The 144179-nt window shown below is 33.1% G+C and overlaps 1 protein-coding gene across 4 annotated transcripts; it reads right to left on the bottom strand.

The window, feature by feature from the left end:
* Nucleotides 1-59829: 59829 nt before the first annotated feature.
* Fibp (acidic fibroblast growth factor intracellular-binding protein) lies at nucleotides 59830-143791 on the bottom strand. 4 transcript variants are annotated; one of them, XM_085808442.1, is made up of 9 exons: nucleotides 143583-143791; nucleotides 134651-134846; nucleotides 123172-123298; nucleotides 107413-107513; nucleotides 102411-102544; nucleotides 88934-89109; nucleotides 84195-84281; nucleotides 81770-81870; nucleotides 59830-74349 (listed from the first exon to the last, which is right to left on the bottom strand). In XM_085808442.1, exons 1-9 carry the CDS (start codon nucleotides 143779-143781, stop codon nucleotides 74271-74273), a joined length of 1200 nt encoding a protein of 399 aa, XP_085664568.1. In that variant the 5' UTR covers nucleotides 143782-143791; the 3' UTR covers nucleotides 59830-74270. The 4 variants fall into 4 exon arrangements, with proteins under 4 accessions (XP_085664568.1, XP_035214057.1, XP_035214059.1 ...); XM_035358166.2 differs by having other exon boundaries at nucleotides 143574-143790; XM_035358168.2 differs by having other exon boundaries at nucleotides 59830-72632; nucleotides 143574-143790.
* Nucleotides 143792-144179: the final 388 nt, after the last annotated feature.

Here is a 144179-nt window from a genome sequence, read left to right as displayed (position 1 = left end):
GATAATGTGTGAAGTTATTATAGCATAGGGAAAGACATGGCACACATTTTACAACAAATCTGAAATTTTTTTTGTGTGTCTTTGGTTACTCTAAATGCTATAATTTATTTAGGAAATTTAAATAATTCTTTGGCATAATGTAATTTATATCATCTATGTTGCTACAATTCTGTTTCAATGCAAGAGCATCATGTCAGTGTAAGATTTCCTAAGTGGAGACTTGGTTTCTAATCTTTGTGTAATATAATATGGAGAAGCTCGTATTGTGAATTTTGATATGTATAATTTATTCTTGTATTAGATTGGAATGGACTCGGTGTTTTCATTTAGGATGTTTCATATTCAAAGAGTTAGTTCAGTGTTTCATATTCAAAGATGATGAAGTTCATACAATGTAATTAATAGACTTATCACACTGATATTTTTAATAGACTTATTCTTAAATTTTTGGTTCAGACATAAAGTTAATAATTAGAAACAGCATTAGAAAAGCAAAACTGGTTAAAAGAAAACTTCAGTTATTTTTAAAATTGATATTTTATATTTAAATGCTTTTGTTAATGTAAAAACAACAATAAACACATTTCTAAATAATAAGGTTATTAAGAATCCTTAAGAAAATTTGAAACATTTATAAAGGTTTGCAAGGTGAAAACATAATCGATTTTGTTATAAATCACATGATTTTGACATGTTTTGAGTATGCTCCTGCTGGAATGGTAGGAGCTTGGTGGTCCTGTTATGAACAAATCTTAACAGATAAAGATATAACATGTGAATATAGAATCTAAAGAAAAGGTTAGATTAGGGTCTTTGAATATGACTAAGCACATTGGTTATCAGCCTGAAGAAGAATGTCTTTATGAAGAACTTTATAGGGGAAACTAGTTCGTATTCAAAACAAAAAAAAAAAAAAAAACTGCACTGCTTGTTTCCCGGATTTGAGCTGAGATTGAACTACCACTTTTAACCACTCGTAGGTCAAATCTAAGGAAAATGCTTGTTAATATTATGTAATCAAAAGTTAACTACATGTTATATGGCAGGATTGCTTTCTCAAGTACTGAGGTAGGGAAAACTTAATCTGCTCTTTTTTTTTTTAATTGTTTGGTAATGGTATTATTCATTGCATATATTTTCTATAATACATATAGAACACTAATATTTCTATTACAAGTGTCTTTTTTCATTTTTAAGTGCTTTGCTTGTTGATATTCTCAAAATTGAATCTGATAATTAGTGCTATTATGTATATAATAGATACATATATATTATGTATAAATTAAAATATAATGCTAATACATATAATGCTATGTATTATGTGTGCTATTATTTATAAATACAATAAACGCATATATAGATCAATATATTTTTAGTATATAATGATTCAAAATAATTTTTATGGAAAAAAAAAAAAAAAAGACATTTTTGATAGCAAAGTTTTTTTGGAAATCCCAAGTTAAACACATATGGAATCATTTGTTTACAATCAGTGAACGTTAAAATCAAAACAGCGACACAATACTTACAACAGCCAGCAGTTCCTCCTTTTCATGAACAAGAAATGTTTTTTAAAAAATTTTATTTCTCCTTTTTCAACAATGAAATGTCCTTCGATTTCATGCGATTATTACGCTATAGAACTTATCCTTCAATAGGAAGCCAAAATTTGTGCATTAGGTTTTTCATGTAAAATTCTGTGCTTTACCAAATGATGTGCTTTTTAAAATTCTCTCTGCTTCAGTAATACAGCGAGAATTTATGCCTCCTTGAACAAATCAAACATTTTGGGAAAGCTAAGCAACTCCATTTTTGGATGGGCGAAATCAGATCACAAACCAAAATACCGGTTTTTATCCGCCATACTAATGTGTGAAAGTGCCACCTATATGTGAATTAAATCGCGGATAGAAAGAAAAGGAAAAGTAGTAGAAAATATCATAAAAATATTATTGTGTCCATGGGTGTAGTCAAAAGGAGAGGAAGCTGTGATCATTTACAATAAATAGTGTCTCACAGTTGCATGTAGTGAGTATGTTTGGTAAGGCTGAATAGATGTGATGATGAGGTGGGGGGAAATGGATAGTGTTGAGATGCTTCATATTCAAGGTATTTAGCATGGAATACAAGGCAATATGTATGCTTTCATCCTAAGACACACAGCAAAAGACCTATAACATCAGACAAAAATATGTACAGTCAAAAGTCTTTAATCCGAACTCGTCAGGACTTTGCCCCCCCCCCCGTCAGAGCAGCGTGAAATTGATAAACATATTTCGGAATGGTTAGAGAATGAAAGGATATGCCTTTATCCATTTTTTGCAGCAATTCCACTTTTTGTTTGATAGCGAAACATGCTTTCGCTTTGTAGATCCTTTAGTAGCTCCAGAATCAGAAATTCTTTTTGACATAATCGAAAGTTCAAGCTTACTTTTATAAAGTTGCGCTAACAGCCTGCAAAAAATAGCCGGATTCAAATAGAAGATTAAGGAACAACGCAATCTGCAACATTAACTGAAATAGATAATTAGATAATTTTAGCTTAGCTTATACCGTCCGTTATACATTTAACGTGCATGTGTAAATGTATTATGCACATGCGTAAAGGTATTATGTGCATGCGTTAACGCATTATGTCTTGACGCATTCGCAGAAGGTTTGTAGCTTTGAGGTCTGGATTATAGATCATTCCGGATTAAAGACTTTTGACTGTATTACTTTAACTAAAATAACTACAGACAATAAACATAGATCCATGTTATTTAGTAATATATTTATCATAATTTATTACAAGTTTATGGATAAGGTTCGGAGAACAGCCTTAACGCCAAAACGGGGAGAAACAGCTTATTATGGTAGACCACGTTATGGTTGTCATCCGATGACGTACTTCTTCTAGGAGGACAGCGTGATACTTTTTCCCTGCTAAGGGATTATTCGTAGCAGCAGATCGGGATACGTATTCGGAAAATATTATTATGTTTGCTGTTTGCTTATCAAGCAAAGAGTATTAAATTAGAAATAGCACATAATTGAATAAAATATAAAATATTGATAATATATGTAAAAATAAGTGTGTTGCACCTGTAAATATTTATTTAATGCTTTATTTTCTGTTTTTATTTGCTTTGTTATGCTTCCCTGTACTCATCGATGTTCAAACATGGTTTATTCTATAGCTTTTTAGTATTTATTTTATGTGCATTGATTGCAAGTAATCTATAAACATTTTATTGTACTTTCTTTCTTGCAATGTGTGCTTTCATATCGTAGTGCAATAAAATAAGTCAATGTGTGGTTTCATATCATATTCATAGTTATGTACAGTAATTTGAATTCAGAGGAACTTTAAATTTGCCTATAGAGTGGCAGGTTTACTTCACAGTTACTAGAAATATCTGGCTTAAACAGACCTAAGTTCGCAGACTAAACATATTTGCAGTATATTTGTTCTGGGACATTTGTAGCCTCAGTCTGATATTTAGTTTGTAGCACATTTAATGTTTTTAGTATTTATTGTACGAATTAGAAATAATAATGACTTTTTAGAAATATGTATACGATAAATTTGTGTGCTGTTAGACATGGTAATGCTCTCAAGTCTTAATTGTTCGAAATTCGACAAAATGCAATGGTATTGTATTTCATTTTTTAACTGCAGTATAAATATAAAAATTTCATTAAACCTGCTAGAAGGATACATATTTTGTAGTATTTAAACACATATTTAGTTACATATGCATTATGTAATGGAAAGAGTAATTTGCATTAAACATTTCCTCATCTTTATAGTATTTTATATATATACAGTCAAAAGTCGTTAATCCGGACTCATCGGGACTTCCGCGATTCCGGATTATCGATTTTTTCGGATTATAGATCATCAGTTTAAATCTCGTAAGATGGCATGCAGAAATTCTAAAATTAAAAATATGAAACCTTAATTTATGAAATAAAGAACAATTATAATCTAAAGGGTATCAAAATTTACAAAAAAAAAGCTTAATATTTATTTGTTTACTTTATTAAACATTTCTTTCAATGTAAGTTGTTTAAGTTGCTTCGTTTTATGTGATAATACTTTCTCTTTAATTCTATAAACAGACACAATTTCTTGTTCAGTTCCAAAGTTCCGCTGTTCAAGTTCCGTTAATTGTTGTGCCGAGAATACCGACTAACTTGTCAATCGAAATTTTTTCGTTTTCACTAACCTCTCTGTCACATTCTTCATGTATTTATCCATTTTTTGCAGGAATTCCACTTTTTGTTTGATGGACATCGAAACATACTTTCGTTTTGTACGATCCTTTGGGAGCTCCAGAATCGGAAATTCTGTTTGACATAATCGAAAGTTCAAGTTTACTTTTATAAAATTGCTCTTACAGTCTGCAAAAAATAATAAGCCGGATCCAACTCGAAGATTAAGGAACAACGCAATCATCAACATTAACTGAAATAGATAATTAGATAACTTTAGCTTATACCGTCCGTTATACATAAAACGCGCACGCGAAAACGTATTCTGCTATTGCGCACACGCATATGCGCAGTGGTAAAAGGTACATGCGCACGTGTAAACGCCTATGCGCATGTGTCAATGCGGCGCATGCGCAGAAAGTTTTTAGCTTTGAGGTCCGGATTATAGTTCATTCCGGATTATGGGTGTCCGAATTAACGACTTTTGACTGTATAATGCATTATAAACTGAGAAGTCTCAATAAATTTTAGCCCTCAGGGGGCTCACTTTTGTGAGTACGGGTGTGGCAATCCCGAGGTACCCTAGACCTTCAGGGGATCATCTTCTTGGTGAGACGGGTGTCACGATCCTGGAGCCCCAGTGATCTATCCTCTTTTCCGTCTCCTCTCCTCTTGGCTGGTACTTTTTCCCTTCCCTTCTCCCTTGTGGTTTCTCTCTACGGAGTTTGGGGCTCGTCACGAGAGGCTGGAACAGACCTTGTTTCTAGTTTTCGAGTGGCGAGAAAACTGCCCACGTGTTTGCCGTGCGTGGAGACCCGTGTCGCTGGAAAGGACGGTCCTGGTAGTTGAGGAGCGAGGTACTGTCCCCAACACACTGCTTTGGCCTCTGCTTCAGCTAAACGGGAGGCACCTTAGTCGTCCTCACGGGTGTCAATCGGCTGGTCACTAGTCCTTGTGTCAGTGGCTTGGGGTCAAGCTCTCGGGAGTACCTGCTTTCGGGAAAGCCGACTGTGGGGCTTCAGTTTGCGTATAGGTCCGGCTAGCCCTAACACAGGAATCTGTGTTCCCTTGTTGGGCTCCGTGGTGGGCGGGGCCGTCGGACCCGAATCTTTTCTCTTACAAACATGGCAAATTCACATATTTTTTTATTAAAAGATTTTGAAGTCACTCCAGTCTCTCAACCTAGTTCTGAAACGTCTACTACTAAACCAGTCACTCAACCTAGCTCTCAACCATCTACTAATAAACCAATCATTCAACCTAGTTCTGAAACGTCTACTACTAAACCAGTCACTCAACCTGTCACTCAACCTAGTTCTGAAAATTCTGCAAAAAAATTACGGACAGATGCAAATAAAAAAAATCATAACAATAGTCCCCGTTTCCTAGTCATCTCTAGTCCTTCTGGCGAAATGCATAAGATGTCTCCTTTCGTAATAAACAAATACATCCAGTCTTGTATTGGTGAGCCGAGAAATATAAAGCGTCTCCGATCCGGAGACTTGCTTATTCATACAACCTCAGCCACCCAGTCTGCTTCTTTACTTCAGATAACTAAACTTGGGCAAGCGAATGTCAATGTAACACCACATAAGTCACTGAACTATTGTCGTGGTGTAATCTCAGAATTCGACCTTCTGTATGTTTCTGAAGAAGAAATCGCTTCTGAGTTATCCGAACAAAATGTTTGCGGTGTAAGGCGGATCAAGATGCGTAAAAAAGGTAAGTTGATAGACACGAAACACGTGATCCTTACCTTCAACACGCCTGATCTGCCTAAGAATATTAAGGCCGGATATCTAAATATTCCTGTAAGACCTTATATTCCAAACCCTATGCGATGTTTCCAATGCCAGCGTTTCGGCCATTCTAAGACGTCTTGTCGTGGCAGCCTCACATGCGCCCGATGCTCACAGATTGGCCACGATTCTGATAATTGTATCGCTGTGCCTTTGTGTATAAATTGCAAGGGTGACCACCCAGCATTTTCTCGCTTGTGCCCAAAATGGAAATCGGAAAAAGAAATCCAGACTACAAAAGTTACGAGGAACATCTCTTACGCCGAAGCCAGAAGACTAGTCCAGAGCACACAGCTTCGACCAAATACATCATACGCCAGTGCTGTTAAATCATCTCGTACAGTTGCCACCCAAACATCAATAGGCACACAGACCCTACCAAATAAAACCCAACCGTCTACATCCAACAAGAAAAAAGAAAATGCAACCCATATAGTACAAAAAAAAAGAAACAGTTATTCAAAGTAAGCCGAAAAATGCCACACAAAAAATATCAAATAAAAATAGAAGTCGCAGCAATAGCTCTCTTGATGAGATGATTTCTGAATCTGCGGATTCAGACTTTATGGAGGTGGAAGAGTCTACTTCCACGAAAAACAAAAGAACAGCACAGGAAAAACAAAAACCATTCATAATGGCCACCCTCATGTCATGGAACTGTCGCGGTTTCCACCGAAATTTGCTCGACATCAAAGCCATAATTAATGCTTATCATCCTGTATGCTTCGCAATACAGGAAACAAATCTAAAACCAGAACACCAGGCAAAACTTCGGAGGTTTTCTTTCGTCAGGAAAGATAACATTGCAGGTGAGCGTGCCAGTGGAGGTGTAGGTCTCCTCACCTCACTGTATTATCCCTCAAATGTGCTTTCTTTGACGACATCCCTCCAAGTTGTCACTACTCAAACAAATTTTGATATTGTTGTTACAGTCGTTTCTCTGTATTTGCCTCCAAATAAGCATATTGATCAGCAAGATTTAAATGGTCTTTTAGAGCAGCTGCCTGAGCCTTTCATCATAATAGGTGATTTTAACGGCCATAGTCCGCTCTGGGGTAGTAAAGATACAAATTGCCGAGGAAGACAAATTGAGCAGATGATCGAAGATCATAGCCTTTGTCTCCTCAATAATGGGCAAGATACTTACTTCCATGAGCCTTCAAAGACATTCCATGCTCTCGACCTTGCCATCTGTTCACCATCTCTGTTGCCTTTTTGCACTTTTAATGTGGGAAAAGATCTTTACAACAGTGATCATTATCCCATTTTTGTGTCTCTTGCACGAAGAGGAGCAAATCCCATGAGACTCCCTCGGTTTATACTGGACAAGGCAGACTGGGAACTCTTCTCTTCCATTGCAGAGCTCAGAGATCAAATGGTAGAAGATGGGCATATCGATGACGCTGTTGAAGCTGTTACTAATACTATTATTCAGGCAGCTATGCTCTCCATTCCTAGAACATCAGGAACACTACTAAAATATTCAAAACCATGGTGGAATCGCGACTGTCATGAAGCACTGAAAAAACAGAAAAAAGCATGGGGTATTTTTCGTAGATATCCTACTCTGCGAAACCTCATAGCCTTTAAAAGAGCCAAAGCAAATGCACGAAAAGTAGGAAGGCAGAGCCAGAGGGATTCCTGGATTTCATATGTGTCGTCAATAACATCCTCCACGCCTAGTAAGCGGGTTTGGGAAAGAGTTCGAAAAGCATGCGGCATATATAAAGACCACTCACTTTCCTTTTTGGAAAAAGATGGCCGAGTGATTAGCTCCATAGAAAAAATTGCGAATACTATTGGTGAGACATTTGCTGCCGTTTCTTCCAGCAGAAACTATACACCTGCATTTCTCTCTATGAAGCAGCACTCTGAAATAAATCCCATCGCATTCAACTCTTCCAAATCTGAGCCTTACAATAGAGACTTTACTATGCTTGAATTAAGGAGTGCTTTATTGCAGACACATAAGTCTTCTCCGGGTCTTGATGGCGTGAATTACGAAATGCTAAAGCATCTGTCCTATAAGTCACTGAATGCCCTTCTCACTCTTTACAATAGGGTGTGGAAGGAGCGTACCTTTCCCAGTGCATGGAGGAGAGCTGTTAGCATTCCTATTGCTAAGCCAGGGAAAGATCCAAGGAATCCCTCCAACTATCGGCCAATTGCTCTTACGAGTTGCCTCTGCAAACTGTTTGAAAAGATGGTAAACAGCCGCCTAGTCTACTTCTTGGAAAAAAATAATATTATATCACCTTATCAAAGCGGTTTTCGAAAGGGGAGGACTACCGTAGATAATATGCTCCTCTTAGAGACATCTATTCGAAAAGCTTTTGTAAGAAGAAGTCACCTTGTCTCAATATTTTTTGACATTGAGAAAGCTTATGATAAGGCATGGAGATACGGTATACTTCGCGATCTTCACGAGAGTGGCTTGCGCGGCAACCTACCAATTTTCATTCAGAATTTCTTGAACCCTAGAACTTTTCAAGTCAGGATTGGCTCTGTTTTGTCAGATGTTTTTGAACAGGAAGAGGGTGTGCCTCAAGGCTGTGTGCTAAGTGTAACGCTGTTCATTTTAAAAATAAACTCTGTATTAAAAGAACTTCCTCCCACCATCTTGGGATCTCTGTATGTTGATGATCTGCAGATTAGCTGTCGAGGGGCAGACATGAGATATGTAGAGAGGCAAATGCAGATGGCTCTGAATAAGATCCAAGAATGGTCCGACAAACAGGGATTTACATTTTCGAAACAGAAAACTGTGTGCGTACACTTTTGTAGGAAGCGTGGTCTCCATCCTGAACCTGAGTTATATTTGAATGGTACAATTATTCCAGTTGCGCCTGAAGTAAAATTTTTAGGAGTGACGTTCGACCGAAAATTGACTTTCCTTTCTCACGTTTTAAACCTGAGAAAGAAGTGTCTAAAAACACTAAATATTTTAAAAGTGTTGGCGAACACCTCCTGGGGTGCAGAGCGTTGCTCCATGCTTCGCATTTACAAAGCGCTTATCCGCTCTAGACTGGACTATGGCTCAGTTGTTTATGGATCCGCTCGGTCATCTGTTTTGTTAAAATTGGATCCTGTTCATCATCAAGGTTTGAGGATTTGTTCAAGAGCTTTCAGGACTTCTCCTGTACAGAGCCTATATGTTGACTCTAACGAACCATCACTTTATCTAAGGCGTGAGCAATTGTCCCTTTTGCAATATTTTAATATTTTATCCCAACCTGAACATCCCAGTAAGCTGTGCTTACTTGATAATGAGTGTAACACATTAGTTGAAACACGTCCATCCTGTGTTCCTACTTTTCCTTTAAGAGTTCGCCCGGTCATTGAGGAACTTTCCCTCTCTGATATGCACCCCAAAGCAGTACAGAATTTTGAAATTCCACCTTGGGAAAATTCACGGATTCAGCTTCTTGATGTTTTCAAACAACACGGGAAGGCAAGCACTAACGAGATTGTTTACAGACAACTCTTCGCTGAGCACAGGCACAAATATAGCAGTTATCATCCGATATACACAGATGGATCTAAGTCAAATGATCATGTTGGGATGGCATTTGTATTTGAAGATTACATAGAGGGCAGATGCCTACACCATGCTTTCTCAGTTCTAACATCTGAACTAACTGCAATATATTATGGTCTTCTGTACATCTCAAAGCTCTGCCACAAAAAATTCATAGTTTATACAGACTCGTATAGTGCCCTTAAAACTTTGGAAGCTTTTCCCAACACTCAAAATCCTGTTGTGGTGGATGTTCTGAAAATTCATATAAACTTAAAGATACGAGGATATGAAATCCTGTACTGCTGGGTTCCCGGGCATACGGGAATAAAGGGAAACGAGCTTGCAGACATCGCGGCAAAATCTGCTGTTGAACTGTCCAGTCGCCTTATCCCTTTTAGAGACATCTGCTGTGTCATAAAGGGGAAGATCCAAAAAAAAAATGGCAGCAAATTTGGGGCGTTCAGCTGAGCAACAAGTTGCGAAATGTAAAGCCCAGAATCGAGCACTGGGATTTTGCTGGAAATCGTAAGGAGGAAGTTCTTTTGACTCGCCTCAGAATTGGTCACACTAGAGTGACACATAACTACCTTTTAAAAGTTGAGAATGAGCCTGTTTGTTTAAATTGTAATGTTTGTTTATCTGTCCGTCATATTTTAATTGAGTGTCCCCGTTTTAACAATCTTCGTCAGAAATATTTTAATACCTGTGACTTACCTCTCGACCGTTTAATCGGAAGAGAGGCCAATTGTAATTTATTTTATTATTTGAAAGAGACTGGTTTTTATTACTTAATGTAATCTGTTTTGAGGATTGTGTCTTGGATTTTAATGTCTGCTTTTACCTTGTTTTTGTATGACTGCATCCTCTGGATTTGTTACATTTGTCCGCTTGTTTTTGTTTATTGTATTTTAATTTCATAAATTTTAATCATCTCACCTTGTGTTTGTGGCGCGTCATAATCATCTTTCGTTTTGCGCCAAAAACCCCCACTCATCCTCACCCAATAAATTTTAATAAATTAATATTTCCTGATGTCATAAAATAAAGCTGGATGCAGTTAATAAAAGTGGATTTAAATGCTATAAGAATAAACTAAAAATAGTTTGTTTCATTTTTTATTTTAATTGTCATAAATATAAATCATCTCCAACTTGCAGAATATGATAGTGAAAATTTTGCAGCATTCTCTTCATGATTTATTTAATTTAATTAAGTAAACTGAAGTCCTTGGTAATTGTTTATGATTATAGCAAGATATTTGAGAATTATTATAAATGAATTGTACAAATAGATAATGCAAACTTCCTGCATTACAAAGACAGTGGATCTTGTTTACAAAACAGAGATTGATTCTACTGCAGACCTTGTTAGCCAATTAGCATCACTGCAGCCGAGACTTGCTGAATAGCTTTCAAAGTATATGCCAATCACTTCTTTGTCATTGTGATGCATGTATTGCAGTTAGTAAAAGTTCATCTGAACAATTCTGATAAATATCAAGCATTATTTCTTGTAAATATCTATGATTAAAATGGCATTTTATTCTCTATGTTCTTTTCACTTAATATGTTTCTATATTCATGTTTCACATTCCACAATACATTGTATTGCAAAAATTATTACTTAAGCCATGCTATATTATACCTTAGAGAGTTGACTATAGAGGCAAATAAAAATTAAATTTTATGTATATTAGAAATAGTATTTATATGATAGTTGAATATAGAGTTCATAAGTCATATACATAACTACCTATCAAAATGTTTTGCAATGAAATTTATTATCCCCCTTTTTACTAAATAAAAACAAAATGAGGCATTTAACACCTGTAAGCTATGTAAATGAGGCACAAAAAATCTGTAAGGCATGTAAATAATGAAACATGTAAAATCTGTTACTCATGTAAGAGCAATACAGTTATTCAACTAATATGTTTAACAATAATATTGATTCTAGATTAGCTAATTGCCCCCTTTCTTGAAAAAAAAAAAAAAAAACATATAATGCATAGGGCATTTTACAGAATTACAGCTAAACTCAAATTACATACTTTTTAATTTACTTATTTAGTAATAGTTTGACTTATTTTATTGTGATTTTCATTTTTATTTTAATTTGATTTGGCTTGGTCTGCATGATTTGTTTATGGCAAAGTATGTGAGAGCTATTTGCATAAGCAGAAGCATGCTTTCATAGAGGACTTTCTAAAAGACATTCACTCGTATCCTCATTACACATGCAGCCAATCTGTTTACCTAGAATAGCAGTTAGGTCAAACTACCAGCTTTGAGCTGTGATATTGAGACTATTGTGGTGTCATTTTGCAAATGACTTGTATTCATACATGTGCCCCCAATAATGTGTGTAATTAAAAACTTGCTCAATGCTTATTATGCAAAGTATTCAGTTTAAAAGTGTACCCTTCATAAATATCATAATTGTACACATTCATAAGACATACCTTGTATATACATTCAGGTTTCAGCCTTAGAAGGCCAGCGAGTGATGTTGTTCCATTTGGAAAGATTGATTGGAATGAGCCTGTGCGTGAATACTTCATAACAAGATAGATACTTCATTTACTGAAGAATACTACTGAATTATATAGATATTGAAACTATCAAAGTGGTAGTACAACAATTGGATCAGAGTATGGAATCATTAATCAAGGGATACTATGTATGGCTCGACAAATCTACTCCATAGATTGATCTTTGCATAAATTCACCTTTGAAAACTGCCAAAAATATTTAACAAAAGAAAGGGGGAGAACTCTTAATGTTATGCAATGAAAGGAATGGGTTTTTATTTCTATAGCAGGCTTCTATAGCACACTTCCTGACAATAGATAAATTAAGTACACAAAGTAATGAAATCTGGCATCTTAAAAGGAAACCAGATACTTTTTCTGGTAGTAATGAAGATAATCTGAAGGTATTCCTAAAGGTTTTCTAAAATTGCCAGAAGAAAACTTCCAAAAAATGCTACTAAATATGTAAATAGTAAAAAAAGGTTGTCATCTTGATTCATCTAAACCCCAAGATAGCAGTCAGCCTTCTACAAGTAACCCAGATAATCCTAATAGTCAAACAGAATTTGTCACCTCAACCTAGTTCAGTTTCATGCATCAAATGTCACAGTAGGCGTGAATGTCATTCTTTCTGGCATGTAGGCATTTGAATTCTGCTGAAGCAAAAGTTTCCTAGAGCAGCCGATGATAGAAAAAGATAAATACAAGAACATTGGCTAATGAGTTGCACTTTATTTTACATACACAGTCTTATGCTTTCAAATATATTTTCATTTCAGAGCACGTTTGCCAAAATGGGACCTTCATTTATTACTTACTTATCATTTATTATTTTTAAAAATTGTATTTATTACAGAATTTCAAAATTTTAGTGATCAGTTTATTAATTAAACTTATTTAATTTTTACAAAAGTTATTATTGATATATCTCAGGCTATTATAAATCTCAGTATATCAAAAATTTTAAAGTATGTATATATCTGGAACTGTTAATAAGAAATTAGCACATTCCCATTATGTAACTAAATTCATTTCATAAACTTGGTATATTTTTAATATATTAGAGGTATTTTGAACTGTGAGTCATAATTGGTTGGGTTTAGTTGATTATAGCAAAGCAAACTAGGGTTCTCTTTCTAAGGGGAGGATGCCATCGTGGAGGACTTTCTCGGGGAAACTAGCTCATATACATGGTACAGGTAGGGAAAACCATGAAAACACCCATGGAGCCAACCCAATTCTTCTGAAATGGAATAAAAACTGCCCGTATTCAGTGATTTTTTACCACTCAGCCACTGGTTACCTGTGAGTTATAAGACATGTGCTCTCATTTACACTGAGTAAAATAAATTCGGCTTTATCGTAATTGATGACACTTTTGTATGTCTTGCATTAAACTCGTATTTAAAATTCTTCTACCGTAAATGCAAAATTCAAGGAGGGGAAAAAACTATCTCTTTCAAAAACATTGAGATTAATAGTTTTAGAAATTTTTATAATACCAAGAGTAATTTCTTGTAAATAGTTATTCAAAATACCAAGAATAGTAAATTACAAATTACAATGTTATATAGAGAAGGGAATGGAATTCTAAAATAAAATGCGTTATAGATAGAATCATTGTACAATATAGATTATCTTGTATAAATAAAGCAACAAGAAGAAGAAAGTTCACAAAGCTTTCAACTTTACATATCAGTATTGAAAAATGTTCTACAAAAGGATGAGAAGTTTTACACTGAATTTTGACCATGTGGTAATTTTTTATTTAGGAAATACAGCTACAAAAGCAAAATAAACAACGCAATGGCCCACCTTTAGCCCTAATGCAAGCTCTAATTCGGTTAGGCAATGACTCGTAGAGTTGGCGGATGTGCTCCTGGAGGATTCCTTGGCATATGCTTTCAAACCGGCAAGTTAGATCGGCGCCATCCAGGGAGGGTCGGAAATGGCTCCTCAGAGCCCAAACGTGCTCAGTTGGGGAGAGATTTGACGATCGCGCCGGCCAGGCAAGTGTTGGAGAGGCACGAAAACAATTAGTAGAAAGGCATGCCGTGTGCGTCCGAGCATTACCCTGCTGAAATGTAAGCCCAGAGATCCATGAAAGGAAGGGCAAAAATAAAGGTCTAGAATCTCATCGAAGTGCTGCCGTGCTATAAGGGTGCCGCACCAAACGAGGCCGGCTGTCAAATGAAATGGCACCCCATACCATAGCTCCTGGTTGTCTCGTTGACAGTATCCAGATGAGTATGCATTGCTGTTCTGAACGTCTCCAGACATGTCTTCGCTAGTCGTCAGAACACACTTCGAAGCAGGACTCATCGCTGAAAGCAATTAATTATATTCCAGTCTGTTAGATCACAGGTCGAATACCTCTCGACCTGTGATCCGGTATTCGATCCGGTATCCGGTATTCGACCCTACAAACATGCTTAATGGTGTGCAATGATGATGGGTAGCTGGCGCAATGCCTTCTGTGACTTCAGCCCCCGTTCCCAGAGTCTAATTATCACTTGTAATTGCACTGATGTTCCGGCTACACGTCAGATTAAAGCATCAGAGGCTGAGGTTGTGAAGCGTGTTCGGACGATCACTTTGTCCTTGCGTTCTGCCGTCGCTTTTGCTCGACCGTTACATTCTTGACGCTCTCTACAACCATGGTTCCCCCATTCCTGCCAACATCATAGAATGGTCGCATCGCTCGGATCCAAATATCTAGCTATCCTGCGGCCACCCTCATTCCTTTATTCTTAAATTGTGACAACTGCTCATACTTTTGACGAACCCGTCTACGAGACGTTGGTACAGTCCACCTAGATCGACAGACCCATACTCGCATGGAAGTTATGCATTATCAGTGGAATATCTTCCGTTTTATGTACCATCCGTCCATAGCTTAGTTGGCAGAGCAGTGGAGTGTAGAGGTGGTGACACAGTTATCCATTTCATCTGGATGCTCCGCTGGAGCTCCATAGCTTGTCAATCATTCAACACTAAATGTTAATCATTTCCATATTTCATCGTAAGGTATAGCCATACGCAATTTCTACCTATTTGGATAACTTCTCAATGAGTCAATTTCTATGTTATAGGCTGTATGTATATCTGTATGTACGTACGATAGATTTCAATTTATTTGCAACAGTACTTATTTGTCAGCTGATAACATTACGCTACCTCCTATTAAAATTGCAACATCATGAAGGCGACATGCTATAAAATGTCAAATTTGCATGAACCCCAAGTACTGTATCCTGGTTATAAGAACAATTAGCATTCCAGCGCATGCGCGCAAAGCATGTATGAGTAATACCATCTGCATTGCATGTAAATGGGGGAAAAAATTGAACAACGGGTTTTTCATCCAGAAATCGTATTTAAGGGTTAGTTGCTCTGATTAGATTATATTACGCCCCCTATAAAAAGAAGAAACTCTTACTACTATGCTTTGGAATTCGACCACGGCAAGATTGTGGACTCTTTGGACTACGATTCATTCTTCCGCAACATTGCTGTCCGTGTTGGTCGGGATCCCATGACTGTAAGTCGAATATGAGATTCAATAGGTCCGTATTGAACGCCGTGCAAAATCTCAGCGTCCTTGGGGCATTAAAACCCGAGAGAACGTTGCTGGTAGTGAGATGACATCTGCAGCACCACGGACAGTCAGCACGGTGAGCACTGTTGCTGCTTCCCATGATGCTACAACAGAAACAAGTGCACCTACAGTGGACATCATCGCGCGACACTGGGCACAGGAGTGCACCATGTCGTGATTCACACGAAACCCATTCTGCGTACAGCATGATACGAACGCATTCGTGTGCCAGGCACAGAGGAGAATGACGTTGCCAACTTGCATTCGTGAAAATCACATGAGCCCAGCACTTGTCGTGCTGGTATGAGGTGCCATTCTGCCTTCATCCTAGTTACGTCTTGTTCCCATAACCGACAATGTGGGCAAACGGCTTTACATTTGATGTGTTAATGCCCGTAGCTGTGCCGTCTTCAAGGCCTGCGTGACACCATCTTTCAACAAGATGATACACGACCTTATGTTGCCTGTGCTGTCCTGAAGTTCCTTGAGACAGAATGTGTTCGAGTGTTGTCCTGATCAACATATTCTATCCCATGATAAGATGATCTCTCACTCATCTTATCATGGGTTGCTGGGAGATTGCCATGCCATCACTGGCCAGAAAATAGAATTGAAGCTGCATGAAATGAAGCTGCATGAAATGAAGTACCTGTGTTTGCCATTCCATTAGTTCCATTACATGCTCGGCCGGATTACAAATGTTGCCGCTGCCAGAGAAGTTGGGAGATCCTCGGAACACCCGCAGGGCTATCTTCCATTAAAATCTGAGATGCAGCTTACTAGTTAACAAGACTCAGCAATACACAATGTACTTTCGGGAATGGACGGGTGCTTACCAATTAACTTAACCTACAACTGCCTTTTCCAGTTGGGATGTTATGAATGAAACTTCTATATGATAGAATATGTGAAAAGATTTATTTCCATAAAATTAAAGAGTGCTTTTAAACTTAATAGTCCCCAAATAATATTAAAAATGATTATTAACGGAAACCTAAATTTATTTACAACCTCTCCTGTATTCCCGAAAATTCTTATAAATGCTGTTAGTACAGGAAGTTTTAAAAGCTAAAAATTAAGAGCAACATAAATAAATGTACAGTTGGGGGGGGGGTAAGAATCCTAAATGATTTATATAGTTTTTTTGTGGTCAGTACAAAATCTTAATTCACAGTGAATTAGTTTCGACGTTATTTGACTGATTGATAAATAGCGCTCTAAAATTATATTCGGATTACAAAACATCACCAGCATTATGTAGACAGACATTACTAGAAATGTGTATGTAGGAAGTCACTTGACATGGATTATAGAGGAATGACGCAGTCCAGAGAGGTTTATTATAAGCAGTTACTATTTTTAGTACAGAAACTGAAAATACCTAAATTAAAAGGATGAGTTAAGGGCAAAACAAATTTAAATTAGAATTTTGATTTACATAGTTTTTATCTATCAATCTCTAGATATACGATTAACAATATACAAGAAAAATTTAAAAAATTAATATTCTGTTTTCTGAAGTATTTTTTAAATATACATGCGGAAAAAGACTTATATCTATAGTTCATAACATAATATCTATAGTTCAGATTTCAGACACAAACTGTCTGCCTAAAGAGATAGTTCAGATTTCAGACATAAATTGTCTGCCTAAAGAGATTTGGATTTATTAAGTTATGGAAAAGTATGCTAGTGTATATTCCTTGATGGAATAATGCTGTTAAGGAGGGCTTTTTGACGGAAACTGTCTTGCACTCATGTTATGCAAGGGAGAATCTATGAAAACGTGCATGCAGCCAATCTGTTTCCTGAGAATTGAACTTGGACTGTACTATCAGTGCTCAGCTGTCTTACCTGCTGGGCTGTAAAGGAAAAAAGATGCCTTCATGATAACTTTCTACGAAGAACTGCCTCTGTTCATGTTATATATAGGGAAAACTACGGAATCGTCCATGGAGCGAATTTGTTCACCATAATTTGGGGTTTGTCTAACTATCAATGTTCAGCAGTCTTACCCACCAGATTCCATGGTAGGCTGTATATACAGTCAAAAGTCGTTAATTCGGACACCCATAATCCGGACCTCAAAGCTACAAACTTTCTGCGCATGCGTCGTTGACGCATGCGCGTAAGACCTTTACGGCTTCCAATATGCGTGTGCGCATACCTTTTTCATGTATCAAGGTTTACTTTGTTAATGTAAAATTTACTATGAGAGTTTGATACTTTTAAATGAAACTTCTCTTTCTTTAAAAATTTTTCTCAACTGGCAAAATCACCTAATTTTTACCTATTTCAAAGCATCTTATTCAAAAGGCTCTCATGAATTTTCCAATGGACCCCCCGCCCCTAAAATGTTCCAATCTCATAACCACTTTTATACTTTTACCCTAACGGAAATGTTTTAACCCATGACATACTGTTATCTATATTTTATCCATAAGTGAAAAAAAAATAGACCCATCTTTACCTTAGGTAGTAAAGAACTTTTCCTAATTACAAGCATCTCATGAGTAGTTTTGTGTTTAGTGCCTTGTTCTAAGTTACATTAACACTAAAAAAATGAATCTAAACAAAATTTTGTAATATGCCAAAACAGAAAAAGAAAACGCTTACCATAAAAGATATTTCCGCAATTAAATAAAGTAAAAATAATTCAATTTCTTTCTCATCGACACTTGATAATATCATTCAGATTTCTTAATAATTACTTAACAATAATCCAGGAGATCCAAAATTCGATTTATTTATGTTACAAACATATAATGGAAAAATTCTTTAGGAAATTTCATGGATAAAGTCTTCCAGCAGATCTTATGTCCAAATTTCAACTTTTTTTTTTCAAATTAGAGAAATCTCATGAGTAGTAAAGTTTTCCAAGTTACATTAACACTAAATAAATTATTGTAAACAAAAAACTACTAATTAAACATATTTCTCCCGCCAAGATCAGTTTCTTTCTGACCAATACTTGAAAATATCATTTAGATTTCTTAATAATTTACGAGATCCAAAATTCGTTTCCTATTGATATTTAAAACATACACAAACTATATCCATTTTATTCATTATAAAATCGGTGTTGCATAGAGCTTTATTGGAATAATTGATCCATATAGTATGAAACAGCTTAAATTCTTTATGAAATTTCATTAGTATATTTTCTGCAGATGATACAGCAGGATGTGAAATTGTATTATGTTACTATATAATGATTTAATGCAGTTGAATTGCTGAATAGAGCTTTATTGGAATAATTGATTCATATACAGTGTCTCACAAAAGTGATGGGACACTTGTGCTTTACAAAAGGAAACTGTAGTAAAATAAATTAAAAAAAACATGTAAAAATTTTTTGTGGGTATGTTTCATACTTAAATTTAGTAACAATTATTACATAACATACATTTTCTAAAAATATTAAAATATTAATTTAATAAAAACACAATTGTTTAGAACAGAGCAAAAAATGGCTCACATAAGTGATGGGACACTTACTTCCAAAAATTTATTTATCCAAAATTTATTTATCCAAAAATTTTACTTTTTAGAAGGTTTTAATATTTTTTTGGATTTCCTTTTACTTTTAAAACATGATTTAATCTTTTTGGTATGGATTCGACTAATTTTTTTTATGATTTCTGAAGCGATTTTACCCCATTCTTCTTGAAGCACCGATTTTAATTGTTGCTTTGAAGAAATGGTGTGTTTGCGAATTCTTGATTCCAATACTTGCCAAATATTCTCTATGGGATTTAAGTCTGGAGATTGTGGTGGTGTTTTTATTATTTCATGATAGTTATACAGCCGCCAGAGTCTAACGTTCAAAGCAGTGTGCTTGGGGCCATTGTCTTGGTAGAATTTAAAATCATTATGAAGGTTCAATTTTCGTGGTGAAGATTTCAAATTTTGATTTAAAATGTCAATATACTTGTATTGATCCATTATACTGTCAATAAAAATGAGATTACCAACTCCAGCGGACGACATACACCCCCATTCCATAACTCCTTCACTATGTTTTACTGTTGGCACCAAGTTCTGTTTGCGAAATTCTTTCCTGGGTTTTCTCCACACCAAGACTCTACCGTTAGAACCAAATATATTAAATTTACTCTCAACAGCAAATATAACTTCATTCCAGAAATCAGAATTTTTATTTATGTTGGATTTTGTGAAAGCCAGTCTGAGTTTTCTATTCTTTTCACTTACGAAGAATTTTTTCCTGGCTGCTCTACCGTGATATCCAGCAAATCGAATTACTCTTCTAATAGTCTCAGGATTAACAATTACTCCATATAATGCTTGTAAATCAGCAGCAACTTTAGGAGCACTCATTCTTGGATTTTTTTTAATATTTCGAACGATAATTCGCTTTATTCCATTGGATAGCTTTGATGGTCGGCCAGGTCTTCTTTTATCCTGAATCATATGATTTTTTTTTATATCGTTTAATGATATTGAAAACTGTTGAATGACTCAAGTTAACTGTTTCAGCAGTTTCTCTAATAGATTTTCCACGTTCAATATGCAAATTAATAACTAATTTTCGAATTTCAGGCAAAGTTTCTTTTCGTTTAGCATTCATGGCTGCACAGAGCTAAAAAACACAAACTGGAGAGAAATACTGCAGACGATTTTATAAATTATTGCCAATTGCTTTCGAGTAAAAATAAAAACACACAAAAAAATATTTTTATTGTACTACGTAGTAGTATCTAATGGTGTCCCATCACTTATGTGAGCCATTTTTTGCTCCGTTCTGAGCTATTGTATTTTTATTAAATTAATATTTTGAGAAAATGTATCTTATGTAATAATTGTTACTAAATTTAAGTATGAAACACACACAAAAAAAATTTTACCTGTTTTTCAAATTTATTTTATTACAGTTTCCTTTTGTAAAGCACAAGTGTCCCATCACTTTTGTGAGACACTGTAGTATGAAACAGCTTAAATTCTTTATGAAATTTCATTAGTATATTTTCCACTCATGATACAGCAGGATGTGAAATTGTATTATGTTACTATATAATGATTCAATGCAGTTGAATTGTCATAACTAAATTGCGTAATTAAAAAAATGAATTTTCTTTCGGGGATCATATAAATTCATTTATAATTAAGATTCCCCCCTCACAAAAAAATATACTTCTTTAATGTGTACTAAAAGTTATCGCATTAGTGTAAAGTCAGAATACACGTCAGATTGCCATTCGACAGATTGGTAAAAATGAAACTCTCCAGAATTTAACGTCAACACTTTTGGGGATCACAATAAAAAAGTTTATAAAGAGAAAAAGCTAGTTTTTTCGAACGCATAACAATTTTTAAGCTATAAGTGAATAGCAAATTACCCTCTGAACGCGCATACATGCGACTCAGAAGTAAAAAGAATCGAAGGAATTAAAAAATAGGGAAAGCCTGATTCATTTTTCAATTTTTCAAACCTTACAAAATTTTACAATTTTTCAAATCTTACAAAAAGTTAGACATATCTTTAACTCTTCTAATTAAAGAAATTCTCATGAGTAGTTTTGCGTCAAGTTTAATAATGGCTTCTTCTAATTAAAGAAATTCCACAAATAAATTTTTTGTGTATGTGTTTGTGTTTAGGGTATGTTAAAAAATGTAAGAATTTGGTAAAAAAAAAGAAAGAAATTGTTCTGTTTGTAGATTTTTTCCCCTCACATTACAAGAATTTGAAAAGTAATAGATTCATCTGGTAAATAATACTTTCAGTATTTATTCATAATAAAAAATGAAATAGTACATTAAAAATGAAGAAAATATTGGTTAAGATATTTGGAGTCGGGTTGAGGAGACGGTATGGTGTGTCTCGCAGTATCATTCCAATAGAAGTTTGAGTCAAGTTGAGGAGTAGGTATGATGTGTCTCGCAGTATCATTCCAGTAGAATTTTTCTTGAGGTACATGAGGAGTGTCTGAGGTACATGAGGATGTGTCTCGCAGTATCATTCCAGTAGAATTTTTCTTGAGGTAGACGAGGAGGAGGAATTATGTTTCTTGCAGTACCGTGCTCCCAGTTAGTAGATTTTGAAAGATTGGGATACGAGTTGTTCCCTGTAGTATCGTCCTCCCAGTAATTATTTTTGTCCCTTTCCGAAGTAGGGGCATATATTTTATGGACAACGAAATTTCCTGCGGAAATACTCGTCCAATACTTTGCAGCTTTTTTTCCCGCACAGAAATAATACCTTTTACTACAACTATGAAAAGGGCATTTGCTCATAGGTGGTGATAGATCACTATTTGTATAGTTTATAATTGTTATTTCCTGAATTTCCCTTTCCAATATATCTAAGAAAACCTTTGCATTTTCTCTACCTTTTACGTATATATAGTGAAAATTTTTGTTAAATTTTGCAAGATGTTTTTTAAGTCATCGTATGGAATATCTCCATCATTCCAATGTATTCCATGTCGCAAGCGTGTTAGCCATTCGTTTGTTTTTTTATCTTTCGGGAATAATTCATCCCAACTAAAAGGAGGACCAACTACAAGGGACCCTGTGTGCTTTAGGTCAGATGAAACGTAGCCTAGTTCTTTCAAAATGTACTTGTAAACACTGTTAGGAGCCTTATGCTGAAAACCATCTAACGTTAGTACTATGAACGAATGACAATGACTGGACATTTTTTTAGCGTGGGTAAGGAACGCTTTCTCTAGAGGGGGGGGGGGGGGAGAAAGAATATTTTAAGAAATTATTAAATTTAAGAATTATTATTAACTTTAAGAACTTTTACAAATAATTTAAAATTAAGAAATTATTATTAAATTTAAGAATTATTATTAACTTTAAGAAATTATTATTAAATTTAAGAACTTTTACAAATAATTCAAAATTAAGAAATTATTATTAAATGAAATTATTATTGGTTGATCTTTGTATTATGGTAACTTGGCGATTTTTTGGCGAAAATTTGGCGACCAACTCTGCTACAGCAACCCTCTATTTTTTTTTCGCCGCCATTTTGTCTTCACGAAGTAAAGACGTGTTTCTTTTCTTTTTATTTACTCAACACTTTTTCCAACAATCTACTAGCCGAATTACACTGATGCTAGAAATTTTATGTAACAAAATTGCTTAATCATGACAAATATTAACTGCAAAATTGGGAAAAGTGCACAATCGCAAACTCCTTGCGCGTTTTTCAGTATAGCACATACACATAAACCATTTACATGTCAACTTTTTTTACTTAAAAAAAAATCCCAGAATTGCACAAAAATGGCATTGCACACACTCTTAACTTTATTCATCTACACTGCTATTTTCTCATAAATTAGAAAAATTTGCACAAAAATTTTCTTAATCTTTAAACTCAATAAAAAGCACATATATGAAATTACCTGATCGCGAAAAAGTATATACCCTTTCCAAGGATGAACATTTCCACGTATAAAATAAATAAAATATCCAAAAGCTTTTACCTCTAAATTATCTATTATATTATAAACGTCACTAACGAATTTATACGCAAACATTAAAAATAGTTACAAATACTTAGTGTCAAATATTTAAATTATTTCCATACACGTTTACTTCAACTGAAACGTATACCAAATTCCTACAAACATAAAATTCACAAAATAACTATCATTTAATTAAAATATCACTAAACCATGTACACGTCGACTTATTTTTACTTAAAAAAACACCCCAGAATTGCATAAAAATGGCATTGCGCACACTCTTCACCATATCCATGTACACTGCTTTTTTCTCATAAATTAGAAAAATTTCACGAAAATGCATGACAATTTTCTGAATCTTTAAACCCGATAAAAAGAACATATATGAAATTACCTGATCGCGAAAAAGTATATACCCTTTCCAAATATGAGCATTTCCACATATAAAATAAATAAAATATCCAAAAACGTTTACCTCTAAATCATCTATTATATTATAAACGTCACCAACGAATTCATACCGCAAGCATTACAAATACTTAGTGTCAAATATTTAAATTATTTCCATACACGTTTACTTCAACTGAAACGTATACCAAATTCCTACAAACATAAAATTCACAAAATAACTATCATTTAATTAAAATATCACTAAACCATGTACACGTCGACTTATTTTTACTTACAATAACATTCCAGAATTGCACAAAAATGGCATACTCTTCACTATATCCATGTAAACTGCTTTTTTCTCATAAATTAGAAAAATTTCACGAAAATGCATGAAAATACACAACGTATACTACTCAAACGTATTCCAAAATACTACAAATATATAACTCACAAAATCACGATCATTAAATTAAAATATAATTAAATTAAAAAACACTACTTAAAATATAAATAAGCACATACATTAAATTAATAAAAATTAGATTACAATCCTAATTACTTTAAACTAAATCATTGCTAATAACAATTTTCCAATAATACCACATTAATTTATTTACTCCTTACATTTAGAACAAATGCATAAAAATAATATCCTCAAATGATTAAAAATACTAACTTACCTAATCTTCTTCAGAATCTTCATTACGTGGCTGCAGTACTACTGCTAATTTCTAATCCTAAATCCAGTAGTCAACTGGAAGTCTATTCACCAAGTAATAAGAAATTAATAAAATTTCACCTGTACTCAAACTACTTTCAGCAAACCACGTACCCTTCCTTACACTCCTTTTCACAAAATGTCCATTTTCACCATATTTCTTGCACCGCCATTTAAACTTAACTGTAATAGCCTTCCTTTCACACAATCTCAACTTATTATTATTATCAGATAAACGCATTAAAAATTTAGAATTCACTTTACATAGCGCCATGCAATCCGATAATTAATCAACACTATTTCACACAACACACAATGAAGCTTAATACAAAATAATTTTTTCAAATTAACCCCCTTTTCCTATTAAAGAATTGTAATTCGTCCATTAATGTCGCGTTTCACACAACTCAGAATAAAGCTAAATACGAAATTTCCAGAGTTCCCCCCTTTTCCGATTAAACAACTGTAATTCGTCCATTAATGTCACATGACATATCTCATGATCTCTCATTTCCCTCACACAAAATAATGCGTAATCTGAACTGAGTGCTTTTCACATTATTACCAAAGTCCTAGGTAGTAACCTTTATCGCCTCTAAAATGTCGCCAAACTACCAGTTACCATATTCCAAAGATCAGCCTTATTATTAAATTTAGGAATTATTATTATTTAAAAATTATTAACTTTAGGAATTTTTTACAAATAATTCAAAATAAAAATAAAAAGAAGGGTTTAATCCTAGTATCCGGTGCACACGGGATTTGGCTACTTTTGGCGACTTCTATAATGAGCAGTAAACACAGGACATATACGATGAGTAGTAAACGGGTCATTCAATGAATATATATAGTAATACACAGTATATACTATGTATATAGTGATAGTATATAGTGTATAGTATATACATAGACATTCTTTGGGTCATTTTTGGTGTTGGCGATAATTTTCAAAAAAGCGCCAAGGCTGCACCGTATACTAGGATTTTACCAAAAGAAGCACTTACCAACAGCCAGTTAAGAAAAAATCCCAAGAGTTCACTCCTTAACTACTCGAGCAAGTAGTGATGAGCTCAGATCAGATCAGATAGTATCGTGAAATTCGCAGCATTAGTCGTATTACGACTTTGACTGCGTCTGTTGAGGATTTTTGCCCTAAGGCGATGAGTTAAAAGGAGAAGGCGAAAAATTCGCCGCGCCGATAACGGCGAAGCTCCGAAACGTAAGAACGCTTATCTGGGAAAGGATTTGAAAGCTGTCCGGTGATGCGTGAATGGTGAGGTCGGTCAATGACCCCGTTCGTAGGGTCTTAAAAGCGCTCTTCTGGTAGAAACAGGTTTCAATAGCAGACCGCCTCCTTTTATATGCGCTGAAATGATCTTATCAGAGGAAGTGATACCCTAGAATAGTATTCATAACAAGCCAAAAATAAAAACTGAGGTTACTTTACCACGCCCAGTTCTTTTTATCAGTTTCTAGAAATCAAATTCGCAACGGGATATCTTTTCATAGAACCACAAATAATTTTTTTTTTTTTTTTTCAAGGAGAATGTCTTACCTTGTGCTTGATTTCGAAGGTTTTTAAAATTCCAAGATTCAATTCGTAGTGAAAGAATTAGCATATAGTAATTAGCTAAAAAGTAAAGAAAGATGGATTCTTCATCAAGGAGAATGTCCTACCTTGTGCTTGATTTCGAAGGTTTTTACAATTCCAAGATGCAATTCGTAGTGAAAGAATTAGCATATAGTAGTTTAAATGGAACTTGTCGAGGAATATTTGTTTTTAAACCTCCTTTTCCATGGTATTATATGGATGACCAAGAAAAGAAAACAGCCGTTTGGGCAAGTAATTATTATCGGAGATCATCATTCGTTAAGTGGTGTTCGACCCGAGGGCCTTTACCACTACATGTTTATCAATCCCCTAAGGACCTGTAAAAGTTCGTTAAATTCCATAAACTGGAAAAGTCCTGTGCACTTGTAATAAAAGTGCAAAGTCTTCAGTAGTGAAGAAGTTGATCAGGGGTGGCGACTTACATCGGCCACAGATGAAGTCTTCGTTGGATAAGCTATAATAGCGACTAAATTTTGGCATATCTTTTACACATTATCGTATATTTGACACAGTATCGTACATTAGTAAGATGAAAAGGATGATAAAGATGAAACAAAATCTAGATTAAATAGTTGAAAATAATAAAATATATACAAGAACTACCATCTAACATTATGATGTATAGTTCTGGGCCGTTTATGCGGCTGTTCGATTAGATAGTCGTACTCCCCTATGTTTTTAATAACTTCGTGAGTGGAGGAATCACATTTTTCGTAGAATTTGAATGTAATCTTTAGTAATTCAGCATCTAATGGTAAAATATTTAAAGAATTATGGATGACAGTGTTCCTAACGAACCACGGAGAGTTCGAGAGGAATCTGAGAGTTTTACTCTGAAAACTTTGAAGCCTTGCTCGGTTTGAACGTGCAGTAGCTGCCCACGCCGGAGCGGCATATAGAATTATGGGTCGGATTGCCTGTAGATAAAGTGTTCTTTTAGCGTTGATATTTAACTTCGAATATTTGCACATCAGAGGGTATATGCTCATTAAGGCACGTTGTGCTTTGTCTCTGATATAATTAACATGAAATTTGAAAGTTAACTTCTGGTCGAGATAAACACCTAGATATTTTACTTGGTGGACACGTGACACGATTTGTCCGTCCATTGTAATTTCTTCTAAGTCTTGAGGGATATTTCCTTTTTTAAAGTAAATCACTTTTGATTTTTCGGGGTTAATTTTAATTTTCCATCCTTTAAACCAGGGTGAAATGTAATTAATGGCATTCTGTAGTTTATTTTTTGCATGATATGGATTAAGTGAGTGACATAAAAGTGCCGTGTCATCGGCATAGCATGCAGTGAGAATATTTTCAATATTAGGAAGATCATTAATATATAAATTATAGAGAAGCGGGGAAATTACCGACCCCTGTGGTAAACCCGCGTGAATTTTTCTTGTGGTAGAATAATTATCTTGAATCTTAACTTGAAAAGTTCTGTTCTTTAAAAAATCAGCGATTAGATGGATGATGGCAGGTGGGAAATTATAGTTCATCAGCTTGATGATAAGACCGTGATGCCAAACTTTATCGAAGGCTTTCTCTACATCCATAAAAATAGCAGCAACTACTTCCTTTTTATTAAAATTTTCGCCTATGAATTCTACGATTCGGGCGATCTGCTGAGTCGTTGAGAATCCCTGGCGAAATCCAAATTGATGGTCTTTGATGATGTTATTTTCATTAATAAAAGTGGTGAGTCGAGACTCGATAAGCCTTTCGAAAAGTTTGGCAATCGCAGGCAGAAGACTGATCGGTCTAAAGTTACTTGTGAGATTTCCAGCTTTGCCAGGCTTTTTAATGACAGTTAGAATGGCGTGTTTCCAATTTTTTGGGAATGTATTAAGTCTTAAACATGCGTTAAAAATATTTGTAATAAGAACGATGCCTTTCCTTGGGAGGTATTGCAGGGCCTTATTAGTGATATTGTCATATCCAGATGCTTTCTTTGGATTAAGTTTCTTTATAATTTTCTGTATTTCTTTGGGAGAAGTCGGGTTGTTTTGATTTTCCGGATCTTTGCAGAGGAAATCGGTCACGTGATTGATAATATTGATATCATTCGGGTGTGGGAAATTATTTATATTAAACTGTTGTTCATAGTTATCAGCGAAGAGGTTGACAATTTTCTTATGATCGTAAATTTTGGTATTATTATCATAAAGAATGGGTCCAATATTGGAGGGAGTGCTTCGGATAGCTTTAGTAACTTTCCACACAGAGTGGTCGGTGTGCGAAAGACTTTCAATGAAGTTATCCCAGCAATTGTTTCTGTACTCTTGGATAAGTTTTCTGAGGTTTCGATTGGCAGCATTAAATCTTCTTTTGTCTTGGGTGGAGTGTGAACGTTGATAAATTTTTCTTAGTCTATTTTTCTCTGTAATTTTCTTTCTAATATTGTGTGGGAGTGTATAATTAGTCTGTTTTGGAATAAATTTGGCGTGGTTGATGGCTTCGTTGATTTTACTGCTAAGATAGACTGTGGCATCATTAATTTCGCTGTTATTAGTTATTTTAGTGGTGGCAGATATGTTTTCTTCAAGGTGATAAGCATAGTTTTCCCAATTAATGCGACACTTTATAGGCGGAAGACCATGCTTTAAGCCATATAAAGTGAAGCGTACTGGTAGGTGATCTGAAGAAAGTTCATTATCCACTTGGAGAAAAGGTATTTGAGGAACATTGAAGGTAATTAAGATGTCTAATACATCAGAAGTATTTGAGATTTGATGAAGATGCGTAGGTTCATCTGGACCATAAATGTTGATATCAGGTTTGTTGATGATGTAATTATTAAGAATAATTCCGCCTGGATTATTTCGCCTGGAGTTCCAGTTAGCGTGTTTACAATTTAGGTCCCCAGCAATAATAGTTGGATAACCTAAGTTGAGAATATAGTCAAGATCTTGAGTGTTGAGGCTATTGTTGGGTGGCTTATAAACAGCAATGATGAGATATTCTTTATTGTCACTGTTCAAAATACATGCACTTGCTTCAAAGCTCATAAGGGGAAGAGGAAAGATGGTACTGTTTAGGCATTTTTTCGTGAGAATAGCTGTACCACCACCACGGTTATGAAGACGCTCAGATCTATAGATGTTGTAGTTGGGAATTTTAAATTTGTCATTCGGTTTGAGGTGGGTTTCACTTAATAAAATAACATCCAGACTGTGCTGGTTGATGTAGTTTTGAATTTCAATTTTTTGATTTTTAATACCATTACTATTATAAAACATAAACTTGGCATAATTAATATGTTGCATGGTATTTGGATTAGCCGTATGGGCGTAATTATTCATGCTCGTTCTGGATGAATATCTTTATTGCTGTCATTGCAGTCTTGAGCCTGGAGTCGGGGTTAGAAGCCTGCTTGTATTGCTGGTAAATTTGGTAAATTTCAGTAATGAACCCGGTGAATTCTTCAAAGGATTGTTCTTCTGTGTCTATGATTACTGATTTTCGTTTATTTTTGGAGGACTGATCTTCTTTATCGTTATTTACAGATTTCTTATTATTCTTGAGGGATTTCCTGTCGTTAACCGTCTTCGGGTTGCTCTTGGTAATCGCCGCATAGGATTGGCTGTACGGGGCAGTGCCCAAATTACGTGATTGGCTGAGAGTAGCCGGAGTCTGTTGATCTTGCTTATTTTGGGAACTTTTTGGTGTTTCTTCTTCATTAATTTTTTCAATAGCTGTATTTCCTGGTCTTTTGGGGCATTCCTTACTACAGGATGCATGTCCTCCTCCACAGAGGACACATTTCGCAGGAAATTCTTTACCTTTTTGAGGGCACTGGAAGGATTTGTGATTCTCGGCGCATCTGAGAAACCGGGGCATATTTTTACATGCACGTTGAGTATGCCCGTACCGTTGGCAGTTGAAACACTGCGTCGGTCCGGGCCTGCTTTTGTACGAAACCACTTTTACTCTAATATCAGTAATGTGACGTACATGATTAATTAATTTTCCAGCTTCAGTGCGTGGAGTTTCAACATAAAAAACGGGTAGGTTCACAGCTATGCCATCGCGCATACGCTGTATTTGTTTGCATTTTAGTACTGGAATGTTTTGAGATTTAAGATCATCTTCAATTTCTTTTATGTCTGTGTCATTTGATAACCCTTTTATTATGCTTCTAACCATTTTGTCAGAGTTCAGTAAAAATGTGTGATAGGGAATCTTTCGAGAATCAAGCCTATCCTGAACTTTGCGGTAGTCGTCGGCAGAAAACAGCTTAATCCTGAAGTTTTCGCCTTCTATTTTTCCTTCAACTTTTTCGATGCCTAAATCTTCTTTTATTTCTTTACGTAATTCTTTCCAATTTATTTTAGGGTCTGTGATAATAAGTGGTGGAATTTTGCCAGCATATTTACGTGGTTGTTTAAATCCTGTGATACAGTAGTCGTGGTCGTTAATTGCAGTAGTCGTGGTGTAACTCGCAGAAGTATCAATTTCAGTGTCTTGTTCCATATTATCTAAGTTTTCTTCGCTAGGAAGAGAGTCAAATTTTGATTGAGTTTTTAAGGGGGGTAAATCCTCTTCAACCGAGGAGTTACTGTTATTTCGTGTGCGTTTTCTGGGAACTTGTTTCCATTCATCTTTGGTTTTAGTGTTTTGTGAAATGGCTATTTTTTCGACTTGTTTTACAAGGCTTTCGGGAGTATTATAAGTATCATTAAGGGTTTTATGATACTGTTGCCTCAGATTGTTTAGCACAGCTAGTTGCTCACTATTCGGTTTGCCGTCGACGAAATTCGCCGAATAATTTGCAATTTCTTTTTCCAGGGTAAGAAGTAAGTCCAGATCCTTAAGGTGCGTATCCTTTACCGTTTCCATATCGTCTTCGTAAAAAAAAAACAATTATAGCGCGTGAGACGGACTCTCAACTAAGAATCAGGATGACCAAAAAGAACAAATTACAGCTCGGAAATGATGTTGCACTTACTAAGCCTAATTAGGCTTAGCATCGCGCAGCACAAAAAAAGTTAATTATTTTATCAGTTTCGCTCAAAATCAAAAATACTAAGTCACACTAGATGAAGTAACACTTTAATTATATGAAACACATAAAGTCACAATTCAAATGGACTTAGAAATACAAAATGAAAGCATAAATTGAAGAGCTCACCAACTTCCAAGTAACATCCAAGTCGCTGTTCCCGCGTTCGAATTATTATCACGGTTTATCTTGGTACGAAGGGGAAATACCTTATTGCCATTTACAATTTATTTAAAACATGTTGAGTAGGACATTTAAACAATTTCCAATTTATTGTTGAGGAGAAGGAAAACGCTTATTCTTGGAAAAATGGCTTGGGAGACCCGTTTATAATATTTCAGGATCGAAAGAAGAAATAAAAAAATATGATGAAATTGAATCGGTATCTTGCCCTAATCGTACAAAAGGATTTCATCATTGTGCTTTGCAGAAGGTGGTTAGATATACCCATTATTTAAAAAGCAAAGGACCTTGAATACAAAATTCTAAATTTAAAAAAAAAAAAAAAAAAAAAAAAAAAAACACTTCCTTTGGTTGATTATAATTTGATGTCAAAACATTTTTTACTTTATAAGAAACTACCCATCTCCCCGCATACTGAAAATCTATTTTTAGGTCCCATATCACATGGTCTTCTGATATATAAAGGCGTGTGGAAAACATTCTTTCATACTTTTTTGAGATTACTGCTGCTGCTGCTACACACTACATAATGTTCCGTGTTTTGTACAATGAATTTGTATCCGTTCGCTGTTACGTAGATGAAGAGAGGCTGTTTTGGAATGCGGCGGATATTTTGCCATTGATACCTACATCGAGCAAACGGAAATTGGATGTTTTATCCGTATTTTTCCCCAAACCCCACACGTATAAAAGGATAAAGGATCTGAAAAATATCGGAAGAAAGGAGGATGGACATATCCTAACGAGCGAAGAAATGTTGTACCTAGCGGACAAAAATCCAAGTAATGACCAACTTCTCGCATGGGTATATACCATTTTGACACAACCACTTGTTCGTGTGACAACCAAAAAAGCGGCTCATGTATCCCGGGAAACGACTCAAATTTATAACCGTTTATAACTTGGGAGTTCGTCACGTACCGCCCCATCCTGGTATGAGAAGTACAACGGACCACACCAAAAGATATGTCACAGGGGCATATCAAACAGATGTACCCGAAACAATGGTTGTGGAGACACAAACAGATCCACCTAAAACAATGGTTGTGGAGACACAAATTGACCCCATTGTTCTGGCTTTAAATTTCCACGGAGAAGTGCACTTCTGAAATGGAAAATGGAAAAATTTGATCCTCCTCCAAATTTTTTCAGGAACTTCAACTACTAGCCTCTTTCTTACCCCTTCTTCTTAAGAGGGGGGGTGGTGGAGAAAGAGAGGTCTGAGGAGGCAAAAGAAATGGATTTTTTTGTCACTTCTTTAAGCCAATCTTGGAGAGTGATATGAGAAATATTTTTTGCACAAAATCCGTTAAATTCTAAGTTCCCTTTTATCATCTATTCTGAATTTTGAATCACTTCTTCAAGCCAATCATGGGGAGTAATATAAGAAATATTTTTTTGTGCAAAATCCGTTAAATTCTAAGTTCCCTTTTATCATCTATTCTGAATTTTGAATCACTTCTTCAAGCCAATCATGGGGAGTAATATAAGAAATATTTTTTTGTGCAAAATCCGTTAAATTCTAAGTTCCCTTTTATCATCTATTTTGAAATTAGATCGTTTAAAAAAATTATTTTAAGAGTTGTGAAGCCAATCTTGGAAAGTGATATGAGAAATATTTTGAATTTAACTCTTTTACATCTATACAGGATCTTTTTATTTTATAAATTACGTCTTGGATAGAGTCATAATAACATTTTGAGTTCAACCCTCCCTTTTCTATGTATACAACTAAACCTATGAATGAATAATGAAATGTGGAAATTTTATATAGATAATTTGATTATTGAGAAACTTGTAACCTGTCACCGACTGTAAAAAATTTGTGAGAGCTGAGAGAGAATCTATAGTCTTTCTTTTTGCACTATAATTTGATGTCTACACTGTTTTGATTTTGGAATGGAAATCTATTTTTAGAAACCCAAGGTCAAAAAAGTGTCGACATCAAATTATAAAGAAGAAAGGGAAGGTTCTTTTTTTTTAACATATTATTGTTCGAATTTTCTGAGCTAACAGATATTGCTTGTAGCCATGTTTTGATCCAATGTATAGGCAGACTCGTTTTTTCTCCTTTCACAAATATTGCCCTTGCTAGGGCTGTTTGGTTCTACATTTACTCAGGAGTTTAGTCCTGCCATGGAGGATATCTGTACTAGAAAATCGATAATTTTACCCTTCAGGTTCGAGAATATACCCGTGACAATCTTCATTAATGAAAGATATTTATGGTTTAAAGCTTTGGACATTTCAAACTGCCTCAAACGACTATTTTTGAGTAACAGAGGAGAATGAGCCTCCTAGAGAAGTTGGGCCAAGACGCAATTTTGTTCTCAAACTGGCTAAACGACGTGTTAAACAGACCGCTTCAAATAAATGAAGATAGAGTCACTGAAGAACCCTATTTTACTATTATGGAAACTGAATCAGATTGTAAATTCCAAAATTTTCAGGAACTGTTGGATACTGCCTACCTATATGAACAAATAAACGTTCCTTGAATAGTATTATATGTGCATTTAGTTTTTTCCCGAAATATATCATTATGAGATCAAAACATAGATGTAAGCAATCTCTTTCAGCTCTGACCATCCTAAGGAACAAAATAGGTAAATTCTCATCTCCTTCCTAATTGATTTGGAGGTCTACTACGTCCCCAAAATGGTGAAAACGCAAAAAGGCTTCCTATTCTCCTGTGGATTGGTGAAAGGGTACAAATGTACTCCTCATTTCCCTATTCAAAATTCTGGAGAGTTTGATAAGGAGATCAAAAAATGGGTTTTGGAAGGAAATGAGTGCATTTTCTTATCAAAAAGAATGCATTCTACTTCCTTCCAAGACCCATTTTTGGGGGTTCCTTTCTCACCCAACCTTGGAATAAAGAAATATTTGTCAGTATCTTATCTCTTTAAATAAATGAATGTATTTTTGTAAAGGTTTTGGCATGAAAAGGAAAAGACCCAATGGTAATTATCTTGGGAAAAATGAATCCCAAAGACGAATCGAGATAATCTCGGTTGGGTAAGGAGGTTCCCTTTGGAAGAGTAGAAAAGAAAGCTTTTTTAAGGGAAAATATCTGAACGGTAAACAAGTAAACAAACTGATAAACAATGTAAAAAAATGGTAAAGTAAAAAATCGGCTGGAGAAAAGTTTCTCAGGTAGGGGGAAAAAAAAATCTCTTCCTTTTTCCCATTATAATTTGATGTCTAAACTTTTTACTTTGGAATGGAAATCTATTTTTAGAAACCCAAGGTCAAAAAGTGTAGACATCAAATTAATATGCAGAAAGTAAGGAGTTTTTTTTTTTTTTTTTTTTTTTTTTTTTTTTTTTTTTTTGAGTGAGTTGAGCTTAAATTGGGGGGTTCCTTTCTCACCCAACCTTGGAATAAAGAAATATTTGTCAGTATCTTATCTCTTTAAATAAATGAATGTATTTTTGTAAAGGTTTTGGCATGAAAAGGAAAAGACCCAATGGTAGTTATCTTGGAAAAAATGAATCCCAAAGACGAATCGAGATAATCTCGGTTGGGTAAGGAGGTTCCCTTTGGAAGAGTAGAAAAGAAAGCTTTTTTAAGGGAAAATATCTGAACGGTAAACAAGTAAACAAACTGGTAAACAATGTAAACAAAATGGTAAACAATGTAAAAAAATGGTAAAGTAAAAAATCGGCTGGAGAAAATTTTCTCAGGTAGGGGAAAAAAAATCTCTTCCTTTTTCCCATTATAATTTGATGTCTAAACTTTTTACTTTGGAATGGAAATCTATTTTTAGAAACCCAAGGTCAAAAGTGTAGACATCAAATTATTATGCAGAAAGTAAGGAGTTTTTTTTTTTTTTTTTTTTTTTTTTTTGAGTGAGCTGAGCTTAAAGTAATGACATTTGCAAAGAAAAAAAAATTAATATATGGTACACAAATTATCCCTTTATAAAGGATCTTTTATTGGGATTCAGTCTGCTCAACTTATTGTTATGAATTCCTTCATTGTTCTTAACATAGAAAGTTTTGATTTGGTCCAACATAATGATGAAAATTACCATGATATGTTAGAAGTGTATATAATTAAGGAACTCGCATATATCTCGAGTGATAATGCCAGAGGAGTTGTATACGTTAAATCGCCAAAAGCATGGAGTGATTTAACACCTTCCATGAGACGACGTTTTGTTTCTACCTACCTCCACCTAGCCTATTCTACACACGGATTTTCGTGGAATGAGGGCCATCTTCCTTACAAAGCGTTACATTCCTTTTTCGTTTCTTTAACGGCAGGTTATAGTAAAATTTATTGTCCAGAATTTTGGAAAGCTAATCTTTTACAAAAAATAATTGATCGGGATGTTGAGAATACATTATCATTAATGTCCATTAATGTATGTCAGAATAATTTAGCTTCAGATTCATATTCTTGCCTGAAACATTTAGGATTGAACAATTATTGTACTTTACAAGGTGCCGTCGTCTATTTTCGTTATCTTAAGGAATATCTATTGGACCGGCCTAATCAACTAAATGATCGACAATTAGGAGTAAAACAATGGATTAATGACATGAGATTACAATAAGAATTCTTTTATTTCCTCTCAGCACTTTGGAAAAAAAATAAAGGAATTTAATTAATAAAAAAAGAAGGGAATATTATTATACTCTCCTCTAATTTTCTGTTGTCACGGTGCCAATATTTAAAATTTTTTAGGCTCAGAAATTTTTCCTCAAGATGAAAATTTCTTTTCAACTTATTCCGATCCTCCCCCCCCAAAAAAAATAAAACAATACAACATGTTTAATTGTTAAACGGTCAAGTTTAAGCCATTTTTCTTCCTGTTTGATAAGTAACTTTTAACACAGGAAATGGGAGAAGGAGCTTGAAAACAGGAAACTAAAATACAGTTCGATTTCTGAGAAAGAGCTTGAAAACAGGAAATTGGAAATACATTTAGTTTTCTGAGAAGGAGTTTCAAAACTGGAAATTGGAAATACGGTATAAAACGGGAGGACAGAAAGCGTTACGAGTCATTGCCTGCTGAGCTTCTTTGACTAGCTACGTATTGAAAGCCATTATGGAGAAGTTGTGCGATGTGTTTCCTTCCAAATGTATCGAGTCCGTTGACGAGTTTCAACGACTGTCCAGCTTTAATGATGAATATTTTAAAGATCACTGCTGCGCATTTATACCTCATATACCCATGGATAAGAGAAAACTGTACTACAAACAAATTGATACCACTCAATTAATTTTGCAAAATATTGAACGGACTATGCTCGATTCAAGATTAGCTCGTGAGTATGATCCTTATAAATGGAACAAAATTGACCAGAAACTTCGTCTACATGTGAAATCCTAGAGTGCGGAGAAGAAATATACGGACACCAGGACAAGCTTCAGGTGGAACAATATGTTTCTAACCAAAAGTTACTTTACGTTTGGACTTAGAAGAACGGAAAAGGGAGAAGTACATATTTATCAAACAACTGCAGCACCTATGGTATATAATGAACTTTGCCCTTCTCCCAACAATTCCTCTATGTTAGATAGAACGTTTAGGCCTGTAGACGAACTTAAATTTAAAAGGTACATTTTTCAACCGAATAGGCTATACCTTATCCCATCAGATAGGGCATATACAATTTTGACTACTCAGAAAACATTGTTCGCGGTGGACAGGTGTGCTGCTGCTTTAGCAGTACAGATAAAAAAGAAGCTGAACATAAAATTCAAAAACTCGCGCAGTTACACGAAATTTGAGCTCTCAAAGGATCAGCCTATCGACCCCTATGAGAAACCACCTGCGACTCCCTATTTAGACGAAGTGGCAAAGTGGACGTCAACCTCGGTACCCAAAAAGAGGAAGAGTGAAAAAGCGGAATCAAAAGCGAAAATTGCAAAGTTGTTTGAAAAAGCAAAATCCGAATTCTATCAGTACTTATCAGATGAAGAAACGGGGAGCAACAAGAGGGCGGAAGAAGGAGAAAAGAAAGCGGAAGAAGAAGTATTTAAACAGCCCCTCCTGCTGTTGTCAAGAAACCAGCATGTACTGAAGCATCTTCAACTACTATTTTGCTACCGGAGAATTTCATAACACCCATGAACGGCACCATAATACTTAATCTAGAGGAACAAACATGGGCAAAAGATACCATGTCTAATTATACGGACTCTGAAATTCCCCAAACAGAACTTTTGTGTTTAGAAAAAAAACCAAGATACCTCACTGCAAGCAGAGGTAAGTGGTAATCCTACCACGAGTTTTAGTAATGCTCAGCCTAAAAACATTACATCAAGTGACTGTGCATTAGTTCCAACCGAAACGACTATTGACTGGGACTTTTTTGTGAGTGCTCTAAATGATTATAATATTACGGACGTTGAATCGTACAACTACTCATCACCACAACTAGTACAGACTGTTGTACAAGAATCGTCTTTTCAGCAGACTTTATGTTTTAAACAAACCCAATGTACCTCATTACAAGCAGGGGTAAGCGACAATTCTACAGCAAGTTATAATGACGTTCAGTCTCAAACTGTTACATCGGGGGACTCTGCATTAATTTCAATGAAACCTGTTGAAGATTGGAACTTTTTGACGGGTTCTCTAAGCGATTATAATATGGACGTTAAATCGTACAACTCGTCATCTCAATTAGAGCAGACCGTTGTACAAGGAGCTTCTTTTTCGCAACCTTCATGTATTACAGAAACCCAGGAAGCCTTACTGCATGGAGAAGTAAACGACAATCCTACAACAAGTAATGTTCAAACAATTTCATTCACTGATGACTGGGACTTTTTGATGATGGACATTAATTCCTACAACTCGTCACCACAATTAACACAGACCGTTGTACAAGAATCTTCTTTTACGGAAACAAAAACTGAAGAAGAAAAATGTGGGAAGAATTTATGTCATTTTCCTCATCTTTAGTTTAGAATTGTGTATATATTTAATATAATTCATTGATTTCGTCATTGAGAATCATATTTAATGAAAAAAATATATGTATATCTTCCCATTTATTGGAACTCAATAATACTGTTTTTTTACGGAAATTTTGTGTTGTTATTTTGTCTTTTTGTTTAACTTTTAAAAAGTTTTTAAATATTCAAACATTAACGAATAAGAAACAAATTACACTCACTTGGTATTTACCAATAAATTATTATTTGTAGTAACTTAAAATAATTAATATATACATACATAAAATATTTAGAAAAAATAATTTAACACTAGTGGAACTGGCCAACTTTAGTCTAATTTCTCTTGTAATCTGTGGGGGGGGGGAGAAAAAATTAAGCAATTCCCTCACTGGACTTTTTTAAATTTGCCACAAGTGTGTTATCTAGTTACAGCATTGTTAAGTTAGGGATATGAAAACAAAACAGATATTACATTAACTTTTGTTTTATACAGTTAGGGCTTTTTAAAAAAAAAGTTAAACAGCTTTTAGTGATTTTTGCGTTTTCAAGATGGGTACCGGTGTTCACATACTTTTTTGACAGACTGTACATACAATACATTTTCTAATTTTATTTTTTCTAATTTTATTTGTGTAACCTGACCCTTTAAGTTTCGAACTTTAAAATAGCCTTCACCAATACCATAAGAATTTAATTTAGCACCATTGGCTACAGTTACTATTTGTTTATTAGAGTCATTTAACTGAGAGAAAAAAATTCTTATCACTCGTCATATGAGTTGTGGCTCCCGAGTCGATAACCCATTCTTGCGTTTGCGTGTTTTCATGCTTATTTTCCACTTTTAGAACTTGATTAAACTGAATCTGTGTATTTTCAGTTTCAATACTTTTAAAATACTTATTTTCTTTAAGTTTTGTTATGTTTTGTACACTTTGCGTATTTGCTATTTGGCATGCATTACTTTTATAATTTTGAGAATAATTTCTTACTTTACTATTATTTACATCCGTTTTCGGGGAAGTATTAGCGTTGCGTTTTAAATGAAAACAGTCATTTATCGTATGGTTATTTCTCTTACAATAATTACAATATTGTGTACTATACTTTGATTTATTTGCGCTTTTACTTTTTAAAGCAACTGAATCGTAGTTTTGTACTTTCTTAGTTTCCACACGTCTACAACACTCATCTATTAATTTGTTTTTAACATATTCTAGCGACAATTCAGCTTCCGATTTACTTTCTATTGCAGTTATTAAGGAGTTGTATGAATTTGGTAAAGAACATAGTAGTATTGCTATTAAGTTATTTTCTTTAATTTCTTCACCTATACTATGCAGCTTTTCAGCCAATTCTAGTACTCCTTTGATAGGTTCCTGCATTTTAGAACTTTCATTATATCTAATGGAATATAGTTTTCTAAGAAGAAATAACTTATTTGTTAAATTTACACGTTCATGGACACATTTTAACTTTTGCCAAACTTCTTTTGCAGATTTATTATGTAAAACATGGATAATTTGCGAATCCGAAATGTTTAGACATATTAAAGCTTTAGCTTTACGATCATTCTTTAACCAAATATCAGTATCATTTTCCGGTTTTTCTTCGAATACAACATCATCTAAACCTTCTTTTATTAGAAGTTGTTTTATTTTAAATTTCCACACTGAATAATTTTCATCTGTTAACTTTTCTATACAAATTGATTCTTTTAGAATACACATTATTTGTTACAATTATTCTTTTAAACTTTGTAACTAGTATTTTCAACAAAGCGTTTTAATACTTTATGCCCCTGGAATCTTACAACATTACAAAATTTCAATTTATCAGTCTCATAATCTTTTGTTAGTTGTGCATTAGCACTGAAGGCGTAATGAGTACGTTTCCTCAAGCACAGAATTAAAGAATCATAAGTCAAAAATTTTAACTACGAAATCTTTATTTAATAAAATAGGATAATTCTGCTTAACTTAAGCATAACAATACAGTAATAATCTTCACAGACATTAAAATTGAAGTATTCAAAAGAATAACTTACATAGAATCATCATCAGTACTAAATATCATCAGGCTTACCTATATTAGGCAATAAAAAAAAAGGAGAAACACGAACATACTTTGCCATCGTACCTGAAAGAGAAGAAAGTACTACTGGATTAGACCTTTGGCCAGGTACAAGTAGCTAGGGTGAAAAATCAAATATACTGCATTGCACAGGAACTTTACTTTCTCTCGCCAATATATATCTTGGTGCACCTTTCGTTTCGTATGCCTTTCGAGTTTCATTATGCAAAATACCTAAATTTATGCTAACAAAAGGTAATACAAGACATTCTGATGGTTCTGATGAAGTCATACATGTGTGCTGATTCATTGCAGTTAGCAATATTTCTTGAAATGTGTTGGTCCTGAAATCAGTTTCTCATGTATTTCAAAGTTTTGAAAAGAAGTAAAAAAAGTATCAAATTGGTTAAAATTTATTCAAAGGGGTTAAAACAAAAAGAGCGGCATTTATCTCATGTACATATTTTAATTCTTTTAGAACTTGTATTTTAGAACCATCAAAAATTGTTTTCAGATTTGTTCATTAAATAGCTTCACAAAACTCACTTCATTCTCTGACGACTGAAAGTATTAAATTATATTGCTTGTATTATTTGTTACTGTATTAAAAATGGTCTGCCTTAATAGATATTGTGTATTATTTATTTTTAGATTATTATATTAGATTAAGTTTATTCTTATAGGAAAAAAAAGTAATAATGTATATATGTGCAAGATAAGTTGATAAAAAGGTTAATTTTTTTTATTGTTTACTTAAAACATCCAACAGAAGTCATACACTTAAAATTTATATGTATAAATTGATTCACATATTTGCATTAAACTGAATATTTTTAAATACATTATCTTAGAATAATAATGTACTTATGTAGAATTTACTATTATTTTACTTTATATACATACAAATATATTGCACTATTTCAGATTTCCATATTTAGATATTTGGATAAAAAAGGCCAAGCATTTTTAGATGTCACATCTGTAAATAGTATAAAGCAAAACTCTTACAGAAAAAAAAAAAAAAAAAAAAAAAAAAAGGAAAAGAAAAGGACATTCGAAGTACAGTTCTTATACTAGAAATTAGGTGCTTTGAACCTGTAAGTTCTTTTGATAAAGTTAATGACAAGACATAGTGCTGCCATTTATTTCTTAAACAGAATATATAAATATGTCATCTATTACTTGAATATAATATATATATATATTAATATATAAATATGTTTGAATATAATGTATAATTATTTTCAGGAAAATATTTTTTTAGAAAATATTCATAACATTATAATTTTTCTAACAAAAATAATCATCTGTTATCATACTTCAATACCATAAAATATATTTGGAGGTAAAATGACTTTCCTGTATAAAGTTTTATTTTTGAGCTTATGGGGGCAGGATATGATAATAAAACAAATACTGCATAAGTCATTTGTAAGCGATTATTTTCTATATTCAGAGTGTGTAATCAGTCACATATATTTATAAAAAATACCTTAAAATTATCTTTATTATAATTTTGCACATATCCCCCTCCTTCTTTTCAATATTAAATATAAGAGAGTCAATTGTGTTTTTAATAAATCATCAGGTACACTATCAAAAGGTCAAAAATTTTCACGTCTTTATATTAAAATTTGAGTTCTTCTAAGAGTTTAAAACAAACCCACACACAAAAGTTTGCTGTAGAAACCAAAATTATGATAAAAAATTTCTAAACTTTTTTTATTTTAAGGAGCTGGGTGGTTTGTTTACATTCTTTTTCAGCAAAACATTTTTCGAGACCAGACTCAAAAATGTATGTATGCATGTATATCTGTGCACACACACACAAACGTATGTACACACATATACATATGCTACATGAACACCTACATCCGTACATACAAGCATATGCACATACATTTCTGAATTAATCTCCTGAACACTCTTTATGTATATAAATGCTTCTGTATGCAATTTTATAGAAATATTTAGCTACGCATGACAGAAAAGTTACACAAGGTTTTAGGACGATTTTTCAATTTCGTTTCATAAGAATGTGATTTTACTGCTTGCATGCATGATTTATTTAAATCTGTTGATAAGAATTTCAAGAAATTTTGATTATTTGTGTAAACTCCGCATCAGTATAAAATGATCAAACATTAGCAATTTAAAACAAGAAATAATATTCAGATATATTTAAAGTTCTTTATTTTATATAATGTTTTAGATATTTATCAAAGAAGGATAGTAATTAGTCATCAAACGAAATAAAAAATAACTTTTTCTTGACATTCTAGCACTACACGGAAAAGGAATTCACCCTTCCGATAATCAACACAAATGTAAACAAACATCTCTTTACGACTGGTCGGGATGCGCAAAAATCACGAAAGTGTCTCCGCGCAACTAGTCGTACGTTTAGCATTTTTACCATGTTTCAGCTAAACGTCCTACGTCGTACGGGTAGACACAGCCAGAAATTTACGCGTCCCTAAACAAACTCCCTCAAATTTATTGCCCTTCTTAAAGGGAAAGGTTTCCGCATGTGAGTGAGGGGACTTAAACGTCTCATGTTCTCATGAGTTCGTATTTTATAGCGAAATAGAGGTCTGCTTATTATTAAACTAAAACGTTAGGAATTATATTTTTTCCCCTTTAAATTTAAAGTTTTATAATAGGAAGCACCGGAGCTCATCTTATTTAGGGCTCCGGTGCGCTCCAGCTAGAATTGTAATTTATCTTAAAAATTGAGAAGTACCGAAGCCAGGCTACGGTGGGCTCCGGCGCAATTTAAGCACTGTTCGGCCTGATAAGCTTAAAATTGAAAATCTCACTGAGGATTTAGAATTAAGAAAATAATTTGAACCTGCAACCCAAAATAAATCTGCAGTGAGGAATTATCAGTTTATTTTATATTTGAATAACTACAGTAACTTAAGTATTGAAAATTACGGTACTAATTAAAAGATTCTTTGGTAAACTTAGAAAACAAGAAGTAAAAATGGAACTTTACACTGCCTTTGAACTCTTAAAGGCAGAACAGTATTGTATAATGTATGAAAATGGACTTGTGTAGGCTTTTGAATTAGAATACCTTAGAGTGGTGAACAAATTCCTAAAGAATCGTCTCTTTATACGCTAGCCGCATTTTTAGACGAAAACGCTACTTTACGGAAAAGAGGTAGTTTTGTACAAAGCAAATTTGCCATTGCTGAAATCAATCTCATATTTTACTCACACAGCCGACGTTGACTAAATTATTAATTTTAATTAAATTATAGATTTTGAATTCCAAAGCGGAGACAAACTGTAATGCTGTTATCACATCTATAGACGCGCGCGCTTACCCGGGACAATTCCGAGAAACGAGATTCTAGTAGCACGGCTTTAAGCGGCAGGCTTCCGAGAAATGTTTCGTCTAGCTAGCAGGAACGTGTCCCGGCTACGAGCAACATTTTAAAACTTTTCCCAAAATGTTCCGGCTGGAGACGTGTTCCTCGAACGTTCAACCAATCAGACGAAAGGTCAGCTTCTGAAGGATCACGGGTAACTTTCAATATGGCGATGGCTCTCACTGTGAAGTGATGGACGGTGGAAATAGAGGCCGATTTAATTATTGCTGTTTTGTTGTAATACAACTGCCTGAGTCATTTTTTAAATGTGTATATATTCATTAAATATATAATCGTGGAAATTTCAGAGTTGACATTATTTTACGACGTTCTTTCATTTCGGATTTGTTTACAAATTGTTCGTAGCCAAAAGTTCGCCAAATTTGTCGTATTTCGTGCTGATCGTGTATTATAACACTGTTATATAATAGAATTTTATTTCTTAAATTTAAGTTGAATAATTTTTTAAAATCCGTTTGTATATGCGCGGCTTTTCTTCTAATTACTTATCTTTTAAATTGTTAACTGCATAATCAGTGACACATTTTAAACAGCATAAAAGATGCATAAAAAAGAAAAGCATAGCTTATATAATAATGAGAATACTCATTAAATTTGTCTATTATTTTCATGTTATTAATGAAATACTTTTTGAATTATAAATACATTGGAAACTATACTTTTATTGGAAATGCTACATATTGAAACATTAAAAAATTTATGGATTTATTATTATGCATGATGAAAAACATTTGTATATACATTCATTAATATAAATCTTATTCATTACATTAATACTAATAAATATATATTAACAACTTCTAAAACATCGCATCTCTCTATCTGTATGTAAATATATGACTTATTAGATGTGTATATATATATGTATGTATGAATACAAAAATGAACATTGCCAAGAAGTTTATTTGAAGTTACTTTTAATTCAGATAACGATTATGTAATTGGCAGCAACTATAGTTATCAGTTCTTTGCAAATTATTATGGGTATGTAATAATCAGTTGAAAAATAATTGATGAGTATTTGAGTACTAAAGAGTGTACACATTTTGTTATTGGGTTAATTCATAATTATATCATACGTATGATCTACGTAATAAAAACATGACTAATAAATAATAAGAAATGTAACAGCTGTGCATTTATAACATTTGATTACTTAAAACAACGCTCAACTGATTATCACCTTCATGTCTGTTTACATAATGAATTGCACTTTCCAATTAAGTGCACGGTCCTACTAGTGGCCGAAGCGTCGTTGAACACTGGTAGTTCTGTCTCAGGTTAGAATGGCGCGAAAGGGCTGGCTACATGACGTTTCCTTGGTTTGCCCCATTTGTAACTGGTATACGAGCCAGTTTTAAAAAATCTTCTACAAAGGGATCCCTCCTGTTGTTATCCCTCGAGGCTTTGCGGTAATCACATAAAACCAACTGAGCCCACCAGCGGCCGAGCGGTAAAGTCGCTGAACACTGGTAGTTCGGTCCGAGGTTCGAATCCCGCGAACGGGCTGGCTGCATGGACGCTTTCGTGGTTTTCCCCATGTGTAACGTGTAGACGAGCCAGTTTCCCTTAGAAAGTCCTCCCCGAAGGCATCTCTTCCCTTAGGCAGATAGCCCTAGTGAGCTTTGCTGTAATCTCAATAAATCAAACCATAAAACAAACTCATGATGTGAACACCTAATTTCTAGAGTTGGTATAATTAATGTGTTTTAGGTATATTACCGAGTGTTCTATGGGACAGTAAACAACTCGCACATGTTTGATTGCTCATGTATTCATATGCTTTATTTGATCTTCATTTTGCTAAATAGTATCTGCTGGCTGTGAGGAGGTAAATATCAGCCATATAGATTTTTGTCATTTGAATGGACAGAACAGTAATTATGAGCCATAAAGTTAGTCAGAAAATGCTTTCACCAGGTCACAAATTTTCCAGTGAGCCATCAAATTTTCATTGAAATGCAGACAACAGAAAATACACATAAGCGATGTGTGATAAATAGACTTATCCAGCACATGTTTTTAAACTATTCTTAGAGTGTATACAGAATTTGGCTATTACTGATGTAATTGATTGCTATAACCAGAAGTGTGTTTATCTGTTACATGAAGTGCCAGAGTGGAGATCAAAGTGATTAACTTGATAGCAATCACCTTTCTATTATCTTCCATTACTAACAATAAAGTTTAAAACGAAAAGCGTGTGAGCGATTCAAAACAACACGAAAAAGCGAATGTCACTTGAAAGGAAACGTCACTTTCGCCAATCTGAGCAATAACTGATTCTTGTTTGGCTTTCAGCCTGTTTGCCAAGTAAAGATGGTAACCCTATTTCGCCAAAGGCCGTTTCTCAGAACTGTTGCTACAAACGTTTTGTCCCGGCAACAAACAGCTAATGTGATAACGGCTTTAGGCAGATAGCCCTAGTGAGCTTTGCTGTAATCTCAATAAATCAAACCATAAAACAAACTCATGATGTGAACATCTAATTTCTAGAGTTGGTATAATTAATGTGTTTTAGGTATATTACCGAGTGTTCTATGGGACAGTAAACAACTCGCACATGTTTGATTGCTCATGTATTCATATGCTTTATTTGATCTTCATTTTGCTAAATAGTATCTGCTGGCTGTGAGGAGGTAAATATCAGCCATATAGATTTTTGTCATTTGAATGGACAGAACAGTAATTATGAGCCATAAAGTTAGTCAGAAAATGCTTTCACCAGGTCACAAATTTTCCAGTGAGCCATCAAATTTTCATTGAAATGCAGACAACAGAAAATACACATAAGCGATGTGTGATAAATAGACTTATCCAGCACATGTTTTTAAACTATTCTTAGAGTGTATACAGAATTTGGCTATTACTGATGTAATTGATTGCTATAACCAGAAGTGTGTTTATCTGTTACATGAAGTGCCAGAGTGGAGATCAAAGTGATTAACTTGATAGCAATCACCTTTCTATTATCTTCCATTACTAACAATAAAGTTTAAAACGAAAAGCGTGTGAGCGATTCAAAACAACACGAAAAAGCGAATGTCACTTGAAAGGAAACGTCACTTTCGCCAATCTGAGCGATAACTGATTCTTGTTTGGCTTTCAGCCTGTTTGCCAAGTGAAGATGGTAACCCTATTTCGCCAAAGGCCGTTTCTCAGAACTGTTGCTACAAACGTTTTGTCCCGGCAACAAACAGCTAATGTGATAACGGTTTTAAGGTTTTAAAAAATTGCATTATTTGTAGCTGATACTCTGTAACACCTGCTAAACAAATTACCGAAGGATCGAATGTTAGAAAAATCCCCATTTACTGGAGATAATTTCACTGGTCCAGTCTTTCTTCGATTGGGAAAGGGCACTTAACAAAAACCTTGTTCATATGGTGGACATACTGGAGCGCTTCATATCGAATTAATTACTGATAGTTTTATTTTGTCCTTAAGACTTTTTTTTTGGCAAGAAGGGGTAATTATACGGTCATCATTTCTGATAATATTCAAGTTTTAAGACCACAGACAACATTTTGAAAGGTTTTTCCCAAGTTTTTTTAATTCAGACTTCAAAATTTTTGTTACTGTAGATGAAATAACATGGCACCATGGGGCAGTCCCTCATGCACCATGGTGGGGTGGGTTATATGAAAGATTCATGAGGAGTATAAAAGACACTTTAAGAAAAATTCTTGGAAAGGCTTGTCTAAGCTTCGAGGAAATGACGACCATTCTTACCGAAATCGAAATGGTATTAAATCATAAATGCCTTACTTACATTAGCAATGAATTAGATGAATGCAAACCTCTTACTCAAGCTCATTTTCTGTTTCATGGTCCAGAGAATATTAACTATCCTATACATTTTGTTGAAATTTTTGCAACCAGCCTTCTGCAAAGCAAAATTTGAATCGTCGAAAATTATATCAGACTAAACTTTTACGCCATCTCTAGATAAAATAGAAAGATAATTACTTGATGCAACTGAGAAATGCACATAAACTTGTAAATCCATCACCAGGAAAGGATCTCAAAAGAGGAGATGTAGTTTTGCTTGAAGGGAACGCTAAATCAAAGTTCTATAGCCACTTGATATTATCAAAGTGATTTTCACTGGTCGTGACGGATACGTACGTTCTTGCCTTATTCGAAATGACAACGGACAATATACACGACCAACGTAGTTAATTTATCCACTCGGAAATAACTTGATATTTCTTCTTTATATTGTCTCATGTATGACAAATGCCATTAAGTACAGTATATGCTCATGTAATACTATTTGAATTATATTTTGTATTTGTGTTATATTTATTAATTTGTACTGCATTTGATCTCTTGTTTATATTTACTTCACTTTTACAAAGTACAAGAGAGTAGTGTTTTAAAGTCACATATTTATGCTGCTATGCGAGTTAGCACGTTCTGTGATAGTATCTGCGCAGTCGGAAGGCTGCACGTAATTTTTTTTTGTTTTGTTATTATAACAGTTGTTACAATAAAAATGAACATTCTTGTTCACTTCCCCGCCTATCGAATTAATTTCTACCTTTTCGTTGCCCTGCGTTGGCAACACGCTTTTGAGATTTGTCGTTCGTAGAATTCGGTCGCTAAAAGCGTAGCTGACCTGTAACATTTGTAATACTTATTTTAAAGCTTATCTGTACTCCTGAATTATTACTAAATGTTTACGTGTGAATGTTATATTATTAAATGTATTCAGTTTGATTTAAACAGACTAAGAGTCGTTGAATTTATTAAGGATATTAAAAACCGAAACTGCGTCATCCATGTCGGCGCCATTCTAATACGAGGAACGTAAACAAATTTCGGGAGGCACCGGCGAGATTCGAACTCCCGATCTCCTGTTTACCATTTTAAAGAAGTTTAATTTTGAAATCTATGCGTGGACGGATTCCAAGGTAGTTCTGTCTTGGCTATCCGCTCATCCACGTAAGTGGAAAACTTTTGTGGCAAACAGAACATTTCAAATCATAGAAGTGATACCTATTAAACATTAAAATCATGTTCCCTCTAAACAGAATCCTGCAGACATTGCTTCTCGTGGTATTGAACCTCAACTCCTACCAAATTGTACTTTGTGGTGGAATGGTCCACCATGGTTGCGTCAGAAAGAGGAAAAATGGCCTAATATGAATTAAAATCTGAAGATGATACTGAAGTAAAGGCTGAACAAAGATCTGATCGTATTTTTATTTCTCATATACGTGAATCGAATGATTTATTAGCTAATTTGTACGAGCATTATTCTTCTCGTTGTAAAATTGTCAGTATTCTGGCTTAGTGCCAAAGATTTATTACTAATTGTAAGAAGCATCATATTACTCAGAACATTTCACGTAGTGGTATTAACTCCAGCTGCCTTATGCCGCTAACATTTCTAGAGATTCGAGTAGCAGAAAAGTTCATTATTCGTTGGATTCAGGATCATTATTTCGAAGATGATTTGCAATGTATTAAGGGAGATAAACCTTTACCCAAGAAGAGCCAACTACGTTCTCTATATCCATTCGTAGATAAAGATGGTCTCTTACGGGTGGGAGGACGTCTTCGAAATTCATCTTTGGCATTTAACATCAAACATCCTGTCATACTTCCTTCTCGACATAAATTTAGCGAATTACCAGTGAAAGACCTTCATATTTCTTACCTTCATGCTGGTCCTTCTTTATTATCACACCTCATCAGGCAATCTTACTGGATAATTGGAGGGAAGAAACTGATACGTGGTTGTGTCAACCATTGCTTAATATGTCATCGATTTAAAGCTGCTTCAAATCCGCAATTGATGGGTGACTTACCTGAACATCGTGTGACTTTGGAACGACCTTTTTTTGGCATCTGGTGTGGATTACGCTGGTCCTATTACCATGAAATTCAATAAGGGTCGTGGTTCTAAAACAACGAAAGGCTATATAGCTCTGTTTGTTTGCTTGTCGACTAAAGCTGTGCATATAGAAGCAGTCAGTGACCTGAGAGCAGACTCGTTTATCGCGGCACTTAGAAGTTTCATTTCACGTCGCGGTGCACCACGGCACATTTACAGTGACAACGGCACCAGTTTTGTGGGAGCATGCCGAAAACTACAAGAACTAAATCAGATTTGGTCTTCCTTGTATGCAACAGAATCGGTTTCCCGAGAACTAACTAAGTCATCTATTGAATGGCATTTTATACCGCCTGCTTCGCCCCACTTCAGAGGAATATGGGAAGCCGGCATTCGCTCAGCGAAATTTCATCTGAGAAGAGTATTGAAAGAGACTCTTTTAACCTACGAAGAGTTGTCAACGCTACTTACCCAGATCGAGGCTATTTTGAATTCACGTCCACTTACTTACGTGAACGATTCTGATATTGACTCTATTAATGTTTTAACCTCTTCTCATTTTATTACAGGTGATACTTTGACTTCCTTTCCAGAGACACATCAGTCTGTTCGCACAAGGAGTTCTAGGTGGGAACTTGTACAGAATCTACGTCTCGGATTCTCGAATCGATGGAAAAGGGAATATTTGACTTCTCTTCAGCAGAGATCCAAGTGGCAGCACACCAAACCCAACCTAAAGGTCGACACGGTGGTTCTTGTCATCGAAGATGGGTCTCCACCTTTAGCTTGTCCCATAGGACGGATCATCGATGTCCATCCGGGAAAGGACGGCTTAGTTCGCGTTGCTACAGTCAAAAATAAAACTGGTATCTTCAAAAGACCAATTAATAAACTTTCACCTTTGCCTGTGTATCAGGACTAAACCTGATAGGGTGGGAGTGTGTTCACTTCCACGCCTTTCGAATTAATTTCTACCTTTTCGTTGCCCTGCGTTGGCAACACGCTTTTGAGATTTGTCGTTTGTAGAATTCGGTCGCTAAAAGCGTAGCTGACCTGTAACATTTGTAATACTTATTTTAAAGCTTATCTGTACTCCTGAATTATTACTAAATGTTTACGTGTGAATGTTATATTATTAAATGTATTCAGTTTGATTTAAATAGACTAAGAGTAGTTGAATCTATTAAGGATATTAAAAACCGAAACTGCGTCATCCATGTCGGCGCCATTCTAATACCAGGAACGTAAACAATTCGGAAGACGTGAATTTGCGTCTCATTAAAACATTTGTGCTTTGGTTTGAAAGGTTTTCGTTAAATTCTCAGCCATTAAAGTGAAAAATTAATTTTCTGTTGGCTATATTTAAATTTCACGCATTCTCAAACTAGTTTGATCTTAACTTTAATTTTAACTTCAATTCTACTATTAGTTTGCCTTTCCCACTTTCATACATACACATTAATTTGTTTTACGTGCCATGCACAGAAATACTTTTAATTTTAACACATCTGTCACAAAAACGTTTACCTTTACAATTACATTACTTGAATTACTGAAAACAATTTCAAATCATTTATATTCAACAAAATTCTCTAGATTAATGAGTAACGAAGTTGCTTAATAAAAAACATACGAAAGTTTCTTAATTCAGTCTCTCAGACTAAAAATGAACATCTCATTCTTAAAATATTTTGATAAAAGGTAATTAATGTCTTGCTCAATACAAATAAAATAATTGTCCTCGATCGAGGCAGGAGCTAAAATAAAAATGTTTATCAAATTTCGTGTTTAGAATTAAAATAAAACTTAATACTTAAATAGAGTAATTTTCACTTATCTTTCTTTTCAGCGCTGGCTATAGTATCTACTTGGGTGGGTGACATGCTATGTGACCAGGAATCTTGTATATTGCAAGTTTGTAGCTTACTACTGGACTATGTACTGTAAACGCTATATTAGTCAAGAAAATTTTATTATTTCCTTCACTAATATGCCATATTAATTGCTTTGAAATTAGCAGGACTGCATATGCTTCTCATTCTTATTGCTAAGAAGAGACTGACATCCCGTGACTTCTCAGTCTCAACATTTGTGACTTGTTACCCTGTTTTCACTGGACTTTAAATACTGAATTATCATTTTTACTCATAATGACGTATTTATGTACTATCTTTATTTTATCTTTTATTTGTACCAATCTGTAACTTTCAGCACAACTATCTAAAATGCTACTCAACCAGTCGCGATGTCGACAGCTGCACTCGTGGCATATTGCTCACACCCATCTGCCATCCTACATTCTATCTCTCTGGACCTACTGTTCGGTAATCATTTTACTTGAAGCGCTAGACGCTAAGACAGCCGGAACACAACCCGAAATCTTCGCGCTAATCACGGTATACAGCGAGATTTGGAGTTGGAGAATCTTTCGTTTGTTGAAGTCAGACATCTGCTTTTGGGCGAACTCCTGTCGGGGGAGGAATTCCCTAATCTGCTGGACCCTCAGTCGTCGACGCAGTCCACCGCTGCCCTCCATGTCCTTCGGCGCTTTCCACATATACGTCGCTCCTAAGACCTACAATGTGAAATTTCCACAAGTTACCAGAAAAGACGAACCACCTCCTAAGCAAACGGAAATGGATGACATCATACGTATTTTGGCAACCAAAAAAGATTCAGTCCCGATGGTATTAATAATATCATTATTAGAGATTTCACCGGGAATTCCCAGAGTTACTCTTCGCGGTCATTTCAGCTTGCTGCAAACATCAGTACTTTCCTAAAAAGATGAAGTTCGCAGACGTAGCGTTATTTCTAAAATGTGGCACAACTCCAACAGTTCCATCATCTTACACGCCAGTCTGTCTACTGCCAGTGCTGGATAAGGTACAACTCTTTCCAGACTCAACTTTTTTCTGCAAAGGACCAGGCAACGCACCTCAACCAATATGGATTAAAAGACTTAATGGCCACTATCCGACAGAACAAGGATAATGGCTTGCACTCACTGGAAATAGCCTTTCACTTCCTTTGGTGCCCAGATGCAGTAAATTGCTGAAGAATATGGCTTGTCCCAGGGTCCGTGACACTTAACGGACAGGACATTTAGCCGACACGAACACTTAGCCGACAGGACAGTTAGCCGACAGGATATTTAGCCGACACGGACAGTTAGCCGACAGGACATTTAGCCGACACACAGAATTCGCCGTCAGGGTATTTAGCTACGGGACAGTTAACTGTCAAGAGATTTTGTCAACCGGACACTAAGCCGACACTGACGTTTAGCTAACCCAATCATTATTTTAATTTACAATCAATTACAAAATTTTTCGACTTCTCCATAAGTTCATCGATTCTTGAAGATCTCATACGCGCTTTTAATTATTGTGTTAATTTAGCATTGTTTGATATGTATCGTGCTGTTTGGGGTATATTGGCCAAATTGAAAAAACGCTGAAATTTCTCGTCAGGGAATATGAATTAAATTTCGAAAGAAAAAAGAATTTTTTTAGCTAAGTACAGCTGTCACTTAATTACATTTTAATAGGGAATCTTCAAATATTATCCGTAAAGCTTGTTCATTTAATCAACTTTTACATCATCAATAATTTTTCTTGTTTACTTAATGATATTAATTTTCCAATCTCGCTCTTCCAAATGCTTTGAAATTTCTAATATCTTTACGTTACATTACTATTTTGTTCATTACATCGTGTTACATTCCTTTCCTTAAAAAATCGTTTGGCTCCTCCCACTAATGAAATTTCCTTTCCCTGTCATGAAAAATCGGAATAATGCAATAAAAATTACTGTTATTCTTGAATTATATTTTTTATAGAAACATATGGCAGTGAGGGTTAGTTTAGCAAATATATTTCATTTTGTTATTGAAAACAATTAAAAAAAGTGAATTTTTAAGACCAGCAAAGGGATAAATTATTTGCGACCTCTATAATTAGCAGTTCATGCCACCATCCTCAAAACTCATAAATTTTGTGCATTCTGAGTTATAATATGTCGAATGGTTGTTGCAGTTGATGAGTAGAGAAATTGTTCTTTCTGTCTACGGCGTTGCTTTATTCCTGCGATTTTGTGAAGAAAAGGAAAAAGACATTGCTCTCACTGCTGAAGCTGATCCTGAGTTGCTGTCGTCTCTTCTTGATGTTCACGATAAGTATGTTTTCATTAGTCTTATCGCCATTAGGTTAAAAGTTAGGATTCATGCATATCATGGACAAGGAGGCGATCGAAAACCGTATCAAATCTGTGTGTAATCACAGAAATCTGGAAGTTACGAGCGATAACTTGGAAAAACTTAAGCAACTTATGCTCTCTGAGTTTCATGCTTATCAAAATTCATTTAATCCAAATAATGCGACCGAAGCTCACTTAGCTCACGTCAATGCTATGGAAAAGGATATACAAATCTTAGAATTATACATTAATGAAATGAAACAAAAAGAAACCCTAAGTAATCCAACACAGGAAACAAATCAATCTGATATTACCGCTAGTCAAAAATCTAGAATATAAAAGAAAACCACAATAGATAAAGAAGGATACATAACCCCTAGAATAACTCATAAGAGAACTCTATCAAATTCCGAAATAGAAGAACCAGATCAAAAAAATAAATTCGAGGAACTAAACCCTGAAGAAAATATGGAAGCTGAGGAAGGTGAATTTATTATACCCAACAAAAAAGCAGGACACATTCCCCCTATAGTCTTAGCAGACTTCACGGGGGATTGGGAAAATATCGTGGAAACCTAAGTGGAGGTACACTGACCATAAGAGTTTATGACTCAGACCACTACCGCACAGTTACTGAATACCTAACTAAACTACATATTCCTTTTCATAACAAATAACTTTTATTGCATTATTCAGATTTTTCAGAGCGGTCTACTCCTACTACGCTGAAGACAGCAGCCAGTTCAGTCTAGCCTACCATGTCTCTCTAGTAACTCCGCTTCGTAACACGAAATGAATGATCCCACCTCACTGCGGATGCTCGCACGATATTTCTACAACCAAAGTTATTCCTATACAGTATCTGCCAAAACACTATAACTGCTCCCTATGAATATAATTGCCCATCACCTCCTGCTTCGATAAAATGGTATCTGAATGATGAGCATTCAAATCTTCTGAACTTAATGCTAGCACAGAAAAAGGTTATGCTCAGTAATTTCACTTGCTATATACAAGGTAAGGCAATGGCTGGATACCTACATGTGCGACTGCGTTGCTTCATAGGAGAGGGAAAGGAAATTTCATTAGTGGGAGGAGACAAACGATTTTGTAAGGGAAAGAATGTAACATGATGTGATGAGTAAAATGTAAAGATGTAAAGTAAAATGTAGAGATATTAGAAATTTGAAAGCATTTGGAAGAGCAAGATTGGAAAATTATTATCATTAAGTAAACAAGGGAAATTATTAATCATGTGAAAGTGTTCAAAAGATGTTGATTAAATGAAGAAGCATTACGGATAATTTTTGAAGATCCTATGTTAAAATGTAATTAAGTGACCTTCGTACTTAGCTAAAAAAATTCTTTTTTCCTTTCGAAATTTAATTCATATTCTCTGACTAGAAATTTCAGCGCTTTTTCAATTTGGCCAACATATACCAAACAGCACGATACATATCAAACAATACTAAATTAACACAATAAATTAAAAGCACCTATGAGATCTTCAAGAATCGAAAACTGAATTTTGCTGATAGGTGGAAAAAATAACTTAAATATTGAACTTATGGAGAAGTCGAGAAATTTTGGAATTGATTGTAAATTTAAATAATTATTGGGTACGTGTCAGTTAAAATTCACTTGACAGTTAACTGTTCCGTAGCTAAATGTCCTGACGGCTAACTCTCCCTATCGGTTAAATGTCCTGTCGTTAACTGTCCGTGTCAGCTAAATGTAGTGTCCATGTCGGCTAAGTGTCCTTGTCGGCTAAATGTCTTGTCGGCTAACTGGTGTCGGTTAAGTGCCCCATCGGCTAAGTGTCCGCGACCGCTTGTCCCACAGCCATTATTACCATTCTTCACTCGTACATTCAAGTTCGTAGCGTACATGTAACATCAGACAATGACATTTATGTCAAAAATCTCTTTACAGAATACAGTGGCAAATTCGGCATTTCATCACTTCGAGAGCATAAGATATGCTCGAATTATAGCCTACGCGGACGATTTTCTTCTAGTTGTGGCAGGAACATGCAATCTCGAACTGATAGCTCAGTACTGTCTCGATCTATTCTCCCAGTAGGGCAGAGCACATAAGCTTCAGATTTCAGCACAGAAAACTAAAGCTTTACTTACTGGACGCAGCAGCTAGCTTAGACGTAACCCAAGTGTTAAACTCCAATGGGATACCGGCAAAATGTCTCCCAAACTGAAATATCTTGGGGCTAATTACTCGACAACATATTTTCCTAGATGCCACATGTCAAGAGTCTTAAGACGCGAATTAGCACCCTAAGCAACGAGATACATAACTTCACTTAAATGGGGTAATCTCCTCTAAGCTGTTAAAAATTTGGCATAGAACTGTTCAGTGGCGGCTCGTAATAAGCACTGTCGAACTGCAGCACGCCTATTTGCAGTTATTATTATTTTTAATACTATTTAATATAATATGCCCTTTATTGTTTCTTTATACTTCTACAATATATAATCCTTAAGCTTAATGTCAGTAGCCATCCCCCAGTTTATGAAAAAGGTACGAAAGTCTGTATGGAACTACGCGCTTCACAGTTCTAGCGACGTGGTGTTTAGCTGGTCTGCGCATGCGCACACAGAAAACAGCACGCAGGCTAGGGAGATAGAAGAGCACTGTCGCTCTTGCAGTGCCGAAAATTCTGGCGTATTGTTGGAAACGTGATTTCTTTTTACTCCGTGCGTGTGGTATTTGACTGTTTTGTTCATGCGCACTTAGGAAGTAGCGCACGAAATGGCGGAGAGGAAGAACAGCACCGTCGCTCTTTGCAATGCCGAATCTGGCGTGCCGTTGGAAGGTGGTTCTTTTTTTTTTTTTTTTTATTCCGCGTGTTGCTGTGTTTAAAGACACACACCATATTCTTGATTAGATTATTTTTCAGTTGTTTTATTTGACTCATTTTTTTTCGGTTCTTTTATTTTACAGAAAACTTTAACCATGTCCTTGCGTCCTCAAGTAATAAATTCTGTGACTGTAAGTGAACTTCAAGAGCTTTCGTTTCCACAGCTGTCTCTCCATGAGAAACTTACAATGAAGAAAAGAGGTCATTCAACACCTGATATACTAATATGTCAGCCAGGCATAAGCAAGAACAAGAAATATATTCATAGTTTCAATTCTGAATGGTACCAACGGAAAAGTTGGCTTTGCGGTTGTGAAGTAAAAAATGCTCCGTTTTGCTTCCCGTGCTTGCTCTAACGTGAACATAAGATGGTTTCAGAAATATAAACAAAATGAAAGAAAAAAACTGAAAAGCATGAGAAGTAAAAGAAGCACGTTGATAATGTAGTTTCACTGTCAATTTTAGGAACCGTTAATATTAAGGAGCAACTCAACGAGGGATACAGACTTCATTCAATGATCATAATATAAAGGTTAAAAAAAACCCGTGAAATTTTTTGCAAAATAAGAGACTGCATTTTCTTTTGAGGAAACTTGAACTCCCTTACGTGGACATGATGAAAAAGACGATTCAGTAAATCCAGGGGTATTTAGAGGATTAGTACATTTTGCATCTAAATTAGATTCAGATTTGAAGAATCATTTAGAAACTAGTGCAGTCTTCAAAGGTGTTTCTTCCATTCAGAATGAGATACTACCTATTTCTTCAAATATATCATGAGGAGATAAGGAAGGAAATTAGAAAAGCTTCTTATGTAGCTTTAATGGCTGATGACTCAACACATGTTTCGGAACACACTCAGATGGTATGTATTGAATGGAGAAATATTTAAGCGTTTCTGGGGATTCTTTATTCCAGAAAATCAAACTGCAGATGGCATATCAAAATGCATTTTAGAACAATTGAGCATAATCCTGCAAGGAAATGAAAAAAAAAAAAAAAAATTGATAGCTCAGACATTTGATGGTGTAAATGTCATGAAAGGCAAAAAAGCAAAAATAAAAGCTGTTTATACTAACGCACATTTCATTCACTTAATTTAATAATGAGAAATGCAGCAAGTATTTTATGAAAAGCAAAAATATTTTTTCCTAAGATTCTGGTTATTCCAACATTCTTCTCAAGATCGCCGCAACGCACGTTTTCTAAAGATGCATATGGACATAAGCATTCCAAGTCCTTCCTCCACAAGGTGGAACTCCAACATACGAACCATAAACAGAGTTCATGAAAACTTGCAACCTTAAAAAAATTGCCTTACTGAAATTCTGTCAATATGAAATGCAGATCAAACTATTGCAGAAGCAACAGGAATTTTAAAATATCTAAATGATGATAATTTCAAGTTTTGGTTAGAACCTTTTAATCAGATTATGCCTGATGTTGAAATAATATACAACCAAATGCAATCCAGAGAAATTAGTGTGTTTAAAGTTAATGAATATATAACAAATTTCAAAAATGCTATTTTAGAATTAAGAAACTTTAGTACTGTGAGAATTCTTCAAATATATTGACGGCAGAAGCTAAGGAAATATGTGACTTTATACGTATTGATATAATGGACAGATATTCTTCCACTAAACATTTAGCAGCTGCTAAATTGTTCAACAAGAATGCTTCGCTAGTTTTAGCAATGAACATCCTGAAGAAGAAATAGTACTGACCACTGATGCATATCCAATGACTGAAAAAGAAAAGCTTGAAACTGAGCTAAAAGTATTCTATTGTAGGTCTGATATTCATGAATACTGCAAATTAATTGAGCTACTCAAATTTATTTTGGCAAATAATCTAAATGATGTTCTTGGTGAAATTATGAAACTGATAAAAATTTTCTTGAAAGTTCCCATGACTACATCAGAGGCAGAACATTGCTTTTCAACATTGAAAAGAATGAAATTTTTTTAAAGAAGCACTATGAATTCGAAAAGACGAAATGCGCTTGCAGTGCTTTCAATAGAGAAAAATTTCCTCAGTTGTCATCCAGAGATCAAGGAGAAAATTATTGATCTTTTTGCACAAATTAAAACAAGAATGGATTTCATTTTTAAATGAACAGATAAAAATTGAGCTGAAACAATTTAGGTTAAAGTAATTAAGAATGTTTAATTTTGTTCTTGTAAGATTTCATGAAGTTTCAAAATATATATATTTTTAATATATGTATGTTTCCTTTCACAGAATTTTGAAACAAGGGTTAGAATTTTTTGGAACAGCACCCTGACTAATTTTAGCTACGGGCCACCACTGGAATTATTGCAGAAAAAGTAATCACTTACAGAATGACAACCTGGAGTGATGAACTTACCTCTCACATTAGAAGATCCCTGCTCTCAATTCAGAGACAGCAGCTACTTCAAATATGCAGGGTCAAATGTCAACACCTGGGGTCGTAGTTATCACCACATAGATTATTGAGGAGCAAAACATCTGCAATAATTTTCATTCAGCTGCTTTTAATCTCTCCTATGGAAACAGCATAAACGACGAACCACTTCAAAGCAACAATAACCTTTTTATAGATGGCTCCAAAACAAAGAATGGCATGGGCAACACCTTCTGTAGATTAAAAAATGGAACTGTAGTATTTGAGTGGAGGAGAAAATTAGTATTGAACAACTCGGTATACCAAGCAGAGCTTCTAGCAACATCATCCTTCTTTTTTGAATGCCCTATTAACATCTTTTGTCCATGTATAAAATAATTTCTGGATAACACTGGATGAAAGCATGACATCTAGGTTAATGCATGGCTGTAAGGTCAAAGCTGAAGTCCAAGAAACTTTCTTTTTAAAGCATGCACAGAATATTACAGTTGATAATACTTGTTTCTAGAGGTTAGGTGAACAATTAACGAAGTATCTTAAAACTTCCGATCCAGGATGGCTGACAATTTCACATTGTTCGTGATAACAATTTGTGATGATTCCATTAACAGGCACATGGTTTGAATTCTACATTCATCTGAATGTTAATTCAGAATGGCAGTAACAGAAAACGGATTTCTAAGGACATAAGATTTGTGATTAGAAGTGCCAAGAAAGAAAAAGTGTGGTATGATGTTCTGAATTTATATGATTTTAAACTGTTTAAACTTACTACATTTTTCAATCACTATTAATTAAGTCATACACAATTTTTCCTCTTTGGTTAATTGGATCAGCTATCCCATGTATTTAATCTAGAGTAAAGGTGGATGTAATGAGTTAATTTGGTTCTGAACAAATTTCTTTTACTTCCCCTCCCCTCATTAGTATTAATTGTAGTTTATTGGCACCAGATATTCCAAAAAATCCAGGTAATTTAAACTGTGTTCAGCCATTGATTATAACAGAGACATTAATTAATAATGATAATTTTTTCAACTTTACACGAAATAGCATATTGCAGCAAAATTTATGATACATAACATTATTTGAAGGCATAATCCATGTAAGAATTCACATCAGTTAAAGGCATTGACATAAGCTTAACACAAAGAGAAAAGTACTTATGCTAATATTTTATTAGCAGCAAAATCATTTTAATATATTTACATGGTTTCATCACAGTTACATAAATGCATATGGTTAAAATATTACTAGAGACAACAATTTCATGCAAACATCTATATACAAAAATAGATACATAAAAATAGACAGGAAGACCATTCAGTTTAAAATCTGTCTTGAATACATAAATTCAAATACAGAAAATATACTTTTAAATCTAACTTAAATTTCAAATACATATCTCCAATTCTTATACTTGAAAAAGCATATGCCGTACAAAGCAAAGTATCCAAAGAGGTTCAGGTGGGTATAAGTTTGCATTAAAGAGAAATAATTAGTGAGGAAAGAGTACTATTATTCAAAACATTTATTTCAAACAAAAATATTATCTTTTTGACACTTAAAAAGGTGCAAGTATACAGGAAACCAGAAAAATATCACACACATCCCAGAATATTGCATCACACAATATTTGAAGCAGTGCGATACAAAATTCACAGATCTTGTTTACTCCACAAATTCTAATTAAGAGTCAATGAAAGATGTGGCAGTTTAAGTAAATGGACAGCAAATTCTAGTTTTCAATTTATAATCTTATTAGTTAAATCCTGACAGCCTGGATCATTTGTACTATTAATAATGTCTTAAAACAAACATCTTATATATGAAAGGTAATGATCATCCTTTGAGGAAATATCTCATGAGAATGTTTTGGAATTATCAATAGTGCAACCTTATAGTAGGATGGATCTCAACAGATTTTGCTTTCAGGTTAACAAAGACACAGAAAAAGCTTAGAGTTTTTATTGCTTTCTATATGAACACAACATTATAATAGTTTAGAAATTCATAAAAATGCAAATCTACAGTATTTATTTTTAACAAATAATGTCTGAAACATATTGGATACAAGTTCAGAACACTCAATCCAGAAAACAGCAAATCATCTTCATTTAGAAATAAGCAGAGTAAAACACAACACTTATATGACATCCTTAGCTAAAAAGAGTTTAAAATAAAATCTGCCCTATAAATTATGTTTCCTACCAAACCAATCTGCAGAAGTTTCAGTATAACCATGTTACTTCCTCTGGGTACTGCATTTTCAATGTAGATTAAGTAAACACTGTATTTACTTGCCTATTCCCTCTTTTTTCACTAATTCTATCGGAAAAAAAAAATTAAGCGGAAAATGCAAATAATTTAATTTCTACAAACCGCGGTTATAAAAACATAACAAATGAAAAGTATTCACGAATAAACTACTGGTAACTATGACAAAGTTATTTATTTGAAAGAAACCTACATTGTAACAAGAATGCATAGTAATATTAACAACATCAAATAAGGTATCTTCATATTTATTTGCTTGTTCTTATTGCTCAGTGCTACTCCCTTTTTTTTTACTAATTTTATCATATGAAAATCAAAAGCGAAAAATGCAAAATAATTTAATTTCTGCAGAACATGGCTACAATATGAATATTATTCAAAGTTAAACTACTGTTAGCTATCATAAACCTATATTGTAACAAGAATGCATAGTAATATTAACATTACAATATCTAACAAGATATTCTCATATCTAGTTTCCCGTATATTGAAGCTTGTCCAGTCTTAATGTTGTTCACAGTTACTTCCTTAGCTTTCCAAGTCTTTTAGTATTATTAATACTGTAGGAAATGCTGTCCCATCTGCTACAGTTTGCAGTCAGTCTTCCAACATGCAATGACCTTCAGAAACATCAACAGCATTTAAATACCCATTTTCTTGAAGCTCTTCAAGGCCCATACATTCAAAATCCATGAGCAAATAAATAAGTAAGATGAAAACGATCACTGTATGGATGAATCTATTTAAAAATGTGAGTTCACTTTCTGAAGGCTTTGGAGAAGGGGAAAATTATACAAATATGTAAAAAATTTTCATGCAAGCGAACACAGTATATATTATTTTAAGGCTACATATAATGAGGCCACATGTTTTCCTTAATATTGATACAAGAAATTTATTTCCAGGCACAAAGTTTCTCAAATGATGATGCTGAATTTTTTTTAAAAGTTTAATTCTCTCAGTGGGAATGCTCCATAAATATAATATTCATTTTTATATGCCTCATATAGTAAAAATTCTAATTACTGAAATGTTTATTATGCCTGCAGCAACTCAGTACACAATGATAAGTATGCATGCTCACTACATGAATCTGAAGCCCTTACTACAAACATCATCAGATGGCAATCACAAGTGACAGATACATCAAACTAGAAAAAAAGTACTCGCACTTTAGTCAAGCACCTTGCCAACTGCTTACTTGCACATGTGGTCGGTACTCGTGAGATGTTTTTACAGAATACTCTAAGTCGGAAGCAAATTTTTTTAATGGTGTGCTGTAGTGTCTTAGCATTCTATAGAATATTATATATTTAATCTGGAATCATTGTTATCATTAGTATTGCTTACAACTTAAACTTGACAAACTGCTGGACACTTTTAATTTAATGAATTAAATACAAAAATTTCTCACTTTTATATGCAAAGTTCAACCCACAGTAGAAACAGATTTCACAAAATCATCTGTCTTAAGAATCTTTATAGCCAAAAGTACATGTCTAACATCAATATTTGTGGGAAAAAAAGCCAGCAGTTACTTTGCTTGAACAGCCTACAAACAGTAAAAAGTGTGTTTCACTTGCAACAAATAATATAGGCATATGTTACAAAAGAAAAGAGCAAACAAAAATGAAAATTTCACAATTCACTTGCTTGCATATTTTCCATTCTTAGGTTTGAATGACACCGATTTGGATAATCACCATTGTACTGTACTGCAAATAATTTTAAAATTTGTCAGTCCAAAGAACTCAAATTTTTATCTACTGAATTTTTTACTTTTATGGAATTTTTTAAATTTAAGCTATTAGTTTTTAACTTTTTCTTAAAAGAATATTTAAATCACATTTTAATTACAGAAAATTTTGCTTCAAACGAAATCTAATACTTTTTGAAAACATAGATTTTTCAGTTTTAAATACTGTGTTTAGAACATACTAAAACTGGCTATTGTTCTACAGTAATATAATTTACATATCCATTAAAATTTTTTGAAAACATAATACAAATTTTAATGAACAATATCAGTTGATAAATATAATTATAAATTTTGAATACATACACAAAAGAACTATCTTACATGATCTTTAAAACTTATGCACTTCAAACACATATATTTCCACTTGTGTTTTTAAAATGTTCCTTCTTATAAATACATTCACTGGGTTTGATTATATATAAAAAGTAAGAGATGAAACTAAAAATGATTACGATAATGACTCTTCCATATCGACACTTACATTAAAAGTGAATAGAATGAAAAATTCACACAAAGGAATTCATTATTACTTTGGCTGCTCTGTGGATTGAAAGAGAAATGAGCAGTTGCCTTTTAATTATGATTTAGTTCTTTAAGAAAATGGTTTATATTTGGAAATTTGTCATTTAATTAAAACTCACTGATGCCAAGGTTTTAAAAAGGCATATCTAATTTATTTATTTATTTGTTTTACAAGTTTACAGTATAATCTCCTGATAAATATGATGAAACTAGAGCAATATTTTATCTTCTTTACTTTAGTTACTACTTTGAGATGTAGTATATTTTCGTGTATAAGCTGATCCACGTAAAAATCGAAAGAAATTTTGTTCCAAAATTAAACATTTGGATATAAATTCAATTTAAAATTACACTATAAATTGAGTTAAATACAGGATGGCATACAAAAAAATGTCATACATTTGTTTTGTTCCTTGCACATTTATTTAATGTCAAAGTATTACAAAATAAATACAGAGTTAAATGTTTGAGCACAAAACATGAATTTAATGCAGAATGTATTAAATGTGCTCACCATTTTGTTTAACAATGTCTTGCAAGAGAACCTTTAAAATTGTCACAAACCTCCGGCACATGTCTTCATAAAAGTGTATGATAAAAACTCTAAGTTATGCTGCATTTGCAGGCTTCTTGCAAATAACTTATTTGTCAAAAACCTCCATTAAAAAAAAAATCACATGGATTAATATCCAGACTATACAGAAGTCACTGTCTCGCATCTTTGTGATGTTCAGGAAACTGATGCGACACACACACACACACATCAAACATCTCTTACAGGGAAACAAGAACAATATGTGCAGTCTGCGGGCAGGCTCCATCTTACATGAACATCTGCGTATGTAAAGAGAGACCTATTTTCAAAAGTCCCCAAATAAAACTGTTCCCAACATATCCTTACACTGATCTTTGTTTATAGATAAAAAGTCCAGTGATTTCATGGGATGAAACTCTTCACCACAGACTAACCTTTTTCCATAATTCTCAATTTCATACAGTCTGTGAATATGGACACATGCCCTAAACTGAGCATTTCCATTTTCTTTATTTACCAAACCATTTAAATGAAAAGTCCTTGCTGATGAAGCATGTGTAGATTTTCTTCTACTATTTTCTGATGTGTGGTTGGTTAGCTGATGGGTACCATCGATTTTTTCTAACACAAAGACAGTGGCTTTCAATTGCTGACACAATTTGTAAATACTCTGTTTGCAAGAAGCCAACCTTATACCAAAGTGTACATACATGACTTAGTCTCGGTGTTGATATGAAATTCTTCATTCCTGCAAACAACATTACAACTTTCATCTTCAGTTTGATAATCAAATGACTGTTATCTGTCACTTTGTAAACTGCTGTTTCATGGTAAGTTATAGTCCTGCATGTACTTCTGAAGGCTTCTACCAGATTTTCCATGAACAAAAGCAACCAAATACACATTCTTAACATTTAATATATAATATTAAAAATTTATGGGGTGACTGAATGGTACAACATTTTATGCACCACCCACTATACTTCCAAATATCCCAAAAGGGGTCATTTAACTTATCAAAAGAGCTGAGGGTGAGTGTCAAATTGCCAATGAGCTCTAATTGAAACTTAAAAATGACAGCATTGCAAAACAGAACAGCACTTTTGGTTCCAATAGTGTTTCAATTCTCATAAATTCTGGGCACATATAATTTGGCAATTTGTCAAGAGCATGGTAAATTTTACTTTGGTTTTCAGTTGTGGTAACCATTCTCAAGCAACCCCAAGATTTTTTTTTCTCTTCAGTAGCACTCATGTATAGAATTAAATACAGTTTTTCATGTTCGCAAAGCAGAAAGATGCTCGAACAAAAAGCACTGCATTTCCAGCTGGTTTGAGAGTAAAAGTTATTGCTTTTCGCAAGCAATGCTATGGACGGAGCTGATATTATCTGCAAGGCAGATGACAATTATGTTGATGATGAAATGGAAGACAATGACATTTTCTCACCTGGGAGTAGCAATGCTTTACGTAGCCTCACTATCCGGTATTATAGAAGAATTAGATCTAATAAAATCTTTATTTTCATATTAATGCTAAATGATATTTATTTTAATTACAAGAGTTTTCATTTTAACCCTATGAGCGGCCAGGGTTTTCGCTAAGAAAGCACAAATTTCCCAAAATTACTATGAGAACAATTTTTTTTTTTTAAATTTTATTTTAATGTAAAAACTCTCCTTGTATTTCATACCTGGATTTGTTTTCTTTTGATATATTGCCTTAATTTCTTTGACATATTTTAATATGCACATATATATATGTTCTCACAGATATCACAAAAAATATTCTAGGCCGTATAGAGGATTTTTTTTAACTGCCCAAACTGTGCATTGTCTTTAGGGTTTTACAGTTTGACTGCTGGTCATTATATTTATTATTTTCCGAAATTCTACAATCTTCTAGGATTGCCTAATCTGGGTATTCTCCTCATGGGTTCAGAATTAGGTAGATCGTCATCGTGTTCTGTACGATTAGTTTCACAATCTTCTCTCCATGAAATAGCCATTTTGTGCAGGAAATTCCTGTATGCAATATTTTTATGGTTAGAACTGTGTATGCTTTAAATGAATTAAAAAGCACACAGTTGATTAAAAATATCACAACTCATTTAGTGCATTTTTTAAAAATGTAATAATATAGATATTAGTATGTGCGATCTATGCTCTTCATATATTCGTTAAAATTTACGATTGAATAAGGCTTTTGTAATGGGCCGTCTGATCTTTTACTTCTGCTTCTGGATTCAATTAATTGTACATAATGTATAATTGAGATTATACTGATGCTTCTTCTGCCATTACTTCATACTCCTAACAAAATTTGATGGTTTCTATGAAATTCTTGCTGACCTCTTAAGCTGTACTGTTTGGTGGTGGTGGTGTATTTAACTATGGCAAAGAACACAAGGGCTATCTGCCTAAAGTGAGGGATGCCTTTGTGGAGGACTTTCTAAGGGAAATTGACTCGTATACACGTTACACATGGGGAAAACCACGAAAACGCCCATGCAGCCAGCCCGTTCGCGGGATTCGAACCTTGGACCGAACTACCAGTGTTCAGCGACTTTACCGTTCGGCCGCTGGTGGGCCCACTGTACTGTTTGGAGTGATTAAGGAAGACCTCTGCTTTTGGAAAGGTTCTGCACACTCACACTTATTTCTCAGGAGAATTTTAGCCATATAAACACTGTTATAGCAATTAACTTGATAAACCTGATGCCATATGTTCTTATATAGTTCAATTGAGGGGTTTTATTTAATTTTAACTAACAGTTAATTTTATTTTGGAAGAAACCTTTGCTATAAACTCTCTTGTTCAACTCATGCTTTCTTGCTGGAATGAGATTTTAGTTTTGTGTTTTATGCAAAATAATGGTTGAAAGCTATTATTTAACCTAGTGTCTGAGTTATTTCAGGCAGAGCAAGTTAAGAGCCTATTGAAAGCATGTTCTGCCTTTCAGCCACAGTTTCTCTGCTAGTGAAGCTTGCTATTTTAAGGCCACAAATATTACTTCCCGGTTAGTCTATGTCGGTGGTAGCCAAGAGCCAACTATGCATTAAATAATCTCTGAGCAGCTTCAATTCAGTTATTCAACTTAGCATTACTTTTAATTTTGCATTTTATATTTTGAGTTTCCTATTTTCGCTAAAAGTGTTGGCAAAGCCCTACAAGCACCAGGAGTGCCATCAATTTATTTTTGAAGTATCGATAAAAAGCTGATCAACAGGCTATCAATTGGTAAAGTGTTAAAACATCACTAAAAACTGTTCTAGTAGCCACTAAGCAGGGGGAAAAATTATCCCCCAGTTATAATATTGCTTTTGATGAGGTTGTCAAACTTCATAAAATCTCAGACACTAAATAATCACTTATTCAAAACACTGTGAGAACATGGGAAGTTTACATACATCTCTCCTTTTACATAATGAAGTCAGATGGTTATCTCGAGAAAAGATACTACCCTGTATTTTTTAAGCTAAGAGATAAGCTGAAAACAATTTTGGTGAAAAAAATTGCTGTTTAAGCGGCATTTTACAAAAATCAATGAACTTAATTTAGCCTTTCAGGGCAAATAAATAAATGTACTTATCGCTGAAAAAAATTCTTGCTTTTAAAAAAACATACAAATTTGGAGAATCTGTATGCACTCCAATGATTTTGATTGCTTCCTATAATAACAGGCTTTCCAGAAGATGATTGCCTTTTGGTTTATTTAATTACAGCAAAGCACTCCAGCACTATCTGCCTAAAGGAAGGAATGCCTTTGTCAAACACTATATATGGAAAACCGGCTCGTATACATGTTACGCATGGCGAAAATCACAAAAACACCGATGCCGCAAGCTTGTTCAACGGGATTTGAACAGCTGACCAGATGACCCGTTCTCAGTTACTTTACCACTTGGCTCCTACCAGGCCTTTAGAAGAGGAAGGGGTTCAAATAGGAGAGACATTTATATTGAAGAAATTATTCAGAACCTGAAAGGTTTGAGTGAAGTTCTTAATTTTTCAAATGACACAGCAGATTAAGTACTAAAATGAATTAAAACCTCATTTATTGTCAATTTACGAGCTTCAACCATGTCAGCAGAATATGAAACTTTTATAGAAATGACATCTGATTCATTGTTGCAAGACAAATTTAAATTAATACCAATAATGGAATTCAGGTGCAGTTTAAAAGATGAATATCTTCAATTGTCACAAAAGTCTGTGTTGGCACTTTTACCATTTGCAACTGCATGTATGTATGGAATGGGGTTCTCAGCTTATGTGTGACAAAAAATAAATACTAAACTGAAATATCTTTATGCCAAAACTGATATGAGAAATCAACTTTCATCCATGAAGTCTAATGTTAAGTATATGTGCAATAGTAAAAAGCAGTAACATTCCTCTGATTAAAATATTAATTTTAAAGTCGTGTTTGAATAAGTTATTTAAAGAACTTTTGTACTAATTTTGAAATTACTTTTTGAAGGAAATATTATTTTAGATAACTGCCATTTTTCTTGCAAATGATCCATTTGCAAAATGCTGGATTAAAACCATACTATTGAAGCAAATCAGAAGTTCCACAATACAGGTGGACATTAAAAAGATTTAAAATGCTGCTCCAGATAATCATGTGCATGCATCTGGCCTAGGCTGCTGTTGAGATACTGGGCTACCCAGCTGGTACAATGGTTGATGAAGCCAACCGCTGCACCAAGGGGCCCGGGTTTGAAGCCCGGAGAACTCATGGATGTTTGTAAGAATATACTGCCTGTGAGGCAAAAGTACTCTGAAGAAGCTGGAGGTAGGAAAAGAGGGACAGTTCTTTCTCAAAACTGGGATGTAAGCTTAAAAGTTATTAAGGCCTGATGATACCTGATGCATTGATATGGGAATACTCAGGTGCTAGCCTTGTTTCAATTTGTACCTGTTCAGACATTCACCAAACAATTCTAGGCACACACATTATGTTTTGCACAGGTTATATGTATCATTTTGAATAGTATATTAATTTTATTATGATTAATGGTGCACACTTGGCATCTCTGGGACTTCTAATATATTTAAAATTTTATATTTGAAGCCTATCAGGAAGAGTCTTTATACTAAATATTTCCCTATGCATCTCTCATTCTTTTACTTAAACTAATTCCCTATTTCTAATTTGCAACAGTTTTTATAACATTACCTGTTGACATCTTAAATTTATGCACCCTCTAAGATATATGAAAAATTGATGGCATTGGCAATATTTAGACTATATCAAAGCTAGCTTGCATACTCTCCAGATTATTGTTTTTACAGCTACCATTAAACAAATATTTTGGGGAAAATTTATTAAACTTATATTCATAACTGTGATTAATTCTCTGCTGTTTATATTGTTACAAATTTTGTACATATGTAAATAATTTCAGTGAAATTACATGTGAAATTGTAATATTTTTTGTGCAATGTAGAACAAAACGCTTGAAAGAAACAAAGTTCAGCTGGAAAAATAAGAATACGGGGTCAAGTATAACATTGAGGTAAAAGGCAATCTCTAAACTGGCAAAATATTGTCACACTGGTGATGGTTTTGGTGACTAATTTTTGTTGTCAAATTTAGTGAGAAATTGCCCAGAGCTATCAAACTTGGCAACCATTTGATACAGTCCATGTATTATTGTAACTGGTATTACAGTTGAGTAACTAATTAATACATATATATAACAGTATGCGGCCCTTGTGTCTACCTATAAATGCCTTCCAATAATTTCAAGAAATGGTGCTAAAGATTTCTTGGTGGCTGCAGGAGAACTATTTGACCAGAGAAAGCATCAGTTCTCAGTTCAGAGTCAACTTTGGAATATTGAGATTATCTCATGTGATTTCCTTAGATGCGCTTTGCACTGCACTATGTTTAACATTCTTAGTAATTTGAAGTGTAACTACTGATTGTGCTCTGTGATACTGAGGAGAGGTGTACAAGTATTGTGGAAATTTCAAGAACTTTTAAGTGTTTCTTTAGGTAAAACAAATTTTATCAAGCTATCATCAGTTCTGTCTGCATTCAATCCATTATGAACACTGAATACATGCAGCAATATCAAGCAAGACTGCATAACTGGTATTTTGGCACTTTTCAGTTAAAAGGTCTTCATTTGAAAAGTGTGCAAATGTATCAATGAATGCATTATGATAGATTTAGATTTGGCTATTGTCAAATGATGATGAGTCTTCCATTAAATTCTTTAACAAAACAAAACAAAACAAAACAAAAAAAAAGGGGGGGGGCAATTATCCATAGAGAAAGACTCTTAATAGCCTTAAGATGAAGTTTCATTTCAGTGCTAATGCAGCACCGAAATGTTGCAGCCACTATCATTCTAAAAGAAAGGATGGCAAATAATTCAAAACTGATGCACTGGAATTACTCTCTAATATTTTTTAATAGCATTGTGTGTTGAGTGCATCATCTGGGTTACTACTACATTTCACAGTGATGTTTATACTTGGGAATGATTTCTGCCTCATTAATTAGAACTTGAAGTACCAGAACTCTTATTATGCCTAGAATTAAAAACAATATTTTATTTTTAAATCAGACTACCCACTTCCAAATAAATGCATAATTTTTCTGTGTAGCAAAAAATGAATTTCAAAACTGCCACAATGACCCTGAATATTTCGCAGAGAACTAAAAGACATTACAGATTTATATATATATATATATATATATACACACAAACAGTGCAGACAAATCTGAAAATAGAAAGGTAATTTTTATACACTTTTTATGGCTATTTTATCATGAACAATTATGTTCAATATAAATTTTTATGTAAAAAAAGTGGAAAAGGAGTTAATTACTTTTATGTGCTATTTTTAATATGTTATTATTTCTGAATTCTTTTTTCAGTTTGAATCAAACTTCTTATTTATGACCTGAGATCCGCAAAACTTTTAAATTGTGTAATACCAGGCACACAGCTATGCAGATTTTTGGCCTTCAACCATAATAATAAAGTACTGAAAAGCTTCAAAAAGTGATAATGATGCTTTATTTTTTGTTTTTTTTGTTTGTTAAAATGCAACTATTAGCTAATGCAGTTTACAGAATTGAAAATGCAACTTACCACATTTTGGAAATAAAATTTCTTGCATATATAACCAAAATGCATGATTCAGTAAAAATGATATACTGCATTTTGATAAAATTCTTTTAAAAAAGATATATTAAAGTTAACATTATGGCCCACACTTCCACATAATTGTATACACATACAAAGCAATTCTATGCAAATGTAAGTAACATATTTATTCACATAGTCCCCTAGTTCTTATATCATGTGATTTAGAAACTTCTGATTTATGTTAACAATGCAAAAATGTATCCAGAAATAGGAAATCATTTTGCAAAAGCACAAAGAATATTATTATAACAAGTAAGTGCTTCAAAATACATAATACAGGGTGAGCACAAAAACAGTCCCTGATTTCAAGGTGTCATAAAATTAACAGTTACCTGGATACGTTGATAAATGTAATATCCACAACTCAGTTAACTCAAATATTTTTCATTTCTTTTCTTTACAGAATCGCTATGCATAACTTTGACCGCTAGAGGGCAGTGACATCAAAAATGGCATTCACCCCGCAGCAATGAAGCTGGTGTGTGTTACAATTTGCAAAAACAAGCAGTGTTGTGAGAGTGCAGTGCGAGTTCAAAACGAAACTTTGATGTTGATCCACCTACATACAAATCTATTTTGAAGTGGCATAAAACATTTAGTAAGACAGGGTGCATTTGTGATAAAAGAAAAGGACATTTTGGCCGACCTTCCGTCTGGGAGGAAATTGTTACCCCCAACTCTGAATGATCTTCAGGAAAGCATCAGTGCTGCTGTCAACTCCACCACACTGGATATGCTTCACAACATGTGGTTGGAACTGAATTAATGCATTGATGTTTCCCGCATAACAGGTGGCACACACATTAAGTGTTTGTGATTCAAATCAATGCCACCAAAAAGTTTATGCATTTATGTAACTATGTTAAAAATTTGGGCAAGATAGTCTTTTTGGTATTAAAGTTATCCCCTTTCGAAACCGGGGACTGTTTTTGTGCTCACCCTGTATAATAATATTAGTGTATCTTTTAAAGCACATTGTTTATCATTTAAGCCTTTTTTTTTAAGCAGTATAAAACACGTATTTTCCACTCCTGGTTTTCAAGTGATAGTAGGGAAAACGTGATTAAATACTGTACTTTAAAAAGCTTCACAAAGTGCATAAAGACTAAAGTACTGGTTATTGACTCGTGTATATTTTTTAATGACGCTAAGCTTTTTAAATCATACAAAGAAAAATTTCTGCCGAAAAGCTGCTATAGATGAATAATAATAATGATAAGCTTTATCGATATACATGCAACACTTTTCTTACAGAGACACTGAAGTGGAAAGAATGTTAAGAACCCAAATTTAAAGGTTTAAGAGCTTCTTTATCTACAACGTTTAGGTACATGAAATGGCTAATGAAAAATATGGCATGGAAAGAACTCTGGTTTATGCACTTCTGATACGTAACATATACTGAAGAGAGTGATGCAATAATGGCAGCTCTTGGCTTCAGTGACACAGAACAGTGAAAAACATTAAGACAAAACCAACTAAGGACTCAGTCAGCAAAAGATTATTATTTATGATGTAAACAATCGGAATTATAGAAGAATTGCAGGATACAAGAATGTGCATAGTATTATCTTCTCTTTCAGTTCAGGAACTGCTGTTGACACAAACAATTCACAATGTTTATATGAGGATTCAGGTCTGCGAAATAAGCCCTTTATTTTCTCTACTTTCTCTATTTATCCTGGCATCAACATCTCACATAGAACAGAACAATACAGGAATTGAAGAATCATTGCAAAAATAAATGTGCAACTAAATGTCATGAATACATTTATGCATTAAAACATATTAAATAGGTAATAAAATAAATTAAAAATATGTAAACATGATTATGGAAATATATACAGCTAATCATAAACAGTAATATATAATTAGGTTTTTCACAAAGTTTGCTTGTTAATTATAAATAAATAATCAACTTCGTTTTCTACTGAACAGCCATGAAAAAACATAAACTGCAATTCTAAAAAAAAATTAATGTCAGCAATTTTGATGTAATTTTACACATTTTCCAGATTTTAAACAAATAATTTTGGAGTGCATTAGAAAAACTTCAAAGCATAAAAATACATCTTGCCTCATGCATATCTTTATAATAAGGCTACATTATTTGCAAATTATATGAATGATACTATATTGCTTATATGCATAGTATTAAACTCTCTTGACTGTTTGCATATTATTTTGTTGAAGCTATTCAAAAGTATCACTGAAATAGTTATGCATACCACAAAATTAATTAATGCAAATGAAGTCCCAGCCCAAAATGTCATGTACTGGAAAACAAATTTTAGCAGAGACCGTTTTAGACAAGGAAAGAAAATACTGATTCACTGTCTCTTCTATAGCAGATAATAAAACATCCAAAATAACATTCTGAACTCAAATTATAAGCTTTTAAATAGCACTCTTTTTTTAAAAAAATCATATTTAATATCTATGCATATTTAAACCAAATTCACTTCCTTTATATGTAATTATTAAATGCATCAACATAGGCAATGTATGACAAAATCAAATAGTTAAAATATTCAATGCACTTATTTTATTAAATGTTTCAATTGACATCTAAGCTTCCAAGCTACTGATACAGTATCATTAATTTCCTTATAAATGATTTAATAAAGCTGAAATCAATACCAACTATGCATTAAAAATTACAATTTATTATTAACAATTTAGGGCACAAGAACTTTAAATTTCAAGGATCACTCTGTACAAATTAAAACACATGCAATGCACAAAATATGAATAAATTTAAAATCAATTATACATACAAAATTAAATTAAAAATATGACATTTTTGCATTAAAAATAATGCTGACTTTGGCAATACTGGTTTTTTAAATGATACATAAAGGAGGCTATTCTGTTATAGTTAATTTTAACAAGATCAAGGAATTCCTCAAAATTATATTTTTAATATCTGAATGCTGCATTTCCAGCAATTTCAGTTTTGACTCAAACATTTCTGAAAATTATTTAACAAAATTATTTTATCAGTTTCCGAGCAAAGATAAAAATAGTTAAGTTTTAATAACTCCTACAAAAATTATTCTTCAATTATTAGACAAACAAAAATGAAAATAATCGCTCATCATCATAATAAATGCAACTAACCCATAACTTAAACCCATATAAGACCACATTTGAAATATCAAGCTCTTCAAGCTTGTCATGATGTTCAGTATCTAAACTAATCATTCTAAATGATGTATCAAATCAACTAATATACCAAGATTTTCTTTTCCAAAGTAAACAATCAAATATTCTGCTTCATTACAGCAAGGTCCTACTTATTTAACACTTCAGGAAAACTGAAGCATGATTTCTCATTGGTGAAACATTTTCAGAATGAAACTTGACATTGTGGACATATATCTTTCCCAAACTTCCAATAAATGAGAATCACTACAATATAAGATATAAACCATATTAAATTTCAGTTCAAAATATAATCCACTTGCACACTGATAGCAGCAGCAAGTGGTTATAAAAATGCATAATAAAATAAAAATTACATTTAAAAATCCCCCTATATACAATTTGAAATAAATCACGTAAAAAAAAAAAAAAAAAAAAAAAAAACAGAAGCATAGTGCCAAACTGCACGAAATAGGGGGCCACATATATAAAAAAAATTACAAAAGTCCTAACTAAAGCTGTGACGTTACAGCTTTAAAACTAACTGGTGGCAGTGGTGGCATTAGCAGTTTTTAAATTTGCCATCAAATGAAATATTTTGTGCTTAATCTATAGATATCATACAGAATTTGGGCATCAGTTCCAGGTCTTGAAGTACAGTGTCAGTGTCTGAAGATCATCAGCATTTTAAGGTTGATAGACCATGCTGTGTCCATAAACACTTCCATGCAGAGAAGTGCAAAAATTTCATCTATTAAGAAGCAGACTGTCAGTGTCTGAAGATCAGCAGCACCTTAAAGTTTAGTCTGACTATCTGAATCTGCAAACATTTTAAAACAGAACTGTAATGTTTTGTTGAGACCATCAGTGTTCAAAGATCAATTTGTAACATTGGGTTATCTTGCATCCAAAAATTTGTGCAGTGTTATGTTGGGATAAATGCCATGCATTTGGAACATTGGCATCCATAAAAATCTTGTTGATTGTGCAGACTGATTAACAGCAACTTTATGATCCAAGCATCAACCATTAGTGTTGCAAGTCTACAAATCTATGTGGGTATGTACACTGTGAAAAAAAAAAAAGGCAACAGTTCTATACCCCTGGTCCACTGGGCCGATTGACGAAATTCAACTTGCGTTTCTCATGTATTGAAAGCGCAACTTAAGATATATATATTAGATTTATATATAGCATCATTCTAACATAGGTATTTTGACACAAAATCGGACCTTTTTCAGAAATGGCATGCTATTTTTTTTTTCCATATTTCGATGCTACGACTCAAATTATGCAAACTGTTAAGTTTTGTAAAAATAGCACAAGTAGTTTTAAAAAAAAATTAGCTCTCAAAATTTTAGCTCCTCAATGTTAACTGAATTTGATATATATTTATTAATGTCTGTTTTTTTTTAAACTTACTTTATTCCTTCTTCAAGAATTCAAAATTTAGGTTTAATCTAAATATAATTCATACATTTTTTATGATTTATTTTTAAAATTTGTATTTTAAAATAATTTTTATAAATTTTCGAAAAACTTCTTGCGTTGTAACCTATAAAAATTTTAACATCGCCTTAAAGTAGATGTATTTCTAAGTACAATGGCAAAAAATTAGAGTTTTTTTGTTCAAAATTTTCTACGATATACAGGAATTTACATATTAGAGCATTTTGAAATTTGGCATCTTGTTTCTGAGCAATAATAATGCCAAATGTGGTTTACGCACTTTGGTAAAATCATTTGAAAGTGTGAATGATCACTTTTTTCTGCTCATCTACAATGAAAAAAAGTAAAGGAAAATAGGTTGCTAACAAATTAAGGAGTTTGCAAAGTAAATTATTGTTGGCAAAAACTGAAAAAAAATATGGCAAGATAAATGTTTTAATTTTCTCGTAAATTTCACACCAAATCTTAATATTTACACATAATTTGAGTCGCTGAATCGAAATATGGAAAAACATTAGCATGTCATTTTAGAAAAAGTCCGATTTTGTGTCAAAATACCTAGGTTAGAGATGCCATATATAAATTTAACATATATCCTAAGTTGCACTTTTGAGGCATGAAAAACACAATTTAAATTTCGTCAACTGGCCCAGTAGAACAAAAGATATAGAACTGTCCAATTTTATTTTTGCACAGTGTACCTTGAATTTTTATATTGAGACAGTGAATTAAATTGTTTTAAGTCATTTTTATAATTTAATTTGGATGAATTTCATGTTACTTTTTTAGTTAGCATTAATGCCTCACAGAGTTTTATGTTTCATGTGATAGAATCCACATTTCAGAAATTTGAGCTTGTATTTATAGATCTTTTAGTACCTACAGTGTTTATATCAGTTTCTGTAGTAGTTAAGTTCACACAGTTTGAATGTGTAAAAAGAGAGAACTACTATAATTTTGAATGTGCTGAAATTTAAGCTATTTTGACATGTCATTTCTTTACGTTGTCATTGAATGAATTAAACATTAGAATTTTCTGTTACAGTTTAAACGATTATTTTCATAAGAAACTATGAGAAATTGATAAATTGCAATTGGATGAGCTAAAAGAAAGGATAAAGATTTCTTTGAGAAGTTTGTGTTTAAACTGTTATATTGATATTTACTTATGTGCATTTTTTAAAAATTTACCATTGAATGCATACATTAATATAGACAGAAATTTAGATGGCCTGAATGTGAAGAGTTATTGTATTATCACAAATCTTCAAGTTTGACCAATTATAATTAAATGTATAATGTGCATATGATAGTGCTAACAGTCCTAAATTATATATTAAATTTGTTGTGAAGCTATTAGGGTTAAATTTTTCTCCTCATATTAGAAATTTGCTATTGTTTAAAAAATAGGAGTTATTAGAGTTTATTAAACATTGTGGGTGGTAAAAGCCAGAAAAGAGGATCTTGGCTGATCTTATTAACTCATATTTCAAGAGTAAAGCAATTGTAAACATTCTGAATTGACGTGCTTGTTCATTTAAATCATCTTGTCCCATTCATTGCGAAGGAATAATTTTTTATCAACATAGATGTATTATTGGGTCCTTTAGGGTTAGCTTCTGTTTCTAAGATATATTCTCAACGCTCATAAAACTGTTCATGTGCAATTGTTGGGGGCCAATAAATGCTGAATCTAAAAGTTCATGTAATCAAGGTTCAAGAAATATTATTTTAAATCCAAACCAAAAGCAAAGAGCATCCAGGTTTATCCAGTTCCATCATGCATTTTACTCATGTTGCCAGATCCCAAAACAGAAACATGCATCATGAAGCATTTACACATTCTATAGGTTACAGATTTTCAGATAAAATTTCTTAGAGTGACATTACACTGACAGGAAAGAGAGTCTAGTTGAAACAATTTTCTACTACCATGAGAAAACCATACATTAAGCTGTGGAAAAAGGCATTTTTTGAACATCCTCTTGTATTTGTATGAAGTTACATGCCTTTTAATTATATCCATATGCCCGGTAAACACAGAATTCCAAATCATTAAAGATAAAGAGTGCTTCAAGCAATGAAATTTCTTTGCTTCTCCCTGCCTTTTACAAACATACTGAAGCATGTCATTAAGTTTAAGAATTGAAATCTCATCAGAACAAACAAACCTATATGCAAAAAATACCAAGCATAATGAAAGAAATTTATTTAAATGGTATTTTTCAGTTAAGCAGCAATAGAGTAAGAGGCTTTAAAAGGTTAAAAAATAAGTAAAATGAGTTTTAAGTATGAAAAATAATTAAATTTTTGAATAGACGCCTTCCTCTAAACCTGAGAGGTCCATGTGGTATAAGAGTTCCTTTCTTTCTTTGAAGACTGTTAAACAGCATCTTGATAATTTCTTTCTGAATAAATCAACTGCCTTTTTTAAAACAAATTTTTCAGCTGCCAGAGAGATATGTAATAAAATTATAATAAAAAATTGCGTACTTTCAGATAACCCAATAATTTGGGTAAAATGTTCAACCAAATGATGGAAGGATGACTCTTAGATAAAACCAACCTCTTGTTGGCCACACTGCTTTGAAATTTCTCAAAAAATATAGCAAACTTATTTTCAACTTTCTTTCATATATATATATATACACTGAGGAGATTAACATTATGGGCACCTACTAAACACATTTTGCAACCTTTGGCCTGCAAAAGAGCTGCAACTCGCCTTGGCATGGATGACACAAATTTCTTGGTAGGTGACTGGAGACAGGTTATACCAAATGTGTAAGCAGTGGTCATACAAAGTCGAGATATTCCAACATGGTGGTGTTTGAGCTCTGAGATGCCACTCCAAGATATCCCAAATGTGCTCTATCAGATTAAGATCCGGCAAGTTAGGTGCCAGGACAATAATTGAAATTCGTCCTTATGCTCCTTGAACCACTCTAATGCAATTCAAGCCTTTTGATATGGGCGTTGTGCTGCTCGAACATTCCACTTCCAGTTGGGCAGACAGAGGCCATGTAAGGGTGCAAATGATCCCTAATTATGTTCAGATAGTCAACAGCTTTTCTAGTATGTTGTATTACAACTAAGGGTCCCAGAATTGCCCAAGAGAACATTCCCCAAAGCATAATATCACCATCACCACCAGACTATCTGTGTATGACCTGCTGTACAGGGGGGAGCAACTGTCCACCTGGAAGATGGTATACCCTGACACAGCCATCGATGTGATGAATGAGAAATCATGATTCTCATCTGACCAGGCGACTGTCTCTTCCACTTATCCATGGTGCATTTTCAATGTTCCCAGGCCCATTGTAGGTGTAGTTGACAATGACACTTAGTCACACGAGTGAGATACCTGCTGCACAGTCCCATATCCAACAGTATCTGCTGAACTCTGTCTGAAACGATTGCAATTGGACCTGAATTGCATTGGGCTGTCAGCTGAGCCATTGTCTAGAGCCAATTTTGCTGCATCCAGGTGGGACAGCCTTTGATGTCCTTTTTCTTTGATGACGCGTGGATGTCGAACCACTTGGCATATACTACTAGTTTCACTGTCATTTATACACTTTGCATAAATATTAACAACAGCAGATCATAAACAACCTATCAGTCGTGCAGTTTCAGAAATACTCATTCTGAGTCTTTATGCCAGTACAATCTGCTTTCAGTCAAATTTGCTTAGATCAACAGCCTTTCCAATCACTTGCAAAAGTAAGTGCAAGAATGATTACTTACCTTCTCTACCGGTTAAATACCATTCCCAATTAATCACTGCCCTCCATGTCATCCAAACAAGTTCATTAAAAAATGTGAGGATGGTCATAATGTTTTGGCTCATCAGTGTACATACATATAAAATGAAATGTACAACAGATGACATACCAGATAATTTTACAGTTAGATAATTTTTGCAATGAAGATGCAGCCATAGACAATCAGACGAATGCAGGCTAGAGAATTAAATTTAAAAGGCAAAAAATAAAATGTTCTAAGTAGGTTTACTGGAAAGTCAGTGCTTAAATTGCGCCGCAGCCCAATGGAGCTCGTCTCAGGTACTTCTCAATTTTTAAGATAAATTACAATTCTAGCCGGAGCGCACAGGAGCCCAAAATGAGATGAGCTCCGGTATTTTTTTTTTTTTTTTTTATAAAACTGAACCACAATTTAAAGGAGAAAAATTTAGAATTTCTAACATTTTAGTTTAACAATAAGCAGACTCTGCAATACTCTATTTTTCTAGAAATACAAACTCATGAGAACATGAGACGTTCAAGTAAAGTCCCTCACTCACATGTGAAAACCTTTCCCTTTAAGAAGGGAAATAGGCAATAAATTTGAGGGAGTTTGTTTAGGAACGCATAAATTTCTTGCCATGCCATCATACCTAGTGTATTGTTATCAATGCTTACAGTTAGTTATCTTCGCAGGAAGGAAAATTTGTGTTCTAAAATGTGCATTAAGTGACAGCGAGTACAATAAGAGTGAAATACTGAGATAAACTGCTCAGGCACATTCTATACATCGTCTTCCCACAGTATCCACTAATCGGGGGGGGGGAAGTGTAACCAGCAACTTTACATTCATCCTTAGGGGTCAAATTCAGGACTCATTTTACCCCTGACACACATCTGCTTGATGGCTATAATTATATCAGCAGAGAGCCACAGTCGAAGAGAACGTTCTCTCTCACTAAGATTCCCCTCATTTTCTTGTTTCCACCCACTCATACCCTCCTTCTATTTCGCTCTGGAATTTTCATCAGCTATACTTTAAGTATATTTAATTTTTGTGATGATAAAAGACCCCCCCGATCAATGCTTAAATTGGGCCGGAGCCCACCGGATATCGGCTCCGATGTTTCTTAGTTTTTGTAATAAATTATAATTCTAGCTTTAAAAAAAAAAAAAAAAAAAAAAAAAAAAAGAGCTTAATATTTATTTGTTTACTTTATTAAACATTTCTTTCAATGAGCACATGTATAAAGCATACATTATCGAAATTAGAAAATTGCAACCAGAAAACTATTTGATGTCTATTCGCGATATTTATAATGACGAGGAATTTGATTTAAATCATATCAAAGACAGAATACATCGAGATGAAATACTACATTTAGTAAGGAATTATAAGCAGAATAAAATAAAAACATCTGCCCTGAAGATAAGGATAGTGCTGACAGATCAACTTCCAGTTCATTGCGCGTCGCGTCGTCCCCCCCCCACACACAGAGCAGCGTGAAATTGATAAACAGATTTCAGAATGATTAGAGAATCAAAGGATATGCCTTTATCCTTTATTTTTTTTTTTTTGCAGCAATTCCACTTTTTGTTTGATGGACATCGAAACATGCTTTCGCTTTGTAGATCCTTTGGTAGCTCCAGAATCGGAAATTCTTTTTGACATAATCGAAAGTTCAAGCTAACTTTTATAAAATTGCTCTAACACTCTGCAAAAAATTATAAGCCTGATCCAATTTGAAGATTAAGGAACAACGCAATCTGCAACATTAACTGAAATAGACAATTAGATAATTTTAGCTTTGCTTATACTGTCCGTTATACATTGAATGTGCATGTGCACATGCATATGCACATGCGTAAATGCCTATGCGCATGCATGTACATGTTATGCCTTGACACATGCGCAGAAAGTTTGTAGCTTTGAGGTCTGGATTAATGACTTTTGACTGTATATAAGATGAATACAAGCCAATTTCAACCAGGAAAGCAAGAGAACACCTGAGTGCTTTGCTATAATCAATTTATCAACAACCTAATTAACAATTTTGGCTAATCATACCTTTCATGCATTTATCTAACAATCACTAATAGTTTTGAAAGAAATAATAGTAATGATTTATTTCATTTGAAATAAACATCCCATAATATGAGTGGAATCACGAATAATTTGTTAGAATGAAAAATTATAATACTTTAAAAACAAGAATTTGGAAGTTTGACTGGTATGTGTATAATTGCTTCTGAAGACTTAAAAGCTCTATTTAGCAAATAAATAACATTCACATTTAAAACTTCTCAAAGTTTTTAAGGAAATGCTTATGCAAGTAACTGAAAAGAAATACATGAATGTCTACAGAATAACAAGCGACAGAAAATGTATTTGAAAAACCAATTTTCAGAAATTCCTTCAGGATCTGAAAGAATTAAAATAAACTAAATGTTAACTGAAATTTGTGTATATGTTTTTTGTAAAAATAAAATACCTTCTGAATAACTGCATATGCGATGCTGAAGACGTGTATACCTCAAGAAATTTTTGAAGATCTTTTTCTGACCATCGACCTTGCCGCAGAGGTTCAATAAACTGAAAGTAACAAAATAATTTAGCTAATTTAAAACTTATGTTTTTAATCACTAAAGTGCTTACAATCCTATTTAATACAAAATAAATTCTCCACAGAAAGCTATAAAACAAATCTGAATCAGGCACATTGCTTTAAAAAATATCCTGAAATATTTTAGCAACTACATAAATTTTATATAAAAGTCAAGAAAGAAAAATGTGTACTAAAGTATCATTCTCTGTTTGTCTGCGCATATGTAACATTCCTAAAAATTCTTTAATAGTGTGCACATGCAGTAATCAATGAATCTGCAAACAAAACTGTGTCATTAGACAACCATACAAAAATCAAAGATCAAACAATGTTGCTTTCACATCTCAAGATGGTAATTTTACTCAAACTTTACATTAAAACCATGAAATGTAATTTTCGTTAGTGGAGATATGATTAATTAATAGCTTAATGTCAGGAGTCAAAAATGACAATGTTATTGGCTTTCAGTATTAAGTTATTAATTTATCAATTTATTAAATTTACCTTTTAGATTTTTAACATATAATTTTGAATTAAACTATCGTTTTGAGTTGGGAAACCAATATTGTTTGCTTCTGTTTGGTTTTCACCTTTCTTTTAAAAAAATTCAGTTTTAAAAAATATTCTCTAATTACATTATGTATGCATGTGTGTGTGTGTGTGTGTATATATATATATATATATATATATATATATATATATATATATATATATATGAGATATATATATATATATATATGAGAGATAATAACTGAATAATCAGAAAGGGTGGCTAAATATCTGAGAGAAAAAGCAAAAACCAAAACTGACATAAAACTCAATAAAGTAAAAATACTATGGGGTTGGGGGAATATTCCTCAGTTTCCTTCAAGGAGCAGCCAAAGAATTTTCAAGAAAGTAATATTTCTGAAATATATCTGGATGATTATAAAAACAAATTAATATATAATTCAAAAATAAAAAATTTGAATGTAATTTAAAATAAAAATTCAGTAAACCAATAAACATTTTTGTATAAATATAGAATGTTATAAAATTTAAGTTATGCTTTTTTTCCACAAATTTTAATCATTTAATTAATTATCAAGATATAATGTGCTCTGGTGTGACCCTAAACAAATAGTAGCATATAAAAATCAAAACAATATAAAACAAGGATTCTTGAAATTAGAAACCAGAAAAACAATGTAGCAAATTAAAAGCAACTAGCAATATTAATACTTTTCCAATAAATATTGAACCCAAAAATGCTAAATAACAGCTGCAAATCAAAAGTAATTAAAAGTTTCCAAATTGAGAAAATGAGGAAAAACCATATAAACAAGTGGAAGGCTAAAAGCTTAAATTGGAAACCTTTCAAAAAGCTACAGGTCTAAAATTAGGAAAAAAGAATTAAAATCGAATGAAATAGAAAATAAAACCTGTATTAAAATCGTTTCTTAATTTCATGGTGAATGTTACATGAGACAGAAAAGAACATTGATGTGAGGCATTGAATCGAGTTCAGTAGTATAATAAAATGAAAAAATAAATTAAGAATCGAGGTGAGGTGAGGTGAGCTGTATAGAAGTTGCCCGAAAAAGTGAAGAACGACAATGGTGGAGGGTATAAATGCAGAGATTAAATTATCCACCTATTTATATATGTGTGCTCACTCATCCATACAGCACTTATACATGGCTTTCATTTTCACAATCATTGGTCAATTGCTACTGTAAAGGAATCAAATTTAATCTTTTTTAGAATGAGTATAAATATTTAGTAAATGTAACTACATGGATTAAGAAACCATACAAAAAATCAGATCTCATAATTTAAACAAATTTTTCTTTCTTCCTTTTTTTTGAATTTGAAAATAACATAATATGGATATCAGCCTCATTTAAAATGTATTTGTAACTTGAAGTACCTATCTACTACCAACAGTTGTCAAAATAAAAAACTACATAAGAACTTAAAGGAACACAATGTAGACTATTTAAATCTGCTGTACCAGAGAAAACCACAAATGTCTGCAGAACCTTCTTAAAACTTCAGGACTCATTACTCTGGAGTAATAATGGGATATTATAGTAAATGTTTTTAACAATTAAACTACTTCAAGTATAATATCACAAGCTTTCATCTTGTGATAGGATAAAATATACAAAAATCTGAAGTAATAAAACTGCGTAGAAACCACATCATGAAAAGTAAAAATTGAATACTAATTAAAAAAGAAAAATATGCCAAAGCAATTTGTATATTTATCAATTTACTGTACTTCAGTCATTCAAAATGTTTTAAATAAATGCAAATACTTTAATTTTACCTTTTCAACGATATCCACAAACAAATCCCTTACTTCTTTGCTGTGATTTAAACCATATGCAATATTTACAAATGTTCGAGTAAATGACTGAAATAAATACAGAAATACATGAAAACAGATGAGAAATTTTAATACATTTTTTAAAACATATAAAAGGTTGATTATGATTTATTTTATTTGAACAACATTTTATATGAATAAACACACACAGGCACATGAAACAATTTTATGTTTTAAAAACGTGGTTGTTTTATGGAAAAACTGGTCAAAGTAATTATGGAAATTGATGATAGATTATATATGATGATTTTGACACAAAATAATTTCAACAGAAATATGCATTCAAGAAAATTCATAGAAATTCATCAGTAGACTGCAATTCAAAAAACAATTCTGCAATTGAAGCATATAATATCTGCTGGTAGAAACGCTATATAATCTATATATCTCTATAATCTGTGCTTTATAAAAAAGGTACAACAGTCACACTTTTTACTGTCTAAGGTCAATTTCTGAACACAAAAAGCATTCATTACTATTTCTCCAAACCTCATACATTCCCTCTAAATGTAAATCAATTGCAATCATGGCTTAAAGTGGGGGATATCAACTATGCTGTTATTTTTGGTATGTTGTTCAGTTTTACTAATGTTAAATGATAAATCTAAGCACAGAAAATACTTAAAAGACAAATTTACAAAGTAGAAAAATAAAAATCCTAACACCTTCAAAAGGGAAAAAAAATACCATAAAGAAGCTATATCTCATAAACCAAGTGCTTCTGAAACACTGTGACCCACTTGAAAATAACTGATGGCAGTACAGTTGGCGAAAAGTAAAATACATAAATAAAAACGCTAAACACTTGTGCTTCCTTTACAATATATCCTTTTTTTTACATAATGTTTAAATCAAAAGCATTTTTTATTATAAATTATTTATTTTATACTTTACATGCAGAGATAACAGGTAATATTAATAAAATTAAGTGTAAATTAAAAACATGCAATAAAAAAACTAAATAAAGATGTCTTTCATTAAGAAGAAACATTGTTCAGCATAATTAAGTAAGCAAGTGGTTAGCCAGACCAGACAACTGCTGGTAAATCTGCAGCCCAATGTGTATTTCTCAAAGGAAAAAGAAAATTAGGAATTGTACAAATGAAAATTCGTGTTTTAAATCTCTGTGTAACATGGGTTTTTGGGTCTGTCATGAAGCAATTAAACACCCTTTATTAGGTAATTTTGTATATTTACTTATTTAAGTCTCCATTTTCATAACCTTAACATTTATTGAGATGACATTTATATTATTAAAGAATGTAAGAAAACAAAATATCTTCTATGCCAAGTGGCAAAAAATTTCATGACCGGAATAGGCAATCAGAGAGTTAATGTAAATAAACATCATTTAAAAGAAAACCACCTAGCACTATAAAAATATATTATTTATCCATATCTTTGGGAGAAGAAATAATAAAGACAAACTCTCTCTGTAACAACCTTGAGTGCAAGATTGCTTTAAACTTGCCAGGCATTGAATTAATGAGAAGTTTGATGAAGTTTCAATGGATTCTCCTGCTATCCAAGAATATTTTGCAACTGAAAATACATGAATGCAGGTTATGGTCTAGTAAAAATGTATTTGCCTAATGTGCAAGCATGTTCTACTGGATTCAAATCTTGGGAATATGGCAGCTGTTCCATTATACTCTATTGTTTCTCATTCAAGCATTTGATTTATAAAGCAAACTGGATGAGATCAGATGCCATTGTGCATAAAAAGAGCTAAATCGCCAATGGCAGAAACATAAGGCTTAACTAATGGTCTAAAACTATTCTTGTATTGCTGAGAAGGCAGGGAGCCATTCTAGATGACTTAGAAATATCCTGGGGGACAACAGTACACTCAACTAAACTTATCCCTGACCAAACAAAGCGTCTCCAGAAAGTGTGATTATTCTTTGACATGCACTGAACTATACTGATAATCACTTTCCCTCTAAAATGAGAAATCATTGATTATTCAGCTCTGGACTCATTAGAAAAGAGGACTTGGTTCCACTTGGCAGGTCCTTAAATGGAGTATCCTTCAGCTCAATTTCTTTGAGCTCTAATATGCCAGGAAGTTACTCAGCTATAAACAATTAGCCTATGTGCAAAAGCAATTCTCATGATGAAGGTAACAGAAAATTATGCACTTCTGGTTCCCATTAAAAGTTTTTTTTTTTAACTGGGTTGCATTCTGACAATGTTCTAAAGAGCTGTTGTTGATAAATAGTGGTCATTATCTGAGGTGGCTCACTGTGTCCCCATAGTGGTAAGGTAGAATGCTGCAGAGCCTATATTTGAATTCCACAAAACATATGGAAGTTTTAGTATAGAATGCCTTTGTGATACAGAGGCACTTAAAACACTGTTAAGGTAATAGCCCTCTCAAGAGGTTAGTTGTAGGGAAAGAGGATTGGCAGACCTTGGATCTGTCCCCCAGAGTATTCTTCAAAATTGGGATGGAGCTTCCTCTTTTTAATTGCTGTAAAACCTGCTAAACAATGTGTACCCCCTGAGCAACATTGTCAATGATGAGATGACTAAATGGCCGATAAACTTGGACCATAATTTTCAATGAATTAAGTGTCCAGCCATTGGGGGAGGATAATCTGAGCTGCATACTTCAAGGATGTTTTCAAACACTTTCTTTTTATTGGAACAAAATTCATAAATGTGCAATCATATTCTGGCTGACTCCAAAGGCTGTTAGGAATGGTCTGTTAACTTTGATTGGCTTCTAACTGTCCTGTGGCTTATCACATGATACATTCTGACATACTGTGCTGATATGGCATGCTGACAGGAAACATGCAAAAAACTGCTTCTCTTATCAGAAGCAATACAATACAGTTCCGAAAAAAGCACCAATTTCATGCAATTTTCAACTCAGCATAAGTGTAGCATCACTGTTGGTAATATGCATTTTCAACTGCTTTTTTGCTATCTTCTCATAATCTGGAAGGATTTTTTGACAGTTCAATAATATTAACTCAACTGCTTTGAGAAACGTATGAACAATTTTTTTTTAAAATTTTAATGACCAGTTTAATATGCATGTATGTTAAATTAATGTTGGCTGAAGACACTGTAAAAAATAGAAGGTGTGAGTATTTTTGCTGCTAACTTACCATGTATCATGAAAAGTCAGTTACACTAATGGTATCAAGATTTATTAAACAACCACTCATCATGAAAACAATTCTGCAATTTCCCCAAACTAAATTATGCATCATTTCAGTTTAATTGCTAAGAACACACGTAAAATAAGCTTCAACTGCAATCCAAGTGGAATGGTATGCAAGACAAATGCAGACGAAAAGCTGCTGATCTAAAATCAGTCAATATCTGAAACCTGTGTAGCCAGTCAGGTGGCTTTGGTGCTTTGTGGTGACATCCAGGTAACACTGGCAACATGTTTCCTCATTCAGTATTGAGGTAAATTATATTATATTGATTATCTCCATCAGAACTATTACCAAACATTTTGCAATAGTCACTAAACCTGTACCATTATTGCAGAAATTGGGAATTTGGCCCTCATCCATTAAGCATACTAATAAGAGCAATCTTAGATTGCACAAAAGAATGGGAGTCCTCATGTTTTAATCTTTCTATGGACAAAGGAAGCAAGATGTATTTTATAATTTGGCAAATGTTAAATGTTGAAGAATTTGTTCTTAAATTCTTTCAGAGAAAAGGAATTATCCACAGTGAAAGACTATTCAAATAACACTAAAATGAAGTTATGTTTTAAAGTTTACACAATAAAAAATAGCACACCAGTCAAAAATCAAGCCAAAAGAAGAACAGAGAAACTGAAACGAAATTGGAAACCAAATTGGTTTCACTTCACGAAACTAATATTTTTCAAAAATATTCCTACAAAATCATATTTTTGAGCGAATATATCATCAGGGTTGGCATTATTATTTCAGGCTCTATTTCGAGCCAACATTTATGTTCCAGTAACACCTGCTGCTCCATTAATTGAAGAGTAGTACAAATTTTAATATCTATTATGACTAAAAGAAAAAATAGTATTTTTTCTTGACTGAATAGCCCATTGTGAATAAACTTACAATTTACTTGCAAGTTACAGAGAATAAAATGAATTTAGAACAACAAATTTACAGAACTGATCATGGTTGATGCTTATGTATGATTTGGGAACCAAACTAGGAATTTAAAACAGATGTTTTAAAGATGCAAAAAAATAAGTTTTTTCTGATCTCTCACATAAAATAAAAAATAAAGAGTCATATACTTTTATATAAAAATAACAACGGATTATTTTATAAATTCGTTTTTATATTTTATGGCCTTTTTTAGACTAAATATAGTGTTTTTCAATTATGACCAGAAATTTGCAAAGCTCTAAAATTTGCACAAATTCTGGTCAGAGTTATGTAGATTTTTATCTCCTACTGTTTTCTATGTTAGAACATTTGAATTGCCTCACAAAAGATATTTCTCATGACAAATGCGAATACTGTTATTTGAATTGCCTCACAAAAGATATTTCTCATGACAAATGCGAATACTGTTATTTGAATTTATTAACTGTTATTCAGCACGGCCTTTTGTTGTATGCATAATTTCTTCTCCATTCTAAAAACTGCTATTTATAACAAAGGTTAGCAGTATAAATTTAAAAGCTGCAAGGCAACAAATCTGTAACAAACATTTACCTTGAAATTTGCGTCTAGATCTGAATACGTACGATCTGGCAGTTTTGATCTCAATGAGCTTAGCACATAAGCTTTTAATTCATCAAATGTATCTTTTTCTAAAATTTGCTTTAGTTCTCTCAAGTCCTGAAGAAATTCACGATCAATTTCCATGGCAGTTTCTTCATAGCTGCAATCTAAAATTAGCAAAAAATCTGATTAGTGAAAAAGCAAATGAATAAAATTGCCAAGTGATTAAAAAAACTTTACAGATTACAAGAAAAATCTTTTATTATTACTACAATTCTCAATCTAAATACAATGATAATTTTGCAAAGACTTCTTTGTAACATCATTGTAATGGTGACAGAATACTGCAAATGACAATTTTGTGCTCAGGGCATAACAGGGAGAGAAAAACTGAAGAAAAAGCTTGGGTGATGTGACAGAAAAGTTTGATTAATTGTTTCATACAGTTGCATCAGCCATTAGCAATTCTGAGCATGAATCTTAAGTTTGTTTTAGAGAAAAATGGAACATACTGATGTTTAATCAGCAGATTATATGTACATATACAACAGCTTCAAATTACATGCAACAAATGTTTTTCCTAATAATATGAAATATTTCTAGAAATAGGAAGCGTTGGAAAGGGTTACATAATTTTCACCTCTGAATTAACATCCATTTACTCTTGGGTACAAAAAGGTGAAGTTGTAGATTATGTTAATATTACATAGTACGTGATTCATTTTTATATTTTAGAATAATTAAATTCAATTCTTAAAGGGTAATAAAAGTAACCTACCTTAAAAAAAAAAGCCTTAAAATAAAAGTAAAAAGATTTTGGAATAATTAATGACTATCTTTTTAGTCAGTGGTGAATTATGCATTAATTAGCTAAAGAGGCAGATTTGCCTGGTTGAACATATTGGTCTAAAATTCATCAGCATCAGGACTAAAAATCTAATTCTGCAAATTGTGGAGCCTTCAGTTTAAAAATGGTCAAGAATGAAAGTAATTTTAGTACAATGTTACAGTAAATGTATGATGTAAAAGAGTAGGTTATAAATATGAAAAATAATGTTGAAGGAACTACTAATAAGGAACAGGAATTTGCATAACATGAGTATGTTTGCAGAATGATAATTTCAATGGCTAAATAGAACCTTTTTCTTGATCAATGAAGTGTAGGGAAAAAGAAGTGAAAATGATGGAAAATGAAACATATGCCCATGCCAAAACAACAAACAAAATAGTGCTAAATGATAATTAAACGGCAGAAATGAACACTGACATTATCAAGTGATCTAAATGCAACTAAAAAAAAGTTTCTTGAAAAGTCAGTGGTAAAGAAAGATTAGAAGTGGAATCACTAACCAAAACCAAAGCAAAAGATTTTTTCTTAACGTAAAACAGCCCAAGGAAATCTATGAAAAGCATGCTTTTGAATAATTTTGACTACAGAGATATAGAAAATGTGCTTTTTTGACCAGGAGTAGACAAAGGAGGATTTAGGAATTTCTATTTTCTGAATGCAAATTTCACACTCTTAAGAGCAAAATTTCAAGGTTTTCCTTGTTTGACTAATGTGTATTAAACTGTGCTGGCAATGAATACAAGGCTGTTCACGCATTTTTTAGACAATTTTTATTATATTTACAAAACTATATTACCTAAACGTTTTGTGTTTTAAAAGTTCCATTTGATAACTCTTATTCTTTACTATTTTTTTTCATCATAATTTCGAAGATATAATGCCTTTTGAAGTATCGGAACAGATATTTTACACCATTCCTCTTGAACAGCTTTCCAAAGTCGACATCGGGACAATCAGCTTTTTCAAAGTCCAAAACTGCAAAAATCCATGAGTGATACATCAGGAGATTTAGTACGGATATGAATTTTTTCCAGGAAATTCACGGTTGATTTCGACGTGTGGCTGCTTGCTTTGCCTTGAAGCAATTCTGATTGATGGCAATGTGTAAATAGAAGGTATTTCATATTTGAAAAGTGGATATAAAATATGATATAATATATGTGGAGTTGATCTTAACATTTTTCTCCAGTCGCTTTATTTTTAATTTGCCATTCTATGAAAAACCAGCAACAATCCTAAATTCCTTTGAAAAACGTTTTTAGATCCTTTGAACCCTGTTTTAAGAATTTTCCTCCTCTTTGATGATAATAAATGGATTTTTTTTTTATTTCAGTCATTTATATATACCCAGGATTCATCTACTTGTGACAACAGTTTTCTGCTTTTGTCCAGTTAATCACGTTGCCACATGGAGAAAACCAACTATGCAGCCAGCCGTGTTTGCCTGGGTTCGACAACAGGCCAGGTCAAACTACCAATAATACACAATATAGTGACTTAACTAGAGAGAGTTGTCATGTTTTTGAAAAGAATAAATAAAACCTTACCAACAGGTGAACAGGAAACTTAATGGACTCATAATAAAAGTATATGTAATATGATGTACAGCAATATTTAACGTAAAAAAAGTAGAAATAAAAACAACTTTTTTAAGACGTCCAACTTTTGTTTATTGGTTATTATTTAAAATGACATTTTTATTCCTTGAGAGAATAGACTCACATTTTTATTTTCCTGACTTTAAAAGGGGGGGAGTTCTGATTTACATTGACTTTTTAAGAAAAAACCTTTTACTTTTTTGTGACTATTTTTTATTTTCAAGGCTTTACATGAATTTTCAGGAAAACTTGATTTAGTATGCATTATATATTTTTAATTCTGTAAAACATAAATTCTTTACATATATATAGAGAAAACACTTCGTAAAACATACACAGAAATCCTATAATACTCAAAACAAATTCTTTCCTAGATTGGCTAGATTAATATTTTTTAGGGAGAGAAATTTCATACTCTACTAATCAGCAGTGAAGTCATAGGTTCTGTGACATTAATCAGACTATCTACCACATTCTGCTTTGTGAGCTCGTATGTAAGATAAATATGTAATCCACGTGTAGAAACACTGTTAAATTTATGATATTCTCTGATAAAAATAAAAGATTTTGCAAAACCTAGACAGATTTTTTTTTTAAAATTAATTAAACTGAATGTTTAAAAATTTAATAGTAGTTCAGATAGCATATTTTCTATTTTAAGAAGTTATATTGCAGTATCACAGTACTCAGAATTAAAAAAATTTAATTCAATTTTTCATAATTATATTCCGAACATAAAAATGTTAATTTTCATCCACATCTTGAATATCTTAATCTTTTCTACTTAAAAGCCTTTTCTTTTTGAAGACAGAATATGTTAGGTAAAATTTTAGTCTCTTTTAAATTTGGTGACTTCCCAGTTTTACAATTTAGCCTTAAAAAAATGTGGTACTTTCAAAACTAAAAGATTAATTCTAATCACAGCTGGGGTGAGAAACCTTAAAGGCACTGATTTAGCCCCTGGATAAAAAAGTATAATCACCTGCTACAAAGAGAAGGTTTCTGAGAGGGTAAGAAAATTCTGACAGATTAGATTTCTAAGCAGTTTTTCTTAGGGTCTTCAGAAATTCTCTCATAGCAACAAGACTATTTAATTTTATAATTAGAAGACAATTTAAATCCATTTGTGAATATGAATAATCTTTGTACCATGCACAACTGTCATAAATTTTAATCCTATTAATATTAAATTTTTGTTAACTAGAAATAAATAGATATGTAACTATTTTTTGAGAAAATTAATTGTTGAGTGTATGGAAAAATTTCATTACTATCATCCTCAGTATAGGAATCAATATCTCTATTTTACAAGAATCAATATGTAAAAGGTATGACAGACATGAGACTTAAAGAATTCTCTAATACAGTACAAATCTGGACTCGTGAGTTCGGCGATTCCGGATTAGGGTTTTTTCCGGATTATAGATCATCAATTTAAATCTGGTAAGATGGCATGCAGAAATTATACAATTAAAAATAAGAAACCATAATTTATGAAATAAAGAGCAATTATGATCTAAAGGGTATCAAAATTAAAAAAAAACTTAATATTTATTTGTTTACTTTATTAAACATTTCTTTCAATGTAAGTTGTTTAAGTTGCTTCATTTTTTGCGCTAATACTTTCTCTTTACTTCTATAAACAGATATAATTTCTTGTTCAGTTACAAAGTTTTACTGTTCAAGTCCTGCAATTGCTGTGTCAAGAATACCGACTAGCTTGTCAATCGAAATTTTTTTGTTTTCAATAAACTTTCTGTCACTTTCTTCACTATCGGAAGCGGTATTTTCTGGATCTCGAACCATGCTACAGATTTCGCCGTTTGTTAATTGATTGATAATTGGGGCATTGTCATCGCAATGAGAAACTTCTGTTATATCATCTTCATTTATTATGGCTTCTCCACATTTCTTTATAAAATCCAATAACTGGAAAATTTCACCTTTAGTTTGCGATGTCCGAAAACCTTCAAATTCGCGGCTTACATGAAAAAAAAAAAAAAAAAAAAGAGTTTGTGGCTTTGAGGTCCATAGATCATTCGGGATAATGGACGTCCAGATTATGGACTTTGTACTGTAATATTTTTAATATTGGCTAAAACTGTAGAAGACTAAGATGACAAGCATGCCAATGCAAAATTTAGAAAAATGCAATCAAATGAAAAATTCTTTTTCGTCTTGGATTTAATATGCTGCTGACATTTTTACAGTGTTTGACAGTAATGAAGGATTAACAAATCTTATTTCTGTTATGAATTTGATTGATCCATCCATTTGGTTCACTTGAAACCGAATCAAGCAGTTCTCTTCTTTTCCTTGCCATTTTAGTTATCTGCAGTTGATATGATTTCAGCAGTACTATTTATTGTAAGCTTTTCCCTGCTTGCTTGTATCCTCATGTATTATGTCATCCTACCCCTTAAAAATTCGCTTCCTTTTACACTCACATACATCATGCTTTCAAAATCTGTTCTTTTTCATGCAAACTCAATTACTTAAAATTAGTTGCCACTGGTAGAGGGTTTTTCTCTCACACTTAAAATGATAAAGCTCCTAAAAACTGTCCCCTTATCATCATAAAAGAAATTATGCTACTAGAAAGAATTAAAACAACATTGTTATCCCGCTTTATCCTTCTATTAGTTATAAAATTACTTGGATTTTGTTAAAGTTCAATTTTCTAGTCATTTACTCACATACCAGTAAAATTTACTATTTGATTCTTAGAGACTCCATCTGTGATTTGAATTCTTGGGAAATTTACAGGTTATCTTGTCATTGTGGGTTGAACTATATTGGCCAAACTACACTGCTCATCAAAATTGAAGAATCATCTGAAGTAACAGGTTCACTGACTAAATGCAAAGGGAACTGTTTATGACAAAAAAAACAAATAAAAATTTAAATGTACTTTTTACTGCAGATTCAAGATATAGCCTAAACACTGATTCTAGATGTGGTTTGATCTAAATGTAAACTGGAGCAAAAAACTTGCTTTCCCTTGTTCACAGAATGTTCTATTTTGAGGAAGTTTTGGGTTCAGCCCTGATGTCATGGTTTGGAGTGGAAATTATCAAAAAAGGCTGCACCAACCTATACATTTTTGACAGAGATTTTATAACTGGCCACAGATACAAAACAAGGTTTTAGAATAGCATTTAAAGCTGTTTAGGGCTAGTAATGGCTAAGGTTGTTTTGTTGATGGATCATAATGCTCATTTGCATTGAGCATCTCTCATGTAAAATTCTTGGACACAGAAGATGTTATTCAAATGGATGGCCAGCTTACTTGCAAGACTCAAATACCAGACTCCGGATGCTTTAGGCATTAAACTGCAACAAACTAAATGCCTCACCGGAGTTTCCAGGATCAGAAAAGTGCAAGACTTGATCAACACTTAGCAAATTTTCTGAAGCCAAAATGTGAGGTTTGCATTTCTGTCAGAAGTAACCACACAATATTGCAGAGAAATTTGATGCAAAACAGGGGAGATCACTTTTGCATCATTTTTAAATTTCAAAAAATAGACTAATTTAATAAACTGAGATAAATTAGCATATTTTTGAGTTGATTAAAATTAAATGATGCTTTTTTACAAACTGTTTTTAGTCATTTTTCAGTAAGAAATAGTAAAGAATTTTTTCAGCAAACACCATTTAATTCTGATGAGTAGAATGAAAGTGTGCTAAAATTTCACTGAGAACACACGTTCTATATTTGAAGAGGAGAAATAAACAAATCTTTAATAGCTAATCACAGTTGGCCACAATTTCATTTTGGGTTCAATTCATTTATTAAAAATTACATAGCCCATTACCAAAATTATCCACAAAATTTTCAGCAGATAGAATGGATTTCCTTGAAAATATTCCTGAAAATTTATTTTCATTACCTTTAATTCAGTTCTTAATGCTTCTAAAATTCTAATACTTTTAACTTTTCCATATTTTATTACCGTTTTCTTAGAAAGATGGTACAATATAAAATCCAAGATTCAGACTCATCCTGGACTTCAGCGATCCTGGATACTAGATCATCAGTTTAAATCTAGTAAGATGGCATGTAAAAATTACAAAATTACAAATATGAAATTGTGACTTATGAAATAATGAAGCATTTATGATCTAAAAGGTATCAAAATTTACAAAAAAGCTTAATATTTATTTGTTTACTTTATTTAACATTTCTTTCAATGTAAGTTGTTTTGCTTCTTTGTGCTAATACTTTCTCTTTAATTCTATAGACAGATATAAATTCTTGTTTGGTTACAAAGTTCCAATGTTCAAAATTACTGTGTTTAAAATTCCGACTAACTTGTCAATCAAAAATTTTTCATTTTCATTAACTTCTGTCTCACTTTCTTCACTATCAGTAGTGGTATTTTCTGGATCTAGAACCATACTACAGATTTCATTGTTCGTTAACTGATTGATGATTAGGGCATTGTCATTGCAATGAAAAACTTCTATTATATCTTCATTTATTTTCGCTTCTCCACATTTCTTTAGAAAATGCATTAATTGGAAAAGTTTCCCTTTGGTTTGCAATATCCAAAAAACCTTCAAATTTGCAGTTATCATCTTCATCATCCTCACCAAGAAATACAGTAGCTGGCCATATATTCTGCCTAGCATCTTTTAAAGTATCTGGAGACACATCCTCCCACAATCTTGCGATGCTCCCCACAGCAGATTTTATGGTAAAATATTTTAAAAAATCTTGAAAAGTCTTGCCCTTATTTAAGAAATTTAACATGGACTTCAAAAATGCTACTTTATATTTGCATTTCAGCATCTGCACTATTCCAATATCCATAGGCTGAATGACGGATGTACAATTTGGAGGAAAGAATAATACAGATACATTATCTTTCACTAAAACTAAGTGAAGTATGAGCCGTACAATTGTCTACAATCAGGACAATTTTTGCATCATCAGGTAAACCAAACGAATTCAAATGTTGCTGAGCCTCGGGTATGAAATTATTTTAAACCAATCATTCATTAGTGCTTGTGTCGTCCATTCTCTTTTATTTGCACGATATATAATGGGGAAAATCTTTACTCCTTTAAATGCTCGAGGTCATGTATTCTTTCTGATTATGAAAAGTTTACAGTTGTGTTTTCCTATAGCATTTCCACATACTAAAATTATTAGTCTCATTTTGGAATCTTTCACACCAGTTGGAACCTTTTCTGTAGAGTTTGCCAAGGTATTTTGTGAAGAAATATTTTGTATATTGCCAGAAGAGACCAGTTTTATCAGCGTTGTAAATAAATCTGCTCTGGAGATAACTTTTCACTATTAGTGAGTTAAGTGAATTCATCTGCAAATAGTTTATCTGCTTCAGTATCAGCCGAAGCTTTTTCACGTGAAATTTTTAATTGCCTTATACCATGATGATTTTTAAATTTGGTTAACCAACCTGTCAAATATGAGCACTCAGTTTTTATGTTAATTTTTTTACGAAATAATTTGGCTTGAGGTATTAGCATTGGACCTATCAATGGCATGTCCTTGCTGTGACACTGCATGACCCATTTAATCATGACTTTGGCATGATCGTCACGTTTAGCATAATGAATAATTTCTCAGTTATTTATTGTGAGTGGGGTATCGGAATCCACAAAAAATTCGGAAAGTCCATTTTCTGCTATTTTATGTAAGATACAGTTCACTTTCCAATGCCATACTCCTCCCATAATTTTGATATACCTTTATACATTTTTTGTTTAATGGACATTGAAACATGCTTTCGCTTTTAGATCCTGTTGCAGCCCCAGAATTAGAAACTCTTGTTGACATAATCGAAAGTTCACACTTCAATTTTCATAAATAACAGTCTGCAAAAAATATTAGGCTGAATCAAATCAGGAAGTTAAGGAATAACGCTATTTATTATATTAATTGAAATTCCTTGGAATCAGAAAAGTATAATTTTAGCTTACCTTAATAGTATCTGTTACACATTATTGGCTAGGTATCATGAGATTGGAGACGAAAGACAAGTTGGTCTGCTAAATTCTGTCTTGCTTCTATTGTGCACTGAGACAAATTAAGACTGAAATGTATTAGTTATTTATTATACTTATGCCTCTTTCTTGCACATGCTTAAGGCATATCTGAGTCCTGAATAAATAAATTCCCACATATACTTAAGGCTTATCGAGGGCAGATGCTAGATATCTTAAAACTAGATATCTGATGCAGTCTCTGTGGGTCCTAAATTCTGCTACCAAGCACCTCCCTAAGTTTTAAATTTTTGGACCCAGTGCTTTCCCTAAATTCTAAAAAATTTATCATCCTTTAATTTTTTTTCCTCGATTTTCTCTAAAGTCCAAAAATTTTGTCTTTCCTAAATTCTGCCACGCAATGTGGCCATATGAGCTCTGGCACCGGTGCTGGGTTTACGTAAATAACAAATCAGTTATTCTTAATTCAAACAGCAGTAAATGTGATCTTTTGGCCTCAGTATCATTAAAAAAATATATTTTTATCATATGGAAATAAATTTTTAGTCCAAACAGGCAATTTTCTCAGAAGGGATACTAATTTCGTTTTGGCGTTTGTTCACTATAAACAGCAAATCATTTTTTAAATTGTTGTCACCAAATATTAGAGCCCTGCATTATATTTATTTAATTTTAAAGAAATTAAATAATAAAGAATCTGCATAAATGTATGTCTGTTTCTTGCACTGTGATAAAACAATGGTACATAGAGCCATCAAAGTTTGAATAATGTACGTCTCTACCCGAATATGGGCATATGGAAGCCCGAATTTGGAATTTGTTCTGTTATATATTTCACATTTTGTAAAGCATTTATAAGTTTTTGATTAAGAAACTCAATGACTTCAAAGCGAGCAATGGCAACACTGTAGGGGGGAAAACATCTTTATCTCCAGCGCACAAGACTGTATTGGAAATTCTAGAGATATACTCTTTTAAATATTTTGTGACACTGCTATTGAATTTTTTGGTTTAAGTGAAGAACACGATATTTAATAAATAAAGGTAACACACAAAATGTTAAGAAATGCTCCTTTGGGCGTAATATAAAAGCTGAAAGCTTTCAGACTTTTTTTTTGTTCAATTTTCCTCGTCAACATATCTTAGCACATTTCACTTAAATCTGTAATCATTGCCAAATAATGTACACAGAAAAGGTTACTATACTCTTTGTTATATAATTACTAATATAAAAACATTTTTAGGCATCGCTGCATGAGTCATTACTCAAGGTGTTATGCATTGGACAAACATGCGGTGATGAAAGCAAAATATAATAAATAATGATTCGCCAATCCATATATACATCTGTTCACAAATTATGCTTTGTTAGGATCTGAAGTAATTCCAAGTGATTGTTCCATGTAAATTAGCTTGTGTGCGTATAAGTGTCTGTTTAAATACACAATTTTTACATCTAAAAATCTTGTTTTGTAGTTTCTGTAAACTGCAATCAATAAAAGTGTTGTAAAGGTTTAAGTCTCATTACTGGGGTAAATCCATCTTCATAGTCAATTTCTTTTCTTTGGTTAAATCCGGTTGCTACTAGCCTTGGTTTGTAAATTATTTCTAAATTAAGCTTTTCTTTCCTTTTAGTGAATATCCAATGGTTTTTATGGTCTCTTCTGTACAGACTTGTCATGACTTTCATTTCCATGTTCTTCGCTTACTTGAGGGGACTCTGTAATTGGCATTTCCAATTAACTGTTTTCACTATGTTCATCATCTGAGTTTGATAGCAAAATTTCCTCATATTCTTGATCTGTTATATCATTTCTCTGACATTTGTTATTCCTGAATTGCTTTCATAGAAATAATAATTTCTTTTAATAATTGATTTTTATTGAATTTTAAATAATTTCTTTTCAGTTAGGCTGATCTGAGTACTTGCTCATTTAATTTTACATCTCTCACTTGTTGAATTTTATTTAGTTCAGGACTATAAATTTTGTAAGCCTTTCTCTTCATACAACAGTCTACTTCTTTTTAAGCTTATAGATTAATCTTTCCAGGTTTTTCTTGTCTTATGTGAACATATGCTCCACATCCAAATCTTTTAAAGTAAATAATGTTAGACTAGTACCCTGTATATAGTTCATCAGGTGTAAATGTTTTGTCATTTTTGTGACTCCTGTTATTCACATCTACAGCTATTTCTACATTTTCACGGCAAAAATCCTTCTGCATCAATCAACATAGTTCTAGTAATTTTGATTAATTGTGCAATTAAAACATTCAGCTTTTCCATTACTCTCCCAAGCATAAGGCATTATAAGTTCATGTTTATTTCAAAAAGTTTTTAATTTTTCCAAAAAATTCTTTCATACTTTTAGCTATGAATTCACTATTATCACTGCAAATTCTTTTTATTGTTTCCTGTTTGTCTTTCTTCTTGAGTGATAAGCTTTATTACAGATTCTGCAGTTTCACTTTTTCTCAATTGTAATCAAAAACATGAAGCTACTATAATCATCTACCATTGTCAGAAAATAACTTCCATCTATTGACTTTTTGATTGGTCCAATTAAATCTATATGCCATTATTCTAAAATATCTTTTATACTGCCTAAATTTCACAATAGTTCATTTAATTTCAAAAAAAGTTTGTGTCAATTTTCCTAATGCACATAATTTACAATTATTCTTGGAAATGTTTACATTTTCTAATCCCCTGACTGATGGGTTTTTCTTCATTTCTGCCAATCTTTCACAGTTTAGGTGACCTAATCTCTGATGCCATAGTACATCATTAACATTACTAATTTTAGCTTCTACTATATTTCCTTCAAATTTATTTCCATTTCTGTTAGATACATACAGAATGTTTTCATGTTTATATCATTTCTGCTTTCATTTTGGTAAAAATTATTTTTAAATCATAATCTACAATTTTTGGTACTGACAGTAAATTTTCACTTAATTTGGTACTTGCAGAAATATCTTATTTCTATGAGTTTGCCTTAATGATGTTACCAATACCAACTGATTTGATCACAGCTTGCTTTTCAGTTGTCATTATTAGACTCTCTTCATCCTTAAAAATGATAAATATTTCTTCATCTCTTGCCAGAAGACATGTAGCTCCTGAATCTATAATACATTTAATTTTCCTACTGCCTTGTTCTGATATTTCATTCTCATCATCATTTCTATCTTGATTAAAAGATGAAATTTCTTCTATTTTCTTAGATATTCTCATAAACATTTAGCTGATTCATATTCTCTTTCTTTGCTTCACATTGTAGGAATTTTATTCATTAAATTTCTCAGCTTTCTATGTTCTTTAGTTTTTTTTTCTTTGCTCAATTAATATGTAGCCTAATTTTCCACAACTAAAACATTTTGCATTACTATTATAACACTCTTTTATTAAATGTCCTAATTTTCCATAGTTGAAGCATCTTCTTTCATGATAATTTGATTTTGACCACTCTTTTGCTTTATTACTTCTATTTCTTTTTGTCTCTATTTATTTTTTCCCCTTCAATTTCCTTTAATGCTTGTCTAATTGCAGTTACCTGCTTTTCTCTGCTATTTATAATGATTCTGACATTAAATTCAAATATATTCTTAAGTCCTTCTAATATGAAATAAATTAATTCTTTGCCTTTTATTTCATTCCCCACTTTAATACATTTCAGAACTACAGCTCTGTTCATGTAATCAACTACAAATTCATCTTGCTTTAATTTCAGTTATCCTAATTCTGTTCTACACTTGACTTAAACATCTTCTGTTTTTGCTGCCATTTCATTTTTTATTTCCTCCCATAGTTCTTTGCATTATTTTCATTTGCACATTTAAACACTTGAGGAGTTATCCCAGTTTGATTTATTATATTTCTTGCTACTGATCATCATTATCATCATATCTCTCAAGTTTTCATTTCACTTTCATAATTGACATCATCTTTTCTGTATGATTTTGGTGATGCTTGGTTTTGTTTATTTAATTATGGCAAAGCACACTAGGGCTATCTGACTAAGGGGAGGGATGCCTTCGTGGAGGACTTTCTAAGGGAACAGGCTCGTATACATGTTACATATGGGGAAAGCTACAAAAACGCCCATGCAGCTAGCCTGTTTGCGGGATTCGAACCTCGGACCAAACTACCAGTGTTCAGCGACTTTACCGCTCAGGAGCTGATGGGCGCAGTTAATATGAATGGCATTGTTAATATGAACGCACTCATGATTTTACTGCTTGCAACGTTGAAAAACGTAAACACGTAGCATTGACGGTAACACAAAAAGTGCAAATTCTGAAAAAGATGGAGGCAGGTGCTACTGCTCGGTTTATAGCAGAATCGTATGGAATTGCCACAGCAACTATGCATGATATACGGAACAATAAAAAAAGTTGTTGAAATTTTACAGCAACAGTGATTCTGACATCAGAATCCCAAACCGGAAATCTTTACATGAGGCGAAATTGGCAAACCTTGATGCTGTCTTGTACAAGTGGTTCCGGCAGCGGCAGAGTGATGGGGTTCCTATTTCAGGCCAGTGCCAAGCCTAACCTGTACTCCTGAGAGAAAAGGGAAAGCAGATTCATGCTGATTTAAAAATAGAAGAGCCTAATGTAAATGAAAAATATAATATAACCAGTTTATGTATGTAATAACAATTTAATGCATATAATCAATTATCGTATTAATATCTTTTAGTCTGAATATTATCTTTTCTGTCCTGAAATCCGCACAACCTCTGGTCCCAAGCGTTGCGGATTTCTGGACTTCTACTGTATTCCCATATTATGATCATTTGAAAACAAATATAAATCTAATTGTTATATAAGTCTCAACACAACACGTAACTTGCCCCTGTACATGCTAAAAAATTTGAGGAAAGAATTGAAAAAAAGACAGAAGAATTAAGGAAGTAATTAACTAGAGATAACTTCAATTTGTACTGTATCAATTTTCAGGCTCTTAATATTGTTATAAAATAACTTCGAAAATACTGGACTTGATGCACATAAGATAGGTAGGAATGAAAATATTTCCTACCTGGCTTTGGACATGACCAATTGCACATCATCCAGTTAGCACAAAACAGAAAATCATCAAAAGTCAAGTACTGCAATTTTTTCTTACTGGTTTCAAATCGATTACTAGTTAGGTAGGCAATAGCAGCATATTTTCTGAAATTAAAAGAACAGCTATTTTATAATATAAATGAAAGAACTTAACCTCTGTAACAAAAAGTACTTTTAATTCAAATACTTGTTGTTACACGTACTTAAAAAATTAAGGTCTAACATTTAGCCATAAATATAATTTTTATATGAAATTTCTGAAATTCAATTAAGGTATTCTAGGCAAGGTGTAAAAGTCTGCAATATATTATACCACCTCTCTATGTAAATATGAAAGAAATTTCCTTATTAAAGATATGGCATCATAAAAGTGCTATCGTACTGTTTTAATATAACACACAGAAACTAAAACACAGGTACGGAGCCAACAAACCAAAATTTCAGTTTTCATATTCTACCATAAGAGATCATACAGCAAATACACGGTCATTAACAAGTAAATATTTAAATAATAATATAGTTATATAGTTATAAAGCAATGCTTAAAGAATGAGATTCAAATCTGATATGTGAAAGAACTTAGTTTTACAAAGGTCACTTTGTGTGCTCAGAGACAGCTTCAGCTCATTAATAATATTATTATTTAAAAATAGTGACAAAGAGAATTTCTGAAAAGATAAATCACTTCATTTAAAAAATCACACTGTATACCTAATTTTTGCACACTTACATGTTATTGAAACTACCTTAGTAGAAGTCACCAAATTTACAGAATGTGCCAAACTCTGGCAACCGCGTGCATAAGCATTCTACAGGCAACGGTGTTCATAACAATCGTTTAGTTAAGTAATGTTACCATCTTCAGATGTGTTCCTTTTGTTGCATTCCAAGTTCAAATGGTTTTTATAAATAAATTATATTTTTTGTCAGACTTTTAAAATATGGGCTTGTGGAATTCGTCAGCAATTGAAGAAACTGTGGATAAATCTCTAAAGGGGACATTGAGAAGATATATTGAGTAGACAGCTGTTATTACTGAGGTTTTACATTATGCTGAGTCTGCAATTCTCTGATTTTTTTTTTAAGTTAAAACAGACTGCTGTGCACTTGGGGAGAATAGCAAAAAAACTCCAACAAGATCTGGAGAAGAAAGTATTTTATTAATGTATAATATAATCTTTAATAATTAAAATTTGTATTTTAAATTGTTAAAATATGCTTCCTTTTTATATGTCGATAATGTTTACCAACTAATGATAAAAATGGATTGTTTGAGAATCTTTTTTGAAAATCATGAAAGTTGCCAAACTGCATCTGATAAAATACAAGTGTCTGAAAACAAATGTGAGCCATTGTAATGTAAAAATCACACAAGCATTACAACTTTATGATTACACTATTTTTGGAAGATAATTACATACCAAATGAGAGGGGTGAAAAACAGTCGCATTTATACACAGAAATGTTAATAATACAATTCAATAATAGGTCAACATAAAAGCAAAGGATGATATAATTGTAACAGATATGAGGTATATAAAATACCACTCTTTCTGGTAGATAAGCCAAGCCACACTAGCATATACACTACACACATAAAAATTGACTTAAAAAAGGAAATTTCAGGGCATAAGCTACACTGCCACATATGGTGCAGCAAAGCATTCCAAAACATGGTACTTAATATTCAATTTTTTAGTAATACCCTTCCATATTGATGTAATCTTCATTGATAACACTTTATAGCTTTTACAACATATATATAATCAATGCTATATAAATAAATAAAAAAAATAAACATATTACTATAACTTGTCAAAAACGAACTCTGCTGATTTCTAATACACATTATTTTTACAGGCTGGCAGAGCTTTCGTTACTACCATAAATTACCACATTATCAAAAAGAATACATACATAAATTAGATATTCAAACATAATTTTATAATTAATCTACATTTTCTTATCAAAACCTTCAAATCCAACTCATCAGTGTCAGAATTAAATAAGAAATAACCATCAAGGTCACTTTTATCATTCTGTTCTATATCACTTCTTTCAACATCGCCATCTTCATTTTCTTTCTCAATGATTTCCAATTAAATGAAAGCCAATACAATTGTATCTGCTCGCATTGAGTGTCATGCTTCACTGATCCATAAGGGAGCCTCCTCCTACGTAGCTTTTCTCTCCAAATCGGTATTTGTGAAGGAATGGAGTTCACTACACATCCATTCCTCCCACTGCTTTTGTAGCTTGTGTTTGAAAATTCTACTGATGGTGAGATCAAGAGGCTGTAAAATTTTTGTGAGACCACCCTGTATCACTGAGACAGCAGTGTTAAGTTCTTTTTGTGTTGGATTCTACAGTATCTACTAAATGGGGTCACAATGAATCCAGAACTACAGTACAAAGTCCATAATCCGGACTTGTAGGGACTTTGGTGATTCAGGATTAGGGGTTTTGCCAGATTATAGATCATCAATTTAAATCTGGTAAGATGGCATGCAGAAATTATACAATTAAAAATATGAAATCGTAATTTATGAAATAAAGAGCAATTATAATCTAAAGGATATGAAAATTTACAAAAAAAAAAAAAAAATTGTTTAGTTTATTAAACATTTCTTTCAATGTAAGTTGTTTAAGTTGCTTCGATTTTTGTGCTAATACTTTCTCTTTAATTCTATAAACAGACATAATTTCTTGTTCAGTTACAAAGTTCCACTGTTCAAGTCCTGTAATTGCTGTGTCGAGAATACCGACTAACTTGTCAAACGAAATGTTTTCATTTTCAATAACCTCTCTGTCACTTTCTTCTCTATCGGAAGTTGTATTTTCTGGATCTAGAACCATACTTTAGACTTCGCTGTCCATTAATTGATTGATAATTGGAGCATTGTTGTTGCAATGAAAGACTTCTGTTATATCATCTTTATTTATTACCACTTCTCCACATTTCTTTACAAAATCCAATAACTGGAAAATTTCACTTTTAGTTTGCAATGTCCGAAAACATTCAAATTCGTGGCTATCATCTTCATTGTCCTCACCATGAAATATGGTAGCTGGCCATAAATTAAGACAAGCATTTTTTAACTTAACTGGAGACACATCCTCCCAAAGCGCATGTGCAAAGCATACAAAAAAAAAGTTTGTGTCTTTGAGGTCCGGATTATGGACTTTGAACTGTATAAGTGTCTGAGCTTGGAAAAAAGTACCTTTCCGTTTTCAATAAATTTTTGTTAGCCAAGACATCACTTTTTTGTATATCCATCCTTTTTTGTTGGCGTAAACAATGACCTCCTTGGGGAAGTTTCCTTTCAGATTCATTCCTTTTAAAAATTATCACAGGAGATAACTTCTCTCTATTGGTAGCACAACTTAAAACAGAAATAAAAGATGATTTTTCATTACCAAAGAATGAAAAAAAAAAAAAAAAAAAAAAAAAAAAACAGAAACAGTTTTTCTGTTGAATGAACAATTCTGCTCATAGAACAGTCAAATGTAATGGGCATTTCGTCTACATTAATTATTTGCCTTCTATTCCAATTTTGTTCTTTAATTTTCTTAAATGATAATTTTGTTCTCAAAAAAAAAAAAAAAAAACTATCTGTTTCCAAGCCAGTCCATGGGAAGCTTCTGTCCAACTGTTGTCCTGTCAGGTAATTCCTTTCATTTTATCAAACAGAAACTAAGTTCTCCAACAACATTTTTATAATAATAATAATATCCATTTGTTGAACAATTACTTTTGCTTAAAGGGTAATTTTAACTGCTGACGCTGATAATCATTTTTTTCCTCTGTTTTATTGTTTAGTTCACTGAATTGTCTTCCCAATCAGACCAGGCTACAATACCAGTCTGACAAGATCTTTAATTCTTATGCATTTTCTCTAATTTTTTTTGTTTGGACTTTCTCTGACAAATGCAGCTCTTATCAACTTAAAATTCTCTAATGCAGCCCAATTTCCAATTCATAATGCTTTCTTCACTGCTGAAAGTTCAAAAGCAGCTGTATAACTCTTTCTTCCAGTAGGAGCCACAATAATAATTTAAAAAATTCATCAAGCACAAATGATAAAGTAAGCACTGCAACAAGTAAACAATATGCAAGCTACAAAGCAGTGAGAACATGTTAGAATGAACACAAAACTAGGCGAAATAAAAGTTTTTATGGCCCTTTAAAAAGAAGAGGTCCATAGGAAAACGCAAGGAAAACCACAGAGTTCAGCAGAAAATACATGCATAAAGAAAATACGGTGTCTCTACATTAAGTTTATCCTATCACACTTAAGCAAGTTTCATACAAGTTTGAATTTGTTTCACTGTCTTAGTGCAATTTGACTACTCTAACATGCTAAAATATCAGAGTTAATTCCATATTACCCATTTCACTTATGTATAACTTACTATCTACACTAACGAAGTTTTAAAGACAAAGGGAAAATAAATGCTTTCAGATATGATGCAAAGCTAAATTTTTAACTTTGAAACATGTACAAGCAGTGGCTTATCTACCCGAAACTGCAGTACTTTATGGAACGAAAGAAAAAAAAAAAAAAAAAAAAAGATTTCTATAATTTTCCAAGAAGGACAGTTTTTGATCACTGGCTAACATGAACTTCTTGCCATGCATGAGGAATGATCCATATTTTTTATAGCGTCTGTATAAAGTTCTGGCTTGCACTGACTTCATGAAAAAAAGCTTGTGTATTTCAGGTGCATGAGAATACTTATCAAAAACTGTTCATTGGATCATGTGTTTGTTACAAGTAGCATTCACTACAGTAGGGTTTAAATGTAATAAAAATAAATATACTAAAATTAAAAAAAGTAAAAGTCATACATTTTAAAATCATTATTAGTTATACTACGTATCACGACTAGCAATAATACAAAGTAACAACCTGATGTACGGCATTGAAACAAACAGTCCCCATTTTACTGAGAAAAAAAGCATAAAAAATTACCTTGCAAGACATTCTGAAAGCAAAAACGTGCTCCGTATGCTTTTAACTAGTTCACCACTACTGTCTTCAACTATCTTGTACACTCTTTTCACATTATCAAACTGAAAAATACACTTTTTGTAAGATAATTAAGATTAAATAAATAAATCAATTTGTGTATATTTTAAATTAGCATAGAGAAGAATTTTAAATCAGAAAGATATATTTCCTGAATAACAACATGGATTTAAAAATAAACGACAGTATTCATAAGTGATCAATTTCAATTTTTTTAACCATCTAAGCAACTGGACAGCTTTTATCTGGTTATGAGATATACTGGTCATGAGATAACACCAGGTTTTAATGAAAGTTTCCTGCCACTGCAAATATTGTCTGCGCAAACAGTTAACGTTGCCACGTTTAATCAGATTTTGTCAAACGATTTCCAGCATTTGAAAGAAAGAGACTTGCTTTAGAACACTGTGTTGTGAAATTTGTAAAAAAATATCGTTATTGAGTACAAGGTGTCTGAAACAAAGCTATTACGCTATCGGATCAGAACCATAATTTACTTCCAGTTCTGTTGCAAAAAGTCAGCTACAGTATGTCATCCAATCATGTGTACAGCTTTAAGTACTAATGTTGTATCATATGACACTGTGAAATTGAAAGTTCAAAAACACGGACTATGAAATTCAAGAAGTACAGCGTTCTGACCAGCCTATTGATGCTGATGAGGCCTGCTTGTGAAAACTTGTGAAAGAAGATCAGTATGCAACCACTAGAGAGCTTGCTAAGGAGTTACACATTAGTGCCATGTCCATTAGTCACACTATGCATTGTATAATTGCATAAACTTGATATACACTGCAGCAAAAAAAAAAAAAAAAAAAAAAAAAAAAAGGGGGGGGGACAGCTCTATATCTCTGGTTCTACTGGGCCAATTGACGAAATTTTTAAATTCAACTTGAGTTTTTCATGTCTCGAAAGTGCGACTTAGGATATCTATTAGATTTATATATAGCATTATTCTAATATCGGTATTTTGACACAAAAATCGGACTTTTTCTGAAATAACATACCAATTTTTTTCCATATTTCAATTCTATGACTTTAATTACGCTAAACTACCAAGTTTTGTAAAAATCGCAGGAGTAGTTTTCAAAAAAATTAGCTCCTCAATGTTAATTGAGTTTGGTATATATTGGTTAATCTCTATTTTTTATTAAGCTTATTTGATTCTTCCTTTCACATTTTGATTCACAGGATCATTCCAAATATAATTCGCTCATCTTTCACGATTTATTTTAAAAAATTACATTTTTAAATAATTTTTATAAATTTTTCAAAAAAATGTTGAATTATAAGCTATAAAAGTTTTAACATCATCTTAAGGTAGATGTACTTAAGCATACCCACAAAAAATTACAATATTTTATTCAAAATTTCCGAAGATATATGTGAATTTATATACTGGTGCTCTTTGAAATTTAGTATAATTGTTGAAAGCGATAAAACATCAGATGTGGTTTAAACACCCTGCTAAAATATTTGGAAGTAGAAATGATGAGACTTTTTCCCCTCTCATACACAATGTAAGAAGGTAGGAATGAGGTGCCTCTTTTTCCGCTCCAGCATAATGGAAGTGAAAGGAAAGGAAAATTGGTTGCCATATATTAAGAAGTTCACCAAATAAATTATTCTTGGCCAAACTGAAAAAACTTTGGCAAGATAAATTTTTGAATTTCTCAGTAAGTTTCACACCAAATTTTACAAAATTTAATAGCTCGGCATAATTTGAGTCGTAGAATCGAAATGCAGAAAAAAATTGGTATGTTATTTCAGAAAAAGTTTGATTTTGTGTCAAAATACCTATGTTAGAACAGTGGTATTGGTGTGTATATATATATATATATATATATATATAATATATATCCTAAGTCACGCTTTCGAGACACCAAAAAACGGAATTTGAATTTTGTCAATCAGCCCAGTAGAATGGGAGATATAGAACTGTCCCTTTTTTTTTTGTGCAGTGTACAAGTTCAATTGCTAGGTGCTGCATAAGCTGACTCAAGCAGATAAGGACAGATGTGTTTGGGCTTGCACTAATCTGCTTGAATATCAATGAAAGGACAAAATTCTGAACCAGATCATCACTTGTGTTTAAAAGTGGATTTACTTCAACACCACAGGCTGAAAAGGGGGGTTCGTCTGTACCTTGTGTGCCCCTCGCAAAGTACAATTTGATTACCGTATTTGATGGCATATAAGATGCACTTTTTTTCCCAAATTTGGTCTTTAAAAAGTTACCTGCGTCTTATACGTGAAGGACACAGGTTAACTTTCAATACTGAATGCTATTTTTAGCCCGGATAAAGGTCTAGACACACATAACTTTTTCTACATCTACATGTGTGTGGCCTTCTAAATAAGGGTGCGTCTTATATGCCATCAAATACAGTAACAAAATTATAATACTTTGGTGGGGTTGCCATGGTGGCATCCACAAAGAGTATCTGAAAAAAGGTAAAAGCCTTGACAGTAAGGTGTACAGCAAGACGCTAGTCTGGTATTGACGCTGCTATCAAGGAAAAATGTCGAACTGAGTTTCAGTGCAAAAAAGTAATGTTCCATTAAGATAATGCAAGATCACATGTGTCTGCAATCATTTTCTGGATTTTGTATGGACTCGAATGGGATTTTTTGCCACACCTTCCATATAGTCCAAACATCGCTACTTCGGTCTTCTACCTTTGTTCAAACTTGCAGCAACATCTTGCTGGTGCTAATTTCCATTCTGCACAGGACATCCCAAATGAGGTTGATCTGTTTTTGGACTTGTGACCACCAAGTTTCTGGGCTGAATACTTTGAAAAACTACCAAAACACTGGCAGAAATTCATATATTTAGGTGGTGATTACTACTCACACTAAAGGTACTGCTTTCATGTTTTCCCCCCTAACTTTATTAAGAACGTTTTTCAGTGGAAATTTTTCTTAATAACCAGATACCTAGTTATTTAAAATATATTGCTTTCTTACATTTAACAATAATTTGAATGTTGCCTTAATGAACGAAGGTTATAACACAAAAAATAAAATAAATAACTGCACTAATCCAGCTAATAAATGCTGTTTGACTACAGCTCCTCAAGCAAATCTAAAAATCTGCACCATTCAGAGGGTTAAATCATAGTCTCCCAACCTTTTCTGGCTCACTTTAAAAATTCCCTTTAAAAATTTTTCCTTTTCAGCATCCTGTTTGAGCAAACTATCTCAACGTAGTTCTGAGTAAACTTTTAAATCCTAAACAGTACCAAAAAAGAACAAGTTATTAAAAACTTTACAACTATTTTTTTTAAGGTGGAACCAAGTTCGCTGGAATTTAGAAATCTCTGCAGACAAGCCTCCTCAAAATGATTCTAGAACAGCTTTTGATGTGCAGAAAACACAAGACTTGATACCAAGCAAAAATATCAAAGAAAGATCCAATATGGGGTTTGCTATTTTGATATTTTGCACAGGGATAAAAATGTATACCATGATTGACAGCTGAGACTTCAGTAGCAATAGTCTAATATTCTTACCTTTAAGCTTTGCATGGCAGATTACAACCTCTGGGTGTAACAATTGAAACGTGTACATATTATTCTGTAGATTCTGTTGGTAGAATCCTGTTTTAGATGAATTGTTAAAAAGTCTGGCAAAGACAATAAGTTGGAGGAAGGGCAGCAAATCACATTGATAATTTAATTTATTTATTTCAAACAAAACTGAAACACAACATGAATGAAAGCCTTCTTTTACTTGTGTTTCAGGTTGTGCCACCAATGGAGAGAAGTTAACCCCTTCAATAACTTTCAAAAGAAAAACAGTTTGAAAGGAAACTTCCCTAAAGGAATAATTATTTGTGCTAACAAAAAAAGATGGATGCATGAAGAAGTGACGTTGTGTTGGCTGAGACAAATTTATTGAAAAAAAGAAAGGTGCTTTTTTCCAACCCTGAGGACTCAGTGTTCTGGATTCAATACAATCCCATTTAGCGGATACAGTCATATCCGAAGCAAAAAACTTAGCACCAATGTATCAGTGATAAAAGGTGGGCTTAAAAAATTTTACAGCTGCTAGATCTCACCATTAATAGAGTTTTCAAGCATGAGCTCTGAAAGCAGTGGGAGGAATGGATGCAAAGTGGCTCCATTCCTTCAGAAATTCCAGACAAATGAGAAAATCTTTGTATGGGAAGGCTGCCCTATGGGTCAATAAAACATAGCAATCAGTCTGAGCTGAAAGCAATTGTATTATTAAATTATTTATTAAATTGGAAATCATTGAAAAAGAAAATGAAAATGAAGATGAAGTGATTTAGAAGAGAATGATGAAACTGACCTTGATGGTCATTTGTTAAATTTATTTAATTCTAACATTGATGAGTGGGCTTTTGAAGATTTTGTACTAATAAAAGTAGTTAAATTTAATTATAAAATTCTGTTTGACTACCTAATTTACATATTCCTTTTCATATATATATAATATGGTATTTTCATATATATATAATATGGTATTTTATGGTGATAAATGAAGCTTACTTAACCCGTAACAATAATATTAATCAGAAATCATCAGAGTTTGTTTTTGGCAAGTTCAAGGTAAAACGTTTGTTTCTTATTTATTTATATATTACCGATTATGTCGTAAATACTATAAAATGTTATCGACGATAACATCAATATGGCAGGGAGTTACTGAATAAATACATATTAAGTGCCATGTTTTGGAATGCTTTGCTGTGATGCATACGTCATTGAAGCTTATCTGATGAACTATTTTTTATTCAGTCAATTATCATTTGTGCAGCATATATGCCAGGGTGGCTTATCCACCCAAAGTTACGGTACCTCAGTTTTTTCTGCGGTTTGACACAGAAGGAAATTTACAAATTTTGTGTCACAATTAAATAGTCTTTTGTGTTACATGCAGCCCTTTTCTATTAGCAGCAATTATTAATCATCATTTAACAAAGGAACTTAAGCTTACTGAACAAGGAGAAAGACACTGATCACATTCCATTATAGAAAAACTGAAAGGTAGTTTTTATGTTGACAATTGCATTACCAGTGTAGAAGACAAACCAGAAATGTAAGGTTTTATTTGAGAAAACACCAAGGTTATAAAAAAAGCACAACTTGGGAATTGGGAACACAGTTGTTTAGAAACTTCTGTATTTGAAATCAACAAGTCAAACATTTTGGGACTATTATGGGTTAGAGAAGCTGATACTCTGGAAATTTGTCAGGAAGGCTCGGAATTTAAAGATGAAATGTTGACTAAATGAAAATTCCTATTGGTTCCATACTGAGTTTTCAATCCTGTATGTTTTATGTCACCTGTAATGTTATATCCTAAACTTCTATTGCAGTCTACATGGAAGGCAAAGGAAACATGGGATGCTGAAGTGAATAACCATGCAAAGGAATCATTTTTGAAGTGGACAAAACACTTACCATATTTATTAAATATAAAAGTACACAGATGGTTTGGTGGGAGTAGCGAGGTTAAGATGAGTCTATACACTTTCTGTAACACTAATCGAAGAGCATATGTTGCTGCACTATTTATCAGATGTGAATAAAAAGCACAGGCTATTAGTATTATCTATAATTATTACAAGTCCAATCAAGAATTACTCCTATGAAGATTACCATACCAATACTGAAATTTATAGCAGCTACAGTCGGAAATAGGCTGCATAAGAGAGTGATGAAAGCTCTTAAACTCGGAAGACACAGAATCTTTCTTCTGCACAGACTTAACCATGGTTCTTACTTAGATCTGCCATGATGACCAGTGGTCAGTCTCTGTTAGTAACAGAGTAAGTGAAATATCTTCAGACCTATAAAAATATATGCCAGGTGATAAGAATTCTGCTGATTTACCCTCTTGGGGATGTGCAGCAAAAGGGTTGCCACAATCCCGATGGTAGGAAGGTCCACAATGGCTAAAGGAAGGTATGGAATCTTTGCCAAAATTCAAGTCGAAAAAATTAACAAGAAGTTTCAGTAGAGAAGAAAAAAGTCTTAAATCTTCATTAATAAGTGTTCAGTTGGAAAACAGAAACTGATATTATAAACATTTCTCGAAGTACATTTGCAAAGTGTGCTATGTTATGTTGGGTTGGATATTATGATTCAAGAATAGTCAAATTCCAGATGATCAATATATCCATGACAATTTGTTTTGCAAGGAATGTATAGCAGCTAAAAACAAGTCATTACAAGTAATAAAAAGGGAAACAATAACTGGCTTGAACAAATATTTCTCAGCTAGAAGATACAAAGAATTTTCAACATCCAGCAGTTTTACTTAAACCTGTTGTTTTCAGAATGATTTTTGATACACATTTAAATTCATCACATTCTGGTACCAAATTTTAGACAGCATTATTGGATTTCAGGTGCTTGTCATACCACCCAAGCCATTCTTAATTCAAGTCAATCCCTGCGGAGTCAATTGAGTTGACAGCTGGGCAGTGAGCGCTGAGTGGGTCATCGAGTTCACCGAAGGAGTCTCTTAGTGTATCGCGGTTAGTTCATCGTCGAGAGAGTGTGCCGAGCTCCGGGAATGACTGAACCGAAGAGTCAGGAGCCATACTCTGTGTGTCGTCGAGTGCATCGCAAGTTGTAGTGTGGAGAGTCTCCAGAGTACGTGGAGTTCTAAGAAAGACCAAGCAGAGTCGGGAGCTGTACTCTGGTGCTTTGCAGTGAGGTTGTCTCTACCGTGATAGCCTGATAACCTGAAGGATGTGTCGCTGATCGTGTCAGCATGTTTATAGTAGTTCATTGACGACTGTAAAATGTGTTTTGGAGTTGTCCTGACAATACTGGCAAATAAAGCGTGTTTTGATACTTCATCAAGTGTCGTCGTTATTCACTCCAAATCCACACGAACCCTGTACGAACATGAAGGAAGAAAATAAGTAACAACTGGTATCAGAAGAAAAGAAAATTGTAACAGCTGGTGTCAGAAGTGGGAATGCGAGTGAATGCCAGTGACCTGCCTACACAGGAAAGCCATGGAGGAGGAGATGTAGAGTTTGATGGACATTTTAGTTGAAATGAAAGCCAGCCTGGAAGAGATCAAAGCCAGACTGCAGGAGATGAAAACTAGACTGGAAGAGAAGAACGCCAGATGAGAAGAAATAAATGTCGGCCAAGAAAAGTTGCAAAAGCAACTCCCACAGAGGAAAGTGGAGCTTACAGAAGAAACTAGAACCATAAAAGATGATGAGGAAATAAACGAAGTCTCTTGTAAAGCTTCTGAAAGAGGTGAAGAAATAATTCATGTAAATAAAGTTCCTGATTCTCAAGTGCCTGAAGTGGAAGAACGTGAAAATGCGACTGTTAAGTTCAATGAAACTGATAGTGAAATTACAAAATCGCAGTTAGCAAGAATTGAACCATCTGAAAGTGCATGTGATGCAGATATGAGAGAAGTTGATGTGCAGATTAAGCAGTGTGCTCCAGTATTGCAAGAGAATTCACCCACTTCGCAAACTATATGCGCATCTCATAGTGCCAATTTTGCAAAAAAGGACTTGATTCTAAACCAGGATACTTCTACTTGTAAAGAATTGGATTCTGCTCATAACTGTAATGCAAACATAGGAAATGGTTTTCAGGAAATAGAGGTAAATCTGCATGTACCAGCTGCTGAAAATACCGAGGTGAACTGTATACATGGTGGCGATAAACTACAGAGTGGTGAACGAACTGTTTTAGGTTTTCCTGTGGATGAAATGTCTCAAAGAACTGAATCTCCAGACTGTGATATGCAAAACAGAAATACATCTGAGAACTGCAGTGGAAAAGTATTTGACCCAAGTATATTTTAATGAAAAGACAGAGACTGAAATTCATTCAGAACATTAATTTGTATTATTTGAAATTGTAATGTGTTTGTGTATATAACTTGTACATAGTGTAAATATTTGCTTCTCATTTTTAGGGGTACTCACAATTCTTGCGCATGAGTTTTTTTTATTTAGTTTCTGTGTAAAGTTTGTATGTAATGTAAATGTTTGTTTCTTTAGTTATGTTTTTAAAATGTTTAGATTGTATTGAATTTGGCTTCTGATCAAGGATTGCACTGCCCGGGACGTGCAGTCCTTGGAAGGGGGCAATGTTATGAAATGTACAGGCGTGGTAAGATGGCTTCTTCGCAAAGCAGTTTCAGGGTTGCCACATTTGGCGAAAAATCACCCATTTGGCGACAAACTCGGTGATATACCATGGACGGATGGAGAGCCTTCTGGAACGAATTCTTACTGGTTTAGCCCAGAATGTTCTGAAACACAAACTGAAAGCTATATAAACCATGCTGGTCTGCAGTCAGTATGTGTGTGCTTCATCGACAGGGCGAGTAAGAGTACCTCGGATAGAGTATCGAGAGTGTGTGCCTCAGCTAGCGAGCTGATAGTTAGTATCGAGTTGGTATCTCGGCTAGCGAGTCAATCCCTGCAGAGTTGATCGAGTTGACAGCCGGGCAGCGAGTGCCGAGTGGGTCGTCGAGTTCACCGAAGGAGTCTCTTAGTGTATCGCGGTTAGTGCATCATCGAGAGAGCATGTTGATCTCTGGGAATGACTGAACCGAAGAGTTGGGAGCCATACTCTGTGTGTCGTCGAGTGCATTGCGAGTTGTAGTGTGGAGAGTCTTGAGAGTACGTGGAGTTCCGGGAACAACCGAGCGGAGTTGGGAGCTGAACTCTGGTGCTTTGCAGTGAGGCTGTCTCCACCGTGATAGCCTGATATCCTGAAGGCTGTGTTGCTGATCGTGTCAGCGTGTTTATAGTAGTTCATTGACGACTGTAAAACATGTTTTGGAGCTGTCCTGACAATACTGGAAAATAAAGTGTGTTTCGATACTTCATCAAGTGTCGTCATTATTCACTCCAAATCTACACGAACCCCGTACGAACGTGAAGGAAGAAAATAACGTAACAATTGGTGTCAGAAGGAAAAAAAAAAAAAAAAAATGCAACAACATAAAGCACACCAAGAAGTATACCTTCAGCTGATTTCCACTCTGATAACTGATCATTTTCTTCAAGTGTTCTAAAGATTTATTAGGCACAGAGAATAACCATTAATACTTTATAGTGACAACGGCATATTGTAACATTTTGTACAAGCAGTTAGAGCTTTAAATAATATTAACTAGATGGAAATTGAAGCTCTGCAAAGAAGAGCCACAGGAAGTTCATGCCTCTTAATGTACCATGGTGGGGCAGATGGTTGGAAAGAATGAGAAGTGTTTTTAAACAACTGCTAAGAAACATTTTTGGGAAAACGTTCCTAAATTTTGAACAATTACATACAATTCTCTGTAACTGCAAAGGAATCATCAACTCTCGACCACTAGCTTACATTTCTGAAGATCCAAGTAATCCAGTTCCCTTGACTCCTAAAATGTTTTTGAAGAAGATGTAACCTGATCTAAACTTGGTAGAAACTCAAGATCTAAATAAATGGCTCAAGTACATGGTAAAATTGAGAGAAGAGTTACAGTGAAGATTTAGTAGCAAATACTTAAATACTTAGGTTAACTGAAGATGGAGGTCAGTAAAAAATCGTTGAATAAGATAAAATGTCATATTAACTGGAAGTGACAATAACAAAATATTTAGATGGGTAACACTTGTGAAAGTGACAGAGTTGCGAAAGTCCTACGTCAAGACAGTAAAGTTCAAACTGTAGTTGTCCAGACAGCAACCAGTATATTGTTAAGACATATTCAATGAATATCTCATTGGAAATTGTGGGACATCAAGATGCAGCTGACAACTTAACTCAGCTCAAAAGTTATAAGATCCAGAAAGCAACAGAAAAGGTAAATGAACTTTGTGAGTCTCTACCATAATAATCTGCATGAGGGCATGAGATTAGAACTCATAAGGGACTCAACTTATAACATCAACATCTGTTAAGAATTATAATAGTGTAATTTTACTAGTGCAGAATTCATACTTTGCTTAAGGCATACTTTGTTTAAGGCATTCATAATTTTTTTGTTTCTTTCTTTCTTTCTTTTTTTTTCTTTTTTCTTTTTTATTTATTTTTTACAGAAATAGACTTTAATGTTAAAACTTGAGATAACTTCTTTGAATTAAGTTAACTTAAGGTGGAAGAATATTGGCTACTGACGAGCCACATGTTTTGATACCAATATTTTGCTGCAGCCGATTGATCACAGCGTGCTCTTTTCTAGCCTTGTGAGGTACCAGTATATGAAACTAACACTTGTAATGAACCTGCAGTTTTCTGCAAATAAATTTGTTTCTACCACTCTTATGAAAAGTATTTTTTATTGCCATGTAACATCACTCGGTCGAGTTCATTTTACTGAAAGTGAATGATCATAGTTTTCATATAGTACTATCAGGTTGCAGAGATATTAAGTATTTTTTGGAAGCATGAGAGATGAAACATAAGCAATGCCTTCACCAGGATTTGAAGCATGGACCTGTCGAATATGCGGCGAGCACCACTACACTACAAAGGCGGGAGAAATCGGTCGCGGACACTAAACCGACACCAGTTAGCTGACAAGACATTTAGCCAACACGGACACTTAGACAACAGGACATTTAGCCTACAGGCCATTTCACCAACATGGACACTTAGCCGACACGGACACTTAACTGACAGGTCATTTAGCCGAACATGGACAGTTAGCCGACAAGACACTTAGTCAACAGGACATTTAGCAGACACAGATAGTTAGCCGACAGGACATTTGGCCAACACAGAGAGTTAGCCCTCAGTACATTTAGCTACAGGACACTTAAGTGTCAAGTCATTTAGTCAACAGGGCGTTAAGCCGACAGTGACGTTTAGCTGACACGTACCCAATAATTATTCAAATTTACTATCAATTACAAAATTTCTCAACTTCTCCATAAGTTCAATATTTAAATCATTTTTTTCACCTATCAGCAAAACTCATTTTTCGATTCTTAAAGATGTCATATGTGCCTTTAATTATTGTGTGGTGTATATTGACTAAATTGAAAAAGCGCTGAAATTTTTCGTCAGGGAATATGAATTAAATATCGAAAGGAAAAAAGATTTTTTTTTTACCTAATTACGGCAGTCACTTAATTACATTTTAATATGGGATTTTCAAAAATTATCCGTAAAGCTTCTTCATTAATCAAATGGGTTCTTTTGAACACTTTCACATCATTAATAATTTTTCTTGTTTACTTAATGATATTAATTTTCCAATCTGGCTCTTCTTAATGCTTTCAAATTTGTAGGAAATTAAAAGCCCGATACTGTAACATTTTAATGACTACATCTCTCTCTTAAAATATTTACTTAGGTTAATGTTTATAACACTAAACTGTTGCATAATGTTTAATTTAGAATTAAAATACTCTTTAAGGTTTTATTTTATTCAGAACTGAATACATTTCCGCAAAAACTACATTTTTCATTCTTCATATATCGTAAACGCTGCTGATATGCAACTCCGCTTTTATTTTCTAACCGCGCCTACTAAATGATTTGGATCGTGTTAAGGTCGTGCAGAAGCCTTTTGAATATGATTTATCGGAATTGTATAGTGCATGTTTTAGTTCACTGTAAAAATATACATAGATTTCTCTTTTCCTAACTAATTTGTATATAATATTATGTACTCACAATCATCTTTCTTCTCTCATCAGGCGATAGAACTCCAGGATAAACACCATATATCCCAGTATTGCAGTTCTCTCTCTTTACATATATATAGTATACACAATCATTTTTTTTCCCTAAACAAAAATTATGCAATAATTCAGCTCTCTCAGTATTAATTTTTGAAGTTTTATAATAATGGCCATAGTTAGCAGGTAAAAATGTGTTTGCCTGATTCCGACATTTTAATGGAGTTGCTTATTTTTTATCTTAAGAATGGTAAATAACTGCCGGTTGATGATGAGGTGACAATGATTTCTAAACATCTCTTTTCGGTCACTATAACCTTGAAAGTTCTCTTTATTACTTTTTTAATAGCAAAATAAAATAGAGATGCTAATCTAACACTAAACGGCCAATATTTCCTTTAAAAGCATAATTCAAAAATAATACTTACTTCGGTATTCAGGTTTGGGACATTTTCGAGCAACGCATTTATAAAGGTTTAGCCTAAAAAAGCAATTTTTATCGGAAGAGAGTAGTTCTATATTAAGTAAAATGGTCACTCTATTTTTGATAGGCCCAGTAGCATCTGAGCGGTAAAGTCGTAGAGCACTGGTAGTTCGGTCCGAATTTCGAATCCCGCGAATGGACTGTCCTTAGTTTGGGTGTTTCCTTAGTTTTCCCCATATGTAACGTGTATACGAGCCAGTTTTCCTTAGATCGGCCTCCACGAAGGCATCCCTTCCCTTAGGCAGATAGCCTTCTGGCTTTGTCATAATTACATAAACCAAACCTACTTCTGTTAGGTGGCCGCAGTGCTATGTAGCTAACCCAAAAACGAGAAAGAGAAGGAATGAAAGAGAAAAAAAAATATAATAAATGAAAATGAAATGAAAATTTATACATTTTTAACAGATATTGAGAAAAGTTATATTTTATAAGAAAAACATTAATATAACATATTATACTGAAAATTACACATCGCGTCTTTCAAAACATAGTACATAATATTATCTATTTACACGACTGATCTAGTTAAATCTAGCATCGATAGATAGCACCACATTACGGTGACTTTTCACGATCTGACGCTTTGCTCCACCCTACTTGGTTTGTGGCCGCCTCCTTCTGCAGCTTCAGTTATGAATAAAACAAAACCTTAAAGAATATTTTATTTCTAAATTAAACATTATACACTAGTTTAGGGCTATAAGTATTTTAAGCGAGAGGCATGGTCAATAAAACGTTACAGAATTATTATCTCAAGGATGGTGGCATGAACAACAAATTATAGATGTCACAAATAATTTATACCTTTGCTGGTATTAAAAATTCACTTTTTAAATTAGCTTTAATAACAAAATAAAATTTATTTGCTAAATTAACCCTCATTGCCATATGTTTCTATAAAAAAGTATAACTCAAGAATAACAAAAATTTTTATTGCATTATTCAGATTTTTCATGACAGGGAAAGGAAATTTCATTAGTGGGAGGAGACAAACGATTTTTTAAGGGAAGGAATGTATCACGATGTGATGAGCAAAATAGTAATGAAACATAAAGCTATTAGAAATTTGAAAGCATTTGGAAGAGCAAGATTGGAAAATTAATATCATTACGTAAACAAGAAAAATTATTAATGATGTGAAAGTTGATTAAATGAAGAAGCTTTACGGATAATTTTTGAAGATCCCACATTAAAATGTAATTAAGTAACCACCATACTTAGTTAAAAATATTCTTTTTCTATTCGAAATTTAATTCATATTCCCTGACGAGAAATTTCAGCGCTTTTTCAATTTGGCCAATATACTCCAAACAGCACGATACACATCAAACAATGCTAAATCAACATAATAATTAAAAGCACATATGAGATCTTCAAGAATTGAAAACTGAATTTTACTGAGAGGCGGAAAAAATAACTTAAATATTGAACTTATGGAGAAGTCGAGAGATTTTTGTAACTGATGGTAAATTTAAATAATCATTGGGTACGTGTCAGCTAAATGTCACTGTCAGCTTAGTGTCCCGTTGACTAAATGTCTTGACAGTTAACTGTGCTTGGCTAAATGTCCTGATGGCAAATTCTGTGTGTCAGCTAAATGTCCTGTCGGCTAAGTGTCCTGTCAGCTAACTGTCCATGTTGGCTAAATGTCCTATCGGCTAACTGTCCGTATCAGCTAAATGTCCTGTCGGCTAACTAGTGTCGGTTAAGCGTCCCGTCTGCTAAGTGTTACAGACACGGGAGAAATACCTTATATACTCCCCCTTTTAAAGGGCAACTGGGGATTTAGGGGACCCAATCGACAAATCCTGGTGGTGAAGAATCGTCATTCACCACCTTTTAGTTCGGGCACCACAGTAGAGACATTAGGTTATTTCGTAGCAGGAGAGATGAAAAATGAGCAACGCCTTTGCCGGGACTCAAACCATAGGCCTCTCGAATACGTGCTGAGCATGCTGACCACTACACTACAAAGGCATGCTAAGATGGCGGGAGAAATACCTTATAAAGTAATATCAAATTTGAAGATTCCAAAGCAGGAATAATGATTTATGCATATTCTAATGCTACAGGAATGCACAATTAAAAACATTTTGCAATTCAAAAAAATGCATCACTTGAAGCAGCATTTTAGAAGGCGTAAATATTTTACGCATCGTCTTATCAGTCAAATTCACAGAATCGATGACACAAACATTAACGAAAGGTTTGAAAATCATTTCATAGAGACTTGGAAACATTTGAAATTGTTTTTTTTTAACTGATGATCCAACATTTGTCCTTATTATGGATAACTGGTTGGCTCATATTTCACTTCTAGTTTTGTAAAAGGCTTACTGGAATGCTTCGATCTTATTCTTTCCTCTATACATATCCATTATTCAGGCAGAGGACACTGAAGTTCTACACATGCTGAAATGCAGATATATAACAGCTATTTTAAAATCTATGCTACGTTTTTTTTTCTGGAGAATTGAAAGAACATTAGAAATTTTTAAAAGTATTTTAACATAAAATCTTCAGAGTGTAAAGCATTGCAAGGTCTTAGACGGGCATCTCGGCAGATATTTTAAAAAATGCTTGGCATAATTTATGGCCAGTTATCATCTTTCATAATTATGATGACAGCCATGAATTCTCAAATATAAGCAAAAGGTGAAATTTTTCAATTAATGGAATTTGTTAACAGATGTGTGTGTGTGTGTGGGGGGGGAATAATAAGAAGATACAACAGAACTTTTCTACAGTTATGACAATGCGTCAATCAATAATTCTGAATTTCTTCCTATAGTTAATTTTATAATTATATGATGTGTCTGAAAAATTAATTTGTCCAAATCCTTTTAGACATTATTCCAAACATACTGAATTTCACAGTTGGTTTGTTTACATTCTGTACAATGGGCAAGCATGTTTACATAGTAGATAGTGAATAGGGATAATCTTGAAAATAGGTTTAGTACACAATTTTCCGGAAAAACGGAAAATACAAGCACAGAACAAAACTGCAGAATGACTTCAGGAATTCAATTTGGGAAATCTTTAATGCTCAAGATTCTGTAAAAAGTTTATTTTTCTGTCCCTTAAAGTCCATAAAAATCACTTTTAAAGTAATGGATATAAGTTATAGGTGGATATAGCATTTTAACATTAATTTCCCTAATGCATTTTTATAAAAATCACTATCTCCTAATAAAATATCCCTATTTTATCTCACCACCATGCTTTTCACTTTTACTGACATTATTTCCTTTGTATGTTGTTTTATTTAAAAAATATGGTAGTTTTCCCTTTTCAATAAACATTGGTTAAATAATTCCTAAGGCATGAACATGCTTTAGTTAGCTGTTTACATGCAAACTATTCAGATTTAATATAAAAATTAGAGAAAAATACAAACAAAGCTCAGAAAAACATGACTATAATGCACAAAATTCATTAATCCATATAACCACTAGTCCCACGACGTACAGATTTTTGGAATCATTAGTATTGTCATAGGTAAAGCTAACTATAAAACATTTTCTTTACAAAATAATTAAAAATATAAACAGGTGATATATATATATATATATATATAGACCTGTCTTCTGCAACTTTTAATCTGAATTCCAGTTTTCTCACTGACATCATCAAGATCTTTTCGATTTCTAGCAGACAGTTTCTTGCCAAGAAATTCTCGGATAACTGTATCATCAAATTCATAATACCTAAAATGCAAAGAACAAGACAGCATGCATAACAAACAAAGGAAAATAAAAGAGCAATTAATACATTTAACACTGAGATATTTTACAATATAAAAGGTTCCTTAAAACTGAGCTATGAGAGATTTTATTTTTTAGAACCATACACATAAAAATAATTTTAGAAAATAAATTTAAAGAAGTTAAAGCTGATTTATGCTCATCCATAAAGTAATGGATGTATTTTTAAAACATATCTACATGCTTATAGATGTGATTAGAATAGACAGCTCAACTATATCTCTTTCACACAGTTGGCTGTAGATTTATGGTTCAAGTTAAAAAAAATGAATCAAACAATGTAAATTTTCGGATTACGATAATTTTGGTCACATTCACATCTTTAATGAAAAATATACATGGTTCACAAAAAGTGTCAAGTTGATTTTAAAAAAAAAACTTCACCTTTGTATGATCAAAACTACCAGAGAAATCCTTAATCAGACTGCATGCAAAAAATTACAATAAAGATCTAAGTGTTTAAATTTTTTCATATACATTTCTAAAAAGTAACTTTTATACAGTACAAAGTCTGTAATCTTGACTCTTCAGGACTTCGGCGATTCTGGATTATAGATCATCAATTTAAATCTGGTAAGATGGCATGCAGAAATTATACAATTAAAAATATGAAACCATAATTTATGAAATAAAGAGCAATTATTATCTAAAGGATATAAAATTTTACAAAAAAAAAAAAAAAAAAAAAAAAAAAAAAGAAGCTTAATATTTATTTGTTTACTTTATTAAACACTTCTTTCAACGTGCGCATGCGTAATGTATGCACATTCTTTACGTGCATGCGTAAAGTTTGTGGCTTTGAGGTCTGGATTATAGATCATTCCAGATAATGGACATCAGGATTACGAACTTTTTACTGTACTAGCATACATAAACAATACACCTGCTATCCCAAATCTGGCTTATTACGAACAAACTTTCTGATCCTTTCCAATTTTTTATAAACTTAATGTTATTTTATACTGCTTTAGTGAACCACTAAGTCTATGAAAATTGGATTTAACAAACCATCAAAATTTTTCATGCTTTTTCTAGAATTTCTGCAAGTTTTAGCAAAAAAAATTACTCTCACACATTTAAAATTAAATTATTAACTCATAGTAATCACATGCATTTACAGTGGTAGGATCCACATTACATTTGCAAAGGAAAACACCTTCATCACCTTTCTTTTATCTTCACCATCATTTTTCTGTGCATTCTAAATAATGGCTTTGCAAAAGAGGTGTAAATCCAAATCTAGAGGAACGAGGATCAAATAAGCTTATCTTAGGACACCATATAGTGAACATGATCTTTAAATCAAAGAATGTCAAATGGTTTTCAGATACCATTCAGATTCTCTGATTGAGATGTCAGACAGAGCTCTACTTAAAGTTGATGTTAAGGTGAAGATTTTGAATTTTTTTTTTTTTCAGATATTAGAGGCACGATCAAGAGTGTGAAGTATCATTATAGGATGCAGTTGGTTTTAAGCATTTCGGAGAAGTACAACAAACATGTCGATTACAATGTCTTACTTCTTGATTTAGAAAATCTTGAAACCTTATTGTCTTGAATCAATGCTGGTCTAGCCGATGGCGTTGAATATTAAAACAAGGATTGACCTATCTCTAAGTGGCTGGGGGGAAAATGGCATTTATATATTCTCAGAATACGATAAGGAGTTTTTCAAACATGCTATGATAATGTTGTTACATGTGAAGATCCACATGATGAAAATACTGTCTGTGATAGAAATTAAAATGAGAAATGCTGACATTGAATATTCTTCTTCTGATGCTGATGAAAATGCAACACACATGAACATGAATTTTCTACCACTTCAGATACCAAGGCTTTCATGCATTTCATCAATAAGGTTTTATTCATATAAATTGTAAAACTGAAAGTGATGGAATCGTTTTAATTTTGGATAAATGTAGGTATAAAATTTTCCTGAAATCTGCATCACACCAATAGAAAATTAGATTATTTTTATACTCAAAAGTTATGTAAAAGTTAAGCTCATAATTATTTTTGTTATTAATTTTAAGTGTTTTCATATTTTCATGGATAAAATTAATTAGTTACAAATGTATAATATGAGGGAAGGAACAGAAGCATGATATATCATGGTTTGTACACAATTCTGCACATGGGAATTAAGCACTTTCAAGGGCCATTAATGAAAAAAAATAAAGGACCCATCGAGAAATGAATAAATATAATTAAAGATATTAGTTATGCCTGAACTTCACTTTTGTGATACCATCCTAAGAATAAAATAAATCCACAAGTAGAATGCATTATTATTACACCTAATTTAATAAACATAAATATAAAACAAATTTGAAAATAAAATCAACTTTATAAAATTTATCAGGTATCATTGAATATTTATTAAATATTTATATAAATTAGCTGGACATATTTGAAAGAAGATTAGTGACATTTCATTTACGATTTACAAACAGTTAGCTTTATGTTGATTTTTTTTATGTCTTATTTTGTCACATAATTGCTCAGTTTGGAGGATTAGTAAAATAGCAGGTAGATTTTATGCCAAATGGCATAGGTTAAAATGAGAAGTAAAATCATAATCAGCATGATTCGTTACAGAAGACAGTAGTTAGTTTAAAACTAATGACCAACTATGTTAGCTTCGACTAAATCTCTTAGCTAGTTATAGTTAGTTCTTACTTCTTATTTTTGAGTTCAAGCCAGAGTGGAGGCTTTGTTGCAAGCTCGAAGAAAAGGCCAACATTTCATTTTATTTTGATTGAAATAAAGGGTAATTAAGCCTTCTTGAGTTTATGGTTGCTGTTCTTAGAACTAAGCGATAATTTGCTTAACAGTTCACTAGGTTCCTTGACATTTAATTTAGTAGAATCAAAGTGAGGGATTCTACAAATTTAATTAAAAAAATATTTGTTAAAAAGCCCTATTAAAATCACACTATATTAACATGTCACAGTTTAAAATACATGTAATTTACAACATTGATTCTTAAACGATATTAAAATAACTAAACATTAAGAGCTACAAAATAGTTACGTTCTGTAGCAACATTAAAGAAAATTTTTGTGCACCTTTTTAATTTGAAGCCTTTTCAGACATTAAACGACCCCAAAACCTTAGTTTAAAAACTAAATGACTTTCATTCTAGTGAGGAGAAATGAAAAGGGAAAATTATAGTAAATGCTGAAATTATAAACAACTGCTTAATTTACATAATAATAACTGTACATATCTTCAAAGAATAATTTTCTTTTTCTTTATGTATTCGGTTTCTTTCTTTAATACATTTTCTCTTCATTTTAGAATTTTTGGAATTAAAGATTTCTGTTAATTCTAAAAAACTAAATGCATTTAGAATGTATAGGAAAAAGGGTGCTAATTTTATTTCTTTAGTAATATGAACATTCAGAATAAATACGAAATGATATATGGTAAGAGCCGGTTACAGAGCCAGTAAGCAGAATTTTTAGAATTTAGTAACACACTAAGCAAAAAAATTTAGAAATGGCAAACTTTTAGAATTTAGGGAGGCACAGAGATTGCATCAGGTGGGATGTGTAGCACCAGCCCTGTGTATGATCCACAGAGCTGTAGCTAGGGTTTTCAGTGCTCAGGGACAACTGAAGGTTTTGCACCCCCTTCTGTATGCCAAGAATGAAAAAATTTAATTCTAAAGTTTTGTAACATCAATTTGGCATCCCATGGATGATGCGCCAGGGGGCAGATGTCCCATCTTGCTCCACCACTGATGATGCATTGAGATATAAAAGATGAGTATTTTAAACTGTTTGCTTTCAATTTCTTTATTAATAGAAAAATTCCTTTCTATAAATATCTGTGCATATGATAAGATTAGAAGCATTTTTGATATCTTCCATGCTTGTGTCTAGTGAACAGTAGAGACACCAAAGGGAAGATAAACATGTTAAGAAAAAGACTTCTAGTATCTAGAATGTAAGTAAAACATTCAAATATTATGTTCCCATTGTTTTGAAAATTCTCCAAAAAGTAAAAGTTCATCACAAGCTTTCTGTAAAATGCATCCATTAGGTGTTAATACCATGAAGACATTTTTCTGAAATCTTCTAGATTCATGGGTCTATAAATCTTGCCTTCAAATCCATCTAAACTTTCCAAGTTGCAATGTCTAAAATCTTAAAGAAAATTTACCATTACCAATTCTGTAACAGCAAAAAGCAAGAAATATGTTGAAAAAAATCAGAGGAAAAAAGTGTAAAATTAATTTTATAGAGAAAATTGATGCGTATTGAGATAATTACATGTGAAAAACTTTTACTATGAAAAAATTTTTAAAAAGCATCTGTAATTAATATATAGCTATTTTGCTTTTGCTACGAATTGTTTCATAAACTGAGCTAAAGTTCAAATTAAGCATTTATTACCTTGTTTATTTTTTAGATTCAAATTATTATATACTAAGTTGCCAAAATGGAAAGTAATGTCACTTTATAAAATGATAGCAAAAAATAAAAAGTTTCACTTTAATATTATTTCTTGAATACAATTTCAATATATTAGCATTATTTTAATGAAATTATTTCAATGCTATAATGATGGAAAAAATATCATTGAAAAATTCCAAGATTTCTAAAATAAAAATTTTCTATACAGACTGATCTTAAAATTGCCAAAATGTTGATAAATCGCCAAATTTGGAACCTATTAATAAAGAATTCACATTACCAAAGCCAAAGTTGTTAAAAGAGCTTTCATTAGAAAAAATGAAATAATTTTAAAATGCTTATGTTTCACTTTTTGCTCAGAAACTTGAGTATCCCACTGTTTATATTAGAAATGTGACATGACTAACACATAGCAAAACTGGAAGGGAATGGCCAACAAATTTAATAACTGAACAAAATAATAATTATAATTAAACCTTATTATTTTTCACTTCTTTTAGTAGATATAATGATCAGTTTTTTGGGGGTGGGAATTAATGATAAAATGTTTACAAGTTTTATGAGGATAATGGATTTTTCTTTTTAGTTCAGATGTCAAGAACCAAATTTCCTATCCTTTGAAGTTTGTTATAGTGGGGTGTGCGTATAACATATATATGTAACAAATACACCATTCCTGTAAGAGCCCTTCTCCAGCCTTTGTTTTTGCAACAATGGTTGTCGATACAGTACAAAGTCCGTAATCCAGACTCGTCGGGACTTCGGTGATTCCGAATTATAGATCATCAATTTAAATCTGGTAAAATGGCATGCAGAAATTATACAATTAAAAATACGAAACCGTAATTTATGAAATAAAGAGCAATTATTTTCTATAAGAGATAATAAAAAGATAGATCATGTGGTGGCCGTCTCTTTTGATGTTACTGGAGCATTTGACTCTATTCGTTGGCCGTCGCTCCTTGTCAAGTTACTTAAAATAAAGATACCAAGAAATGTTTTAAACATTATTATAGATTATTTTAATAAAAGAAAGATTGTGTATGAGAATGAAGATGGTCAATCTATAATTATTGATTCTAGCAAGGGTTGCCCTCAGGGGCCTTCTAGTGCTCCTCTGTACTGGAACCTCATTGCAAATGATTTATTGAAAAGACATTTTCACTGGTAGTTCGGTCTGAGGTTCGAATCCCGCGAACGTTTCTTGTTCAGTTACAAAGGTCCACTGTTCAAGTCCTGTAATTGCAGTGTCGAGAATACAGACTAACTTGTCAAACGAAATGTTTTCATTTTCAATAACCTCTCTGTCACTTTCTTCACTATCGGAAGCGGTATTTTCTGGATTTAGAACCATACTACAGATTTAGCCATCTGTTGATTGATTGATGATTGGGGCATTGTCGTTGCAATGAAAAACTTTTGTTATATCATCTTCATTTATTACTGCTTCTCCACATTTCTTTAGAAAATCCAGTAACTGGAAAATTTCACCTTTAGTTTGTGATGTCCGAAAACCTTCAAATTCGTGGCTATCATTTTCGTTTTCACCATAAAACATGGTAGCTGGCCATAAATTATGCCAAGCACTTTTTAAAGTATCTGGAGACACATCCTCCTACGACCTTGCGATGCTCCACACAGCAGATTTTATGCTAAAAAATTTCAAAAAGTCTTGAATAGTCTTGCCATTGTTTAAAAAATTTAACATAGATTTTAAAAATGCTATTTTATATTTGCATTTCAGCACGTGCACTATTCCCATATCCATAGGCTGAATGATAGATGTACAATTTGGAGGGAAGAATGATATGGATACATTATCTTTCACTAAAACTTCGAGTGAAGTATGCACCGAACAATTGTCAACAATCAGGATTATTTTTGAGTCATCAGGTAAACCAACTGAATTCAAATGTTGCCAAGCCTCGGGTATAAAATGATTTTTAAACCAATCATTCATCAACGCTTGTGTCATCCATGCTTTTATTTGCGCGATATATAATGGGAAAAATCGTTACTCCTTTAAATGCTCGAGGTCGTGCATATTTTCCGATTACGAAAAGTTTGCACTTGTGCGTTCCTGCAGCATTTGCGTATGGTAAAATTGTTAGTCTCGCTTTGGAATCTTTGACACCAGTTGGAGCCTTTTCTGTAGAGGTTGCCAAGGTATTTCACAGTACATATTGCCAGAAAAGACCAGTTTCATCAGCATTGAAAATTTGTTCTGGAGATAATTGTTCACTAGTAATGAGTTAAATGAATTCATCTGCAAATTGTTCAGCAACTTTAGTATCAGCTGAAGCTTTTTCACCTGAAATTTTTAATAGTCTTATACCATGGCAATTTTTAAATTTGGTTAACCAACCTGTCGAATATGTGCACTCAGTGTTTAAGTTCATTTCTTCATGAAATATTTTGGCTTGAGCCATTAGCATTGGACCTGCCAATGGCACGTCCTCGCTGCGAGTCTGTCAGACCCATTCAATCATCACTTTGTCATGATAATCACTTTTAGCATAACGAACCCTTTTTCCGTTATTCATGGCATGTATGGTGTCAGAATCCACAAAAAATTCGAAAAGTTCCCTTTCCTTTTTGCTTATGTCATATACAGTTGACTTTCCAATGTCATACTCCTTGCATAATTTTGAGACAGATATGCTTTTATCCATTTTTTGCAGCAATTCCACTTTTTGTTTGATGGACATCGAAACATGCTTTCACTTTGTAGATCCTTTGGCAGCTCCAGAATTGGAAACTCTTTTTGACATAATCGAAAGTTCAAGCTTAATTTTTATAAAATTGCTCTAACAGTCTGCAAAAAATAATAAGCCGGATCCAATTAGAAGATTAAGGAACAGCGCAATTTGCAACATTAACCGAAATGCCTTAGAATCAGTAAAGATTTAATTTTAGCCTAGCTTATACTGTCTGTTATACATTAAACGTGCATGCGTAAAGCATACAAAAAAAAGTTTGTAGCTTTGAGGTTCGGATTATAGATCATTCTGAATAATGGGCGTCCGGATTACGGACTTTGTACTGTATATATTTCCAATTACATAAACAATTTAAATGATGCAAGTATTTATGTTTTGGCAATTAAAAAAAATCAGTTTTAAAAGATTATGAAATCACAGTCTTCTGGTGCATATATCTCCAAAAATTTTATATGCATTATAAAATAAAACACAAAAAGTCTGATCCCCATAAGACAAAACTGAATGCGATATATGAAGACCTGGAGGGAAGAACCATTTATTTCTACTGACAGGAATTTTGAGAAAAATGAATTTTTATTTTATGTTTTTTATATTTTTTTTTGTTTATTTATTATTCAATGCAAAAGAAAACAAGACAATCATAAACTGTCATCCTTTACTTAACAAAATTTGTATTATAAACAAGCCCCCCCCGAAAAAAAATGAAAGAAAAGAATTTAAAAATTTTTTAGGTGACTAAGTTTTTCTCTTCCATTTTCTTCTGTTAATCTTGCAAACACAAATCTTTGCTTCACAAGTTTTTCTAATATGTTGTCAAGTATATCAATCTCAGCTTTTAATGCACCACAAAGACTACAAGTGTTGTCTACTACAAGTGTACAAGACAAAGTAACTGAATCCGATGTTAAACATAGAATTAAAAATACCTCTGAATTTATCCTATAATAATACTGGATTGTTCGTTTTGCATATCCTGTAATTTTGTGATGTTAAACTCTTTGGGCAGGTATAATTTCTTAGCCTTTTTAAGGGATAATGAGACTTTCTCCTCCCAAGGGAGTTGATAAACTCAATTAATTTAGAAATAGTTTCCTCAGGAATTGAATGTTTTCAGTTTGTATGTTTTTCTCTGTGGTCTACCAGTACTTTTCCATCAATGGCCAAAGCTTGTTTTTTTATAAACTAATTTTTGAAGTTTTACAGTATTTTGTTTATTTTGTAATTTAACCATGTTTTGCTCAGGATCTGTAAAGCTTCAGAAGAGAATCATGCCAAAGTAAAGCAGAAAATTAAACAAAGCAACAACCTTATGGCAGAGATTTGGTTGAGGCTATCAGTTTCTAGGGCAAAAAGGCACAGATCCCTCTTCATCAGGAGTAAAGAAACCTGAAACGAAGGGAAAGCCACAGTTGTATTTGTGTCCAAAAGGAGTAAAGCGAATGAGAAAGTAGCACTATCTGTTGGCAGTAATGGTAATAAAAATTAAAGTTAATAGTATTTTAGAAGGACTAGGTAGGAATGGACTAGAAATAAAGTCATAAGCTAAACAAGGTTAAATCTTTATGAATGTAAACACCTTTAAGAAAATCTAATGCACCAATGGAAGAAGGTTTTTGGATAATTTTTTGCAAAGCCTAAGTAAGAAAAACTCTGATTAAATTTCCAACTATGATTAGCTACCGAAGACTTGTTAATTTCGCTTTTTCAGATATAAGATTCAAGTTCCTTGATGTGAAACTTTAATGCTCTTTCATTTTGTCCAATGTATTTCAAACCACACTGATAAGATATGTCACAACTTCCACAAGAATTAAAGTCTGCAATATGAATAAAGACTGCAAACTATGGACTAGAGTATGTTTATCTTGCCAAAGATCTAAAGTTCACAGACATCTTTGGGAAAATGCAAAGTACCTCCACACAGATTCCAGCATTTAAACATAGATCTGTTTGGCCCGCTACCTCCCTAAAAAGGATTCAAATATCTTCTAACCATCATCGATCGTTATACATGATGGATCAAAGCAGTACCGTTAGAAGATCAACCAGCAGAATCTATTGCTAAAGCTTTGATTTATGGTTTTCATGCTTTAGAATTCCGAATCGCATAACATTTGACCAGGTCGGCAATTTGATAGCCAACTTTTTCAAGCTATAGGAAAATATCGTGGTTTTCATACAAACACTACAACTGCATACCATCCACGGCCAAATGACCTGATCGAAAGACAATACCAAACTTTAAAAGCAAGCCTCAAATGTCATCTACTCGAATCAAAATCATGGCCTTTTGTTCTTTTAGGCATAAGATCTGCAGTCAAGGAAGACTTAGGTTGCTCATCCACAGAGCTTGTACATGGAATCGCTTTAGCATTAAAAGGAGAATTCTTTTCAACAGTACCTCATATGAAACAGTCTGAATTTTCTCAAAACCTTCAGAAAATAATAAGAGATATGAAGTCAAGTCCTACTACCACCATGGAAATAGAACAGTCTTTGTTTCTAAACATCTTTCCAACTGTTCTCCAATATTCCTATACAACAGCATTAATAATTCTTCACTACAGCCTGTCTATCTAAACCGTATCCTGTAAGAGCAAGAACGGATAAGTATTTCGATATTGAAATCCACGGAAAAGTTAAAAGAGTTTCAATAGACAGACTAAAGCCATGTTTTCTAGTGAAAGATTCTGATATTCCTTTCCAAGACTCCCATTCCAAAAAAGCAGAACTTGGGGAAACACCTGCACTCAAGCACACTGAAGAAAATTCAGAAACTCAGCATGAAGCCAAGACTACTAGAGCAGGCAGACATGTGAAGTTCCCCAGTCACTTTAAAGACTATGTTCCATAATTGCTGTCACTAGGAAGGGGGGTGTGTAGCATCGCTTCAGTTCAGTCAAGTTTCTAATTTAGTTAAAGCAGAATGGCAATACTTTTTCTTGTCTCCACAAAAAACAAAGGTCGGTATTCTATTATGTGATTTAATGTGCATGTAAATAGTAAACAAGTATTATGAATAAGTATATATAACATTGTACTGAATAAAATATTGATTCTATTGGGGTCAGAAAGGTGTTATTTTCCTATATTTGCATACGAGACACTTCAAAATGCAAAGGCAGAATTTGAATTTTCATATAACTATTTCAAGAATGTGCTGGGTGTGTAAGAATTCCAGAAAAACTTTGAACTTGCAAAAACAGAGGCTCTAAAACTACCAGCATTAGCCCAAAAGTATAATTTTATGTGACAGAGTTATAACACTGACTTGAGTAACATTACAATTTAATGCTGGGGCCTTGAGAAATCTCAGTGTGAGGATTGTGAGGCCTAGGTGATATGATAGACCCTTGCATTAAACAAACATCCAACCAAAGTAACTTTGATGAATGCAAGATACAGAACTACACAGCTTGCTAATTTGAACACTAGGATGTATAACTGGAAACAAGAAGCCTAGTCACACCATTAATGTTTTTCTACTATTTTGGGCAGATTGACAGATCTGTATGTGGAAAAAGCTTTATGAATGAATAGACACCACATGTCAATAAGAAAGTGGTGTGAAGTTTCTTAAGCTGGAATTCATTGAGACCTATCAAATGTCTACATGTGTCTATGAGAAATGTGTCTCTTTTCTGACGATATGCATCCATTCATACCTTACTTTTCATTTGATAAGTTTGCTCTTTTTTAAGACAAATGCACAGCCGCAGACATCTAGAGATACTAAATTAAGTTTAGATTTCTTAAATAAATGCTGAGTTGTCCCACTGCTAAATTACCACAGTTCAATGTTATCATCTAGGATGCTACACAAAACACTATGGAACCTTATACCTCTGATTACAGCAAAATTATGGACCCTTCTGCAGGACGTATGGTGTTTTCTGCCTACAAAATATTTTTGCACATTTCTAATTTTTTTTTTCATTCCATGACCCCCTTCCATGAAGTATTAGGCTGATCGGCCTTTTATTTTTTTCCTTAAATTTCTGTGAGTAACCCAGTAAATCCAAGATCCATTCTCTTTTTTTGAATCACTCATACATAACTGCTACTGAGTTTAAACATATATAAAATATTAAAGAACTGTTAGAAGGGTTACAAGAATGGATAAAAAATTTAAATTCATGAACAAATACCTTTCAATTAACATACGCTGCATACTAGGAGCAATTTGAAATATCCATTGCTCAGTTAACCGTCTTGGATAATGCAATAATCGCTCTAGCATTTGAAATGTTCTGTAATGATCTAAAACATCACTGAGAAGCATGCTGAAGTCAATATCAAATTCTTTTAATGACCCATTGATTAGAATAGTAGCTCCTTCTGAAGCTGAGAACAAAATTGATACTATTATATAAAAATATAACATGGTTACATTAAAAATTAACAGAAATGCACAGCGTCCAAAACTTATTATTTACACAAATATATTGCACAAATTAACAAAAGAATTATACAAAAATTATTTGTACCTTTAAAATAGAAAGTATAACGTGTGAATATTAAATAAAATATTATAAATAAAAACTATTCAAATTATTGTATTCAATCTTTTGTCTTGAATTTTCAATCAAACTGAAACATTTGATGTTCTTTTTTGTGATGAAAGCTATGTAATGCAAATTTGTCTGTTCAATACTTTTGTTATGGACATTTGACAGACTTTAAGGTAAAAAGTAGAGAACAAAATTGCAAACTTTGGTACTACTCTTGTATGCTCCCTCAGGTCGCCAAATGCAGCGATATGTGTTGTGCTCTGGTATTTGGTGCGACTGAGCGTTCTGTGATGGTTTTGGGGGCGATGTTGGTTTCTATAGCAAACCTTTTTAAGTGGAAACTTGGATTTGCTAGTTGGTTCGTGTGGTGTGTGGTAATTAAGTGATTTATGATGTGTTGGCAAAATTTTAGTCGCATGCCTGGTACAACTACTTTTCCAGGTGGTTGGAAAATCTACAAGTATTTAGGAGAAGAAGATTTTGAACATTTATTTCTGAAAGATGGTATCAATTTTGTGGATAGTGAGTCTGGCTGTCATATAAATATGATAGAGATTACGTGGTGGCATGTTAAAGCTATGTTGCCTACTTATAATTGGAAATGCGATTTTGTGTTTTATTTATTTGGTGGTTTATATATTTTTCCATCGTTGTTCTGAAACGCAAGATGGTGCTTTTAATAAATTTGTGGTGAAATTGTTTTGCCGATGTTCGAAATTGGTATTTCTGCTGTTCAAAGAAGCATTCATTCATGGCAAGAGCATTTTATTTTATTCTTGTTGTTATTTCGTAGAATGTTATGTTCATTGTTTTTTTAGTATGAATATCTGTCGTTATTGTTCTTTTTTTTTTTTTTTTTTTTTGATTGCATGAAATTTATTTTAGTTATTTTGTTGATTAGTGTGCAATGCCTAGATTGTGCAATTCACAGATGTTTTTTAAGTTTAAACAGAACGCTGTGTATAAGGTATTCTTTGAAATTTATTACTGTTATGTTAATTTACATAAGTTAGGTGTGCGCAGTTCATAGATTCCTTCGCTGCATGAATTGCAAAATTCTTCGATCATTTTTTAAGTTAAAACATATCGCTGTGTACATGTTCATTTGCATGAAATTTATTTTAGTTATTTTGTTGATTAGTATGCGATGCCTAGATTGTGCAATTCGCAGACGTTTTTTTAAATTTAAACAGAATGATGTGTATATGGTATTCTTTGAAATTTATTACTGTTATGTTAATTTACATAAGCTAGATGTGCGCAGTTCGTAGATTCCTTCGCTACCTGAATTGCGAAATTCTGCGATAATTTTTTAAGTTAAAACATATCGCTGTGTACATGAATTTTTGTCAAAAATTTTTTGGTTAGAAACTTTACATTTTTGCTATCTAAATTTTTTCTTTTTGTTTCGGATTTAGCTTAAATTGTGTGTTCAAAACCTGGTTTTTGCATGTGCGAAAACCGCGTTTTTGGAGACATTTGAGGCTTAAAGTTGATTTCTTGCCAAAAATATTTTTTCTCGAAAAATATTTTTGGCAGAGAGAATTGTCGCCAAGCGAGGGCATATATAAGAGTAGTTCCGAAATTTTATTTGATAGTAGGGCTAACATCTTCATTTTAAACACGGAGAAGTTGAAATACTATCAAACAAACTGTTGTTATTTAGCACACAAAAAAGAATTTGAATAAGAAAATTATTAAATGCACACAGTCATCACTATAATCTATACAACCTTTAAAATACATGTTTAACCACTCCAAAGAAAATGCTGGATTCCATTTTTTTCCATGTAGATACTCAGTGAAATAGAGATTTTAGAGATATGATTTTTTAGGAAAGCTATTAAGATTCAAGCATAATTTTTATACTTCAACAAACTATTTAAAGCAAAAAAGAAGATTAGGTAAGCACATACTTCAAAAGACCATGATTCATAATTTTAGTTTCATGCCTTTAGAATTCTTTACATTATTTACCGAAAGAACAGCCCAATCAATTTATAAAGCACATCAGATCTAAAGAAATAAATTTATGTGGGTAGTTGATCAAAGATCCCATAATAATTGAAATAAATGCTTATGTGTATAGCATACCAGAAAATCAAACATGACAAATTTGAAATGAGTAGTTACTGGTGGCTTGTATTGAATTAAAAAAAAAAAAAAAAAAAAAAAAAAAAAAAAAAAAAAAGGGCTGCTGAGTGGAGTTTTTTAAATTTGTTAAACTGAATGCAATGAAATGGGGGTTTTGAATCTGGTGGGATTGCCATGGTATTATCCACAAAGAGTATCTGGGAAAAGGTAAAAGCCTCGAAAGTAAGGTGTACAGCGAGACTCTAGTCCGAGTTGATGCTGCTATCAAGGAAAAACATCAAACTGAGTTCTGGCGCAAAAAGGTAATGTTCCATCAAGATAATGCAAGACCACATGTGTCTGCATTCACCAGCTGGACACTATACGGACTCGAATGGCATCTTTTGCCTCGCCTCCCATATAGCCCTGGGCATTGATCCTTTGGATTTCTACTTTTTTTCACACTTGCAGTTATATCTTGCTGCAGCTATCTTCCATTAGGACATCCAAAATGAGGTTGATATGTTTCTGGGCTGAAGACTTTGAAAAACTACCTAAACGTTGGCAGAAAAGCATAGATTTGGGCGGTGATTACTACCCACACTAAAGGTAATATTTTCATGTTTTTTTCTAACTTTATTAAGAATGTTTTTGCAGGAAAACTTTCGTTGCAACTAGATACTTATATTTATACAACACGAAATGTCTTTCACACATCTGCATTATTTCTCCTAAGATAAAGGTTTAAAAATGGCCTTTATATCTTTAGATAAAACTTTACAAGTTTCCACTTTTTTTTTTTTTAACTGTATAAAGTAGTAATAATAGATACAAATGTTAATACAGTCAAAAGTCGTTAATCCGGACTTGTCGGGACTTCGTCGATTCCGGATTATAGATCATCAGTTTAAATCTGGTAAGATGGCATACAGAAATTATAAAATTAAAAATAGGAAACCGTAATTTATGAAATAAAGAACAATTATGATAAATGGGTATCAAAATTTACAAAAAAAAAAAAAAAAAAAAAAAAAGCTTAATATTTATTTGTTTACTTTATTAAACATTTCTTTCAATGTAAGTTGCTTCGTTTTATGTGATAATACTTTCTCTTTAATTCTATAAACAGACATAATTTCTTCTTCAGTTACAAAGTTCCGCTGTTGAAGTCCTATAATTGCTGTGTCGAGAATACCGACTAATTTGTCAATCGAAATTTTTTCGTTTTCAATAACCTCTGTGTCACTTTCTTCACTATCGGAAGCGAATTATAATGACAAGAAATTTGATTTAAATCATATCAAAGACGGAGTACATCGAGATGAAATACTACATTTAGCAAGGAATTATAAGCCAAATAAAATAAAAACATCTGCCCTGAAGATAAGGATAGTGCTGACTGATCAACTTCCAATTCATGGCGTGCCGCGGCGTTCCTCCCTTTTGTTTTGCCTTTCAAGGCCATGTTACTAAGGCACTAGTTAAGATAAGATTTGTAGTCTTCAGTTTTGCATTACAATTGCCAATAGTTGAATTCCATGCTGGTTAAGTTTTGAGCCAACTTCACATTAAATTAATTTGTGTAGCTTTTGGTTACTAGTTTATTCGAATTAAAATTTTGCATTTGAACTTTATTGTTATAAGTTATCTTGTCATAAGTGGTTGGCTGAATCGCAAGCACAAATTGTGCCTTCTGTTCTTATTTAGTTTTAAAAAAGGATCTTTTACACCCTTCTCATGATTTAGTTGTTACATTAGACGTAGCGATAATTCACTTAATGTCTAACTAAAGTTTAGTTACATTATATGATTGCAAAGACTATATCTAAACTTTATAATAATTACATTCAACACTAGTATGCATAGATAAAAATTTATAACACTACCGCATAAGTGGGTTGTGCAAAACCCCAATAAGAAAACCAGCAAAATTTTAATTTTTTAAGCAAACAAATCATATTTTCCGAAGACAGCAAGATGGGTTTACAGTTTTCAATAATTTAAGTGAGTGTTTTTGATCAAGAAAATTCACTACTCATTGAAGGAAAGTTCATCAAAGTTATGTGGGTAGAAATGGCAACACATGCTTCAGCTCAGTATTTAGGTTTACCATAAATAACAGGGTTGTCACAATTTTTCATTAATCGTGCCCAAAAGGACTAATACTAAAGCTGTGCCAGGGATTTCACTAATATGTAATTACCCTTTAAATTTTCCATTTTTATCTTGTCTAACACTGCTAAGTCCCTCAGTCCACCCCCAATACTGGCAATTCTAACATCTTATATTACTACATATGGAAAGAAAAACTAAATAATGATGGATACTGCATAACAATAACTTCTTGTTTTTAGTTTTAGCTTAAATAATTGTGAAACATTTTCTGATTTCCATCCAGATATCTCAAGTGCATTGACTATTGGTAATAATTTTCAAGAAATAAATTTTTCAATTAATTTATCATGACAGTTTACAAAGTTAGCAAAGAATAAATTCTGTCACAGTTTGTTATTTTCTTTTTTAGTGGACAGGATAAAAACTGGTCTGGTATTTTCAGATTACTTACAGCTCCTTAAAAGTTGTCAACGAGTCGGCACCTTTGTGAATTGGTGAAAAATCCTTGTTTATCTAATATTTTGGTTCATAAATAATAATTAAAAAAATTATTTAACAAAGTGTGGTATTTTATGAGATATTTACATTATTATGGTTTTATATTACATATTTACAGCTGATATTTACATTATTGCAGACTGTGGATAATGCTCAGCAAAATAGTAGTTAAATATAAAGCATGTAGATTCATGTGCACTTAAGCATGGAAATAATAAGGTCATGTGTGGGTTGGCTCCTTACATGAGCACTAGAAAAACATTAAAAACACCACATCAGTTTTATCAAATGCTGAAAACAAGGGTGCAGATAATCAGAAATACTCAGAAATCTATACTGACAGGAAAAAATACCAAATACTGGACTCCATACTCAACCCCTGTTGCAGACTTTTTTAATTGCATAACATAATTACATAGGTACATACATAGAGTATTAGGCTTTGGGAAAACTGGAAACACGAAAAATCAGCTAAGCTCTTAACAGGATTCAAACTTCAGGTACCCTATCCCTTATCACTCAAGCAGATGATGTGAAAGACAAATATTCCTTACATTCTCACCCATTCAAAGTAGGACTGGAGAAAAAGGAGACCTAGCTACAAAATCTCCATAGTGACAAATTATCATCCACCATATTTTAAGTCAGGTGCTACCTGAAGAGCTATTTGTGTTTTTTCGAAGATAGGAAAATTAAGAAATCAACTGCACCTATCTCCTATCTGTGAACCAGTTGCTACTACTTATTGCTACACACAGATGCTACTACTTATTGCTACACACAGATGCTACTACTTATTGCTACACATAGTTGCTACTACTTACACCATGAAGTGAGGAAGGATAAAATCCAGTTAATCTTTAGATTATGGTAACTTGGCGATTTTTTGGCGACCAACCCTGCTACAGCAACCTGCTAGTTTTTGTTTGCATGCCATTTTGTTTTCACGAAGTAAAGGCATGTTTTTTTTTTTTTTTACTCAACATTTTTTTCCAACAATCTGCTAGCCGAATTACGCTTATGCTAGAACTTGGAAGAAAAGTGCTTAATCATGACAAAGATTAGGTGTGAAATTGGGACAAAGTGCAGAATCGCCCACTGCTTGACGCGTTTTTAAGAATTGCACATACACGGTATCATCCATGTACACGTTGACCTATTTTCACTTAAACAAAATCCCAGAATTGCAAAAAAATGGCATTGCACACACTCTTGACTTAATCCATGTACACTGCTAAAGTCCTAGCTAGTAACCTTTATCGCCTTACCAAAATGTCGCCATGTTACCTGTTACCATATTCCAAAGATTAGCCAAAAATCCCTTACAAATATACTATAAGTAATGTAAATCACTAGCTTGTGAAATATTTGAATGAAACCCTGTTTTGCAAATATCAAGGCCTAGAATTAAATACACATATGGAGCTGGTGTGGCTGTACACATAGCTAAATCATTAGAATTTACGAAAAACACGGCAGCAAAATTTAAGAAGCGCAGAGATTGTACCTGCAGAGAAAAGACTATCGGTACTTCATAACACTGTACAATATAGTTAAAGTTTCAGGAACAACTACACTTCCTGCTTGAAAATGCACAGGTTTTCCTGTTTCTAAGTGCATAATACATAATGGAAAATAATGTGTAATTATATTGTGGCTGATCTTTAGAATATGGTAACTGGTAGTTTGGCGATAAAGGTTACTACCTGTGACTTTGGTAATAATGTGAGCAGTATTCAGTTCCGATTACGCATTATTTTGTGTGAGGGAAATGAGAGATCATGGGCAATGTCATGTGATATTAATAGACGAATTACAGTTCTTTAATCGGAAGAGGGGGGAAATCGGGAAAAAATCTGGAAATTTTGTATTTGGCTTTATTCTGTGTTGTGTGAAACAGTGTTCGTTAATTTTTGGATCCCATGGCACTAACTAAAGTGAATTCGAAATGGGTATTTAGTGGGATTGAAAGGGGTAGTAATAAGTGTTTCTTTAAGGTTGTGCGAGATAGAAGTAAAGATGTTTTATTAAGTTATTTATTTTACCTGGTACCTTGGTGTGAACTATAAGTATGATTTTAAAGACCCTGAAACAGAAATAAGAAAAGTTTATCGGACACGTAATCATGATTCTGAAGAAGAATAGTTTAGTTAGAATTTGTTATTTGAATTCTGAAGAAGTTAGTATTTTTAATTATTTGAGGATATTATTTTTATGCATTGTTCTAAATGTAAGGTGGAAGTAAAGTAATTTGCGTAAACGTGCATGGAAATAATTTAAATATTTGACACTAAGTATTTGTAATCATTTGTAATGTTTGCGGTATGAATTAGTTAGTGAAGTTTGTAATATAATAGATAATGTAGAGGTAAAAGGTTTTGGATATTTTATTTATTTTATACGGGGAAATGTTCATATTTGGAAAGGGTATATACTTTTTCGCGATCAGGTAATTTCATATATGTTCTTTTTACCGGGTTTAAAGATTCAGAAAATTGTTATGCATTTTCGGGAAATTTTTCTAATTTATGAGAAAAAAGCAGTGTACATGGATATAGTGAAGAGTGTGCGCAATGCCATTTTTGTGCAATTCTGGGATGTTTTTTTAAGTAAAAATAAGTCGACGTGTACATGGTTTAGTGATATTTTAATTAAATGATAGTTATTTTGTGAATTTTATGTTTGTAGGAATTTGGTATACGTTTAAGTTGAAGTAAACGTGCATGGAAATAATTTAAATATTTGACACTAAGTATTTGTAATGCAGTATGAATTCATTGGTGACGTGTATAATATAATAGATGATTTAGAGGTAAAAGTTTTTGGATATTTTATTTATTTTATATGTGGAAATGTTCATATTTGGAAAGGGTATATACTTTTTCGCGATCAGGTAATTTCATATATGTTCTTTTTACCGTGTTTAAAGATTCAGAAAATTGTCATGTATTTTCGTGAAATTTTTCTAATCTATGAGAAAAAAGCAGTGTACATGGATATAGTGAAGAGTGTGCGCAATGCCATTTTTGTGCAATTCTGGGATGTTTTTTTAAGTAAAAATAAGTCGGCGTGTACATGGTTTATGTGTATGTGTTATTTTGAAAAACGCGTAAGGAGTATGGTATTGTGCACTTTTTCCCAATTTTGCAGTGAATATTTGTCATGATTAAGCAGTTTTGTTAGATAAAATTTCTAGCATAAGTGTAATTCGGCTAGTAGATTGTTGGAAGAAGTGTTCAGTAGATAAAAAGAAAAGAAACATGTCTTTACTTCGTGAAGACAAAATGGCGGCGAAAAAAAAAAAATAGAGGGTTGCTGTCGGAGAGTTGGTCGCCAAATTTTCGCCAAAAATCGCCAAGTTACCATAATGTAAAGATCAACCGTAAAAGGCTATATAAAACTTGAATCACTTTACTGGTACAAAACTGTAGCACAAGTATACAATCTGTCTTAAACATTAGGGTAAAATCCTAGTATACGGTGCAGCCTCAGCGCGATTTTGAAAATTATCGCCAGCACCAAAAATGACCCAAAGAATGTCTATGTATATAGTGTATATATACACTATATATATTATATACAGTGTATAGTATATACACTCTTTGAATGTCCCGTTTTTACTGCTCATCATAAAGTCGCCAAATCCCGTGTGCACCGGATAACTAGGATTAAATAGTAATATTTTTAGTATTTTTTAAAAGGCTATTTTTATATTTTTAACTTTTAGTGAGTAATTAAACACCACGAGATTGCTCACAGTTGACAGGCAAGATGTCAACGTGACCGTTATGAATTGCACAAATATTAGACAGATGCAACTAATGAAGACAAGCAACAGAAAATACGATATGCACTTGTTTACATTCCAGTTTACCTTGCTGACCTGACAGCCACATCTCATAAATTTCAGGATCAAGCAATGTATTATTTCCAACGAAGATATCAATATCGACATCCATACTATGCGCTACATCAATAACAAAAGGTTTCTTATACCACAAGGAAGCCAGGTTACACTGCAGTCGGAATACACTACCATACAAGAAATGTTTTCCCGTTTTAAACTCCGAAACTATTCTCATTTTGAAAAATCTATTGCCATCATGCAAAATTTCATATAAACTTAAGAGGCTTACACAGTAGCGGAAGGCAGGAGCTTACGATTTTACGAACAGAATACGCCTTTTCGAGATGTCTTTTTGCAAATCTTAAGCCATTTTCAGAGATTTTTCAAACATAAAAGATTTTCGTGAATTTTAGGGGGGTTTGTTTTATTCTTCTGAATTTTTTATATACTACGAAAATTAGCCACTGAGTAATTTCCCTTGGTGCACTAGATTTCTTTGAAGGTTCTCACATTCACAAAAAATTATCTTCTTTACTTAATGGCATTAATCCCAATCCAGTTTTTCCTAACTCAGTCAGAATTATAAAATTGTAGTTTTTCACTATTTAATACTAATTTTCTCGAAAGATGGCG

This window comes from Stegodyphus dumicola, chromosome X1, assembly GCF_044657685.1.
Source record: "Stegodyphus dumicola isolate Sdum_Otavi_A_Nest chromosome X1, ASM4465768v1".
In the NCBI taxonomy this organism is placed as follows: Eukaryota; Metazoa; Arthropoda; class Arachnida; order Araneae; family Eresidae; genus Stegodyphus; species Stegodyphus dumicola.
The sequence above is the reverse complement of the archived record's forward strand: the minus strand, read 5'-3'. Positions and strand labels throughout refer to the sequence as shown.

Bases quoted from the DNA above. Each gene is read 5' to 3' on its own strand.
- Fibp (XM_035358166.2), bottom strand. From the start codon at position 143,781: ATGAGAATAGTTTCGGAGTTTAAAACGGGAAAACATTTCTTGTATGGT. The intron at 84,282-88,933 runs GTAAATGTTTGT...TATTTATTTCAG, and splicing joins ATCTAGACGCAAATTTCAAG to TCATTTACTCGAACATTTGT. The intron at 74,350-81,769 runs GTATTTTATTTT...CTTATATTGTAG, and splicing joins CATATGCAGTTATTCAGAAG to TGATTCTCATTTATTGGAAG.